Raw genomic sequence first — 109,004 nt, forward strand, 5'->3', positions numbered from 1 at the left:
GAGTTCTTTTAAAAGGAAAAAATACCCTTTTTACTTGATTACCTGGATGGCAACGTATGTGTTTTCTCAAGGGGTTCCATTCACCTAACTTTTGTGGTCCTCTGATATGATCATTTATTCAGCTACAAGGTGTCTAGATTAGGAAGTGTTGCTTGTTTATGTACCTGAAGAAGGTCATGTATATAAATATATCAACAGTAAGTGGGACAGTGTGTGAGACAGCAAGAAGTCTTATCATTATTTTTCTATGGCTGCTCCAATAAACAAACGTATCCATTCTGTTCAAATTGGCCTCCAGTTTATCTTCGTTTTTTACTTATATAGTTTTTTTTCTTTTATTGAAATCTGAGACCTAGGTTAGATTAACCAACTTTTCTGCACTGAATTAAGAACTGTCTTAGAGTATGGAGTAATATCTGAGATACGGTGGATTTTGTGTCATTAAAAAAATCTTTACTTAAATAATATTATCTTATCTCACTGTTAATGTTTAGTTCTCATGTGCTTGCACCTGCTGAGCCTTTAAAAAAAAATGAGCAAGACTAACATTTGGAAGAGGCAAGTATCAGATACTATCACTGGCTGTACTCCTGCTCTCTGTCTCTTCTCGTCTGCAGCTTAATGCTCATTGGCCCGTAACAGGCTTCTGATGGCAGGCCATGAACATGATGAGATCACTTATTGGTATCACTGCTCTCATCATCTGTTTAACCTCACAGAAGAATACAAGACTTGAGGGATGTGTAAAAAGCCGATGAAGTCTCAATATTCACTGACATGACATTTTCAATATCTGGGATTTATTAACTGGGTCTGGGGCCTATGTGCTGTCAGAGAGCTCAGGTTAACCTCATTTAACCTGCAGTCTCTCATAATTCAGACCTCAACGAGCACATGCACACATACAAACGCAAACATGTAGACACACACACACTGTTCTGTTCTCATTTCTCTCAATCATCACTCAAATATCTAAGAACATATTTACCATGAAGTAAACTAGCAAGGCTAAAGAAGATCAGATTGGCTTACACCAAGACTAATAAAACTGGATACATTTATAATGTTTTTTCTTTCACTGGAGGCATTGGAAAAACAACTCCTATTCTTAAGAAAAAATGTCAAATCTTTTAAATCAAATGTTTTTTTATTAGAGTGAATAACACCTTTATGAGGGCGGCATCTGCTGAATACAGACAAACAGATGGCTTCGGCGACATCGGTGCATGTTTTATTAATAAATCTGACTGCCCAGTTACAGCATTAGAAGAAAAATGGCTGCATAATGCATAGCCCTGCTCGCCTCCGGAACATGATGTCTGAGATGCATTCCTGATCGATTCAGACAGCCTCTGAACTGGAAAAGGATTATCATGAACAAATGGCATCCTGGAAAACACAGATGAAAGAAACCAATTTGTTTAAAAAAAAATGATGCCTTTAAATCCTCTTTGTAAGTTTTTGAAATGAAAAAAAAAGTTTTTTTACTGCAGTTCTTTTTAGCTTAAAAAGAAGTGCAGATGTAAATTCCTTAACTCCTGCTTGCGTAAGTAGTGTGTGATTTGAATATAATGACACACCCAAACATAGCAGGTGTCCAACTAACCAAAGGGTCCAAATCTTAGCATCTATATTTGTCTGTCAGGAAATGAATTGCACGCACACACAAAAAAACCCTTTACCATAACACTGTCCTATAAAAAGAAAATCCAAACTTAGGCTGCCAACTTTGAGGACTTGTATCTACTCACTCAGTATTAGTGCTACTCCCTGTTAATCTTTCATGCTGACAACATTTTTTCTGAGTTGCTCAATACCTCATAACACATGACGTCAGCTCAGAAAAAGAAAAAAAAAAATCAGAACCAGAACAAGAACACATCTCTGTCAGAACTGGACCAATCCCATTTCGTTACACAACAGTCTGGACAACCATGATTGATTACTCATGTCATCTTTGGGAATGAGCGTGAAATTGACAGAGACCTACTTTTCTCCAAATGGGGTATAAAACACCCAGGCTATCTGAAATCTTTTATTGTCACAATGAACACAGAAAGCTTTTCTTTTTTTCCCCCCTTTCTCTCACCAGCTAAATACTGCTTTCATGGATGCTGTTCTTGTGCCAAGTTTTTCCCTCAGCTTTCAAGTCTGTACAACACTTGTAAACTGTATGACAGCAGGGCGCTTATCATTATGCAATTATGGCACTTATGCTGTTCAGCACATGCATGAGTTGCTCTGTTGTTGTTGTTTTTTTATTTTATTTTTACCACCGGTTAAGTTACATATTAAGCTAAGTGTGCTGTATTAATGTAATCTCTTGATTCAGGAGATACTCGGGTCATTTACTTGTTATCAGCAGGAACAGTGGTCTGCTTCTGTATTAAATATTTTAATAACCAAACGTTCACTGGTTTTACTGTTGGAATGTTTATCTTTGCATGTAGTCTACATTAATACTGAATGTAAGCCTGAATAGCAGCAGTTATGCATCTGTCTGGTTGCCGCAGTGCTATAAATAGTCCCTTGCTGCCCCTGTAGGAGAGGCTGAAGTGTGGTAGGCCAGCAGGTCAAGCAGCCACATACGGGGGCTCTCATATGTCTTGTAACAGTTGTGTTATTTCTGCATTCGGGCCCCTGGCAGCAGCAGCAGCATCTCAGATAAGTGTATGCGTGTGTGTGTGTGTGTGTGTGTGTGTGTGATTTAATAAGTGTGAAGACAGCTGAGCCAGAGCCAAGCCCGACATCTAAGATCCGCAAGCCAAAAGTCCTTTAAGTCAGTCAACATGCCACTAAGTCAGTCAGTCAAGTAGAATCATCCTTGACTGTCTAATAGCTCAAATTCAGTCATCCAGCTCAACCCCACCTTAAAAACCAAACAAAAAAAAAACCACGCCCATTATGTCTGTGTGTGTTTGCAGGCGGCCTGAGTGAGGATCCCTCCCATTTGTGAACCGGTGGGAGTGTGACATCACCCCCCCCCCCCACCCCCTCTCCTCTTTCTCCTATCCCTCCCTCCCCATTTCAATGTGTCTGACCAATCAGCGCCTAGGAAGATCCAGTCACGTGAGAATCCCCTAGTCTTGGTTACCATGACAACGAGCACTGGTCCAGGCAGCATCTTGCTGTGGTGAGAAGAGGGGGGAAGAAGGAGGGAGGAGAGACAGAAAGAGAAAGGGGAAAAAGGAGGGAGGAAAACAGAGAGAGAACAAACCCAGCCAGAGGAACACCTCTTCCCTCAGTGCAGTAAGTATTTAACCTTTATTATCCCCTTTCATCAGCTTTGTTATGGGTGAATGAATGAAGGCTGCACACAGCCTATTGTCATCTGTATTTGATTATGTGATATGGCAGATGCCTTTGAAGATTTCAGGGATGACATCATGTGCATTTCCTTTGTTATGTTGGGAATGTGTGCAGCCAGCCTCAGCTCAGGTAGACGATCCTTTGTGAGCATGCTTCAGTCAGCTCCCTCTGCTCCTCATTGAATGGCTAATGACAAACCTCAGTGGTGAACAGAGGCATGGTGGGAGCCAAGGTGCTCAGTGCGATTAGGAATGGTTTCATAATGTGGCAAAATGGAACGCTATCAGCAAGCCTGTCTGCTCCTGACTCCTAATCTACTATCAGTCTCTTTTTTCTTCAGTTCTACTCCTCTCCTCCAAATCTGTCTCGCCTTTTCTCTCTCCCATTTTCACACAACCGGACTCGGTTGACATCCTGCATCCCCCTGTGGTTTGTTTAATTAGCAAATCTGTGCAAACCAACTAGGGCAGCTTGTTCTGATTGGAGTCCTTGTATGTGGAATGTCCTTGTGGTGGTGGAAACAGTAAGCTTTCCTTCATGTCAAGTCTTCTCACAGTCAAATTGTTGCTGTTTTAAATTAGGATGGGTTTGAACCTCATATAGTATTCTGCCACCATGAGATCTGAGAGATGTGGTGTAACGTTAATGTTTTCAGTTTTATAATAAAGGGCTGCATTTTTATTATGCACATAATCTTAATTGCAGAAATGTTTTATTTTGCTGGTCAACTCAGTGACTAACTTTATTGTTAAGTTCTTGTTTGATTCAGAAGAAGTTATAGAGCTATTATGTACTTACAGAGGCATGCAACTATATAGACCCCAAGTTGAATGTGTTTCACTGTCATAAAAGAAAGCATTACGTTATACTTATAATGAGCATTTAATAGAGGAAGTTGTTTTTGAGGTGCACTAATGATTATTTCATTTTCAAAGACAGACATAACCAGTACTCATTTAAGGCAAAAAAATACTTCACAGCTGAACAGATGCGTGACCTAATAACCTTGTTTTTGACTTCGTATTATGCCTTATTCTAAACATGCTATTCTTTTTTTTTATATAAAGGTAAAACAGCTGTTTTCACTGCAGACTTATTACATCACTTGTCTGTTGAATGAATAAACAAATACACAGCGATAGTACTGATCCTTCCACGTGGCTGTATTCAAGTTGAAGTTTACACAGTATCTTTGCAAAGGATTACAAGTGCCTTGTGTCTCTGGGTGTTCTCAGAAACCAGCCACACAGGTCTATCTGTCCAGTGACAGGAAGGGGTCCGCCTCACTGGATGCTTGAGAAGGAGATTTTGTAATGTGCACAGAGCTGATAGTGGCAGAGGGATCCCTCCTCCCAGCACAAACTCGCAAAAGAGCTCAGCATTGCATTATACTAAAATTATAGATAAAAGCCTAATTCTGAGCAAAGTGGATGAACGTTATCTCAAATAATCACATTTTGAGATTGAACTGTTCTTGCTGGCCTTCTTTGGCAATGGCGCATCTGAAGCAGCAGTGACTTGGTTAGTTCAATGGGCCTGCATGTCATTGACCTTTCCATTGAAGCAGCCAGCACACTAAGGATAATCATTACAGCTTTAATAGGTTCTTTTGATTTGCAGCCTGGAATGCTGGTCGTCAATGTATACAATATGTTTTTGTAGTGTGAGTTGAGGTCTTGGATTGTGATGGGATTAAAACAGAACCAGCAGTGTATCAGTGATGCATATTTCTGTCCGTGGGCAGCAGCCAAAGACTCACTATACTGTTTTCCATGCAATGTCTTGCCATTTGAAAACGATTGTTTGAAACTTATAATTTTCCCAAGTTGTAATCTTACGTGGTTTTCCACTAAGGCAAACTTCAGCCCCTCTCAAACCACTGCACAATCCGTGTCTATGGCTTTGTTAGAAAACAAACAAAAGGGCTCTGGAATTCAGTGGGAACTATATTTTTCACGATTCCATACAGGAAAAAGACATTTCCAGAAGTTTATTGAGACTGAGGAAGTACAACTATTACTTTATGTCATGCAACCAATTAAAAGAATTATCCCCTCCTTTCAATGCTCCACGTATTTCTACTACAAAAACTTCTGGGTGTCACAAATACTGTGTTCACTGAAATACTCTGATAACACAATTAAACTAATCATCATCTCTGTAGATTAAGGAGCTCACAGTCTATTCAGCCCTTGTCAGTTTTGTGTCTTTTACTGTATTAACAGATTACAATCAATGATAATACACTAGAGGAACAAACTGTGGTTAAACTACTGTCTGTGCATCTTTTACTGTATATAATTTTGGTTTGTATAATGTATAGCTCTGGTGTGTGAAATGACTAAATTGATAACAACCAGGCTCTGCTTTATGGCTATCAGGTATCGATGAACAGCCCTCTGAAAGTCTCATGTCAAGTTGAGTCAGTATTTACTTAAGGTGCCATAACCAAACAGATGGTATGTCAGAGCACTTTATTTTGATATAGATTTCAATAAAAAAATCTCTGCAATCTTGCTATCATATAAAAACCCGCCCCGCTCTCCCACTTGTATAAAGTGATAATGTTTCTGACACCATGTGAAGGGAGCAGCACTACTGCGTCACGTTGTACAGACCAATCGGATTAAAGTGAGTTAAAACACGTAGATTCACTCCAAAGAGTAGCGGGGGATTTTTCACTTTATACCGTCAAATAATTACAGGTGAATGCCAACATGACAACATTCTCGACATCAAAATCTGCTGTATAATTGTGTAAGCGTAAATAAAGGTGGAATTAATGAGCATTCAACGTTTCGTTAACGTGTTATTATTTATAGCGTTAAGCTCTCCCCCTCCTTGTCGCTGTAGTGGTTTCGACCGATCCCTCTCTGTCAGTTTCAAGTTGCGCCTTCTCCTCCGCTGTGTGGCTGGCTGCCCTGGCCTTAAACAAGCACTAGTCACTAAAAAATAGAGGTGAGAGGATTGTGGATTGTACGTGGAAATCTGGATCTACAAACGGAAATGGATTAATTCCCGCTATCTAAAAGTGGATTATAAACACACAGCATTCAAAGGTAAGATGAGATACTGCACCGGATCGCTTACAAAACACGGTGCAATTTTTGAACGTGTCCCCTCTCTCCGCAGACTGCACCTCTGCACGTTTGGGAATGTTAACAGAGCCAACCGACGATTGAACGATGCAAGGTCCTGCAGTAAATAACTCAGATTTATCTGCATATAACATGCGCATTGCTGTAGTGCTGCATCAGTGCTCGTCTGCCAACAACCGTGTTTGATGCAGTTTAGCTCTCAGCCGGTTGCTGGTCGGATGGGACAGGGGTCTACAGCCTGTGGAATGTGGTGTATGGTGGCATTTGTTCACTCCAGATCACCAACAGTCAAATATCCCAATTTAGGACGAAATTCGGTTGGCTTATTTCCTGAAATGTGCCATGGATAAATAGCCGAATTGGCGCCATTGAACTGCCAAATGAGGATTTGCCTTCTTCACGTTGCTTGACATGAGTTTTCCCAACTTGCTTTGACAGCATGCTTTTGTAATAATACAATTACAACTGAACTGGAAAAAAGACTAATTACAGTAGAGGATACCTGTTGTTATGTAGGTGTATTTCACCCATCTTGTACATATTTGCTGCTTCATAATACATAAGAATAAGGAGCCAGTGTTTGGAGCCAGTGAAGTGCATACTATTTGTATCTGCTCTGCAAATTCTAGAGGCATTGTAACACATTAAAGACAAAACAGTGTGACCTTGACAGTCTTTTCCCTTCACTGTATTCATTAAGAAGGAAAACCTGGATTAGTTACTCATTTAGCAGCTTGTTTTCATAATATCATCTAAAACTGATTTATGTATGTGTAGAAGACAAGCAGGAAGATGTTGTTACATGAAGAATTTGAGGTCTGAATTGTTGTTGGTCCTCTGTTTGTTCACATTAGAGGACACCTGAGGTCTTTTGTGTTTTAGAAGACTCCTCTTGGCTCGCACTGATGAATACTTTCATTTAAATGGGTCTGTTTTTAGTCTTGTTGACTGAGAGCAAAGTGACCTAAGCGATAATAACAATACCATATTACTCCAGTTGACCCAGATTGGGCCATACATCAACACAAGGAAAAGAGTCAGCCTGCCCTGTGGCTAAATGGAGCGGTAAGATCCTGACCTGACGAGCATTTTCTCTGGACAAAGACTCTTACTCTGTCTCAGTTGAGTGACGGAACATTTGTTCTATTGATCCGTGATATTGACCTTTTGTTTCTTCTTGTATTTCATCCAACTCTTTTTCGGGCTGTTGTAGCTTCAGTGCTAGACTTTGGACGTCCTTTGGAGGTCACACAGGGTGGTGTACTGTTGTGCAGGCAGACGTTAATTGGGATGTACTGCCTCTCAGTGTTATCATAACTTACTGCTTCCCTCTCAAGAGATCAGGATGTGAGGCAGAGAAGGAGGAGGATGTTTGCCTGGTGTCTGACTCAGCATAAGAACCAGAGTTTTCTGCAGTCTGGCTTTCTGGAGAGAAACTGGATCAAGGCATCTGTCCGTATAAGGGTTGTTAATTTGGTTGAATGTATTGTTCAGTCCTATGATTTGTAGTTTGGGGAACTGATTGCATCGTATCCAATAGGCATAAAATTGTTTTAAACAGTTTCCTCCTCCATCTGTCCTATCATAACATGGCGCTCACTATCTTTCAATTTGAAATAATTGCAACATAGTATGAAACTGTATTTTGGGGTGTCTAACCCCAGATAACCCTTTTTTTCTAGGTGTGCGCAAACCTCTACATGTACAAAAACTGCTCTTTTTCCACATTACTTAATTTTTCTTCTAGTCCAATACACCTCTGTATTATATCAAGCCATTACATCCAGTGTCAAGTGAAGAAAAGTCATGTTACAGACGCAAGACGGCATCAAAAACTGTAATCTTCTCTTAACATATTCACCTCATGCTTCATCCTGCAGCTGCTTAAACTGTACAGCATAAAAAAAATGACAGATTTGGTGTTGGAGAACATTTTGTCAATACAGTAATGTCATCTTCTGCGTGCATTGTGTACAGAGGGGAAACTGTAGAGGAAAAAAGGTGAGTCTGAGTCACTTGACCTCTCAGTGGCTGTCTCTCAGAGGGAGAGAGTGAGTTCCTGTCTAGTTCTGACCCCCCACAGCTGTGCAAAGTGCAGTGGATTTGGAAACAGTGCTTAGATGAAAAGGACAGAGGGAAGGAAGTCCTCTGAAGGCTGCTCCTGCTGTGTCATGAGCAACTGGATGGATCCCAACTGTCAGGATTTTTTTGCCCAGAAGTCCGTTGGTCTGATTGACTCATCACAAGCTCCCGTTTATGTCGTATAAACTTCAGCACCCACGTGAGAGCCGACTAGTCTGCAGTGCGCCCTTAAAAGGATAGATGCCTGTAACCAGATGCTAATGGCATGCAGTGAAGTGTTTGAAGGTTGTGTTCTACAGGAGGTACCTATTGTAAGGAAATCTTTTATTTTGAAGGAAAATTACTGTGTTACCCTTTTTAACTGTGTCCTGGATGAGGTCATGATGATTAGAGTATTCCTGAGTATTGAGTCAGATAAACATTGTAAAAGCAAACAGCCTGATAAAAACCATTGAGATATCATTAGGTTATTATGTCTTTCGAGAAGAACTAAAAGACTTTTGAGAATAAAATGTCCAAAAAAAGCTCTAAAATATAAACTCAGGCTTCTGTCAAACTATAATTCTCACCCTGTTTCTTAAGATTTTGATGAAATATATCTCTCGCAGTTCTCCTACCAATAAACCAGTAAAGTATTAAACTTGTAAACATGGTATTATGCAGGTCAGATTTGGAGAACCATAGTTAGTTGATGATGTGTGTTTGATTTACAAGTTTGGCCCAGCTCCATTTGCTTTGGTGATTTCTTAAAGCTCTGGATTAAAGACTTACATCTCAGCAGTTTCTCCTACCTAGCAGGTCAGAAGTAGGTCAGTATGACGAATGCATTCCTGAGGTCGGGCCAATGTGACCGTTTACATTTTGCTGTCTGCTGACCCTTGAACACTGTTTAGCAGAGCTACACGAGCTTGCTTGTGTGAGCATATGTGTGTGTATGAATGGTGTTGTTTATCTCAGGCTAAGTAAGTAGGATTGAAAACACACGTGTACAAAGCACTCATAAAAAAAAGATTGGTTTCAAGGTAAGCAGTATCAAACTGTTTTTATTGTGTGGTTGTAAAGTAGTGTTGAGTGGTGAGTGATGAATTGTATATAATACGTGATACCTCTCACGTATCAAGTTATTCCCATGGTCATGCTAAATGGAATTTTGCATTCATGTGCTAGGACTTTTCCTCTCCTCAGTCTCGTTATTAGTAAACTGACAAAGTTAGCAAACTTAGCAAGTAGCCGAGCATAGTGGAGCATTTAGCAGCTAAAAGAGTCAGATATTTTTGTTGTTAGAGGTTGGTGGAGACCAACACAATGTAAAAAGTAGTGTCAATATTGCATTTAGATTCAATAAATGGATAGAAATACAACTCTTCATGAATGCAAATGGTGTTTTGTGTCTGCTAGATGTGTAAGTAGGCAGTTCTTTGCTAGCACATTAGCCTGAACTATCTCTGCTAATGAATATAGCGTGTAGTTAATTTTACGCTACACTGTAAATTAGATAACTGTGCTGTTGTGTACATTTTTCATTCATTCAGATTTACCTGAAAGTCTCTTAAGGTTTTCTTGTTTAAGTTCTATGCTAACAAACTGGCTAGTGGCTACAAGTGAAAGTGTAGTTGTAGCACTACAGAACTGTATAACTTGGAAAAGTCATATATGGAACATTTACCTGTATTTTATATGAAAACCTATTCACTTTAGCAGCATTTATAGATTTAGATTAAAACAGATTTCCTTTGTATGTCTTTTCTTATGTACTTGCAACCCTAACCCTAACCCACAAACAGTGTAGAACAATACATAAATAGTAATTCCAGAATAAATGGTTACATTAGGAATAGAAACAGGAAACATAGGAGGCGGGAAGGGGGTGTGTGACATGGGACTGTGGTTTCTGGCTGGATTCGAACAGGGGATATTGTTGTTACATGGGTGTTTTAACCACCAGGTTACCAAGACGTCCCACATTTTTGCTCTTTAGCAAAAAAAACCCAGTGTTTTCTCAGGTCCTTACTCTGACCATTACCACACCAAATGTTGCTCTATCCAACCATCTTTTCATCAACTCATGTACTTCACATGATTTAAGCACTGCTGACATGTGTTTTCATCACCATACATAAACTTAACACCTGTAACATCTAAATCATTACATCTAACCATTCACCTTTGCAGAAGGGGCCCCCACTGACAAAGACCTTTGTAAATCAAATCTAACCTTTGGTCATGTGACTTTTATCATATTAGTCTCATGCTTAGTGGTTGAAGTTGCCTTCATGTTTTCTTTCTAGTCTGAATTCATCCCTGCCTGTTGTAGTGTGAACTCTGCAAACTCTGTAGACTGGGATCTACTGTACATGATTTGTAAACCATGTCTCTTTACTTTTTAAGAGATGAGAGAGCAATAGCACCCTGGGGTGTTACTGAGTAGGAGGCTGGTGTAGCCTGATAGGTTTGGGCCATACGGCACACAGTCAGGTTTTATTCTGACACAGCTTTATATACTAGAACATATATTTACCTTTTTCTTGTTTCTAACAGCTTGTCTTCTGTAGGTATCAGGCTTCAGGAAGCGTCTAACAGCTGCTGAGCCTATAGTTGTTAACCTTTTTCCCAAGTCGGGCCCTTTCACTCCGAGAAACCACTCATCCCTCCAAGGACCACATCATATTTCACATTCACTCTCTGGTTGTGTGTGGGGGAGCCCTGGAGCCTTGTTACCTGCTCATCTGGACAAGAAACAGATTCTTCTCTGACAGGTCTGATGGAGAAACAAGCCTAATCTTTTTTCCAAGATTTTTATCAGTGGTTATTAAGGCATTTTTTTTAACTGATCGGTTTTGGCTATATTGAATCTAAGCCTGATTCTTCATTTTACATCAGCTGTCACACAGGTGTTGTAGTGTACTCTGGTATACCTGCGGCTGAAATGTCTGCAGTCCGGAAATATCACAAATTGGAAAACAAAAGCAGTCCATCCACTTTTAATGTCTGCAATGTAAGCATTTTGCAAGGTGGTAGCAACAGAGCTGTATTCAGTACTGCCAATTTGATACAGCACCTAAAAAATGAATGCTCAAACAGAATACAGTGAGTTCACTCAGATGACTCAGACAAAGACTGTACTGAAGCAATCAAACGATACTTGTAAAAGGAGAGACATTTTTTCGACATGAGTCCAAAGTATTATAGAATAGTTGATAGAATTCATTGCTTTGAATGATCAGCCCATCTCTGTGGTAGAGATACAGGTTTTCACCATCTTCTGGAGCTCTTGGAGGCACAGTAAGCCATATCCAAACTTCCACCTTGGATACAGGCACTTTTTATCTTAAGGCATTACACAGCTATTCAGTTGTCATTTATGTACATTGGATTTATTTTAATTAGTTTGCATCGTGCAGCTGTGTTATCCAGGACAATACAAGTATCAGGTAGGGATTCGGTATCAGCAGATCTTAAATGACTCAGATGGGGATCAGGGCAAAAAAACCCCTGATCAGGACATCCTTAGTATAAACTGACACAGGCACTTGAATCTCCTTGTTTTTCTTCCATTAGCGTGCAGTCAGAGAGTTGTCTAGGAGTAACCAGCAGTGGGCCACAGCTACCCTTCTGCGCCTTCTTTTTGACTGTGAAGGTCATATTTCCTTAACAGCAGGCAGAAACACTCTTATCTCAGTCTTAGTAATAAAACATGAAACTGATGGACTAATGATGGACTGGACTAATGGACTAGATTGTAGGACTAATGAGTTTGTCTCAATTCAAACTGGAAAGAAAGCCAGCGAGTAAACAATGTAAAATTAAGCATTACCTTATGAATAATAATGGCTTATCTTTTAAGTGCACAGCATTTCCCACAGTCATTTATTGGGTTTAGATTTGTGACCTGTCACAGTGGAATTGATGGTGTCTGCTTTCATGGTGTATCTACACTCCCCTACTTCCCATTTAATCCATCCCCTCCTCTCTTATTTTTATTTATTGAAACATGACTTATTGCCAAGTACTTAAAATTCTTGTCCTTGTGTTTAAATGTAATCAGAGCTACACCTGCCAAACCCTCAATTCCACCGCCGCCTGCATCTTGTAATGTGTGACAGGGATTAAAGTGCTATCGGCGTGTCTCATGGCTCTGTGTGGGTGTTCGGTTACCTTTCGTACTGGATCAGCCTGCTGCTCTGTATGGTTCAAACAGGAAGGCCGTCCTTCCTCTGGTCTTGGGTGCGCTAAACTATTTAGTGGAACTGGCATGAAGGAGATGAAATGATTGAAGAGTGTGAGGCTGGGAAGAAAGCCTCTCACGCATACTCTCACACTTCTGTCTTTTTGATGTGCATATGTGTGCAATCAAAACCCTTATTTGACCATTTCAAATATTTCACATTGTGGCATTTTTACAGGTTTTCTTGTTTGGTTGGACTTGTAAATAGGGGGAAGTAACATTTTTGGACTCTTCTCAAGTTACCACAGCTGAAAATACAAAGACTGTGCACACTGTGTACACTATGACTGTATTCACTTTGTAGAGTGAGTATACAGCAGCAGTGCAACAATTTAAACGGGAGACTTCGTTATCGCCTGAGTGAAAGCCAACACTGAATAATGAGTTTTAGGTGTATGCACTCACTGACTAAACTTCATACTAAGGAGTGTTGGTCTTTGCCCTGCTGATATTTGTATACCTGCTTTCCACAGTTCTCAGCTTACAGTCATCTCATTCAGTATCCTGGTTGATCCAGGTTACTATAGCTCGCTGATGCAGGCCGTCACATGCCAGATTTTGAGGATGTTCGAGCCCAAGAGAAAGGTCAAAACGTCTGCAGGTCGAGATCGAAACGTCCGCCAGTCAGGGAGGGCTCATTCTGTCGATTCCCTCATCTTACAATCCCCACACAACCCGTCACTTGTTTACCATCTGAGTTGTTCGCAGACGCGCCCACGCACGGAGATTAGAGAAAGCAAGTGTGGATGTGACAGGATTATGGCTTATGCTGGTTGTAGCTCACTGTCAAATGTCCCGTAAAGGCTTTGCGGCACAGCAGATTGGTTCTTCGGTCCTTGTCGGATGATGCTGATCATGAAATTATTTCAAATTCTTCACTTAAAATTGAGATAATTGGTGCCAGGCACTGGTGGTTGGCAAATGTGGAAGGAATAAATCTCAAAATGCGATGGTCCAGGTTCCCATGGTAAACCATTCCTTGTGTTCCATTGTTGTTTTTCCTCAGATTTTTGTCCTTTTCTGCACTAAAATATTGAAAACAGACAGATATCTGGGAGCTGTCAGTCAACTCTGGCAAGGAATGACAAAATGTCAGTAATGTCAGTGTGAATTGATTTCTCACGTCTCTCTTAGAGTATTGTCAGCCTGCCGTTACATTCGGCACTCGTCCACACAGCCTGGAGTTCTTTCTGTTTGACCAGACTCTTCCAAGATTAAACATTAGCTTTGTAATTAATATGGGAAAGAGAGGAGTGCTGGGACAGTGAGCAGAGTTGGACTGTAGTTTCCCATGGCCCGTCTGAGTAAGAAGCTTACCACGTGTGAGCCTTTGTGAGTTAAAATGTGTAAGCCCTCGAAGGTTAGTTTTTATGTCTTGGCCCTGGTGTTTATATTCCTGTCCATCATCCTTCATGTTTAAGACAGAAAGACAAAAGAATGAAAAAATAAATCCATTAAGATTGACATGAGACCTGATTCCTGTCCATGTTTAGATAATTTATAACTTCATTTTCCAGTTAGCCTCTCTACAGTTTATATAATAAATCAGTTAAGGTACAGTAGACATCTATACAGTCACTCTGAAGCACCGTCTTTGTTTCTTTCCCTCTGGCTTTCTCCTTCTCTCCTGCATGCCTCCATTCCTCAACGGTCATGACCAAGCATCGGAGACTAGCCTGTATTGACTGTGTTTGCCTGCCAGCCTCAGATTACACTTCCTAGTTTACTGGGAAGGATAGATCTGAGTGTATGAGTAACCAGATACACGCCACCCTCTCACTGCACACTGTGAACCATGCAAATTAACAATGCCGATAACCAAATATTGAAAACCATGAAGATTTTTATAGCTGCTCTCTGCAGGGCTCTTGCATGTTTCCTCTGCACTGCTTGTGTTTGGGTCTCTGTGTTTATGGTTGCATAGCTGTGGTACCTGCACTGCTTTTGTTATGAATGGCATGAAGGTGGTAGAAGAGGCATTCAAGTTGGGATTTGAGAGGTTTCCGAAATCAAATAGCTGTGGCAAGTGCTGGCATGCAGCCATAATTGAGCATGTTTGACATCCATAAGCAAGCAGTCTGGGGCACTGGCACAGACTCATCAGTAACTGTCAATATGAATTTCAGAAGAAAGACCTTTTGTTGTCAGTAAATATTCCCCTGAGTCCCCTCGGAGAGACATTTAAAGTAATTGTGTTCATTTGCTGTGCTATTTGCACTTTTGCAGCAGTCCATTTGAAAACCTCTGTCATGGTTGGAATGAGTCTAATACAGGCCAGTATATTCAGAGATGTAATGAGGCTCAGGTTCAGATTAGCTCACTCTCTTTTTGAACAGAATTGAAGGTTTCCTTGGCAGCACAGCTGAGCAGACCTTGGACCAATATTAATCAAATCACTCAGAGCAATGTTTTCTCATCTACAAATACAATCCTTTCAGAAAACATCATATGAATCTAGGTTTGTGCTCTGTGCAGTGTCCACCGGTGTGAGGATGCGTGCACAAAAATGACATCATCGAGTGGGTTGGTGTGGTGCTTGGTTGTGCACGTCTGAATTTTTGTAACCAGGTCTATCTGATTGTGACACAGTAGTTATTGCAACAGTAATTATTACACTGCAATGTACACTGTAATCACAATACACAAATTCAATGTTTGTTGGTATGTCGGTGTTTACTACTGTTGCCAGGCAGCCTAATTTCCTTTCCTTCCACTCTCTCTATCGTACTTCATTTAGTCTTTTTTACCTATTGTTAGATAAGCTGCTGATACGCTGAACAAATTAAAGTCTTGTTGGTTGTCCCGGTCATTTCGGAGAATGCTGCAAACGCACAACGCATTGAGCAAAAATGCGTCTGTGCACGCTCGTAGTTCGTGCACCATCTGCAGAGGCCAACGCCATGATGTCTCACCACACACAATATAAACACACTATAAAGAAAGCTTCAAAAGGTCAAGTGGTGCTGGTCGTGGCTTATTAGCTGTTCTATTTCAGTATGTCTCTAGGAGAGCGACAAGAACTCCCAAAAAACTGCATCCACTTATTCTGTAGGCTACTGCACAATAAAGGAAATATTATCATACACATATCATGCTAGTATCAATTTATGCTAGTATTATCATACTATCATAAATTCACACATTTTCACACATCCTATCTTGTAAAGATGGAAAATATTTAGATACTTCCAACATGTTTAAAGTCATAAAGATGATTTAGTATCATTTACTGGTAGCATATTGTGGTCTGACAGGGAGGAGGGGAAAAAAATGAGAACTGTTCTGAATCCCAGGACACCACAGAAGTGATGAATTTGACAGAGTACATGATGTATTTCCAGTGTGCTGGCTGAGTATTAATACGTCGGCCTGTTTGGAGTTTTCTGTGCGAGGCCAAACATGAAATTTATATGCTTATCGGCTCAGAAGCTGATCTGTCGCTGGAGTTGTTGGAAGTATCTAACAGTTATGAGGAGCTAAAATGAAGTGCTCAGCTGCACATCCCAGCCTGACTGTCAGAAACAGGAGTGATTCAAAAGCCAGATGGTTTGGAGTCGGCCGCTGCCAGAGGCAAGACGAGTTTCAGTCAACAAATGTTTGTGTGCTCAGTGAGCTCCGAGGCTTTTGTCAGCTGATGTGAATGGACACTTTTTTTTTTTTTCTCTCTTTCCACTGTCAGAAAAAAACAGTAAATATGAATATATCTATGAATAGCTTAGTGGTTTGCATAGACTCATAATGAAGAACTGGACACAAACAAGAGATGAAAGAGAGAACTGCAGCTATTCTAATCCACTGTGTTGACTTCAGCTTCATGTATGTTATCATCCTGTTGATATGCAGTGATAATGTTAAGACTGACAAGCCATTCATTCAGTCTTTTCAGGTAATTATATTGCTGCTGGCTTTTTCATGTGCTTACAAAGACAAACACACTTGCTACACTGGTGTTAATAGACTTTATTCTTCATAAGACCTCTCATGGTTCATTATACTACTGCTGTAAGGCCATAAGTAGTCGTATGGATGGAATTTGGTACAGGTATAGGTACAGTTTGCAGGCAGACACAGTAATGATGAGCATCCCCAACAAAGCTTTTGAAACATGAATCAAAGAAAACACTTGAAGAAATTGTAGTGTGATGCCCTTTTTTTTAAGTAGGTGGGAACACAGCCCAGTTTTATGAATGGATCTTGGTAGCACCTTCATTGTTATGCACCGCTGTGCACAGGGCACGCACGCACCCTCAAAAGCCTTTTTGAAAAGGAAATTCTAGTTTGAAGCATCACAGTGCGACTACCAAATCAATGAGGGACTGTTTGATTGACTGTGGATGTTATATGAAAATAAGGTTACACACTCATACTCGTAATATTTGAATAATATTTGAATGACACCTCTGTAGCAGCTGCTCTGTAACCTTGTTTCTGATCTCCCTGTGAAGGGTGGGGGAAGTGGGTGGAGGTAAAGAGAGAGGGTGGATGATTAAAGCTTCCTTATGATGTCAGTCATGTATTAAATTTGCACTACAGTGGCTGTCGTGAGCTGCAGTAATGTTTTGAAGTGCTGAAAACAGATATTTGTCCTTTGACGCTCTAACCAGATGATACTACACCACTTCATAGAAAGAAAGCAAGTATTTCCCCAAATGGCACATTCCTATATAATAATAATTAGCCTGGCATTCTTCTGTGTTTATATTTAAACAGTGACGGTTGTGATTTTCTCATAATTGCTAGCCTTACAATTATGTGCATGACTAACAAATAAGTAAGAAAGACGAGTTTGCTTCTGTACTCGAGCTGTCAGTATGATCTAGTTACAGCTTGCAGACAGACCGTGAATAGACCACACCTGCTGCTGCATTGCTCTGTAATTAGCATTACTGTCAAACTGTATTGTAGCCATCTCCAGTGACTATCATAATGAGTACAAGTGGGATGTTAAGGTGATCATTAACCGTCAAGAACAAAGACAAAAAAAATGGCAGTCTCCTTTTTAATGCACAATATGTAATTTTCTGCCACTAGGCGTCTCTCAATTAAAACAATAATAAAAGATGGAGTTTGATGATGGTGTGAAGTACGGTGGGATCATGTGAGTTGTCTTCATTGTTAAGCAGCCACACCACTGCCATACAGAGGGTGGTCTGCAGTCAGCTTCTCATCGTTCAGGTGGTTTTTTACCAGGAGCTGAAATATCCACAGAGGTGTCTTACTATCCGTAGAAGTCTTTTACTATCTGCAGAGGTCTCCTTACTCTCCAAAAAAAGGGAGCAAGTGATTTAATACCAGTGTTAGAAATCAGTGCTGCTCCAACGTTGTTCAGCAGACAGAGGACGTCCAGAGAGGGGATGCGAGCCAAGCTGCAGCTAACATTTGCTCAGCTTGTTTCTCTAAACCTAACCCTAACTTAAAGGGAAACTTCAGGATTTTTTTTTTTTTTTACTGTGGCTCTATTTTCCCATCTTTTTGTGCCCAACTGATTAACAGGGACAACTTTTAGAATTGGTCCAGTATGGAATGAGAGCGCTACAGCTGGCAACCAAATGCCAAATATTCCCTCTAAGATTCAGATGTCCAGTGACTAAACTCATTCATCATGTTAAAAATGACAAAGATCTAAAAAAAAAAAAAGTGTCTTAAACTGGATAAAAAAAAATCTCTTTGACCACTTTTAGCAAACAGCTACAATGGAGATGTAATGCCGTTGACAACCAAATGAAATGGACTGATACCTTGATTATGGATTTTGAAACTTGAGTAATGCAAGTATGTAACTCCACTAGTAAATTGGGTGTGGTGTGCTACTAGTTCGATGGACTAAATGTTCTGCTTGTACATCCAATATTGTTGAGATGTTATTCAGCGCTCAGGGAGAGGGAGAACATTGCATCCTGGCCTCTCTCCTCCTCTCTGCCAAGTCTACTGATGGATGAGAGGAGGAGAGAGGTCAGGATATTAATTTCATCTCTAGTGTGCCCTCTGAGTATCTGTCATCCCAAAGCTGGAGGCAGACAAAGGACAAAATTCTATTTAAGGCTACACACACACACACAGACACACACACACACACACACACACACACACACACACACACACACACACACACACACACGTACAGGCAAGCTTACAGTCAGCCCTGTCATCACAGTTATTCTGTCTGCTGTTTGAGCTCACAATGCCAAACTCCTCTGATTCTCTTGTGTGGTCTCTCTCTATTTTTGAATATATTAATGTCAATAAACCTGTCCATTGTTTTCTCATTTCATTAATTTATCATTTGGTCTATTAAGTGTTCAAAAATGATGAAACATTTGATCACTCTTTCCCAAATGTCCTCAAAAGTCGTCTTTTGGCCCGAACAACAGTCCATAACCAAGAGATAGTTAGTTTACAAAATGTTATCGAAAACTAAACTACAAAGAAAATATTCACATTTTAGAAGCTTGAATTAGAAAATTTGAATATTTTTCTCAAAAAATGACTCAAAACAATTCTATTATTCAAAGAGGTGCTGATTAATTTTTTGATAGTCATCAATTAAGTCTAATCATCACATCTGTGCTCGCTTGCTTTTCTGATTTTTGTATGATGTTTTTTCTGTAGGCTTTGGCTTTGAAAAAACAAAATAAACAAGCTGCCACTAGTTTTGATATTTATATGAAAGCTTTGAATCAAATTTTCTGCACAGTGTGTTTATGTATTACTACCAGTAGTGACATAGTAATGCTTACCAATGTGTAGCCTAGTGGCCTAATCTCTGGTTCTATTTTTAGATTAGATGATGATGTAATACAGTCAGTAAAAAGCAAAGTGTGTGTGTGTGTGTGTGTGTGTGTGTGTGTGTGTGTGTGTGTGTGTGTGTGTGTGTGTGTGTGTGTGTGTGTGTGTGTGTGTGTGTGTGTGTGTGTGTGTGTGTGTGTGTGTGTGTGTGTGTGTGTGTAAAGGCTTATATGTAATTTGTTTGTAATGGCCCTTCAGATGCAATGTGATTTGAGTTGTGCTTGCTTATGGGTTCAGCAACATGTGACTAGGTGTTCATGTTGTTCATGGAAGTTGTGGAGGATGGAGCAAATATTAATTAATATGAACTTTTCTTCCATATTGCCTTGGATGCCTGGCTGCATGCATTGTTGTATTTCTGTTGGTCATGTGGGTTTTTGTCACTGCACGCAACTCCTAAAGTTCAACGTAGCCATTGGAAATAATGGGTTTTAGAGCACAGTAGTACTGCTGTTGTGTTGTGTTGTGTTGTGTTGTGTTGTGTTGTGTCTGAGAGGGCCATAATTGGTGTGTGAAATGCTGCAGCTCATCCAGATGTCAGGATATTTTAGGAGTCTGCTAAAGTAAAGTGAGTTGTTTCTTTGGTTGGAATTTTAGTATTGTATTTTGGTCAAAATATTCAAGTCAAGCCTCCTTTTGTTTATATTATTAATGTATGCTTTATTGTGATGTCTTATGACCTCCTTGTGATAATCTGTCCTCTATGTATAACTGTACTCTACCAAATAGAAACACATGGTGTAACCTCTCCCGTTGAGTGGGCATATGGGTCTCCGCTGGAGGCTACTATTATTCAAATTATAGACCATGTTTGCTGTTATTATTAGACTTAGCAACTCACAAAATCACATGCCTAAAAAGACAGACAGAAGAATATGGATCTAGCTAAGCATTTCCAAAACTCCAATTGAGTTGGCCTCCAAACGCTTTGCTACATTTTTAAATGCCCTAATCAGGATCAGCTCATTTAGCTGCAAATCTGTTTGCAAATGTTTCCAGACTGCAGGGGCAGGGAACATAAAAGCCTGTTTGCCAAGTGCAGTGCTTACCTTAGGGATAGACAGTAAGAGGCTGTCATTTGAGTGCACAGAGTCAGTACTAGTTTTGGGTGTGATATACTCACAAAGGTAAGAGAGGAGCAGACCGAGGATGGATTTCTAAATAAATATGTACCAGTGAGTGACTCTTTGCAAAGCCAGTGATGGCCACTGAACTCTGGCATGTAGGGTGCAATGATGAGTGAGAGCTTTGCAGTCTGTGACAAACCTCAGAGCACTGTGGTGCACAGTAGCCTATGTAAGCATTGGTCAGAGGCGAGCATGTACAACAGATCACCATAGTGGAGCAAGAGAAGGAACATCAACCAGTTTTTCCTGGCAGCATGGGACAAGCAGGATTTGCTTCTAAAATAAAAACCTAGCTTGAGCTTCCGTTTCTTTACTAAGTTTTCAATTACCCCTTTTCCACCGAGCTGGAGCTGGAGCTGGTTCGGAGCCAGAGCCTGACTAAGCACCGGTTCTTTGCTTTTCCACCACCAAAGCTCCAGACCCGAGCCTCAGAACGGGAGCCAGAGCAAGCACCAACTCTTTGCTGGTCTAAAGCAAGAACCAATCACGTCAGCGGGCTGGGGGCGGGCCTAACGTGTATTAGCCGGCTAGCGGGGTTAGCGTTTATTAGCCGGCTAGCGGGGCTAACGTTTATTAGCAGACATGGGGGGTTAACATTCAGTAGCTGACTAGCGTGGCTAACTCATTTACAGAGGGTTAAAGATTTGTTGATTTAAAAGTACTATTTTTATCATTTTTTGCCAGAGCTGTCTTCTTCTTCTTCCTCTTCTTCTTCTTTTTAGTTTCCAGCAGGCTAGATGCCTTGCACCATATTGCTGCCTCTCACTGGTGAATCATGGAAGTGCTTCAAAGGCGCACGCTGGCTATGTTATACAGTGACGTAATCGCGTGGCACCTTGCCGGTGGAACAAGGTTCATAAGAGGTGCTTAGATTAGCACCAACTGAGCACTGGCTCTAGCACTTGCTCCGAACCAGCACTGGCTCCAGCTCGGTGGAAAAGGGGTAACAGTGAAGTTAGAAGCTAAATGAAAAAGTTAAACATCAATTAAAATACCTGGATACTTGTACAGTCTATGGTTAATTGTGATAATGCTGGTGCTAATTTTCGCTAAACAGGCTTAAAACCATTTAAACAAAATGTACTTACCAGAAAACCTGAGCATCCCACTCTTTAGATAGGGTCTTTTAGTTCAACCAAATGCTGAACAAGACTTTTTTAGACAACCAAACTGTTACAATTAACTTTGATCAACTGCAACTGAAAACACTGAAATAGTGACGCCTATAGCCCATAAATCTGGGGTCATGTTACTTGATCACTGTTGTGTGGTAGAGACTTGTCAATCACAACATGAAGCATACCCTTCTTTACAGGAACATCCCACATAACAGAAAATATTTGTGTCCCTGCTGTGAATGGGGAAAGTTGCTTCACAAGAGACTAAAGTTGGTACTTGAAAAGAATATTTGTTTTCACAGTAAAGAAAATGATTATCCCTCTGAGACCAGATTTCAGAGGCAAAAAAATGTGTGTGTTCTTTTAAAGTATGGTCTCCGATGACCTGCTTTTTTCTCTGCCTCATAAAACAGTCTCAATGCTGATGAATTGTGATCTCTTTGCCTGTCTTGTGTTGTTAAGTTGAAATGGGGTCAAAGAGCAGAGTGTGAGAATTCAGGGCAGAATTGATGGGTGTGTTTTTGTTTTAAGGTGCTCCTGTCTGCCTTCAGGGCTCCTCTGTGGGGACATTTCTGGTGCAGGCTCCGCTGTCAGGGCAGGAAATGCTACCAAAATAAAACAAAATGGACAAGATGATATCTCCACTATCTGCTGTCATAGGAAATACAATGTGATTTTGTCAATGAAATATAATTATACGTGAGTATCCTATGAATTCTTTAAATATAGTGATATAACTAGGTTCAACATTAATGTTTTTTAACTTATCTGGTCAGGGAGGTGTTTCAGAAAAGTAGTTTGTTAGTGGTCATCAAATAAAAGCAAAGACTAAAGTTGATTATCATGTTTAATCTGTATTCAAGTAAATGATATAGAACAAGGAAACAGAGTGTTATAGAAGCAAAGCAACAAACATTCTTGAATATCTAAAACAGGGGCGTCAAACATGCGGCCCGCGGGCCAGAACCGGCCCGTCGAGGAGTCCAATCTGGCCTGCTTTGCTTCCTGTCGTCTCTTCCTCCCTTCCTTCCTTCCATCTTTCCTTTCTTTCTGTTTTTCTTTCCTCCCTTTCTTCTCTTCCTTCCATCTTTCCTTCCTTCCTTCCTTCCTCCCTTTCTTCCTTCCATCTTTCCTCCCTTTCTTCCTTCCATCTTTCCTTCCTTCCTTCCATCTTTCCTCCCTTTCTTCCTTCCATCTTTCCTTCCTTCCTTCCATCTTTCCTTTCTTTCTGTTTTTCTTTCCTGTCTTCCTTCCTTTCTCCTTCCATCTTTCCTTCCTTTCTTCCTTCCGTCTTACCTTTCTTTCTGTTTGTCTTTCCTGTCTTCTCTTCCTTCCTTCCTTCCTTCTTTCATTCTTTCTTTCTTTCTTTCTTTCCTGTCTTCTCTTCTCTTCGTTCCTTCCTTCCATCTGTCTTTCCTTCCTTTCTTCCTTTCTTCCTTCCATCTGGCTTTCCTTCCTTTCTTCCTTCCATCTTTCCTTCCTTCCTTCCTTCTCTCCTTCCTTTCCTTTCCTTTATTTTAAGGATCCGGCCCACATGAGATCAAATTGGGCTGTATGTGGCCCTTGAATGAAGATGAGTTTGACACCCCTGATCTAAAATGATACGACCTTGCCCCTACATTTCAATATTTTACACTACATTTTTTTCAAATAATGGAATAGACTCCGTAATCTGATGGCATATACATTTTTAGATTGATTTTATCCACTACAAACTTCCTGATTTTGCTTATTAATATTTCTTGTTCTCGAGAGTATTTATGGGAGTGAAAATGACACACTCCATTGATTCCTTTGTTTGATAGTGCTCACATAATCCTCAGGGATGTTTGTTTCACACAACATATTACTAGCTGACTCAATTCTTGATTGGCCAACAGCGCATGCCAATTTCCTCTGATGCGAGCACAGGAATGCTGCTATGCTATGTGGAAGAGAACGAGAACATTATTTATCATACAATGATCTTTTATTACTTTTTTAGTTCATTTATTTGTTTTAAAGTTAGCAGATTTAATAGCTCAGTGTGGCATTTTATTTGTCCTGGGCAATCAGACTGGTTAAGCCTTAATGTTGAACCATGTATATCTGTCAATATACCATGTAAAGAGATTGACTGCCAATATGACAATACATATTGATTCAGTAATTATGGGCTGTCAACATAGACCAAGTATTTAAATATTGAATTTATTCTGCTAACTTCCAGCACAGAGTGATTAACTCAATGTATGTCAATATAGCAATATTTATAGATGAATAAGAAAATGTAGCCTACAGCTCAGTGATTCAACAAACACTACTTATTGGTTCAGCTCTCACAGACACAGACACAAAAAAATGTCATTATAGTTTTCACCTTGACTCTCAGTCTGGATAGTTGTTATGGACTCATGCAGCGTGGATTAGATACCACGCGCCAAGAAAACGACTACTGAGGATGTGTGGCTTACAATAATTTTTGTTTGGAAAATAACCTTGAAATTCTCCTTTATCTCCTTTGGTTCGCAGCGTGCTATCACACGCCTCCAGCACTTGCCAGACACTGAAGAAAATGCAAGCTTGACTGCATATCAATGCGCTTGGCTCTGCAATCAGCTGTAGCATCTCATGTTGTTGAGATAGGCAGGTACATGCCTCACATGCCTGACTGGTGTTTGAGTGACAGCTGTGACTCATTTGGTATATACAATCAGTATTATTAATCGGCAAGTTAAGAACCATCGAGTGAGTCATTTGTAATTAAATTTTAGCTGATTCATGTTGACTCCCAATCCATCAGAGCATCTCTAATTTGGTTTGCTTGATCAATATTTACATCACTATCTGTTCTCTACTGTCATACAGAGGAAGAAAAAAAGAGTTTCACTGTAATTTGCATTAAGTAGGAGGTCTGTCACACATAATTGATCAAGCCAGACCTCAACTGCTGCAGGTGTAGACGGCCTTTTACTATTAAAGGTTGTTTTTAAGGTGATAGACAAGCCATGCACTTCCACTGACAGGCTGTGCTGTAAGTTTCAGTGGGATGAAGGAAATGATTTAGCCAGTTAAATGGCTGTGTTGGATGAGGTCCTTTCAGTGTGTGCTGCTGGCGCTGAATCTTCAGTCCTGACCCTGACTGACTGAGGCCGAGCCAAACCCAGACCCCGCTGCTTTCACTGCGGTGAGGAGTTGGCAGGGTCTGAAAAGGAAGCCTGCTGACCTCTGTACCTGCCTCCTTTTCATCGTGTGTTTGCCTGTGGGACCAGGACTACATTAGTTTCCATGAACTAGCTCAACATCCTGGACAGAGAAAGGCTGATGGTGGAAATATTGCTCAGGAGTTTAGGAAATGTCATGAGTCATGTCTAGGGTTGCAAAGTGGTGGAAAATGTCCTATACATTTCCGGTAAATTTCCAGAAACTTTCCATGGGAAGTTATGTATGTATGTATATTTTGGAAAATATTCAAAGTTGGAAACTTTTCATGGGAATTTATGGGAATTAACGGGTATTAACTGGAAATTTGGGGTAATTTATACAAACTGTATCAACTATATACAAACACATAAACATTAACCCTTTATTGGGCAAATAATTATATTTGGTAACTTCTGTAAATATCCCAAAATATCCTTCCTTCCTTCCTTCCTTCCTTTCCTTCCTTCTTCTCTGCCTTCTTTCTTCCCTTCCTATTTTCCTTTCTCCCTCCCTCGTTCCTTATTTCCTCCGTCCTTCCTTCCTTTCCTTCCTTCCATCTGTCCTTCCTCCCTCCCTCCTTCTCTCCTCCCTTCCTTCTTTCCTTCCTCCGTCCTTCCTTCCTTCCTTCCTTTCGTCTGTCCTTCCTCCCTCCCTCCTCCCTTCCTTCTTTCCTTCCTCCATCCCCCTTTCTTCTTCCTTCCCTTCCTTTCTCCCTCCTTCTCTCTTTCTTTCCTCCCCCCTACCTTCCTTCCTTCCTTCCTTCCTTCCTTCCTTCCTTCCTTCCTCCCTCCCTTACTTCCTCCCTTCCTTTCAATGAGTGTCCTATAAAGGGTTAATATAAACATTTTGTTTTGTCATAACATACAACTTACTGTGTAGAACATTAATCAATTAATCAATTCTTTCATTGAGCAACAAAAACATCAATGTTGAGTAAATGAACATATTCCCTATGACCCCACCCCCCCCAAAAAAACAAGACTATGCTACATGATGTTTTTTTTCTAACTACATTGCATGCATAACATTCAATTTTGTAAATTTCCAGCTTATTCCTATTAATTCCCAGCATGTTGCAACCCTAGTCATGTCATCACCTGTTTGATGTCTCTGTCTTTAGAGCAAAGGATTATACACCAAACACAAACGCTTAATCTCTTTTTTTATTGATGTGCCATACACCGATCAGTTGCATGATGATGTTCTGTCGACTCAGCTGTTCCTCATCACAACTATTAGAGTTGTTGTTTATAACAACTGTTATGAATAACAGCTGACACCATCTCACTTACAAACATAATCTTGATGTTTTGTATTTTTTCCTAACTGATGTTGACGCTCGGAGTAATCTTTCTACATGTTGCATGACAGTCGGTTGCGTAGGGAAAACCTCAGTAAAATTATCCTATTTGCTGAACAATTGCTAACCTCTAACAAGAAAGGCCAGTTTCTGCTTTGTTGCCCCGGAGAGCTAATGCAAACCAGAGCCACTGTTTCACGAAATACTTCTCAGTCTTAGGCTTGATCATACATCGCTACGCTACTTCTTGCTGTCCTTGAACATAGCTGCACTGATGTTGAGAAAAGCTGACTTTGTGAATGCCGTTCACGCTGCTAAATACCAGTTGGAATTAGTCAAGTTGTGCCAGAGAACACGTATGATCTCGTCCCCCTGCGGCTGAGAAAAGGCGAACATGAAAAGCTGCACTGCTGCAAGTCATAGCAGGTGAAACAACAGCAAATGTCAAGTCTCTCTCATTATTTACACAGGAAGAAGAGCTAAAACTGTTGATATATGGCTTCTGTGGAGACTAATTTTCTTGAATGACTGTTTGTTTCATCGTGTTTTTAGGATGAACTGGCTATTTCCTGTGTCTGGGGCACAAAAAGTCTGCCTGGAGTGATCCGGTGCCACACAGACTTGTCTACACACTTGTACCCTGTGCGTTTCCTGTGTGTGGCTTTGTGTGGGTTCAGTGCCTTTCCTGTGTCCGGCAGTCCCATTCCTAGACAGATAAGAGGTGGTTTGAGGACATTGCTCTGAGAAATGCAGTAAAATGATCTGGAATGACCTGACCTTTATCCTTAATCACTGCATTAGTTGCTTGCCTGACCAGCTGTCAGCGTTCATTTCATAAAGGAGGTGCCAAAAGAAGCGACTTGTGCAGGCGATCTCAACTCGGTTCTTTGCATATGTCAAGGAGATCTCGTTTCAGTTCTTGTTTATGTTGGATTAGACAGTGTTGATATCATTTGTGGATTCAAGAGCTGTAATCTTTTAAACTTGCTTTTCTGCTCAATTGCAACATGTGATTGTGTTTTATTCAGTGCTAAACTTTGTAGCAGAAGGTTAAAGTGTCTTCTCTCTCTCTCTCTCTCTCTCTCTCTCTCTCTCTCTCTCTCTCTCTCTCTCTCTTGACAGAATGAGGATGCCAGAGACAGGAAGTTAGAACCCTCCACCAGAGAGAGTGTGTTCCAGGGCTGGAGCTGGACCCAGAGACCCCTGTCTGGGGGGGGGTAAAGGGCTCTCACAGTCCTGTGTGAGTCTGGACAATGGGGGATGGAGGTGCTGGTGCAACCGGGGGAGATAGGGTGAACCGGTCCCATGTCCTATTTGACAGCTTCGTCCAGGCGTCAACGTGCAAGGGCACGCTCAAGGCCTTCCAGGAGCTGTGTGACTACCTGGAAGTCAAGCCCACCGAGTGCAGGGTCTTCTATCACAAGCTCAAGTCCAAACTCAACTACTGGAAGGCCAAGGCACTCTGGGCCAAGTTAGACAAGAGGGCAGGCCATAAGGAGTACAAGAAGGGCCGTGCCTGCACCAACTCAAAGGTAAGCCTGCACCTTTAGAAACTGTATGATTCAGGTAAAGCTACATGAGATGACTTTGTTTGATGGCGGCTTCAGTTCAGTGAGTGCTTACTGACTAACTAAAATCTGAACATCAGTATTGAGGACTCATGTGATGTTTGTGTTTATCAGCCAAAGCAGTGTGTGATTGCTTTAAATGAAAGGACAACCAGGAACACTCATGGGTTGTAGTGTCTATAGCTGACAGAAAAATTTTGACAAAGATATTTTGACTGATAGAGGTGCATACATAAGTTAGAGGCAAAACTAATTGAAAAGAATCTAATGAGTTCTACAAAACTTATTGAGTCTTAGTTAATACCAAATTAATGATGAGTTGTCCTGCTTTAAACAAAGTCCTTTAAAAAAAAAAAAAAATCAATTCTATTCTAGAGGAATTAGTGGTGTCTTATATGAAAGGATACCACTGGAACATTCATTTCTGAGGAGAAAGTTCACTTAATTCAGTCTTGAAAATTTAAATTGTCCCCTTTGATTTGCAGCTATTGCCTTTTTGTAAGTTTTTGTCTATATATGTGTATCTTATTATTTGTCTGCATTTAAAGTGGCTATAATTGTTATTTTTATAACAGAAATGTGTCAGATGACAGTGTGTAAAGTCAAGAGTGTTGGTTACTCTGCAACTCTTTTCGGGTATACAGAGTTTCATAGTGAATTTAAGCTCATTGTTTAGCAGTCTGGCTGCAACTTTACCACTTTGGTTCACTCTCATTGTTCTCATAGTGTTGTTTTCAGGGGTTGCAGGCATCTGTTTTGAGGGAAAAAAGCTCTAAAAACCCACTGTGCATTACCTGCTCAGCACCAAAATAGCAAACAGACACAGTTAGCAACTAGCTCTTGAACAGAGTGGAGCATTTAGCAGCTAATGAGCCAGATATCTCCCTCAGGAGATGATATAGACCCAAAATAGAGCAAAGTTGATTACAAATATGACTCTAAATCAAGAAGTTTGCCACATCAACTTAAAAAGGTGATGGTATTATAGCCTTGAATTCACAGCTTTCTTTCCGCAGCTTGCAAGTATCCAGAAAATCAAGTTAATGCAGCTTGAAGTTTATCCTGACCCTCCGTATGTATGGTTGACATTGTTCTTACAGCTGAATGTGCATCTCTATGTCTCCAGTGTCTGATCATCGGTGCAGGACCATGCGGCTTACGTACAGCCATCGAGCTTGCTTTCCTGGGAGCCAAAGTGGTATTGTTAGAGAAGAGAGATGCCTTCTCTAGGAACAATGTACTTCACCTCTGGCCCTTCACCATCCAGGACCTCAGGGGCCTCGGGGCCAAGAAGTTCTATGGAAAGTTCTGCGCTGGTGCTATCGATCATATCAGTAAGTGGACATGACAAATTTACATTACTACAATATGTGACTTCTTTGCCTGTAAAATGAGATTTGCTCTTTTGTATTTCTTATATTATTTAACTTTCTGTCTTTTGTTTTGTAGGTATTCGTCAACTTCAGCTAATGCTGCTCAAAGTTGCCCTCCTCCTGGGCATTGAAATCCACGTCAACGTAGAGTTTAAAGGTCTTATCGAACCTCCCGAAGATCAAGAAACTGAAAGTAAGTGTGTCCAGACAAGCCCAAGAAAAATGAATGGAAAGTGAACATGTGTTTAGTCACAGATGTATCTGTCAAACACTATGAGCCTGACTCGGTTGCTGCATTTCTGTCTGATTACACATTCTCTGTTTTCTTAGGGATAGGCTGGAGGGCTGAGATCCACCCTAAGACACACCCTGTCAGCGAGTTGGAGTTTGATGTCATCGTTGGCGCTGATGGAAGGAGAAATACGCTACCAGGCAAGTGTGTGTGTGTGTGTGTGTGTGTGTGTGTGTGTGTGTGTGTGTATACAAACTGGGAGAAATGCATTAGTAATGCAGTTTTTCCCTTGACTGAGCAGGGGATGCACAAACACCACTTTTTGTTTGTTTTTTCACATGGTCTTGGAGGCCTGACGGTATTATGATGATGATCTCACTTGTGTACAGCTGTGGTCGGGGTGCCTGACATCACTCCGTTCCTCGTGAATGAATGAGCATTTGTGCACATGTGTGTGTATGTGTGTGTATGTGTGTGTGTGGGTGTGTTTGTTTGTGTCCGGCTGCTCCGTTCTAAGAGTATTTCTAAGGGCTCTCCCACCAGAGCAGAATAGAAATAGTTGAATTGGCCGTCTGTTTCCTCTATGTGAGTGTTGGGGCCTCACTCATGGCCAAACTGGCAAAGGGAAACCCTGTGGAGTACCATGGCCCCTGTCTGTACCACTGACTGCTGCAGTAATGAAGGGAAGCAGCAGGCTCCTCGTGGGATAACCATATATTCACACAGCTTGAAAAACTGAATAAAATGTTTATGTTTTCATGATACAGAACATGTGGTTGCATTTATCATGACATATGCATTCATGTATTTGGAGTGTTTCACATTTCTAAAAACAAACATGAGTTGGCACATGAAACCTTTTGTTTTATGACTTGAAGGATTTCTCTCCGTTTCGGGAATGTTTTGAATTTATGGTGTGAGGGTTCACAAACAGAGCACCCTAATTCCCGACCTTGAGCTCACATGTCGTCTCTCCCTCCTTGTCCTCTTTAGGGTTTCGACGTAAGGAGTTCCGGGGCAAGCTCGCTATCGCCATCACGGCTAACTTCATCAACAGGAACACAACGGCGGAGGCGAAGGTGGAGGAGATCAGCGGGGTAGCTTTCATCTTTAACCAGAAATTCTTTCAGGATCTCAGAGAAGCAACAGGTGTGTCACATCGCTTTAGGGGTGTTCTTTTTCTGGAGGCGACTGTTTAATACACCTTAGGGTACAGCATCAAACACCACAAAAAAGTATTAAAATATTTTTGGAAGGTCTCCAGTTGCTTTCCTTTTGATCTCCGTTATGAATTTTTCAGCTCATCCAATTAAAATGCTTAACATTAGGTCTGATGCCAAACCCGCCACAGTTTATTGCTGACACGACAATGTCCCTAAGAGCTTTGGTTATGTGCTCTGAGTCGTGTAATTGCCGGTCTTGTCCTCTAATGACAACATGACAGTCAGCAATGGCAATAAGGAAAAGCATTGTGTTTTGGTATGTAACAATAAGTCTTTTTCTATTGGTCTTCCTAGGTATTGACCTGGAAAACATCGTCTACTACAAGGATGACACGCACTACTTTGTGATGACTGCCAAAAAACAGAGCCTGCTGGAAAAAGGAGTCATTCTGCATGTGAGTAACCAAAGCTTACATCTCAGTGTGATGTGTGTGTGTGTGTGTGTGTGTGTGTTTTGAGAGACAATCGTTGATTCTCATTCAGTCTCACTGTAGCAGACATAAAGACTATGTGCACTGCACGCACAGACATCACAAGTCTTCCCGTCTCTCATTTTGTTGTCTCGCTGTTTCATTCTTTCAGTCTTTTATTCCTCTCTTTGTTTTTGCCCAGTATCGGCCTAATGGTCTAACCAAGCCAACAGTGTTCAGGAGCAAACTGCCAAGTCAAGCACACTTACTGAGTGTTCGTGTCCTCACTATACTCAGTAGCTTCCTCTCCCTGGCCACTTTCCACAGGAAAGCGGAAAGACCTTTTTATGTCTGTCTTCATGTGCCAACATTATTAAAGGTGTGATATAGTTGTGTAAGGGTTTAATGGTGGTAAACTGCTTTAAACAATGTCTTAAATGAACATTTAGTCACAATAATCTCTCTTCTTGGGACAATTTCAGCTATCAGAACTGCGCACAAATTGTTCTACACGGTGTTGTGAATGTCAACTATGCATGTGTTTGCAAGTAGGTGTGTTTCCAAGCTGATGGTATTAGTGAGTGTTTGTTATACACTGGCCTGAAGCCTGAGGAGATTTGGAGTCATTAGGCACACATTAATGAAAAGGCACAATTTACTCAATCGGTATGACTTCTGGAAGTTCCCTTTAAATTCAAAGACCTAGAAAGATCCTTTTATAGCAATCTAAATGACTCAGCCCTGCTGCTTGGAAAAGGGATAGAGGAAGGGTGGAAGAGTTGGCAGGAGGGCGACGAGTCTGCACAGTTCAAGGCAAATCAGAAAACAACCCACATTCATATCTTCCGCTACCGTGCCCTGCCCTTCCCCTCACCCTCCACCAGCCTGGCATTTGACAACCAGGGGAGCTCGAAGATGGAAGAATGTGCCTCTCACCGCCCTCTATGAAAACACGTCACTTTGAAAGCATACAGTGTGATTTGATGCTACATGTCGGAGAGACTTGTGAACAGAGCGGTTCATTCCACTGCACAAGTACATGGGCCTCTCTGTAGCACGGTGTAGTATTGAAGTGGTGGTCAACTTCAAGCTCAGTACTTCACAGGTTGGTTTTAACAATGATTGACAATGTTATTACATATTATATACATCCAAATGTGATGTATCGCTCTGTCACAAGAAATCTCTCACTCTGCCTTTTTAAATAGGATGTATTTGTGACCAAATTTGAACTATTATTCTATGATTTGTGGCTAAAAAGTAAGATTTAAGTATTAGGGATGGGCAATTATGGCAAAAAATAAAAGATTATCTCCACACTTATCTCCACCCTCCATATTCTGTGATATTTTTGCACATGAGTATCTTTAGGAAGTGAAAATAATGATGTTTTAAGGTATGACGCTGTGGTTAATGTATAGTTTAGGCACAAAACCCACTTGATTAGAACTATGTAAAGGTCATGGTTTGGGTTAAAATGATCACTGGAGACAAGTTTTAAATTCCTTAAAGATATGCAACCTTTATTGTCATGGCAACAGTGAACACCACGATTAATTGACATGAGCAATGAGTCGATTAGAGTTTCTAAATGTCGGTTTACTTGCCCAGCCCTATTAAGTATAATTTTCTAGACTTTTTCCTTTTATCTGCCACATGCAGCTGCGCAACAGCACACCAGTTATTTTAACTTATGCCCTAAGCAAAACTCAGATCGGCTGTGTTAGAGCTGTAGGTAACCATAGCAATGATATTTCCGCTTGATGCTGTGATACAAGATAACAGTACTCACTGAGAATAAAAAAATGATTATTGTGCTTTGAATACAGATGACTTTATTTTCCTTTGAGGCATAATGAGACACTGTAGAAATGACTGACTTTGCATGTGTCTCGCTGATTATATTCATATGTCAGAACATTTAATCATGTATTATTCATGTGTCATCAATCATGTATTATTCCTTACATATGTACATCCACCACATCTGTGATGGCACATCTCTTTATCTTTAATAACTCTTGCATTAATATGGATTAGTTAAGTTTGAAGGCTGTTTTTCAATCTATCACTGTTCTGTCACTTCTGATCTCATCTCTCTGATCTCTCCTGTAGGACTACGCCGACACTGAGCTGCTGTTGTCAAGGGCTAATGTGGACCAGGTGGCCCTGTTGTCTTACGCCCGTGAGGCTGCTGATTTCTCCACCAACCACCAGCTGCCCTCACTGGACTTTGCCATCAACCACTACGGCCAGCCTGATGTAGCCATGTTCGACTTCACCTGCATGTACGCCTCAGAGAACGCCGCCATGGTGCGCCAGCGCAATGGCCACAACCTGCTGGTGGCGCTGGTAGGAGACAGCCTGTTGGAGGTGAGATCACACCAGAGACTATGTTTTACTATTTTATTAAGCTCAAATTCTGGGTTGTTCATGTTTGATATCCTCGGCTCTTCTGTGGCCATATTTGGTTGTTGAATGTAGTGTTGACTTTTGTCTCCAGCCCTTCTGGCCCATGGGCACCGGCATCGCTCGTGGTTTCTTGGCAGCCATGGACTCCGGCTGGATGGTGAAGAGCTGGGCTCAGGGAAAAACCCCTCTTGAGGTGCTGGCTGAGAGGTGAGGGTGTGGAAACACTGATGCATACACATAAATTCACTTTACCTTGCTCTTGTTCTCATATTCAAACACTCATGTGCACACAGCCACACACACATATTCTCTCTTTCAAACACACCTTTTATCTCTAAGTGCTTTACTAGGAATAGTGCCTGTATGTGATTTCAAACATCAGTCCCACCTCTGCTAGTACTAATGGGATAAGAGGCTCTTAAAGAAGTGAATGGAATGTGACTCATGTGAACTCCAGTAACATGTTAATATGGTTTCTTCATCTATTGCTATTATATTTTTCTCTAACTAATCAGAGGTCTCTTTCTATGTGTTATGTTATGAAACTTTTTTTCCTCCTTACTTAGGGAGAGCATATATCGTCTACTGCCCCAGACCACACCGGAAAATGTCAGTAAGAACTTCAGTCACTACAGTGTGGATCCCACCACACGTTACCCCAACATTAGCCTTAACTTCCTCAAACCCAGCCAGGTGAGTGTGAGAGACAACAAATCACTATAACCCTCTTTTTTTCTCTCTCTCTGTTTTTCATTGTAGAGAATTATGAAGTTCAAAGGCAAGCATAACTACTCAATCCAATTAAAATGGGGATCTATTTCTATAAGAACTCACAATTTTGAAGTAATTTGACACCAGTGTTATTCGTGTAATACACTACATTTTTTAAATATATAGTAATAATATGGATGTTGCAGGTACGGCACCTCATTGACACAGGGGAGTCGAGAGAAATGCGCATTGAAATCGAGAATGTGATCAACTCATCAACACCCAAGTTGGCCAGGAATGGTTTGTATCTCCAATGTGTTTGATATGCTTTGAGGAAAAAGGACTCTTTAACTGTTTTAGTAATGCAAAAAGACATTCCTTAATGTAGTGATGATCAGTGTAGGATGTTGCTGCAGTCACTGTTGCTGAAATAATAATAATGAACTATTTTCACTCTAGACAATTGCCTGCTTGACAAGCAATTGCGAGGTAACACAAAGTCCAAATGCATGGTGTTGCTTTTCAGGGATCCTTAATTGTTTTAACAGTTTGGTGGTTACCTGCTTTGTACTCATAAATGGATGATAATGGAATGACGGAGGTGTTTAGATGGACTGATTGCAGCCCATGAAGTTTATTTTGCCTGGACTAACTCGTTCATTGATACTCTCATTAGAGCCCCCTGGTTACAGTATATTCAACATAAAAACGTCACTTATAGCTGTTTTTAAAGGTGTCGTGTGAATTCTGCATCCTTTCCTAACTTCTCATTTGCATCCCTTTTCTTCTTTTACATCAATAAAATCTTTACATTTCATGGTTCATAATACCTCATTGGCTGGTTGAAACTGGTACTAACATGGATGATGAGGCCATGGATGACAAAACTTTATGGCTCTATGCTCAGCCTTGCCTGAACAAGGCAATTAGATAGCAGCAAGAGATATGTAGTGCTGCCCAGAAACCGTTTATATTTCTTTCCATGTTTAATCCAGATTCTCTCCAATCTGCCGCTTTAATATCAAACCTTTCGTTTTCTCTTTCTGCCACGCCAGAATCCATAGCTCGATCCAGTAAGCTGCTCAGCTGGTGTCAGAGACAAACGGAGGGATACAGGAACGTTAACGTAAGAGACCTCACCATGTCTTGGAAGAGCGGACTGGCCCTGTGCGCCCTCATTCACCGATACAGACCGGATCTCATGTGAGTAACTGAAAGGAACACATGCAGAGCAAACATAAGGAGCTGATTAGTACAGATGGTAAATTAGTTTTCCAATGTGCGGAAATTCTGCCAAGCCTGTCTCACTGTGTGAGATTGAAGTGAAAGGGTTAAAATGGCTGCGGTGCCAGGAATGACTGGCCCGCTGTGTTTATGTGAGTTTGTTCACTGCAAATGATGTTTATTGTCCGGTTGGGACCTTGGTTTTGGGTTCTAGATCATTGTAAATTAGGTGACAGTAACTCGCCATAATGGCCTCTCTGGTCTCTTAAAGGAAGCTTTCCTCATATCCCCTCTCCTCCCACACACACACACACACACACACACACACACATGCAAGCTCTCCTCTTACACTCACACACATTATAAACAACACAGTCTCCATCCACATTGTCTAATGTAGTTTGTTGCTCTCTTGAGGCAACATGGCGATTAACATTATAAGCTATTAGCGTCTATGTTCTGCCTGACCTTTACCAAGTCATGCTGCAGTTGTGCTTCGCTGCCTTTGATAGGCTAAATGATGGGAAGAGGGGGAGGGAGAGTCAAGAGTGGGAGATACCTTGGGAAAACTGTGTTCACGTGTACACATGTATAAGACGAATGGTGAAAGAGGTTTGGATGGATGGTCCACTCTGTGCCTGATGTGATGTTCCAGCCTAATGCTTTTAAATGGGCTGTTGAGTTGTATTGATGAGCCAAGTTAATGGTGTTTTCAGCTTACAGCGTAATGGCATTTACAGCAATGCTTTCAATAGCATGTCAAGTAAGCTGCCGTGTTCATGGTATTACAGGCTCAGTGCTGGTTCCATTATAGTAGTTTTGAATAGTAGTGGTTGGAAAATATAGATTTGTTCCCTCTCTAATTTACTTAAATTTAGCTGATTCATCAAAAAAAAAAAAAAAAAAAATTACGGATGTTTAGTACTTTCTGCATTGATTTGAATATTTGAGAAATCCATTAACGTCTCTGAGAGCTATTTCCTGCATCTCATTCCTCAAGATTATAAATGATGATAATAGGACTGTGCTAAAGGTATTTAAACAATGTCCTTAAGGAAACCTTAGTGTTCACAAACTAAAAATAGAATTTATTTCACAATATTTATACACAGTAAATCTGACATTCCAGATAAAATATCACTTCTCAATCATTGTGTGCTAAAATGCAAAAAGTATGTATTTTACTTCTTTCTTGGTTTCACTATATAAGGTAATACAAATGTCCAATATTAGGGTCAGATATTAGGCTCAGATTCAATTTTTTAACTGTTAAAACCATAGAATCAAAAATCTGAAGTGGCTGTGTATCTGCATGTGCGCATTTTTGTGTGTCACATGAGGTTTTCTTATTAGCTCTTTTTCTGCACATCTCTCTTTTCTGCCTTTGACATTTGATTCATTGCTCCTAGACTTAACTTCTCTCATTGTAACTTAATTTTTGTCTCCTTTTTTCTCCTCTTCCTTCCTTTTTCCTGCCCTCAGCGACTTTGACTCACTGGATGAGCGAGACCAAGAGAAGAACAACCAGTTGGGTTTTGACGTGGCGGAGAGGGAATTTGGCATCTCGCCCTGCATGACTGGCAAGGAGATGTCCTCTGTGGTGGAGCCAGACAAACTTTCTATGGTCATGTACCTCAGCCAGTTCTATGAGATGTTTAAGGACACAGTGCCACCTGGAGGTGAGACATAACCCATAGTCCTGAAAGGATTTAAATTGCTTTACCATTCTGATACACTCTTATTTTTTTCTTTTTGTGGACTTCTTTTCAGATAACCACAATTTAAGTCCTGAGGAGAAGGCAGCACTGATATCCAGCACCAAATCTCCCATCTCCTTCCTCAGCAAGCTTGGTCAGAGCATAGCAATCTCAAGGAAACGTAACCCCAAGGTCAGGTCCTCACTGAAACATCAAATACAGCACTTCACTATTCCACTGTTGCAGTGGGAGTGACAATAACTCATGACATTTCATCAGCAGGACAAAAAAGAGAAGGACGTGGATGGTTTGGGGAAGAGAAGGAAAACCAGCCAGTCTGAAGATGTGAGTAGTTCTGACAGCAAAGCGTCTCAGATGGTGAGCTCGTGGTACTTGTTTGAGCGGCGTACCCATGCAGAACGGACTAATTAATCCCACTAGATCAACTGTAACTGGCAGACTTTTTATTCAGTTTTTTCTACTATTCCCACAGGAGGAAGTGTCCAAGATGGGTCGTGACGACAGGCCGTCCGTCCAACCTGTCTTGTTGGAGAGGAAGATGGATTGCGCCGCCGTGGGGAACAACAACAAAGTCAAGGTCATGGCCACCCAGCTGCTTGCCAAATTTGAGGAGAACGCCCCAGCGCAACACACAGGACTGAAAAGACAGGTATGGAGGAATTTGCAATTTTGCACACTTCAAAGCTACAGGGAAGAGGTGTTGAACCTCGTAGGAGTTCAGACTGTTTTTGCGCTCTTGTTTTGGTTGTTACAATGAATAGTTTGATGAACATGTAGATTTCAATGCTGTGTGGTATGGCCTCTAGTCTCATGATGGATGAGCTGTAGGCCACTGTATTAATGAGCCGCGGTCCACAATGCTAATATTGGTCAGGCTGGGTATTGTTCCTGGTTCATGTAGGCGACCTCACAGTGCTGACTGGGCTCAGAGGGGCTCGGGTGAATCGGTTTGCAGAGCTTTGGTTTGCTAGCCACTGAGCAGTGGGAGGGAGGAGTGGGCTACAAGAACACTAGACGGTATTGTTGATGGAGAGAAAGACAAACCTCAACTGTTGCTGTTTCAGATTACGTCTTGTTACTGTGTGTCTCCGAGTAGCTGTTTCTAATGTGATCTTTCACTCTCTGAAAGCTTCTGTTGGGGTATTGCTTAGGCCATCAAATCTAGGCCTGTGTTCATGTATTTATTTATGTATTCAAGCGTATCAGAATAATCAGGAATGTGACTCAAAACATACCTCCGAGTGGGACCGAGCTGACTTTTAGAGGGACTTCTCCCTAGGAGAGCCTGCAACTTTACTGTTTTACACTCAGAGGTGCAAAATAGAAACTATGATGACATGTTGGAGTTTTCTGACATTTGCAGTTTGAAAAATTAAATAGTTGTCCAATTCAGAATTCTTAAAATCTCACCACCTCTGTATGTGTTATGTATTAATGCATAATGAATAATTATATGTAACATACGATTAATATGCACTTTTTACATTTTTAAACTTTAAGGAAACAGTAGCAAAAAAACAAAACAAATGTGAACATTACAGTAATTTACATTATTTTGCAGTGCCACATACTGCACACACGTCATCAAATATACCTGCTACTATTTGAAATAACTTAAAGATTCAAAAGCTCTTATATTAGCTTGAACCTGTTGTACTTAAGATGAGTTATCCTTCACCAAGTGACATCCAGCCAGGGAGATTATTCTCATGGAGGGTTTCATCCAAGTTGGATTTATGACTGCTAAAATTGTTGGACAAAATCATCACTGTTTCACAACAGCATTTTCCCTGTAGCAAAGAAAACTGTAGATTTGTGAGGACACAGGCTTCTGCAGGGAAAGCATGTGTTGTACTCGGTGCAGCACGAGGTCAGTCTCATAAAAGTCATCAAGTGTTCCCAAAGCATTTCTACTTCAATAGATTTTGTTAAAATGGATGAAACACTGTGTTGGTTTAGTAGTTGCAGCTGAATAGTGAGTAAGGAGAATGTTTTGTGGATTTATAAAAGATCAATAAAGGCTACAGTACTACAGCACGGCCCATTAGATATGACAGTTGTTTATTGAGATAACCTACATTTTGTGATGCTCATGTTTATACACTGACATAATGTTCTTCCAGGCTTGGGTAAAGATACATCATGCACACAAACTGTGTTTTCTTCTGTTTCCCTTTGTAACTGAAGTCCATTCTGTATGACATATACTCTGGAGTATTTTTCAAAGTGAATGCTCTGCATGATCTTATGACTCTTTGTCATCTCCTCATTAGTCTTTGACACATATTTTCCAGCCACTGTGACTCCATCCAACCATGATTCACTTCCTTTTCTCTGTTTCTCTCTCTGTCTCTCTCCTGGTCTCCACCTCCCATCATGGACTATTTCATGATGCCTTGCATGGTTTATTCGATCTATTTACCGGCCACACTCGCTGTCCGCTCATCTTTATCTGACCGCAAAGGGGGAATCTCTGCCCAATCTGGACCGCCTTTTGCCCCCTTCCCCGCCCATAACCCCTGTGAATGAGCCAGTGTTCCTGGCTCCTGTCCCAGCATGGAGAAAGGTAAAGAGTTGACATGCCCCGCCCTTTTAGAGACTAACCACTAGACTGAGCATCTAACCATACGTCCCTGTGGTGTGTCATAGTGGGGAAAACTGCTCTGTGTTGACCTAATACTTGTCTGTGCCACCTTCTCTGTTTAAGATCTTGGAGGAATTAACTTAATAGCTCAGTTTTATTAACCATCCAATCACCCGTGTGAGTGTTTTAACGTCTCAGTAAGATAGCAACGGGTCTTTGTGTCTGTGTGTGTGTAAATGTTTGGTTGTGTGTGAGAGTGCGAGAGAGAGACTTGAGAGTGCAGCACCATCATGGTCTCTCCCCCTTGCTTCTCCTGTCCTGGTTCAGAGACGCACACAGCAGCAGGAGCAGCTGAGCATTCGCTACAAAGAAAAGCTCAAGTGTCAGACGCTGCCCAGCAGGGGGGAGCAGGTACGGTTAGCTACGCTAGCCTGGTAGTCCTCCACTCCTTCAACCCTATCACATCCCACGAAGTCCAGATTCATCCCATATGATTCATACAGATGTAAATGGTTTGGCGCTTTAATCCAGAAGAGGGGGGGAGTAGGGGGAAGGTAGCCTCGCCAAGCCAGTGAACAGCTCATGAGCTCATTTTAAGATGCTTGAAAACATCCACAGAGAGCCGATTAAGCCCCACGCAGATGAATCAGCATTATATGGAAAGTGTTTAGATGATTTAATGGCTCTAAAAACCTAGTCAACAGCTGTTTCAGTAAGATGAGACATGATTCTGCAACTGCATGGCCTACAGTATTTCTTGCCTCAGCTGTATGGAGAAATTGATTTTGTTGGCGTCTTGAGGATGAAGTTTTGCAATTGTTTCCAAACCTCCACAGAGAAATGGTAAAAAAAAAAAATCTTCCCAAACTGGTCAAACCTGCTTAAAAATAACATAACACAAAATACGACTTGGACAAGCAACTACTCATTTCTGCAAGACGTGTTTTTCCATGTCGAAATTTGGTTGGGCAAACAAGCTTTGTTTTAGGTATGGGTCATTGTTTTCAGGACAAACAATACAATTTGAAACCAGTTAAGGGGATTGAATTCCCTAACATAACATACAAGGATTTAAAACAGTATAGGAAGAAACAGGAAAAAAGAATGAAAGATATTCCTCTATCCTGACTACCTTTCCCCTCTCTATTGAATTTTTTTATTACTTTTCTACAACTTAAGACCTTCCCTGATATTCCTCTGTAAACCACCAACTTAAGATCCACTGCTACTGTACAGTCATTCCTCCAGCCTCTGTAGAAGACCACCTATAGTCAGCTGGCCCGCTCCCATGTGAATAACCGACTCAGCACAGTTAACTGCCAGCAACAGTTTTCTGCCGCTGATGCGTAGAATTTTTTTGTTGGTCTTGTGACTAGATTAAGCATTCACATCAGATATTGATTTAAAGCCTCACGCTATTAAAAAGGATTTCATTAATCGCAATTCTGAAGTGTCACTCTAAGTCTAGCTGCTGTGTAAATTAGCTGAAACTCAATTGTAAAGACTAGAAATAATCTTGATAATCCAAAGCACTTCTCTACACAAAGTGTCAAGTGTCAGTGTCTTCATCCTTTGTTTGGTTATGATATTCTTGTCCAATTTTTTTTCCTCTATAGTATTCTATAATAAGTTTCTGCACATTCAGCTTTAAACTTCACGCCAAAGGTTAATTATAGCATCAGTAAATTACTTCCCCTTTTGGAAATGTATCACCACAGACACTGGACTGTATTACAGTATGAAGCGGTTTTATTTGTCCACGTGCACTTTGTGGGTGGTCTGTTTTTTCTGGGAGCATGTATGTGAGTGTGCACCAGTGTGTCAGGCATTGCTAATGGTGCTTAAAGTGTAAGTGAACCTAACTGACGTGCAAAGGGGCACCACACTAATCCTATTAATCAACTCTGTTATTACATTTGTGTAGTGTATACACACACTTACAGTCATTTGAAGGCACCACATGTCAGTCTGCCACTATGAATGACAATCAGTCATATTTACAGTCATATTTACGCTCAGCAGTAGCTCATCATTTTCTTCATCATTCTTCATCAACTTCTGCTGAATCTGCTGTTCCTGTCCCTCATCTCTCAAGGCCAGAAGTGGCGCAGACCAACTGTCCAGCTCAGGTTCTCGGAGCTGCCCAAAGAAAACCATTCTGCTTCCTTCCTCCTCCTCCACTTCCTCGCTCTGTCTTCACTCAGAGGTGACACATTCCGCTGTATCCGTCTGTTTGTTTCTGTCTATCTCTGCCGCAAACCCATCTAGCGTCCCATAACACCCACTCCCGTTTTTCTTCTTTGTAACCACTCTTCCTAATTATGTCTACTGTACCTCAGATTTGACCCCTACAATGTGCATAGTAAATAAAAACAAAATGCTACAATTCCCCAAGTGAACTCCCTATAAAGGTTACAGTCTTGTTTACTTCCCTGTGAGTGGGTAGTGTGTGTCATTTTGTCAGAGTAGCTGCTTGTTTTCATGCTGAAGTGTGTGTTGTTGGGATGTTGGCAGCTTGTAAATAAATGCACTCAGGGGAATTTGGGTAGTCCTTATTGTCAGGCACTGCCTGCGATTCTGCATAACAAGCTGTGCTCCGACACTACAGTCAACAACTCCTTTTGTAAGAACCTTTTTTCTGCTTGATGGAAACCAAAGTGATAATGCAGTATGTGTGTCTGCTCATCTCTGCCTTCAAGCATTTGGGTAACAGTCCGGAGGAAGAGGAGCTTCAATGCTATGAGACGCCTCTGAAATATGGGGTAGAGTAAAATGAGTGATTGCATGGATTTGACACTGCACTCTCTGTTTGTGGGTTTTTTATGAGATAATGGTTGGAATATACAGACTTCTGTTTTAAACAAACAGCCAAACCAGGCTATTCTTTATATAAAAAACATGGTGTTGTTAGCAGCCCTCTAGCTACACCCAAACCATCATCATAGTCTTTCTTGGCAGGAGTGGAAGCCGCTGCACCTGATAGACCCAGGACCCATTCATATACCTGGTATACAGGAGAGGGCTGAACGCCTGATCTCTAGGTTTAAAGGCAGACCTGACAAGCCACCAAAGGTGAACACTATGCATGGATATATATGGGTATATTTCTTAGTCTACATGGGAATAATATGCTATTGGTATATGCGTGCGCCTTCTCTAAAGTCTAATTACCTCTTTCAACCATCCCTCTTTTCTTCCTGGAGCCTAAGAAAAAGCCGTCCCGTTTCTTTTTAGAGCAGTGGCACTTGTCCGGAGGTCTGGCTGAGAGTCGAGGCTCACCACTTTCCTCTCCTGACTCTTGCAGAAAGGTTAGGTTTTTGGTGCTGTGTTCTGAGAATCTAACACATGATGATAATAATAATAATAATAATAATAATAATAATGATGATAATGAGGTATAACCTCTTATGAACATTTTGAGTATAAAGCCTTACTTGTACTGTAGGCCCAGTTTTAACTTCTCAAGTGTAGCCTGTTTGTCTAATGCCAGCACATTGCTGTCATAGTTAACTCACCCAGTCTTACATTACTGCATAAATCAAAGGCTGTCAGCTGGAACTATAAAAAACAATGGTTGACAGACCATATATGGCCTTTTCTACAATGACAAGGTTTTTGGAAAGGAGATCAGTTTTTTGGAAACCACTAAAAAGGCAGAGCATTAACTACATGTTCAACTTCGCACTTGAGATTGAATCATTATTTCTCTGCAGGATCAAGTAAGGCCCCTGCATTCAGATGACCCAGTGCCCTTATATGTACTTAGTATTCAGGAAAGGGCTGAGCAACTTGCCTCCCAATTTGAGGGCAGGCCAGCTGGACCACAGGTGAAATTTCACTATTCAAACGGATAATGATTTAAACATGTCAATAAAAAATAATGTTTCCCAGTTGGTCAACTTTACCTTTTTAGGGTCAGACACCAAAAGTTAGTCAGTATATGCTAGTAACTGCAGCATGTAAATACAAACTCAAAGCCACTGTAAAACTAAATGGTTAATAATGAAAAAAAAGTTTCTCTGTTTATATCATCAGTGGATGACATCAGTGGGTAACATCAGTAGCTAACCTTGGCTACAGAACAGATGAAAACTTGTCTCCAGTGATCATTTGAACCCAAACCATGATCTTTACATAGTTCTAATCAAGTAAACTAGACATTAACCACAGCGTCACACCTTAAAACATCAGTATTTTCACTCCCTACAAACAAAAGGAACTGAAAATACATAATTGTTCTTCAAGGGTGGAGATAATCGTTCATTAATCGTAATTGAGGTTAAAAGTTCAATTAATTGTGATTTAGATTTTTGCCATAATCACCCATCCCTAATATAAACTGTTTAAACCTGTAGAGTTAATCATATTTTCATCTGTAAACTGTATGAAAGTATACTTCATGATTAAAGAACCCCAAAACAAAATAAAACCATGCTAATTGGGTAGCATTGTATGCTAGTACAGGCTAGAGGTGTTAGACATGACATGAACGGAAAACGCATCATTCCTTTGAATTTAAATCAGTTTCAATTGACTTTATTTGGGATTTGCACAGGAACAGAGTATAAACACATTAGAATAGGAGAGATAGGAATATTATTAAAGAGAAACAAAAGAGAAGAATGTGGAAGTCACACATTGAAATTGAAATAGCAATGATAGTAGCCTACTATTACTTAACAAAAGTATGCTAGCATAACAACACCTGACTTTCTGAAGAACACATGAAAGAAGAACACGGTCCCTCCACACAATGTTTGACATTATAATTTTATTTTTAAAAAGGGTGTAAAAGATGACAGATCAATGTTCATATTAGGCTCTTCAGTTGTTAATATTACAATATTAATACTTTTGCAACTTTTAATTTACTTTTTAATGTAACTCTTCTGTACTTGTAACTACTCTCCTGTCTTCCTACTTTTCGTGGAGCCTAAGAAAAAACCCTCACGTTTCTTTATGGAACAATGGCACCAGGCCCGAGCCCAGTGTCCCCCTGATTCTCCCACTTCCTCCTCTGACACCATGAGACAGGTAGTCATTTCACACCTGGAAGGCATGGAGTGTGGTGACGCTAACACACTACACCTGGACTTAGTCTTTTTAAGAAGCGATGCATCGTCTCACTTAGTTGTAGATGTCACTTAACACAACTTAAGATGACCTGAGACTTACTCTCAATGCTGTTTGTTGTGAAATTTGAAGAAAATCATTTAACCCCTCACTTGTTAACTATGGTTGTTCTGATTAATATGTAGGTGAATTATCAGTTCTGTAACTGCCTGATTTCTATCTGAAAAGATATCAAAATGCTTGAACTCAATTATGAATCCAACAGTTATTTTGCCAATGGAGTCCCTACTGGTTGTTGTGGCCTCAATAGAAGCTTGGCAGCAAAAAAATCCAATCTAGTGGGAATCTCATGTTGACAAGCACAGTTGCAACTGTGGCGGAGTAACAGCTTTGCAATGGTTGGCATGACTTGTACTACATGTGATGCCAGTTCTTCCTCTATAGAAAGTTTAAATAAAGCTTTTTGGAAGGTTCAATAGATTCAAAGAAGTGTTTTTCAAGCATTTAGTTTTGTTCATATTTATTGTTTGATTAGTTGGAGCAATGGTGCAGGGTCATCGTGAGGCCCTCTGAGTATGCATGTCAATGAAAAATATGAATGAATGCATGACTGCTTTTACAGGAGTGTGTAAGCATGTGTACTACTCTTCATGAACAGTATTATATAACAGGAACACATGTCCACTAAGCAGCTGTAGTCTTTGAAATATTAGTGTTGTTGGTATATCTTTATTGTCTTAAACCCAATAAAGCTGTTTGTTGGCAGGTAAATGAATACCAGAACTGAAAGAATGATTTGTTTGACTGAAGGCTGAAGTGATTGTTTTGTCTTAATGTGTTTGGATTGTAGTTAGGTGGATCTGCCAGCACATCGAAACACTAGATGAGCAAGCATGAAAACATCACTCTATCATGTGTACTCCGTCAGACTCTATTATTTGTGAATACCCTCTATGTTTAAGCACTTGCTGCTATACTGAGTGACCTTCCCTTCTCTCTCCTTCCTATCTCTCTATCCTTTCTGTTTCCCATATTTCCTTCTCATGCATTATTTTCTAACCGTGCTCCACCTGTCTTTTTTTCCCTCCCTTTAATGCTGTTGATAGCGCTATGTAAGGATGTACACAGGGGGAGTTAGCTCATTGGCTGAGCAGATAGCCACTCAGCTTCAATCTCAGGAAGAGCCCAAGCCTCTGCCTGATAAGAAGGATTTGGTAAGCACGCTGTCCCCACCTTGAGGAGTAGATGTCATGTGACTGCTGCACAGATCAGAACCTCAGAGTGTTGTTTGCTGTCACTAGTTAACCTTGATCCATCTCCCCAGTAGCTGTACAATGTGTGTTCAACAAGTAACTGCAGTGTTGGCTGCTGTTGTGTTTGTATATAGTAATAAGTGATGAGTTTTTATTGCATTTCCCTGTTAGTTAAAACCTTTAACTCACTATGTTGTGGTATTATTATTATTAGGTTATAAATCAGCTCAATACCCAGCATACATCCACTTGGCTTGGTGTGTGAGAGTGAAGTTTGATGCCCACTACATTTTTTTGTATTAAACCTCTCCTCCTCATCTCCACTCCTCTTCTTAAACACTGATTCCATTATGTTTCTTTCCACAGGGTTCTCTCCGAAAAGAGTTCCCCGTCAACATTGGGGGCAGCGACGTTTGCTTTTTCTGTCGAAAGCGAGTGTACGTCATGGAGAGGCTGAGCGCAGAGGGGAAGTTCTTTCATCGCAGCTGCTTCAAGTGTGACTACTGCGGCACCACACTCCGTCTGTCCTCCTATGCCTTCGATGTGGAGGACGGTGAGACTAACATTCAGACTACATTCTTTATCATTAGCTGCAGCCAAAGGGAATTAAACGTATCTTTGGCTTCATGATCACAGCACTATAAAGGGAGAACATTAAAAAGAGTATATGCTTTGACTTGGACTAAACAGTTTTAATCAAGTGCCCCTACTCATTTCTTGGATTTGATAATGCAAACATTGGCGCCCTCCAGTGGTAGTATCAAAAAAGAAACTGGCAGACCATTTGCACCACAACCTCCCATTCCTTCCAATGGATTTAAGCCACGAATGATCTGAAAGCAATATATAAACTACACCAAATGTCATCAAGCTTTTCTAATTTTTGTACAAACAATACCTTCATACAGTCATAATAATTCTGAAGCTGCTTATAACCACATGTAATTTGATGATGATGTGATGTGACATTACATTACAGTGACCCCTGATTGGAGTGAAGTCTCATGATTCATATTTTTCCTCTCTGGGAGGTGTCTATTATTCTCAAGGACAGGCAGCAGATTGTTCATTCAAACACAGTAACAGTTTCTTGGAATTCGCCGTGGGACTAAAACCCACTGAGCGTCTGAACTGAGTATTTTCTCAGTCTGAATGACAAACACACAGTCTCCATCTGCACAACAGATAAGGCCTATGGACTCTGTGAGGTGAAATATACAGAAAATGCTCTGTATACACAGTACCAGTCAAATGTTTGGATACATGTTCTCATTCAACTGAATGAAAAGGTGTGTCCTAACTTTTACTGTATATATTCAATTTTGCATTTATGATGTTTTCTCATTTACTCTGCAGGGAAATTTTACTGCAAGCCGCACTACTGTTACCGTCTGTCTGGATATGCTCAGAGAAAGAGGCCTGCTCCCTCCCCTGCTCCAATCACAGCTAAGGTACTTGTTTTTATTGACTACATCCTGGTGGAAATCATGACCAGCTGGTAAATAATGAAGGAAGTAATTGTTTGGTTTATATTTTAAAAACTGTGCTTAGTTATGGGCATCAGGGCCAACATGTGGGAAGCAGTGTACTTTATTAAAGGGGAAACATTTTTTACTTCAGTCTTCTTCTGTTGTGTTCTGACATTTTGTACTTGCATTAAAACCACTTGTGTCTCCCAACACTTTGCTATAGTTGACATCAGTTGTCTCTTGCAGGAGAACCAAGCGCCCCAAAGTCCTGTGGTGACCGTGGATGCCCCCGGGAGGGCGATGGCAGCGGCAGCCCCCTCGGCCGAACACCAGCCTTCAGGTACCCCACTTTCCTCTCTTGCTGTGGCGGTTGCTCCCTGCCGTCTGGCCATGGGCGTAGGAGTCTCGATGCGTATCCTCCGCCGCACGTTCTCCTGGACCTGCCACCAGGTGGCACACAACCCCCTAGACTCTCCCTTCCTGTGTACCTACTGCATCTACCTCTTCTGCTGTTTCACCATCAATGTCCTGCTCAACCTCCTCTAGCATGACTCTCTTGTCCCCTCTTCTTTTTTCCCCACCTTACTTCCTTTCTTTTACTCTTTGCCGACTAATGTCAGTGGGATTGTATAGATTTAGCTCTCGCATTCTCCTCTGATTGTATTGACTCACTGAGCCTGCGGAGTGTTCATATACATCTTCTTTGTCTCAGTGACTTTTTTCTTCAAGATGCAGCATTCTTTCTGTTACTGTTAGCAGCCGTTTTATGACTTGTGATTGGCCGAGGCGGTGAAACAGCACTCTGGCAGAGTCATATTAGAAATGAATGGTGCATCTTGAATTTATTTACTTTTCTTGGCTTGGAAATTAAACTTAGTTTGGCAAAGTTCCTTCTGGTTAGTTCTCCAGACAGCAATATTAACCATTTCTATGACTCTTTTGCACAGCTTCCTATTCTGATTATATTGTTAGACGTGGCAGCTTTCTTAATTCAAAATATCCGTTAAAAATTGACATATAGCTTCAAATGCATGTATCTTAAGTACATTATTTACCTTCACATGATTTTTGCCTATCTGTGTTTTAATGAAGAGCCAAGCTGACTTAATTTGTGATTGTAACCTCTAGTGGCCTGTGACTGCTCTCTTTTAGCTCTACCTCCTCTCCTGTGTGATGTGTTTCTTTTAGAGCCTGCTTTGTGATGTGTTTCTCTCTCTCCCTCTGTAAGCTGTTTTGCACCTACAGTATCCCTTTTTACTGAAACTCACCATACTGTGATGAAAGTGCCTGTACCAATGTTTTTGTGAGCTTTACCTTTCCCCCCTCCTATCAGAGCAGCTTAAAACTGAGAGCTCTACTAGTGCTTGAATTAGTGCCTGTGATTGGTTTTCCTGTGATTTTCTCCCCCCCCCCCTCCACACTTCTCTGTCCAACCTTCTTGGCTGTCCTCCTGCATCCCTCAACCTCTCACCCCAGTCAGACTGCTGTTAAGACCCACTTGTGTTTGCTCAATATACTGTATGCATCTTTGCAGCGTTATTTGCATTGAATAAGACTAGAAAGAGGTGAACAGAATAGATAGAGAGAAAAGCAAATATGGCCATTTAAGTATATAAAGTGTAGGCCTGCTGCCTTTTGTGGCAAGTATAGTATTATAACTTGATAGTAGTTAATTACAAATAAACTAGTAATACTAAATATATCTAACATGAGTTCTGTGATGAGCTTTGATAATTCCTAAGCGGTAACTGTAAAGGTGTAAGGAAAAATGACATCATATTTTTCTTAATTCAGCATTCAAAATTACTTCCAGCTGATGTATTCAAGTATTTTAAGTAATTTGTGAGAAGTCCAGTTTAGTAATTACTCCGTGCTGTTTATTCATTATGGTTTATGATTAATGACATGGTAAATGATAAGTATCAATATAGTGCTTTCTGTAGTAATAACAGTAGAAGTCGTTTAATTTCAGGGCTCGCTCGGGAAATATGAACCATAAAATTGACAAGGACTGGGTCGTTTTCTTCACAGTTATCTTGGTTTTTCAGGCATGTTGCTTTATTAAAGAGAGAGGAGGGAAAAGTTGCAGCTGTTCAACCACAGACCACATTCCTCATCTACTAAAAAAAAATAACACAAGTATCAAATATCACACATTCACGGTCACACATTTCTCTTTTTTAAGTGGGATTTACACAGGGGGTCATTGGTCATTTGGGGGGAGGGCATTTTATTTCTGCTTAAGTGAGTGGAGAGATGACAGATGTAGTATAATGAGTAATGTACTATTTTGATCCATTCCACTCACCTTCCCCAAACTCTTTGAATTATAATTTTGAGGAGAAAAAAAAAAGTTTTAAGATTTGCTTCTCAGGATGGGAAAAAGGCAAGGCACCAACCTCGTACCTATAACTGTAGAATAATAAAACTGTTTTAGAGTGTTAAACTTATTTGTGTTTGTTGATACTATCTGCTGTAGGAATATAATCTAATGCAATAAATTCAGTTATAGAGCTTAAATCGGTGTGTTCTTGTCAGTTTGTCCTTAAAATATAAGTTTGTTTTGGTATAGTGGGATTAAAATGGAAATAATAATATAATTGTGCAAAAATGTGTGTGGAAATACTCTAGTTAGCTACTGTTGGATGTGTGATGGATTTGATGCAATCAGACTGATATGCTGACACACAGACATTGGCAGAATTCCTTTGTGTCCATAATCATATTTTTGGCACACAGTAGATGTGTTATAGTGCAGTTTATTCACACATAGGCAAATATAGTTGGAAGTCTAATTATGCCTACGCCCTCAGTCAGCCCTGCATAGGTTTTATGTTCTTTTTTGCTTCTCTCCCCTCTTCTGTGAATTGATCTGATTCTCACTTATGTTTTCTGTGCTCTCTTCCCTCCAACTTCGGTGCCCTGCTTTCTTACCTCCATCCCCGGTCTGGTGTCATCATTTCGCCCCGGGGTCTCTACCTTGCGCTCCACCGTCAACCACAGCACCGGAGGTCAACGGGCTGCAGGAGCCGAGCCTAGCTAAACGGCTACGGGGAACTCCTGAGCGCATCGAGCTGGAGAACTACCGCCTGTCGCTGCAGAGGGAGGAAGAGCTGGAGGAGGTGCCGGAGGAGACGCTGGCAGAACACAACCTCAGCAGTGTGCTGGACAAGGCCACAGAAGCTGACCTGGGCTCTAGGTAGGAGCAGAAAAACAGGAAACACTGTTTTGTTAATGTCTTAACCATGGTGAATTTAAGTATTTCTTTTTTTTTTTTTCTTAAAGTATATTTTTTCGGGCCTTTTTGCCTTTAATGTACAGGACAGTATAGATAGACAGGAAACAGGAGGCAGAGAGAGGGGGAATGACATGTAGGATAAGACCGCTCGGCTCGGGCTTCGAACCGGGGTCACCTGCAACGAGGACTATAGCCTCAACACATGGGGCGGGTGCTCTACCCGGTGAGCTAAGCTCAACCCCGAATTTAAGTATTTCTAATTTGCTGAAACCATGATGTGAATTATTGGAATTGATGGAATTGATCAGTTTAGGGCTGTTGTTTTAATTTAATGAGATATTTTAGTTTTTTCTTCTTTTGTTTCTTTCATTCATTTAATTTTTGACACTTAACATACTAAATGTTTAATTGATAAGCTAAACCATCACTCAAAATAAATGACAAATGAATTGATAATTAGAACAAACATTAGTTGTGTCCCAGTGTACGTTGTGTTGATTCCTCAACACTGGAGGTCAGAAAAGCTTGCAGGAGATTGTCGATGTAGATATTACAAATTTGTTCAGTCCCTTCAGAAAATGTAGGGAAAGGAAGTTAGAGTCACTTGACCGAATTTCCCTCCTTTTTTTCCCAACAGTAGCTCAGAGTCAGACATGGAGGAGGAGGATGAGCAGGAGGATCAGGAGGAGGTGGAGGCGGAGGCGGAGGCGGAGGTGGAGGTGGAGCAGCAACCTCTCAGCCCCTCAGACCTGGGCGGTGTTCCCTGGAAGGAGGCGGTAGAACTCCACGCCAAACTGAGGGGCGACGACGCAGCCAGCAGAGACGGGGAAGCAGATGAGGAGGACGAAGAGGAGGAGGAGGAAGACGGGGATGAGGATGAGGATGATGAGGAGTCAAGCGATGGTAAATTTTGTTTTTCCATCACAGAGTGGCTCATGTGAAAACCAGGTGTAGTTAGTTTCCTGTTGTGTATGTTTTTTGTATGTTTACAACCTGTCCGATACAATTCAGAACTCCACCTACTTTTTATCCAATTCTGTTATACGTGTGGTGTCGATGTCTCAAACATTGTTGTCCTCATCCTTTGCTTCTTCCCTCCTTGTCCACTTCCTCCTCTTCATTTCTTCCTCCCCGTGTCAACTGTGTCTGTGTGGGTGCGTGTATGTGTGTATCTGTATGTGTATGTATATATTTCTTTGGTTGGGCCTCTGTCTCCCCCTGCTGGCAGAGGGGGATTACTGCCCCTGGGACAGGGAGCTCCAGTCAGGCCTTTGGCTGGAGAAGTACCTAACAGATGAAGAGGATGTTGGTACATTTAAAGGTAGCAGCAAAACTGCCTGTGGATGTGTTTGAGCGTGATATATAATCCTTGCTGGTTTGGGTTTCTTCTTCTTTTCAAGGATTTCTCCGATAAGTGTGGCTTTCTATTTTTGATGTCTTTGTTTTTTGGTTTGTTGGTTGCAGTTTTGTGTTCATACTGGTTCCTTTTTAAGAGATATGAGTCCCATTTTTAATCTGCTGTTTAACCCATCTGTTTTCGTGTATGGCTTTGAAATACTAATCTGATAAATGCCAGAGATTTTTTGCCCCCCCCCCCTCCCCTAGGTGTTGCAGTTACAGTATGGTTTGGTATTGAACGACATTTTCTGGATAATATAATTTTTTTTAACTTTATATCTTTGAAGCTCACTTTTTTTGTTTTGACTTTTTTTGCAGTCTAGTGCATGCAGCCTCCCTCTACTCCTCTCTGATGAAATTTCATTGCTGCTATATTCTAACTGTCTCTCTGCCCTCTCTCTTTCATTCGTTGTCCCATCTTTTCCCTTCTCTCTTCTTCCTCTTGTGTGTTTCTCTACCTTCCCTGCACAACTGTCCTACTTTCTCTTTATCTGTCTCTCCTCTCATGGTTTACACAACTTCATCACACCTCATTAAAAAAAAAACCAAACAAACAAAAAACCACAACGCTGCATCATGCGCTGACAACCTCATTTAGCCAGGAACCTACAGATTCAGCAAGTCCTGCAGCCTGTGGATCCCCAGGCCATTCCAGGGTTGGTGAGAACACACCTGGACTCTGAGACAGACAAGGATGGTCAGCCAGCCTCAGCCTCCCAACCCTCCCACCCCTCTGAGTTCACGCAGCCCTCCTCCACAGGTAACCTACCGCGAGGAGCTGAACTGTGGGAAGGCTTCGTTGGGCTATAGGCCGTCACAGTGTTAAGGATGAGAGCGTGTCATTGCACCAGTGTGGCTGCTGCTGTTCTGTTTGTATGTCTGTGTCTGGGACAGGAGGAGCCACCTCCCCCAACTAACCCACCTGTTGTGTTGTTAATCATCTCTGATTTTGTACATGTTGTCACATTGCTTTTTTTTTTTTTTTTTTTCTTGGAATGTCTAATTTTTGTATTCAATCTTTTAATTTGTCGTTTACAGTCGCTGTCGATCCTGTGGGGTGAACATAAAACGTTCTTCAACCACATCCCAGTGCATCATATAACCCCTCCCTTGTCAATTTCTTTTTGATTTTTGTCCTGCTTTGTTCTTTTGTGTTCTGCTATGTTCTTTTTCATGTGTCTAATTACTTTGCTGTTATTTCCCCTGCCATCTATCCCTCCTTGGTCTGTATCTTCTGGTTTGAATGTAGCCCCCGCCCACACATCCGCCCGACACGAGGCAGTGCGAGTCTGGTTGGAGTCAATGTCTGGAGGTAGCACAGACTTAAAAGGGATCTCACGACATCCCGCCTTAGATTCATATTCTATCTATCTGCCGGCTGACCTTTTTTTCTTGGAGCATGCACAAACACATGCAAAGACCAGTAAACTCACAAGCATGCGCGCTGTAAGGCTGTCGCTCTCGAGAGTTCTGCTCTCTTGGGTTCAGACCAACACCTGTGTTTCACCTTTCACAACCAAACCTCTCATCCCACCCTTTCAACTTCCAAACAATGTATTTGCTCTTTACTTTGCTTGGTATATTGTCCTGTAATGCAACATATTCCAGAGACAGATAAGCCATCAGTGCTTGAAAACACTCATCATCACTGTGTTTCTTGCCCTGATGGGTAACATGTGAAGTATTGCACTTGAAAGCTGCTATTACTGTTGTTATATTTTCGGGCTAACCCTTTTACTGCCTCTTGTACTTGCACAAAGTTCAGAGAATGATGCTGATGATGTACTTGATCAACTGTTTAAAAGCGTGAATGAATCAAATGAGAGTTCAACACATACATTTGAGTTAATGGGCAGCACTTGCGTTCTGGGTTAAAAGCTTAGTATGGTCTCCTTGTGCTCCGACCCACTAGAAGTGGATATTTGTTACATGTCTGTGCACCCACCTGAACAACTGCATATTAAGTGCATTTAGCAGAAATGATTGTAATGGTTACTGTTAGGCTGCTCAAATGCATGTATTAACTGTGTGGGTTATTTCCCTGTGTCAGTTTTTTTTTTTTTTTAGGAAAAATAGTTTCAACCAGGAAATTTTGTTTACACAAGGATTGGTTCTGCTTTTGCTTGATAATCCTAAAATGGATAGCTGCATGTACCTGTCAACTAATGCTACTCTGTACCCATCCTTTGTTCATATTTATTAACAGAACTATTGCATATTATTGCATTTGTATGCAAAACTTATGGTTTCCTTGCCAAGAAAGAAAAACAAACTTTCCTTAAAGCTGTCCTCACAAGAGAAAAGGATTTTGGTTTTGAATCCTTTTCATCCTTTTTCAACTTTAAATTTCTTTCTTTAACAGCGCTCCACTCTTCTAAATTGGTCTTGATAGTTTTTTTTTTCATTAAGCAATCTTTGAACTCTGGTGCTGTTTTTGAAAATCATGCTAGCAGCTAGAATTTGTGAGAACATTTCAGTTCAGGTTAGGTTGTTAGGAAGATGGGAAAAAAACATTTTTTTTTTAAACAGAAGACAAAATGTGATGGCCAGTTGGATAATTTCTTGCCATTATTTTGTCAAACCAGAGCCCTGTGAGGATGACGACCTGGAAGAAGAAGCAGACAGTCCGGATATGGAGCCTTGTACAGAGGTGGATCAGGGTAGGCAGTCAAAATAATACAGATGATAATAAAACCATCAATTCAGAATAACACATTTTCTGATTACAGAGCTGTTCTCCATTACAATAAAAACATAAACATAATTCAAGTTGTAATGTAACGTGCAGTATTTTATAATGTTATGTTTAACTTCCAGATGACATCCCCTCAGATGCAGAAGCTGAGGCTCGTTTGCACCAATTAGAACCCGCTGAGGCTCTTCCTGAAGAAGACAAAAAATCAGAAAGTCTGGGAATGGCTTCAAGTATTGGTACATATCAATCATTACTTCAAACTGATCCCTGAGATTTATTTATTACATGAATAAAAAGAGGAGCGTTTTTTTTGTTTGTTCATTCAGAACCATCAAGCTTCAGCCCGACACAGAAAGAAGAGGATGTTGTTCTTTCTCCACTCAAACTATCACCACAGCCTGAAACACAGGTGAGATAACGTCATGGTTATCAAGTTGACATATGCTGTGTTCATTTTTACTAAACCTTGATTTTCTGCCCCTCGCCCCCACCCAGGTATCTCCATCTCCTCCCTCCCAGGTGAAGTCTCCTAGCACTCGGTTTTTCCCAGATCCTTTCCTTCCTGAGGCAACAACGCCTGAGAAGACAACTCTATCTCCAGTCACCAAGAGCCCACCGTGTCTTTCACCTGCTCCTGGCCACAGTCCTTCTCCAGTCTCCTCTCCCACTCTTGCTGCCGAACCTGCCTCATCTCCCCCCAGGTCACCCGTCAAATCACCCGTCATCTCTCCAGTCAAGACAGCCATCGAGTCACCCGTCAGATCCCCTGTCCAATCACCGATTGGTTCACCTATCCGCTCCCAGCCCACCCCCCTACCAGAGACTTGCACACCTAAATCTCCGGTCTACCCTCACCGCTCAATTTGCCCTCTCACTGGCAATCCCCTCTCCCCGATCTGTACCCAGCCTTTAACCTGCCACGAACCCTCATCACCCCTCAGCTCTGATTCTCCCGTCAGAACTCAGCCTGTTCCCGCAGTCACTTCAACACCTATGGCCAAAACAGACAAGGCCACACCTGATTCCTCAAGGTCTGACAGCTCGTCAACAGAGGAAACTCCATCTAAAAAGACGGATATCATTGAGGAATTTTGGTTAAAGAGCGCTGAGATCAGAAAGAGCCTCGGTCTGACTCCTCTGGACCGCAGCAGTAAAATCTTAGAGAAAAGTATTGATAAGGCTCCAACACAGGAACCCACCCCTGCCAAGACACAGCCTCCAAATGTGTCTGAGGAACAGAAGCCTGCCGTCACTGGTCGCGCTGTCATACGCAGACTCAACATCACTCTTGAGGGTCAAGTCATTACTCCTATTGCTCCTCTAGAGCCTAAGAGTAATGGCTCTGAAAGGAGGGAAATCAGCAGCAGCTCTGGTTTGGGGTTAAACGGAAGCATGGCCACAAGCCAAACAGCAAACAGTGACAGCTATAGCACATCTGACTCCACCATGCTCACCCCACCCTCCAGTCCACCGCCGCCTGTGCCTGCTAATCAGTCTCCTGCTATACTCAGGCAGCAGAGACACCAGGTGTCCTGGAGCAATGGAACAGAAAAACCTCCATGCGAGCGTGCCAAAGAGCCAGCAAAAACTAAGACTCCTGTTCCCACGCCAAGGACGCAGCTGAGCCCGGTGTCTGTGCCCAAGCCTGCACCCAGGAAAGTCTCGTCACCACAAGCAGATATAGAAACAACTCCTCCGGTGGTTGTCATGAGGGAGAAGAAGAAGGAGCCGCGGCCGGAGAACGCAAGGAAGTCGTTCGTGGAGACGGTGGAGGAGATTCCGTTTGCTGATGACGTGGAGGAGACGTACGATGAGCGGACACCAGAAACGAGCATGAACAAGTTCTACACTCCACCCACCAGCAAGCCCAGCAGGGAGAGACCTCCCATGCACCTGGCCTTAGCAATGGAGAACGGTAAACCCAATATTCCTGTCAACTCAGCCTCTAAGTCCCAGAGGGAGACTCAGTTCTCTCAAGAGGCCAAAGAGATTGCTGAGGAGAGAATCAGGGCCAGAGAAAAGTCTGTCAAAAGCCAGGCTCTGAAAGATGCCATGGCCAAGCAGCTAAATAAAATGAAAGAATCTGACGTAGATAAGGGTGCCTCACCTAAAGTGGCCTGGAGTGTAACCCCAGATATTACTGGAAAAACGAAAAAGTCAGTCGGATCTCCAAAGACATCAGCTGTGAAAGCTCTGGAGTCAAAGAAGGCAGAGATCCTACCCGAGCGTTTCTTCAGCAGCAACAAGAGTCTGGACAGCTCTGTGGCGTCGTCTGACGGCTCCTCCTCGAGCAAGAGCAAGAAACGAAGTTCCCTCTTCTCGCCTCGCAAAAATAAGAAAGAGAAAAAAGCCAAGAACGACAGCAGCAGGCTCTCCGGCACAGATGAGACACCGCCTAAACACAAGTCACTGTGGAAGGCCGTCTTCTCAGGGTATAAGAAGGACAAAAAGAAAAAGCAGGATGAAAAATCATGTCCAAGCACGCCGTCCTCCAGTTCCACCACTCAGGACTCTGGGAAGAAGAGAACATCGCCTCTTGGAAAGTCATCAGGTGATTTGAAATGTGTTTTCAAAGGTGGTGTTTATGCTTCACTTTCTGTGAAACTAATCATTTGACTTATTCGATGTTACAGACTTGAAGTCGCGTAGAAACCTGAGCTTTTCAGAGGATTCAGACCTGTCATGTGACGACATTCTGGAGAGATCGTCCCAGAAGTCGAAGGCAGATGTGAGTAACGACAGACACAAGTAGAGATATCACTTTTTTTTTGGACAAAAGGTATTTAACTGAACACACTGACGGGAGAGTTGTGTCTGAGTCATCCACTTAGATAATGATTTGATTCGACACCTTTTGAAACTCTTGAAGGTCCTGAATAAGTATTTAACCTAGGCATATAATAAATAACAGTAAATTGCTCTTCAAAATTGATTATCGTCTACATTTTTATCAAAATCAGGCATTTCTAGAGCAGCCCTCATGCTTTTCCACCGTGAAAACTGGAAACGAGCATCAAAGATAGTCAAGTGGGTGGCATTGGAAAGGTTCATGATGCTGTCTTAATGAAGCGGAACATAATGAGTTATCTGTTGTACAGCATACTTAAATTCTCCTAATGCCCAAGTAAGTACCATACGCCTATTTAGAGCATTCCAGACAGTGAATTTAGTTGATGTGTCATTATCACATCCACTGCATCCATTTGTGTTTCTGCTTTGTCTATAAAACACTTTGAAATCATTTCTTCCACTCCCAGACACATACGGACATCTTTGACCTAGTATCAGGCATGCAGAAGGAGGCAATAAAGGAGGAGAAACTGGAAAAGCAGAGAAGGAGGGAGTTAAAGGAAAGAAAGAGGGTGAAAGAGAGACATAAAGAAAGAGAACGGGAGAAAGAGGTTGATCGAGAGAAGGAGAAAGGCAATAAGGAGGTATTTTGTAGCGAGGGGTTAGATCATTTTGAATTTCAAATAAACATCATTTTGTGATAAGTGAAGATCATTTGAATGCAATTTGTCCAGATTAACAGTAATAACCATAAATAAAATAAGTTTACACAGCTTGCTTCTGGCTTTTTTAGGCTGATGCAACCAAATCATGCTAAAAACACATTTTTCAATATCCTCAGCACCACAATATGACATGTTAGATGCACATCATAATGATATCTGTTTGTAGAATTGCAAAATCTTTGAATTTGCACACGCACACAAGATTAAATATGCTAGTGCCATAAATCGTATTAGGGCTCTGCAGATATTCAGCACATAAAGCCCACATTTCTATAATATGAGTTCTTTTATTTGAATCCATTTGCATTCATTATGTTCATGGCTGAAATTCAAAATGATTGTCTCCACTGCTGCTCATTCTGTGTATGTGTGTGTGTGTGTGTTTCTGTAGGTTTAGATAGATACAGTTGAGTTCAGAGCCAGAGGCATGCATTCATTAACCATTGTAAACACATTTTAAAAACTCTGACATGCTCCCATTTTGTTTCTCTTTTTACAAAGATGTACACGAGGAAGAAGTTGACACTCTTCTTATTTTTCATGAATATTGATCTGACTGAATTCTGACTTTGACATAAATATCTTAAGGGTGTACCCAGCTTCAGTCAGGGGAGGTTAACACTGTGTCATGCCTATCAGGCCGTATGCAATTCAACATGAGTACACAGGAGTGTGGACTAGTCCCCAGTGAGCGTTGTGGTGTTGATAGTTGTCCAGACCTGTGAGTGTATGACATATCATCATACTGTAGGCATTAGTCTGTAGAACTTACCCCTTTTGTAATAAGAAAAGCCTCTAAAATCCTTGCTCTTAAAATCTGTTATTTTATAAAGTGATTTTGAATTGTTTTGTTTGACTAATCATTTCTGATTATTAATATAAATGTATAAAAATGTCACTGCACCCTGTCATATTTTTGTGTTGGTGTGGGATATTAACATTGCCTGTTTTTGATTGTACCATTATTATTTCTCTTTTTTAGTTTTTTATTATTTTGATTAATTTAACATAATCATTAACCCATTTAATCATATCATCTGTATCATGTTTGTTCCTCCTTTTTTTTGTTTGTTTTTTGTTTTGTCTTCCCCAAGTCTGTTTATGTCCCTCACGCACTGGCGTTCAAGAGATCGTACGCCACAAAGGTAGTATTACATACATTCCCATTGATAACCCACCCATCAATCCCCCCCCTCACCCTCACTCCTCGCCCCCCCCTTTCCTTAAGCGCATGTGCCAGTTTACTGTTGTAACACCCTCTCTACTGTATGCGTCTGGCCTCAAGCTAACCGTCCTCTCTGGATGCATGCGACATTTGGCCCCCGCGGCAGCCGCTCACTCGCTCACTGCTGGACAGCCACTCTGTATAAAAAAAAAAAAAAAAAAGACTTTTCAGCAGCACTCACCTTTCTGGTCACAATGACACCTCTGCATCTCTCGATATCAAGGGCTTGTTCCTCTCTGACTGGTATAATATTGACCTGCCTTTCTGTCACTGCGGCAAAGCGTTTTTTTTTTTTTACTCCAATCTGGCTGCTGGAGAAACTTTCCTTCAGCGCTGTTCTCTCTTCCTCCTTATTTACGCCAGCTTTATGTGTCCTCGCAAGTCAGCTGTTGTGGGGGGGAAACATCCCTGCTTTTTCTTATAATATATTGCCTATTATTATAAAGGATTTCATGATGCATACAATAATGCAATAGGGATTATAGCCGTGAAAGCTGCATTGAAGCGGATGTATGTGTCAGACTGTATATTAAGATGATTTATATTAAAGGCGCTTTTTGTGAGATTTGAAGGCCCAGAAACGTCTGTAGATACGTGCAGAAGATTTAAATCATATTCCAACATAAGTTACATACCGTTAGTCCATGTTGTCCTTCACCTTGTAGATCTACACAGTTTCCCAGTCCTTTCCTTGTAGGCTTTTTTCCAGAAGGGCCAGAGCCCCATGGAGCCAAGTGCGCATATCAGGAGCTTGTGGATGCAAATCCCCTGACACATGTTTTATGTTGTTCTACTAGAAAACCTACACAGAGGAAGAGCTGAATGCCAAGCTGACACGAAGAGTCCAGAAAGCTGCACGACGACAAGCTAAGCAGGAGGAACTCAAGAGGCTACACAGAGCACAGGTACATGACCAACAGCAACTGTTCTTTATTGACCAGAAAAAAAGGGACCAGACCAGCCAGCTTCCTGAGGAGGTCATTGATGAGCTATAGATGAGTCTTTTTTTCCTTATCATAGTTTGTAATATTTTTATCTAATCTAGCACTTTTTTTGAACTTAACATATCCTCTCCGTCATGTGACTCAACCTTCCTGGAGTGAAGCCAGCTTCAGCCTTTGGACAGGAAGTGCTCTGTGATAGATGTTGCAACTCCTCTACAGTCAGGCTCTCAGTCCACTGACTCAGCACTAAGAAATAGCTAAAGGCTCTTCTCCTGGAGCTGGTATTCGCTGGCCTGAGTTCTGCTTCCTTGTTGCAGAGGCTAAACAGAGCTTCTTATTTAACTGTATTTGCTGCACAGCGCTGATTAAAGTCGAGCACTAACCGAGCGAGTTAGAAAGGTTTGCTCAAATTATTCATATTTCATTCTAGCCTCTTACACCAGTTTATCCACATTTAACCAATTATACTCAAGCAAATAACACAGTAATATGTGAAATAAATGGCCTTTCTATTTTTCACCAAAGGGGTCCTTGTGAGCTTTTTTTTTGCAGTCTGTTATTTAAAGACCCAAGGCAAAACCCATTCCAACAGATCTGTACTGGTTTCACTAGTGTTTCATAAAATGTTATCCATCTTCAATTATTGTACCCTTGATATTCCTGGAAGACAATAAGTGCTAGTAGCCGCAATGCTCACAGACACTGCAGTAATCTATCATTTTAATGACTTTGAATCATTTATAAAAAGCCACTGATTCTTTTTAAAATGCATTTGCTACTTTGCTACATTTTTAAGAATCTTAAATAGGTGTTTTAAGATTAATAATGCATCTCACACAACATTAGGAGTTTAAAAGAGGATACATGTATCAATTGTGCTTCACAGAGCTCTTAACAAGAGATACTCAGTGACAGGTCCTGCTGCTCCAGTGAGTTTTACAGATGTTAAAGGATGTGTTCACAATTTTTCAAGTCGGTCTGAAAACAATAGACAGGCGGTCAAATGAACACTGAAACATGCTTTTCTCGTCGTAATCATTCCTTCTGTTCATAATGTAAGTGAAGGGGGTCAAAATCCACAGTCCTCCTTTTGTGCTAAATTTGTATTTAAAGTGTATCTGAAGCTAATATGAACCGTCAACTGTCCAAATTAGTCAAATCAAGTAGATATCTTTCAATGTTAATATCTTCTTACTGCCAAAGTCCCTGTTTTTGTTACTTTACTTCCACCGCAGCTCAACAGGGAAACACTGTCCGAGGATTCCCAGAGAGGGAATCTGATGCTAAATGTCCATCAGAACAGGCCAACGTGCCCGGAGACATCAATACAGTTCCATTTAGCAGTATTCCCTATGTGTCCCTAGACATTATTTAAGTGTAAACTGTTGCATTGACGGAGGGTTGGCACTAACCTCTGCAGTTGTCTCCCTCACAACGTTTTGGGACAAGTCAGTTGTAATTAGCAGTAGATTTTATTGTTCTGTGGCCACCTGAGGTAATTTGACTTGTTTATAATGTAATTGTGAGTGTGTGCACATCTGTTTTAATAATGTGACTTTAACCTCGCTTGTCCCTCCAGATCATCCAGAGACAGCTGGAGCAGGTGGAGGAGAAGCAGAGGCAGCTTGAAGAGAGGGGTGTAGCTGTGGAGAAAGCCTTAAGAGGGGAAGCAGGTAAAAAAAAAAAAACCCGTCAGTCATCGGCTCATGTGTTGTTTTTTATTCATTTATAGATGTTACCGCAGAGTAGACACAGCACCCACACTCAGCCGACTGAAGGGTGTAATAAGTTTCATAACACTTGTAACTCTTATTTATTATTAACATTTAAAAGTGATTTACAGCACGTATGAAAATGACATCTTGTTTTTGTGTCTGCTGCTCACCAACGCCTGCCTCGTGAGAACATGTTTTATGTGATATAGGCGTTCATCCTTTTCTAGAGCTCCGAAGGGAATAATAACGACATCGATGATTAGCGTGATGTAACACAGAACTGCATTGTCTCAAAAAAAAAAAAAAAAAAAGGTGTCCCTGCACATTTCGATTGTGTTGAAATGATGGGCTGCGTTGGCCGTTTATCTGACGGCACTGCGGCATATTTCAACACATAGATTTGTGTTTTTGGAATGACATTTTTTGTTTCTGAAAAGTAATAAACCCAAATTATTCTTGACAAGGGACTATCACAGACAATATAGCTCCGAGATGAAGAATACATGAGTTGTTAGCGAGAGGCGCAGTTCATTATTTGGTACAGTTTTATGAGCGTGTGAAGCATGAACAGTGCTCCTTAGCAATAATATCATTTATGTGATGAGGGTTTTGTTTGAGTGTATGACTCAGCTCTTTGTATTCTATCCAAATTGATTTGATGGCAAACAAAAAACCTAGTAATATGAAAATGCATGCACATATAGATGAGCCATCAAGTCATTTCTTTCAATTTGGCTATCAGCTGTTTCTCCAGTCCTATGTTTGAGTATGTTTTAACTTTCTTTACCACTCTACTCTCTTAAAGGATTGTATAAAGGTACTTATACATTACCCAAACAGCACAAAAGAAGATCAGGTATTAGATTTACTGTAGTTTCCTTTTTATTATTAATGACATGTGACACTGTTATGTAGGCTCCATCTGTGGTGACACACTGCAACAGTTCTCCATCTCTGAACATGTTGGTCTTTGTTCGTTCATAACATGTCCGCCGTCTTCAGTCCGAGCTGCATGCCATCAGGAGAATGTGTGTCCCGACATAGATTTGTTTGTGCTCATTCTGGATGTCTTTATTTTTGTCTCCTTCACCGCCTCTCAATGAGGAGAGTTTCTGTACTCTGATCACGTTACATTTTATGAAGTCAATATAAGAAATCTAATTTAAATTGGTTATACGCCCCCCCCCCCTCCCCTTTTATTAAAATATATTCTGCAAATATTTCTTGTGGCTGATTGCCTTGATTTGTTGAGATCTTATCTGTTAAGACATCTTATCTTTGTTACTGTGGTGTTGGAAATGAGTAACAGCAATCCAGAGTTGTTTCTGACTTCATCTGTTCCACTCAAAGATCTCATTAACACTCAGCTGTGCTGTTAGTTGGAAACAATTAAGCATTAAACCATTACGTTATTGCAACAGAACATTGGCACATAAGGGCTGCATAGTAAATAACTGGAGAAAATTGAGCTTTTTCCCCCTTCCCCTAAATACAATCAATCAAATTTGATCAGTTTCAACACACAGCACAAGCACTACAACACAGTCAAAGCTTTGTGTGATATTAAGCAGACTGAACCAGTTAACAGCAATACAGCAAATCTATGTAGCGGTCTCTTATTATTTTGAGAAATGCCATATGGCCATGCACAAGCTGAACATGTCTGCATTGTGCATTGTGGTGAGTACTGACGGACTCTCTTTCTTTTGAGTGTCGCTGCAGTGTGTATGTGTGTATCCGTACGTTTGCAAGAACATGCATGACTTGTTGGAGAATTGTGTGTGTGTGTGTGTGTGTGTGTGTGTGTGTGTTTGTTTGTGTGCCCAGTTTGGGGCTGTGTGAAATAACTCCTATCTCTAATATATCCCTGTCATTGTAGACTATTGGGGAGATTCTAATTACAGTGAAATCCTGGACTTGCATCTGGGCGGTATGTATTTCAAATCTGTCGCTTTAAACTAACCTAATGGCTAACCAAATCTGTCCCCCCCCCCCTTTTTTTTTTTACTACTTGAGCTTTGTACCCCTCCTATAAACCTTGATTGGCTGGCTGGCTGATTGGCTGGCTGGCTGGCTGGCTGGCTGGCTTTTAGCCTGCAATACTTTCTGCTCCCTCCCTCCACCTCCCCCTTCCCCTGAACCCTCCACCCTCTCAAGGTTTTTAGTTCAGACACTCTTTTACATCAAACGGAGATCAGATACTTGGCCTCATGCTGTCCTCTTAAGATCGTCTTTGATCTCGGTAAACTTATGAATGATGAATCAATGAATTAATGAGTAACTTTTATTTGTCACTTCTCTGCACTCAGAGTGGATGCAAACTGCTTCAGAGATACAAAGTGCAACATATTGCAATGAGAGAAATCCAAACTGCAGTATACATTATTGCAATGAGAGAAATCTTAACTGCAGTATACATTATTGCAATGAGAGAAATCCAAACTGCAGTATACATTATTGCATTGAAATAAACATTAACCACGTGAGGACTGAAAGTAGCGACACCATGAGATAATGAAATGAATGAATAATAATGCACTGATATTGTTGACAATTTCATATTACATACAGGATGTACTAATTAAAGATTCCTTCCTGTTGGCAATCTGTTCAACCACATTCATTAATACATGAAATTCAACAAAAGTGCAAAATGTTGGCTGACATAAATATAACATAAGATGGATTTGAGATTTAAAGGCTATGTTCTTTATTTTTCTTATTGTCAACAATTTCCATGAAAAGATCAAAATCAACAATAAAATGATCCTACTACCCGTATTTAAAGTCAGATATAGCATATTGTTATCTGTGATCTTTATTGTTTCCCAAAAAAAAATGATTAAAAACACATCAATGAGTCTCTTTCTTAAGTCAATACTTCACACTGTAGTGCACCAACTGTGTATTATTCCACAGCTGAATATAGTCCCCATTAAAAAATACTATTTACTCTTGTTTGAGTAACAGTTGAAAAAAACAACAGTGCTCAGCTGTTTTGGGAAATGATAGCCCCCTTTAAAAAAAAAAAATGAAACTATGTATTTGTGACCTGTTTTTTAAAAATGTGAATATTCAGTAGGAGTCATTTAGCTTGAGGCTGAGAGCTACAGTGAGAGAAAGGAAGCATGAGTCTTAAGAGATGAGACGAACACATTGTTAGCTTGGGTCTTTTCATGGGATTTGTCTGCAAGAAACATGGAATACTGCCACCTTGCAAATTTTACAGCTGTCCTATAATGTTGTTAATGATATTGTGATCACAGCTAAACATAAGATTAAATGTGCGCTGACATGTTTTTACTTTGTTTCATCTCTCTAAGTGAATTTGCACAGTAAAGCTAAAACATGTTCATATTGTAATTTGTTGATTTTGTTGCACCAAAAATATCACAGATGAAGAAAAATCACATTAGCATACAAAAGAGGCACATGTTGAAATATGCAAATACTTACAAACACAGACACCCCCTCCCCCCCCCCCACATACATACCCTGTGAAAGTATTGTATAAGCTGCTCTGGACTGACTCATACTAAACTGCAGGCCTTGCTCTTAGCTTCCCCCTCACAGCTGTGTGCTGCTGTAATTCTGCCCTGTAGTCCCAGCAATGCCCCCTTCCCCCTCTGACTTTCTCATACCTGCTCAGTTGCGTAACTCCCCGACCCCGAGTGTGTAAAGTGTGCTACTAGGCAATTATTGCAACCCTTGACCCTTTAGCTGTATTGTAACCTAACTGTTATCGGTCAAAACGTAACTGTGTCCACTGTGTCCACCGTGTCTGGGTGGGACGTCTCGTGGTATCTGTTGTTGCTGCCGTCTTGTTTGAATATGAGTGAAATGCATCTTGTCCTCCTCATGTCTGTTGTCAAGTCAGGAGATTTTCATTAGAAGTATGTGTGTGTGCATTTCTACATATTTAAGCAGGGTCTGTGCTTTTCTGTGGTTTTTTTGTGCTGTTGGTTATTGTCACTAATCAGACAGGAGATCGCGTGGAGTTTTGACTTAACAATGAATTTAAGTGCCCAAAAGGACTTTTTTTCCAGCCTTATTTTGCAAGCATTATATGTCATTAACTCAAATCCAATTTTTTTAAACCTGATTTTTTTTAGTTGATAGATCTCATTTCATTCCATGTATTCCATGTATGAATACCCTAATTAGTTTATCAGTGTTGCAGCTGGGTGCGGTGTGTCTGCAGTGGTCTGGATGTGTCATGGAGGAGATACTTGCAGATACATTTTTATTAGTCTTCTTTGTCTTATCTTCGGAGTTTGGTCTAATGAAGAGGAATTCAAGCATCTTCAGAATATATGGTCACATGATTGCTGTATTAGTATGGGTTGGGCACCAAATATTAAAGGCAAGATGAATATGTCTGTAGACTGCTAGTTCTTCTTCTTATTTACATCTTTTTATTAAGCTTTAAGTGCTAATGATGAATTTCATAACCATATTTGCAGGAACATATTTGGTGGAGCCATGCAATTTTATTAGAACTGGGATGTCAACCAGGTTTGTTCCAAAACAGATATTCTAAATTGCAGTTTTCCCAACTGAATCTAACTTTTTTCTCTGTGATAGTCCCTTGTAGTGATTTATCTGGCATTTCACTCTCCCAGCTCTTTCACCTTCTGGCTTTAAAACTTCTGTTTCTGTCATACTTTTAGTCCTCTATTCAAATATCTTATTTTTCCCAGTTATCTCCATATTCTCTCTGAAGCTTCCTCAACCGTTTTAAGACACTTCAAACATGTTTTAAGACATGTTAAAAACAGTTGCCTCGTCAAATTGTTCAAACACCTAGTTAGAAATTATTAAAATGACATCTAAACTTTCTTCCTTATTGAACATGCAAATTTACATATAAAATATAAAATTCCATTCTCAGTATATGTACACTGTAGACCTTCAAGTTTCCACGTCGCACTTCATTTAAGTTTGATATTCAACCACAATTAGCTTTGAAACCAGTTGTGATGTCACAAATCATGCTTATAGGTAGACATCTTAAACTCACATTTAAGGAGAGCATAGAGAAACTTTCCCCCTTCAGCAGATGAATGCAAAAACAGCCTTCTGGTGTCAAACTCTGCACATACATCATTCTGCACAATGAATCTCAAACATCCAAGTGGAGGAGCAATAAGCAATAAAAACAAAACAAAAAAAAAAAAAAAACAGTCTTTTTTTTATGGCTTCTTTAATTAGTATCTATCTATGATTTTACTTTTGTGAGAATTTCTGTTTAGAGGGTGCATATTAGAAAAAGTCCTAATTTGCACTTCAAAAGTAGATACACTTCAGAAGTCACCACACTGGCAACGAATTAAGCCGACTGTTCGAAACATGTTCAAGTGATGCTTACAAGGAGAGGCTGAAATATCTTTCAAGCAGAGGCAATTATAATATGAGATGGATCTCCCGGTGATCAGTAATGGTTTTTAATAATGAGATTAAACAACTTTGTGGACCATACTAAACACTGGGCATATGAATGTAAACCATTGTATTCCCACATCATACATAATTGACAGAGGGTGTCGTTGCGTAACTGAAGCGTATCCGAAGAACTACAGATGCAAGATCAAACAGTACAATTGTTTTCCCTTTTCTGTGCTCTAGGTTTTCTGTCTTCTGTTATTTCTGTTCCTTATTTTTATTCCTTTTTTCATCCCTCGCACCACACAGCTGATCTCTCCCACCTCCTCTCCCTAGGTGATTTGTCTTCTCCCTATCACAATGCTGCTACCCTCTTTTGATTTTCTCCTCAATGTTCTTTCTCCCTCATCACGACCCTCTTTCACCGCCTTGTCCTCCTCCTTCCCCATCCTCACACACCATGTGTACCCTCTACTCTTTTTTTTTCTCTCTGTTTAACGCCTCTACTCTCCCTCCCTCCATTACTTCCACCGTTCTTTCTCTCTTTTCCCAACAATGCACCCATCTGCGTCACACCCCCCCCCACACCCCCTCACGCTCTTTCCTTCTGTCTTGTGGAAGTTGAGCCCTTTGTGGGGATGCCACGCCGAAGACCTCTCTCCCTGTGTCCCTGCTGTTCCCCTGAAGGTAACGTAACCTCGCCGCCTCCGCTGACGGTTGTGGCGGGTTACCATGGCAACCGTACGGATCTCCAGAACCGGGCTTCCCTCCCCTCGCGCCCCCTTCCCATCTACCTCCCACTCTATCCTTCCTTCTTTATCTGACCTCACTGTTTTTGTGTAATCAGGCTCAGTAGATTTCCCCAGAAACATTAATATTGAGGCAGGAAAAAAAAAAAAAGCCTTCCCTTTCTCAGGAAGATTCTTTGCCATACTCCAAATATAAGTACATTTTGGCACAATATTATTATTGTTCAGTGGTCTTCTTGTTAATGACAATTCACAGTTATTATAACCTTTATCTTGCCTGTGTTGCTTGAGTCTCCAGCTTTGCCTCACTCCCTTGAGTTTGTTTTTAAAAGCATACTGCACATTGAAGCTAGTAACTTGTAGTGGTATTACACTGCACTGTCTCAAGAAATGGAGATGGAGATAAGATTTATTTGTTTTCCATCAGTAGCTGCAGTCACTTAAAGGGGAAACTACTCTGCTGTAGTGTGTCTTAATCCAGTGGCATGTGTTCTGTCTTCTGTTTGAGCTCAAATAAAACGTAAAGCTGCAAAGTTCACTGCAGTATCCCATTTTTCCAGTCGTTTCTAAGAATTCTGCCCCTTACACTTTGGATGAATGTTAACGCGTGTCATGTAATCATAAAATCCTCATAAAACCGAGTGCTGAACACCTGAGACGTGGCTAGGTCACGGGCAAGTTTGGAGTTCAAGGAGTGAACATTTTGCATGGTGTGACGATTTGTTCTAAATATTCAAGTCCTACACAAATCAAGACTTAAAAATGAATGGATCTGGTTTGTTCCTGAATCTAACACTTGTCAGTGGATTGTGTAATTTTGCCTGAGCATCTAATTTGCGTGAAGAAACATGCTTTTGTTTTTGTGTGTGATCCGGTTTTTGTTACTTTTTTATTGCTGTTTTTTTTTTTTTTTTTTTGCCTTGTACTGGTTGATTGTCTTTCCTTTTTGTTTTTGGAGCCTTGAGCTGAGGGTTGGTGGTGGTTGAAAGGTTGAAACAGTTAAAGAGAAAAAGAAAAACATCCACTGCAGGATAGGTTTGGAAACTTGCCTTGTTTTAAAATTCCTCCTTTTGTCTCCACATGCTGTATTCTTCCTTTTAGTCTGAGCAACTCTTTCTCCAGCTTTGCCTCTCTCTCTGTCCCTTGTCTGTTAATTAGCGAACGCCAACCCCCAAGACCACAACCATGCGATTTATGTGTGTACAATGTTTTTCCTTTTCATTTTTCAAGTGCCTCCTCTTCCCCAGCTAAGTATGTCACGCTGCATCGAAGGTTTGCCTTCCGGGGTTTCATTGAAACGGCTTGGCTCCACCTGCTGTAGTCAGATAATGAAAAGGATGCATCGCCCTGGCAGCAGACCTTTCTAAGCATGCCACATAGACTGGTCTCTGCATCCAGAGGGGACTGTAGGAAAAGTTCTGCAGCTGTTCTGTGCTCTGACTGATTGTGCTGGTTTACGAACGCTGCACAAGCTGCACATGTGCACGTCTGCAATGCATGACGCCGAGAGCACAGAACATCCTTTTCCCTGAGGCAGACCTTAATAGAGGAGTGTGAACTTCGCTATTGGTCTAAATGATAAGCCATTCCATGAACATTAGACCTTGTAATTCAATATGTAAAGGCAGCAGAATAATTCATTTTCTTCTACTCTCTAACCGCTCAGCATAAATGGGATCTAAAGGGATTTTATTTCTGCTGGTAGGTCAATATGTGGGCAGGGGAGGATGGAGAATTTCCAAAGGTTCTTGGGTTTACTCTGAGTTATGTTTTAGCTACTGATTTGTGTGGTAGTTAGTTTTTTTTTTAATACCCTCCAACTCAAAAGTAATAGGAGAGAGTAGTTGCTCTAAAAAAGCAGCTACAGTTAACACAAAGTCCAAACTGGGTAACACAAACTTTCAACTTTGCAACAACAGGTATTGTGTGTGTGTCTGTGTGTGTGTGAGTGTGTGCGCGTGTTTGTCTGTGTGTTGCGCGCACTTGCTAAAGTTGAAACCTGTAGCTCCACGCCATCTTCTGTGCGCCATAGTAAGTATGGCCCAACTGACAACGTTGGTGTCGATTCCATCCTTCCACCTCACCATCCCTCAGCAAGGACATCCTGGCTTGGCTGTCATTGCATTTGCCCGTGTCGGTCCTTGTATGTGTGACATCAGTGTCAGCCCCCAGCCATCTGGCCTCTCATCACACTCTGTGCTTCCTATCCTTTCCTCCAGGCATGGGCAAGAAGGACGATCCTAAACTAATGCAAGAGTGGTTCAAGCTGGTGCAGGAGAAGAACGCCCTGGTCCGGTATGAGTCAGAACTGATGATATTGTAAGTACTCTACAAATGTATTAGTCAAAGATGTCAAAGACTCTCCTGTTTTATTTTGTATTGTTATGTAGTGTATCTACACCTGTATCAAATTATGTTGTCTTAAATTCTGGGTTATATAATCACTTCTCAATATGTAGAAAATGGATATATATGGTCAGGCAAGACCAAAAGTCTATAGTTATACACGTCTCTTTAATGAGCCTAAACTTCAGCTGCACTGTGTCGTGGTCAGTTGGTTTTCATAAAGGTAGTATGTTAAAGCTAATTAAATAAATGGCTCATTTTTGAGCTGCAAAAATAGTTTTTGGCCACTTTGAGTCAACAGAAAAGTATCAGCTTGGCTCGATGCCCCCTGTTTGACACTAAACACTAAGAAATCGAAGTCTATCTGTTTTTCCATTAAAAATTGACCTATAACAGAATCCTTGAATGCCTTTCTGCACATACATCAACAGACTACAGAGCTGCAGCAGATCCACCAGAGTTACAGCAACAAACCTGTACTCACCTGTAAAATTAGGAAGGACAAGTTGGCATCCACTATGAACACTACAATAATTACATTCGATAGCTGTTTTCAGGTTGTCTGTGGACACTGTATCCATATCAAATAAACCATGAATAGTTAAATAAATTGTCTGTATCATAGGGTTAGGGTTAGGGTTGAGGTTAAGGTTGATAGTGGAGATATTTGATTCTGACCAAAGCTTTGGACCAGGAGACCAGCCAACAAAGCTGTAATCTCTGGGGCCCCCAGTGCTAGCCTCACTAAGACTTTAATGAATCCTGTTAATGTGATCAAGTACCTGATGATGTAATAATGTCATATTAATGTCATAAAATACAATTTTATTATAAAAGCACAAGGTAATTATAACATAATGTAGTCTACTCATGATGTAATATGATTATGATTATTTATATTTATGAGTATTACTACTATCCCATCAATATTTGTTAAAATTATTGCTAACCCTTAAGAAGTTATAACCATTGTGTTGTCTTACTTTCAGTTACTTAGATTATTTATTTATCTTTTTGAGGGAAATTAATATACTGTACATAAATGTTGAAACTTAGGCTACATATCACCAGTGAAACTTGGCTGATCCATCTTCTTTCTTTCTGTCCCCAAGTGCCAGAGAGCTGGAGCTGGAGGACCGGCAGAGCCGACTGCAGCAGGAACTCAGGGAGCGAATGGCTGTTGAAGGTGAATGCAGGAATGATAATCAGCTGACAGTCCAGTCACCGTAGCTCTAAATGTACTTCCCTCGTTAGTATATCTATATGATCTGTTCTCCTTCCTTAATGTTTTGTTTTATTTGCCCCTTTTAGACCATCTGAAGAACGAAAAGGAGCTTGCTCAAGAGAAACAGATCCTGAATGAGATGTTGGAGGTGGTGGAGCAGCGTGATGCCCTGGTGGCCCTCCTGGAGGAGCAGAGGCTTCGGGAGAAGGAAGAAGACAAGGACCTGGAATCTGTCATGCTCTCCAAAGGCTTCAACCTCAACTGGGCTTAAAAGGAGTGAAGCTCATTTCATCTTGGGAAAATTCAAATTATGATAGGCGCTCTCTACCTTGCACAGTCATTTATTATCAGAATAGTCTGCTGAACACCGACGCAGGCAGTTGGTCTAAAACTGTCACACCTGCAGCAGTGAATGTGTAAAGATTCCCCCGACACACACACCATGGCTGCCCCCGACATCTCAGTTGAAGCAGCCTGTAACGTTTACATATCCTCTGCCCTGAGGCAGTCTTAGTTAATCACTTTGTCTCTCTCTCTCTCTCTGCGTTTGGACAGCCGCATACATTCACAACTTTATCATCACAGACTTGAAATAGAACCTCTCGAACAGGGAGGGGGACACTTTGGGAGAATGTTTAAAGACTTGTTTCATTATCTAAAGGGAAGAATGCAGTTTGGTCCTGCTGATGTAAAGGAATTGTAAAGAATTGTGTTTTTTGTGTATAGTTGTGTAGAACAAGTCACATTTACAGCTGATGAGGGTTCTCTTTTTCCAAAAAGGACAGTTACAGAGTTAATGTCCTAGAGTGGCATGTCCAGTTTCAGTCTCAGATCCTCCTCTTCAGTCGGACTGTAGGACGGACATCCTCTGCTGAAGCTGCCTTTCTATCCAGTGACAAACTGACCTCCTCATCCTAATGAATCACAAAGATACAATGGAAGGCTCTTTTTTTTTCTCCCCTTGCAGTGTTTTGTGAGTCAACACTAAGAATCCATTAAATATGACCATGTGTTTTTTTTTCTTTTTAAATGTATTTATTATCTTTGTTTGCTTTTAACAGATAAACATTTTTATTTTTGCATTCACAGGAGAGTGCCCAGAATCTCATTATCTCATACTTGTGCATAATCCACATGCACCCAGAAGCCATTGCATGTCAGGGCTGAAGGCTGCAGGCACATAGAGAAACATAGTGTTACATTGTCCTTGACAGCCAGGACATAGAGTACAGACTTAGACTGTAAATGAATACTTCAGCATTTCACATGACTTGATAATGGCGGGCCTCTCCATGAGATGCTATTCACTGTATATCACACTGATGGCTAATGTTTACAAATATTGTCCATATTCAATATTGGATTTTTATGTTTCCTACAAACAGTAGCAAGGTAAACCAACAGTTGAAGTCATCTTGGTAGGAACAGTCTTTTTCGAGTTCAAGGTTCTAACCATACGTTTGTTACCATAGTGATGTTATCTTTAATGAAGTTGATTTCGCTGTTGAGAGATCAGTGTAGCTCGCTTCACTCTTTTTGTGCCACAGGACTGTCTCTGTTTGTGGATACTGCTGCAGTATGGAAGGAGTACGCCACAAGAACTTACATACTTACATCAGTATATAGCAGTGTTAATATTTTACCTTTTAAACAAGATGCCTTTTCATTTTCAATCTCTATACTATATTTTTCTTAGTTAACTTGCTTTTTGGCATAGTCACATCTGTGTGTCTCACTGGAACTCAAGACTTTTTATTGTTTTTTTTTGTTTTCTTCAGATTCTTTTATACAGCAGGTCCCCAAACAAACCAATTTTAAATGGGGAGTGGGAGAAATGCAAAGTGCTTTGTGAGCAGCTTGCATCAGACAAGAACATTAGTTTCTCTGACGGGCAGTCAAATCAAATAGCCTTTTTCGACAACTGTAATACTCCAGGTGGTCACTGTTTGACAGCACAGAAACATTAGAGGCTATATTTATGATTTGGTATGAGCTGTGAATATAAAAAAGTTACATAATTTTAAGGGTTGTTGTTTTAGATGGTGTGTGATAAGTTTGACATGATTGTATTGATATTTATTAACATGTGTGCAAACTGTATTATATGTAAAGAAAATGAATCCTAATTTTTAAACTGTTCTGTTGACACATGACTTGTAATGTAAATGCTTCATGTAGCTAAAATGCATAGGGGTGTTGGATGTATGCTGAAAATGGCAATAAAACAATGCAGTTGTTCTTTTAAATGTCTGTCTACCAAAATCTGTAATGGGCTATTTAACTAATGATCATACACTATATTTGTTATTCATTTTCCCCTTCGGTGGCTGGAGTTCTTTGCTTTCTCACTTATGGACCTGCCACCTCCGCCAGCATTACAGCTTTGTCTTAAGGTAATTATCTTATGTCGGCAAAGAGCACAAGACAGCAATGAGATTAGATACAAATATAATACTTGGGTATATAAACTGAGTAGTAGCTACTGTAGGTATTATAATTACAAATACTTGATAAACCTGTAGTACATATGCAGTAATGTATAGATTATGTGGTAGAGGCAAGGCAAATTAAAGGTATAGTCCAGTGATGTAGTGTATTTTCAAGTTGGGGGACTCATTAATAGGCAGATGAAAGAAAGAATGGTCAAACTTTCAAGGTTATATTTTTGTGAATAAACACCCAAAACACTCAATCCTACATTTCCCATAATGCAACTGAATGCAAATTTCTTTGCAAATTGGCTGGGCCAGTGGGACTAACTCTTGGAAGTGTGGTTAGGGTTTCCCTATCTCTAGACAGCAAACTTGTCAGACATGTTTTTCATGTGTACATCATACACGACAGATACACTTTCAGTCTAATCTACACAGGTGCCTGCAGCTCCGTGCACACTCATGTCTCACAGGTGTACAATGACCTGAAGGGTTAATTTATGTTTCATCTACTTTCTTCAATTTTACATGTGTCACTGCAGTCATGTGCATTGGGGCTCTGAGCACTTCCAATGTGCAGGTGACCTATGCTTAACACTGAACCTGAATGCCTCCAGTGTAGAAACACAGATCACTCACTGCTGCTGCTGCTGCTGCTCATGCTACACTTGTTGTCTAGACAGCTTGTTAGGTTTAAGGTTAGGGTTAGGTTAAGGTAAGCGTATCTAAATGAGAGTTTCACAAATCATCCCTCCAGCCCATCCTATCTGGCACAAACCCCCTATACTGCACTTCAGAGTGACCTCACTCTATTGACATCATGGGAAGGGGGTGGTGGGGGTGGTATTTGCTAATACCCCTTGATTTCACCACAGGACATAATCTTAGACTTGACAAAGCTCTTCAACAGTTTGCAGTGAATGAGTGACCCTTTAACCTGGTTTCAACGTCAGAGAAAACATTGTGGAGTTAACAAAATAAAATCCAGACATAAAACCCATAGTTAATAGCGCAGTTTGTTGCTAGTTCTCCTCACACAGACATGCACACAACACCCCCAAGAAATAAATGCTGTCAAGGCAAAGTCTGATACAGACACTATGCATTACTTGTCCGCACAAACATTTATTCATGCACTTAGTTTGAAGGCAAACTAACAAAGCGTGACTTCCGGTGCTCCTCTATTATGTTTATTATCTGACCTCAGTGTCTGGAAGTTGGGAAGTTGTGAGAGTTGAGCTGCAGCTGTTTCCTCAACAATGATTGCTTCAAGTTACAGGGACTGTCAGGTTAGTGACGTGACTTCAGAAAGAATGACATTTTAAAAAGATACGTTTAAGCACGAGTAAGGAGACGATATGCGCCGTTTATTCGTAATTTAACTAGCAGTCAGGATAAACGGTGTTGTGAGTATTTATTGGATATACAGGAAAACGGAAATATCGCGATGTTGATTGGATAGGATTTAGCGCGTGGACATATGAAAGATGTTTTGTTTGTTTAAAAGCAGATTTTAGCCGTTACTGTGATAACTCGTGACTAAAACATGACATGAAATTGCCTTTAACGGGTTTATGGTTTTATGGTTTTATGGTAGTGAATTACATCTGCACAGTGAAAGTTAGTAGTGCACATTATCTGCCTGCACCTTTTTCATGGCGTTTAAACTTGAGTATTTGTGAAGCCATGGATGTTTATTGTAGTAAAAAGGGCAAAGGGGCGGATTTAGGAGTTGGCAGGATCTGGGGCTAAACCCAGAGCACCCACAGCCAGGGACATTTTTTTTTATGCAGAATTGCGTGCAGAATTGAATTTTACTGCATTGTATGACAACTGCAAAATCAATAGCCTACTAGTAGTCTGTCCCTATCCAAAAATAAACTATTACTACTGTGATTTATTTTGGTCCTTGTCAACAATTTTCCAAAAACAATGCACATAGAAATAAATAAATAATTATCAATAAGGAATTAGATCAAAAGGAAAACAAAAAAGATGTCATTTCACTCTGTAACACTGCCTCAGCTGAAATGTCTTCAGAGGCTTCACTCTTAATCATAAGTGTTATAAACTCGCTCAGATCTAGTCAGCGATTGTTTTGTCACTGTTCAGAAAAAATTACTTTAATTTTTTTTTTTTAATAGATTCAGGGCTTTTGAGGAAACTTTGGGGGCTGCAGCCCCAAAAGCCACCCCTATAGCTCTGCCCCTGTGTTAGAGGGCACCTTACATGGGTCATCACGTGCTTCTCTCATTCTGTGCAGGGACAAAAATGTGTATTTGTTCTGTGCTTCCTTGTTTTGTGATAGTTTGTTTATTGAGTTTTGTCTAGTTTTAAATCTGTGTCTTTATGTTGACAACTAAGACTGATTGTGTATATGTGGTGATGACGGGTTTGGGCTGGAGGGTTTGTATGTATATTTTGTGATTCATATTATTTTATTTATAAGAAAAATGAACTTTTAATCAGGAATATTGCTGAAGCCAGAATCTACATGTCCACACTGCTTTACAGTCTTTCTATCTACAAAATAATACTTGTGTCCCTTACAGGCATGGAGGGCAGAGGGTCTTCACATGTCCACCAGCAGTAATGAGGCTTGCAAACTATACGACGCCATACTTAATCAGGTAGCTAACACCCAACACCCAGACACGTGCTTCCTCCCTTCATGCATGCTTCATGTGACATGTGCATGTCAGTGAAAATACAAATATCAGTTAAACATCTCATTGTTGTTTGCCTCCTAGTATGTGAGATGGCGAAGCGATGAAACAGTGGGAGGATTTGAAGGATGCATTTCTGCTATCAAGGCAGCAGACCCTAACTTTGGTAAGGCCACCAAATAACTTCATTTAAAGGAGCATTGTGTGGGATTTAGTGCTATCTAGTGGTGAGGTTGGGGATTGGAACCAATGGTATAACCCTCCCATCGACTTCAAAGCATGTAGAAACACCTATATTCTTTGGCTGCAAACCTCATGGAAAACTCAAAAGGACCGCTCTAGAGCCAGTGTTTGGTTTATCTGTTCTTGGCTACTGTAGAAACATGGCAGTGCAACTTCAAGGCCTCCATGGAAGAAGATCAACTCCCTATGTAGATATAAAGGGCTCATTCTAGGGCAACACAATCACAAATCACTCAATTCTACACACTGCATCTTTAAAAAAAAAAAAAAAAATGAAGGTAGATGTGACAACGCTTTCAGAGAAGGTCTGACCAATAAGCCACATCAAGGAGTGGAAAAAAAGTATAAAAGGAGACATGAATGAATAAAGGTTAAAGGTTAAGGATGACAGCGGCAGGGATGACGATAACAGTGCTAAATTTATATGCTACCAAAATAACCTAATTAAAATTGACTATAGCCCTCTATATTTTGAAATAAACAACAAAGAGGTCAATTCCTTCAAGTTCCCTTTCATAAGGAAGGTAGAGGAACGACTCCATAAAAGCCTTTCTTGTCATCTCTCTTGTATTGGCTTCATTAAACTATGCAATAAGTGTCACACAGTCTGAGTAATCTAAGCACATAAATAGGAGGAGGGGTAACTTAAAAGTCAGCAGTTCTCAGCTAAACAACTTCAGACATACTCTAAACAGACCATCTTAACTGTAGGTTTTATTATTTAAAAAGCACAGGTGTAAATAACAACATTGTTAATGACAGCTGGTTACTCAGTCCTGTAATTTAGCATGCTGCCTAGCTGCAACGGCTCACTGGTGCAGTTAATCGGATGTAGCTGTCGTTAATGTTGTAATTGACACCTGTGCTTTTCTTGCTACCAGTCAAACTTTCTGCCAGGATTTTGTAGCTATTTTTACTTCATAATAATGTCTTGTATTGTTTGTAAGTTTAATAACCCCGTACTCTCATTACTGCTCCCACATTTGATGAACTCATGGATAATGAGCAATGACTTCCTGTGCATTCCTTGTTTTACTAAAAGCAGTGAGCCATACATTAATGTCATCACATTGATTAAATGAGTACTTGAGTAAACGCTGAATTATCATGGAGATTAACTTTCTTCAGAACGGATGGTGGTTACTTTAATGATATCTTTATTTGTCAATCAATGTTAATCTATTGTGACTCAGATTAAGGGAGTGCTATGGCTTTTAACAGCATCAGTGCTCGGTAACCACAAATTGTTTAAAGTGTAATTAATGATTAGGATAATTATACAGCTTGAAGTCAATACATAGAGTTAACAGTCACCAGGGCACACAGTGGGGATGATTTGCTTGAGAGATGAAAATAAGTTGAGAGGCCTGTCTGTAGTCGTAAAGGCAGTTACTTAAAAGCTCCCCTCAAAGGGAGAACTTTTACAAGTACATGTGATTTGATACTTTTAACTGTTACTGCAGTGAGAAAGTCCTAAAAGAAAAGACCAGTGTTATCTTTTTTCCCCCTGTAGTTATGGGCCATGTGATCAGCACAGGGCTGGAGCTGGTGGGAACAGGGAGCTCCACCCGTCTGAATGAGCGTCTGGCCAGTGATGTGAGGAGAACAGTGGAGTTGGCTAACAGCCAGGACATCACCCCAAGAGAGAAGCTTCATGTTAAAGCTATGGAGTTCTTCTCACATGGGTAAGATCCAGAGCCAGGTTGGAAAGGGACGGGAAATGCAGATGAAACAGATGGATGAATAAGAATTTGGATATAAGAGGCCAGTGGCTGCCAAAAAGAGGCCCTTAGACCACAAGTGTTCTTTGAAGATGTAACAGGGGAACCATAGCAACATTAGAGACATTTTTTAAGTATGCATCACTGTCCATTTGCAAGGGGTTCTAGAAATGTATATATTTCTCCTCTATGTAATCATACTGCATGAAACAATTGGCAAAAGAATAGCATTTCATTTCAAGATAAAGTATCACTGCATAGAAATTAAATACAGATTTAAACTTTAAACATTACGGTTGAAATGTTTGTGATAATACTTGAGTATAAAATTTATAGCTCAAGTGATACCTAATTCTTGAGGCCAATATTGATATTTAAGAGTTTTAAAAATCTGATAACAGTGTTTCAGCCCTTATGCATGTTTTTGAACATAATACAGAATATACATTGCTGACGGATCCCTTCAATTAGTTTTTCAATGAATTGTGAGGAAGAATGCACTGAGGGTTAGGGTTACGTACTGGACAGTATATGCTAATTTGAATACATCTTCAATAAGTTGACATCAGCTTATATATTTAAGCCAGTTCGCCTGCTGGCCTCCTCTGTGGGGACGCTGCAGGCCCTGCTCTCAGGGCAGCTCCTCTGTCAGGACAGGAAAATAACTGCTGCTCAGTCTGTTTCACCAAACAAGTCACAGTCACATCGTCTGTACCTGATCTGAGTCAAACTTAGTGTGTCACACATGCGCTATGATAGGTTTCATGTGACTAAGCAGATGCTGGAAATTTTGTTAAACTTTACTGTACTGGATTATATAAAAGCATCGACCACCTTGTCACAGACTGGGGATGTATGCTGCGAGCAGTGGAGTTCATCTTTTTAAATTGCTATGCTATGTTTTTTTGTCTCAGTATAGGTTTGCAATAGATAGATAGATAGATAGATGCTACTTGACTCAGATTGGGCTGCCCTGATATTGGTGACTGATACAGGAACTGCCTTACAGAGGAGGCCTTATTTCATGATTTCAAATAAAATGTACTCTATTTATCATCAAAATATAAGAACAAAAAGAACCCAAATAGCTTTATATGAAATTACTGTTTATTTTAACAGTATGTGCAGAATTGGAAAATTTGAGTTTCTTTCACGCTCTAGCAGTAACTAAATATAGTTTCAGACTTTTATAAATGGTGTGTGTTATTTAATTCCACAGCAAATTGTGGAACAGTGCAGAAGAGAGAGATTTGTATTGATTTAATATTGTACGTTTTGAAGTGCAGACTACAGTGCAGCTAACATTTGGTCCTCCATAGAGAAAAGATGAGCTTTGTTTGTCATCATGCCAGGAGGACTAGATTGCCTATGAAAGGATGTTGTCTTCTCAGGCAGAAACCTGCAAGAATGTGTTTTATCCATCAGGTGATATTCATTCATCCTTAAGTTCCTATGTAGTGCAGTCACACTCCTCACACCTACACCATTTGTCTGTCATACTGCAGTGTTACCCCAAGGTCTACTGCTGCCTAGCGTGAGATAGGGGCTGGGGGATTTGTGGAAACAGACAGTCTTGAGAAGATGCAGCATTTCAACCTCACTCTATTTCTAGACACTGCCTAATTCCTTAAAGGAGCTATGCTACTCTTGTAACAGCACCTTTCACATAGATGTCCTTTGAATAATAAGGAGAGGGAGGATTTAGGGATATGATGCATTAACCGATGTCTAAAAACAATGGTATTATGTATTTTGATATGATTATGTGAAACTTTGCTGTCATAAATGAATACAGGGGAAAAACTGTAGTGTGTGCCATAGACTGTTTTGTGAATTTCAGCTGCAGTCTAGCGTTTGTATTTAATCTTCAGTGTTTCTTTATGGTATTGTGTAATATACTGGAGTGTTTATCTTTCAACATTGTCTTAATACTTTGTTTTTCAAGGGTCTCTAATTACCTCCATTCAGTATGAAGCGTATCGTTGTCTGTGTGATTCTCTTTGTACACTAACTCTGCTGTCCTTCATACAAGTTTGTCTGTGTTCAACAATGACTCGTGTTTCTCATAGAAATTTTCCTAAGGCCTGTGATGTATGGGAGGACATTCTGGTAGATCATCCAACTGATATCTTGGCCCTCAAGTTTGCCCATGATGGCTACTTCTACATGGGAGCCCAAACCCCAATGAGGGACTCTGTGGCCAGGGTGCTGCCCTACTGGAAACCACATACACCTTTGTCCAGGTACGGAAGGATAGTGAAAGTCACTCAATGACATACAAAGACAGATCTTGTAGATAATAATAGACCTGTTCAGTGTCAGAGTCAGTGAGTGAATACGTGTGGGTAGTTGTAACAAAGGTTGCTCTCTCTGAGATGGTACAAAGTGTGTCAGGAGGAGTGTCAAGGTGCAGACGGTGATTGAAGCATACAGTCCTGCCGAGGGTAATTTCTCACACAGAGGGGACAAGCTAGGAGTATGCAAACACATCCAAACCAAAGAGGCCAGGTGCTGGGCTGAAAATGAACCATTGTTGAAATAAATGAACAGCTAGCATGCTGCAGGGCTCTATTGTCTACCTATACCTTAAATATATGCATCACACAAGGCACATGGTACAGTCATGTGACCTTTCATTGTGACATTGTAATAGCAAGGCAAATATTTAAATTCACATCCAGAAATACATACACACATTAACAAAACACCACTTTCCAGTTCAAATGAATGGACTCAATCTTTTGTAGCATATATTGTGTGCATGTACATACAGCGGGTAAAATAAGTATTGAACACGTCACCATTTTTCTCAGTAAATATATTTCTAAAGGTGCTATTGACATGAAATTTAATTTTCACCAGACATAGATAACAACCCATGCAATCCACACATGCACAGAAATCAAACCATAGGTGTCCATAAATAAAGTTATGTGTAATAATGTGAAATGGCACAGGGAAAAAGTATTGAACACATGAAGAAAGGGAGGTGCAAAAAGGCATAGAATGCCAAAACATCAGCTAAAATCTATCAGTAATAGAACAGAAAAGACAGCAATCCTGCCACTTGCAAATCAATATCAACTGGTTCATTCCCAACTGATGGCCATTAAAAAGGTGTCTCATTACCAAGGTGTCACACAAGAAACATCTCATGATGGGTAAAAGCAAAAAGCTCTCTCAAGACCTTCGCAACCTTATTGTTGCAAAACATACTGATGGCATTAATTACAGAAAGATTTCTAAGCTTCTGAATGTTCCAGTGAGCACTGTTGGGGCCATAATCTGGAAGTGGAAAGAACATCATTTCACCTTAAACCAGCCACGACCAGGTGCTCCTCGCAAGATTTCTGACAGGAGTGAAAATAATTATCAGAATAGTTGTCCAAGAGCCAAGGACTATTTGTGGAGAGCTTCTGAAAGACCTGGAATTAGCAGGTACAATTGTTTCAAAGAAAACAGTAAGTAATGCACTCAACCACCATGGCCTGTATGTACACTGTATGTACACCACTCCATTGCTGAAGAAAAATAATTTTGAAGCGCGTTTTAAGTTTGTTGCACAACATTTAGACAAGCCTGTGAAATACTGGGAGAATATAGCCTGGTCAGATGAAACCGAAATTGAACTCATTGGATGCCATAATACACATCTTGTTTGGAGGTCAAATGGCACTGCACATCACCCCAAAAACACCATACCAACAGAAGTTTGGAGGTGGGAACATCATGGTGTGGGGCTGTTTTTCAGCACACTACACTGGCAAACTTCATATAATTGAAGGAAGGATGAATGGAACAATGTACAGAGACATTCTTGATAAAAATCTGCCACCATCTACCGGGATGATGAAGATGAAACGAGGGTGGACATTTCAGCAAGACAAGGACGCCAAACACACAGCCGAGGAAACTCTCAATTGGTTTCAGAGAAAGAAAATGAAGCTGCTAGACTGGCCCAGGCAATCACTTGACAATAGAAAATCTATGGAATGAACTAAAGATCAGAGTTTATAGAAGAGACCCACGGAACCTTCCAGATTTGGAGACTGTTTGTGTGGAACAATGGGCCAAAATCATACCTGAGCAATGCATGAGACTAGTTTCTCCACACAGAAGGCATCTTGAAGCTGTCATTACCAACAAAGACTTTTGTACGAAGTATTAAATAAATTTCACTAAGCGCGTTCAATATTTTTTCCCTGTGTCATTCCATTTTATTACACATAACTTAATTTCTGAACTTATTTATTTTGGTTTCTTTGCATGTGTGGATTACTTGGGTTGTTACTGACATCTGGTGAAAATTACATGTCAATAGCACCTTTGGAAAGAGAAAAATGGTGTGTGATGTGTTCAATACTTATTTTACCTGCTGTATATTCATATACGCAGTAGTGTGCATAGCTCCACATACGTAAAGATGATGTGAGAACACTTGATAAGTGTCTCTAGAAAAAAACAGCCATGTAATGTTATTTGTACAGAAATGTATTGTTCTGAGTTAATGAAGTTCAGAATTCACTGGTGTAAGGTAACCCTCAATAAATCATTCCCGAAAAAAACTATGTACAAAATATACAATGATATAAATGATCATACTAAAGTGTATTTATCCTATAACAGGTGCAATATTACATTAAGACCATAAAAGAACACAAAGTGGGTAGCCTCGGTCTTTACCCTGAAATCATGCAGGCCCTTTTATGGGTGATAACTTGCAGAGCATTAGTTATTATTTTCCTCTGCATTCTTACTTCCAGCATACATAAGTAAAGTAAACAGATGAATCAGACCTAGCAGAACAATCAGGCCTTACAACAATATATTCAGGCTATATCTGTATTACAGAGACTTTACTAAGAGTTTACGAGGTCACTTTAAATCATTATCAGTTAGTCACTTTCAGCTGTTATTGTCATTGCTGGAGGCATGTTTTTTCTTCTTCAAAAAAACTAAAAAAACAAATTGATGTGAATTTTATAATATAACTCCATCGTAAAGGTTTTTTGTGTGTATGTGTTTTCAGCTATCTGAAAGGAATGTATTCCTTTGGTCTCCTGGAGACTCGATTTTACGACCAGGCTGAGAAAGTGGCCATGGAGGTGAGATTTTCTTCTCCATTATAGTCTGTTGTACACTGTTTCACCCTATTATTGTGGTTGGGTGGTCCAGGCTGTCTTTGCCTGCCTTGATTGTGTCAGTCCAATTCGGCAAGTAATTTGCTGTCAAACACCTATAATAAGCAGTTCATTCAGACATCACCAGCCTCACTCTTCTCTGCTGAATGCGTAATGCATACAAAGTAGTTGTAGGGGTCACTTGAAAAAAGATGAAATCAGAGATAGTGACAGAGATTTAAGCCTGCCATTATTTTTGAATTGTCATCTTATTCTGCATTACTGCTCCTTTTGTTCCACTGTACAAACTCATCGTCTTGTGCAGGGTCTTGCTCTGACTCCAGATGATGCTTGGGCTGTTCACGCTGTAGCCCATATTTATGAGATGAAAGCAGAGGTGGACAAAGGCTTGAAGTTCATGGAGGGCAGAGAGAAAGATTGGCAGGTACAGCCATTGGCACAGTAATTTTTCCAATCAATCATATCTGAGTAACCTTGTACAGTTCTCTGATAGTTGCCCGAGTCCTCAGATTTGAATTATAAGTTGAAATATCCTCAAGAAAAATATATCAAAAATCTCTTGTTTAATTCCAGGTATGTGACGTGTTGGCCAGTCATAACTACTGGCATTGGGCGCTATACTTCATCGAGAAGGTAAAGGTTATAATGAGTTTTCTCAGTCAAGCGTATAGTTGGCAGTAGGATTGTTTGTGGAACTTGTATTTATGATATCATTTCCCATGGGTAATTTGCAGCCTAGAGTTGATTATATTGCAAGATTAATTTGTGTTTGCATCTGTGCAACACAATCTATCAACCGAGCTTGTCTCTCAAGCCTGAAGTTATTCAAATTTTGACTGTCTGACCTCTTCCTCCTCCACAGGGGCAGTATGAAGCCGCTCTTCAAGTGTATGATTCTCAGGTTGGTTTGTGTCGAAAGTTCATATCCAAACTTTGCTGGTATAGTTGTATGAATACATGAGGCCTTCAACAGTCATGCATTTACCAATACACAGAGGGATACAGACTACAGCAAATGTGTTTCGCTTGTTGTGAGTCAACAGGGCAAGTGTGAGCAGATGGAAGTGAAATCCATGTGAAGATGCGAGAGCCAAGCAACCCCCCCCCCCTCCTCTCCCCGCCTCTCCCCTCCACCCCACACCCTCCCTCCCTCCCTCCTTTTTATGTGTCGACTGCCAAAGCTGATTACATTTTTATTCAGACACTCTAAAGTTAAACTCTTTGGTGTCATGTACCTTACAAGAACATTTCATAATGTTACTTACCACTGCCATACATTTGAACACAACAGAAATTCTTACATCAAGTTAGCTGAAAGTCATGAATGTTTTACTGCTGGGGAATCCCACCAGGCAAAAAATGTGTATTTTTGTTCTTCTTTGCCGTCTTTTGCCTATGTGGTCCTGTGGGGAGGTAGTTGCATGTTACATTCTTCAGTGTTCAGGGTGAATGACTAAAGTACACCCTGTTTCCCTAAGGTTTTCAGACGTTGTAAAGCCACAGGATCCATGTTGGACACTGTAGATGCCTGTTCAATGCTTTACCGACTGGAAATGGAGGGTAAGATACAAAGTTTATATAGGAATTCACAGGGCAGCTCAGCACTGGAACCACTGACTGCTTCAATGACACTAGGAAGAGAGTTCTGATCTGTACCATCTATCACACACACTGTCCTGGATGCCGCTGATCTGAGTTAAATTCAAATTCAGGAAATTATGCATATCATGACACAGTTAGATAATAATGTAAACACACATTTTTGCAGTGATCCCTTAGATGTGGTTACCAAACACTAGTGACTAGGTAATATATGTCATGGATGTGATTATACTAATTGTAAACACACAGAACATAAAAACATGTACACATAAGCTTGATTTAAGAAAAATGACCAAATATAACTTGGAAAAAAACCCCCAGCACATATTAGACAACATATACTCCAATACCACTATTTCTGTGGTAGACCAATATCAGCCAATAATGGTTGCTGACTGATATATCAGTCGAGCTTTAATTTTAAGATTCTAAGTGAAGCTACTAATGAGGTGAGACAATCTGTGATTGTACCTCATTAATCTGAAACCCAAGGTGCTGTTTTGGAAAATGATCTAATTAGCACACCTCAGATCAAAGTTAGACAGAAATGGCTGGTGACATGTCAAAAATATACCTTTCTCAACTAACAATATGTATTGTGTGGGTGCACATCAGGTGTGTGTGTGAAGAACAGGTGGAGGGAGCTGCTCCAGGTAACTCTGCCTCACACTGATGATCATGTGACCTTATTTAATGACCTCCACTTCCTCATGGTGGCGCTGGGAGCTAAAGAGACCGGGACTTCTCAGCGTCTGCTGGAGGGCCTCCAGGAATTGGCTAAGTGAGTTCCCACACCATTTCTTTTCTTCAGTGAACACCTCAACACTGTCAGCCTTACATAAGAGCCATCCAGGCCTTATTTAAAACAGACAGAAACAAGGCTGAGCGTAGGATGGTAGGATGCAGTCAGAGAATTCAGAGCTGCAGTTCATCTCGGAGACCAGGGTCTTCGCTCTGTAGCAGATGTTGTACCAGCAGCTGCTGCCTCTGGAGTTTTGTGGTTATAATGTGTTCTGGCATTCTGACCATGGACAGCCTGTGCTCTCCATTTTGTCATACACAATATCCACAGAAACGCTGCCATTTTAAACCAGTTCTTTAAATTGTCATGTTTTGCCCTGTTATGCAATAACACAAGTCACAAGAGTTAGGGGATGATGCACCTTCAGGGGAGAAGCAGCTCTCGAAAGAGTAAAAGAGATTCCTAAGTAAGAAATGGAAAGTTTCTCCTCAGCTCTACTTCCAGACTTCACGAAAGCTGCAAGAAAATGTTTAAGCTTTGCATTTATTTAGTTGCTTCACTTAACACAGCATGTGACTTGAGTTACCTTGGTTTGGTTGGATTGCATGGTTTTACATAATCCATACTTTTCCATAATGTAATTTAACAGTCAGAGACAGTCAGTCTAAGCATTAGCTAATCCAAGAAAGCTTTCCAGCGGTATTGAATCTCTGGTCTTACTGTGAAGTGAATCTTGTTCAGATGTTTGTCTTCCACACTTCAATAGAGAAATATTTCAACACCCTTGTCAGTGTGTATTGTGATGCCCCTCCCACTGTCTAGAGGGTTGCCTTTGCCAAGCTCAGCAGGTTATTGGCTGCTCATCTAATTTACCTGGTTCTTCCAGGCTATAAAAGCCAGTCCATGTTCCCATTCTTTCTCTCTCTTTCTACAGCTGATATCCACACTGCATCATTTTCTGTGGCTTTTGTGCTATCAACACCTCCACACTAGATATGCCATACATCCATAAACTGCTTCCACTCCCTATAGTTCAATTGTGTTGTGAGTTTTAGCAAATCATGTTTTAAGCATGTACCTCTTGACAGCCAGTTTGACGGTATAAATAAAGAAACAAGAGCTTTTTCTGTAGATTTTCATAATTTTACATTATAGATTTTATTATTATATAGATTATTATTATGGAATATTTTTTAAATGAGAAATCTACATTACTATAGTATAGTATATTCTGTAAAAATGAGTCCTTTATTTCTTCTCAAAAACTAAACAGACTTTTTATAATATAATAAACTACGTGTTTTTAAGAAAAAAAAACTACTCTCAAAATTGGTTTAATTATGGTAAAATGTTTTATATACATTTAATGAACATGTAGCGTTCTTGTTTGTCTTGTTTCCTTCTTGATGAAACAGTTTGGTAAGGGTTACACAGATATCTATAGATAATAGATAATATAATATACTCTTTTGCAATCCAACATGTATTCCTCAACAAACAAACAAACACTCTTCAAAACAGGCATACTTACACACTACTTTCTACAACTTCTAGTTGTACCAAGAAATGTTATTTCTTAGCCTAACAATTACTTTTCTTGACAGGGAGCCAGCAGACAATCAGCAACATCAGCTGGCTGGGGCTCTAGGCGTGCCGATGTGTCAGGCCATGATGGAATACAACCAGGGCAACTACAGTCGCAGTGTGGAACTACTGTACCCTTTACGCTATCGCATGGTAGGCGTAGGGGGCAGTGATGCACAGGTAAAGCACACAGAATTGGGCAGCTGTGGTAAATTCAAAACAAAAAGAAAAGTCAAATAAAATCAAACACAGATCCGACTGCAGTTTTCTTATGTAGTTGAAAAATGTTGAGCCTTGCAGCTCTCTTTCTTGGGATACGATTGATATTATATTATGTCTTCTTGAGTAAAACAAAACTCCCTGCTGTGAAAATAGGCCAGAAGTGAAGAATGCTCCACACAAGAGCTACAGCTTTTAACTCCATGAACATACTAGATAGTGTGGAGCACAGTGTACTGTACCAACATATGAATTATGAATCTCATTGATGGATGCTGATGGACTTCATGCGTGTTATGTTGTTTGTGTTCAGGGAACCGTTCCCTGAGGTGCAACAGTGTACATACAATATAACACAAAAGGATTGACTATACATATGGTGTTGAACTGATCTTTGTTCACTAATGGGTTTGTTCACTGTTGTTTGCAGAGGGATATCTTCAGTCAACTGCTTATTCATGCAGCCATGAAATCAGAGAATAAGCACCACCAGAAACTGGGAAGGTAATGCACAACAGGGATTTTAGGCCAAACATAGGAACATTTCAATCTTTTACAATTTTAGTGCTGTGTCTTTTCATGTGAACCTGCTGAGAGAATAGAGAAGAAAAAAGAAAGCTCTTGTGCTATTTGAAGCATTGGATTTCATCATGATGCTCTATAGTTGCTGTTGGAGCTGCCGTCCACTCAAGTTTAGCTGCTTGACTTTCTATGTGCACACAGAACACAAGCTGCATGTTCCCGTTATGTAACCGGCATCCCCTGTCTGTACACCATGTTACACTTTCATTATTGATCAGGTTAGCCTCTCTGCTTGTAGTCTCTCTGAATTTGTGTTCATCTCTTTGTACTGTGTTGTGTTGTGCTGAATTTCTCCAGATGTCTCCTGGTAGAGCGTGAAGCCGTGAGGCCAAACTCCCCTCTGACTGATCGTCTGATGCAGCAAACCCTGGCTCTTCACGACTAGACTGTTTGCAAGGTGCACTGAGCAATTTCCATGCACAAAAACATCAAAGCTTCACCACAACTTCATGTGCTGCTTTTTGGCTTCGGGATATCCCTTTACCAACCAAACTGGTATAGGAGCTTGGCAGCATTGTCAAGACATTTGAAACCATCTTCATGCTCTGTTTTGAATATAGCAGAAGGCCTTTTAAATAACAGATGATCTGTTTTTAAGTGAAAAAATGTGCACATTTTCTCAAAATCATGAGCTAATATTAACCACAGGTTGCCATTTTGTATGTTAAATAACCTACAACTATGATACCTAAACACCTGCTTTATGTGATTTCATTATTTTAGTTAACCGATCTGACAACTCGAATCAGATTTGTCAGTACATCTTTCTTCTCATGATGACAGAACTTCATCAAATGAATTTTATTAGCAAACATATCACATTTAAATATAAATACTTTTCAGAGATAAAATATTCATGTCAATATCAATACAAAAATCATGTTCAAAACCAATAAATATACATTTTGCATGTGATCACTGTTTGAGCAGCACAATAAAGTGTAGCACACTTTGTAGGCAACACCACGTTAAGAATAAGAAATGTCGCAGTGATACAGTAGCAGTAAAAAAAAGATGTCCTTGCTCATGCCAGAGGAGTTGAGCAGAGTACTGTAAGTTCTTTTCTTCCCTCCTCTTCCCTTGTGTCGGCCCACGCTCACAACACGGAGGTAATCTCATCTTGGATCTGAGAGATCAGGATCTGGGACAGCACAATGCCTGCAATCTAGAGGACAGCAGCAGCCACTTAAGATGACAGAATAGACTCTCTGCAAATGTACAGTCTTTGCCAAGCATCTCAAGGTCCCTTGGAAAGAGTGCCGTAATGCTCATTTGGCTCTGGGAGGAAATGCTCCCAAACGAGATAACACCGCTTGGATAGTGTCACTTGTAATAATTTTAGACTCATATTTACAGGATTATAACACTACATACATATCACTTCCCATAGAGCTGATCACCATGCAACAGAACACCCACATTCAGTGGCAAACACAGCTTTTAACAGAGCTTTTCAATAATTAGCAGTTTGATTTTAATGTGGCTTGTTAAGCAGACAAATCCACTAACAGTGTTCAGTCAGGATGTGCAAGACAAAAAAAAAAAAAAAAGTGGGTAAGTTCATCATCAGATCTACTGCACATCAAAGCAGCTCGAAAACTAATGCAATTGTTTTGACGGGACTCATGGGTAATTCACATGCTTCCCTCTCAGTAGAATCATCAGGGACCCAATCAGGCAGATATGAGAGCGAGCGAGATCAGGCTAAAGATCCCATGGTAAAGCTGCATACTGCGAGAGAGACGGAATGCAATGTGACAGCACCAGAATCATTTTGATAAATAAGCGGACTAATTATTTAGAGGCAGCTCTTGATAAGTGCTAATTTGATTTCATGGCCAATCTAACATATTGACTTATGTTATTAACAGTACTTAATGCTTTGGGATTTGCTGTGTCTTTGTGCAGCAGAGCTCACACAGTAGGAGAGAATAGTCAGTATCCTTTACTTAAACACAAAGTTTAATGCATCTTACACCTGTAGACTTTTACCTCCTGCTCGCTAACCTGCACTTTCGATCTAGTCTCATAAATTAATGATATACTATAAAATTTTCATGGTGCCTTTGTGTCTAGTTATTGCTGTCTAGGTATGATACTCCATTTTAAATGAACTCCATCATGATCACCTGACATGAACCCTGCACCTCTGTTTGTATTTGGATTGGGATATTCTATATGAGACAAACCTAGGTTTTGTCAGGAAGTTGTTGAAAACTCTCCAATTGATGTTTTATTTGCACATTAGGAAAGGTGCAGGCCCCTGATTGATGAAGTGTTGCTTGGACTATTTCACTGCCCTGTTCAATGCAGCACGCGAGTCTGTCTTTAAGGGAGCAGCAGAGCGCCGTCAATATCTCGACTGCTGCACGCTCAATCTGGTGAGCTTTCACTTGATGCCTGTATTGACCCGTGTGTTTGGGTGTGTGTGCATGCGTGTGTGTGTGTGCGTGTGCGTGCGCTTCTTCAAGACAAGACTAAAGTCATCTTGGCCCAGAGTTGTGGGTGCTTACTGACAGCGCAGGACTGTGCAAGGTTGCCAATTAGTGCACAACCTGCATGAACTGAGTGCGTGAGTGGGGTTACCTGAGGCAAAGCCAGACCCAGAGCGAGAGCCCCCACCAATAGCAGATGAGACTCGATCCACATCACCGCTTTGTCTGCACAGCCTACCGGGTAGATTGACTTGGTTGCCTCCAGGAAGTTCTGGGTTTGAACCCCAAAACCGCACATGGTGTTGATTACTGTCTGTATGCCGGATGGACAAAAGCAAAAACAGAGAGTCAGAGAATGTAAGCTTTAAAAAAAATGATCTTGTTGAGCAGCTGTCTTTTTCTTTGGATCGCATTAATCTGAAACACTAGCAACAGTATTCAGAGGATGCTTTCACAGGCTGTTTTTTCACACCTCGTGTGTTATTTTGCAGTGACAAGGATATTAACTATTGTGACAGCTGAGGGAGAGTTTTTCAGAAGCCCGCTGACTATAGAGATTTGCAATAGAAAAGAGGAGAGGAAACAACAAGAGAGGAATACTTAGATCCAGCACAGCCACGTCCATTTGATGTGACAAGGAATACTATTAAGTCCCTAAGGTAGCCATGCAGTTGCGGGCTATGAACAGCAGGTTGCAGCACTGCATTCATTCTTACAGTGTTTAATTAATTGATTTTTCACCCATGTGGAAAAAGGTTGCTGTGATCTGTTGTCCGTGAAGCATGATGTATAATCAATATTAGTGTGATGGATCTACATGCACTCTTTAGTTTTTAGTATCACATAGACAAGAAGGAACTGTCAGTGGTGGCCCACATGCAGGAAGCTATTTTGCATGTGTGTTTGTGTGACTGCAAATATGTGTATTCATGCATGCATCAGTACACTATATACTGTTTGTGTGCCTGCATGCGTCCTAATCTGCACACATCATTTTTTATGCATGTGTGTGCCTATTCTGAGAAGACAAAATATCATAAAACCTTCATGAGAAGAACTGGGATTTTGTAGGAAAATCACTACGGCTAACACTGCTAAAGTTGATGATGTTACCGTGCTAGATATGTTCATCACACGGCAGTTGGTTAGTTTCAACCACTGTAACTCTTTGTTGGTGCAGTGGTACATACATCATCTTTATTTTAGAGACTTTTTCTTCATTCCATCATTATAGTTTTATTTTTTATTTTTTGCAAAGCACTTCATGGAACTAGCTTGCAACTCGCTCTGACAATCAAACATACAAACCAGTCATTCATGAAAACTGCAGATATTTCACAAGGGGAAGCTGGCTAGTCATTTTCAGACCAAGTGTACGCATGACAAGCTCCAATATACCAAGGAAAAGAAAGTAATAACAGCAGTAATTTATACCTGCAGCTGTTGACATGTCAGTGTTGCCTCAAAGTAAAAAATAAAATGTGTCTGCAGTTGTAACACACTTCCAATGCTTTTAAGACATTGGTTTCATTGGATGTCTTCCAATTAATAGCTGTCAGATTGTGCTGGGTGGGGTGTTGCACCACGTGAAAAAAGCAACATCAGTACAAAAAACAAACTGCAGTTGTAAGACTCGCAAGGCCTGAAGTTATGTTTGTATTAGCCAAGATATAGTGTTATTTCAGCATTTAGCCTAGCCCACAAAAATGTAACTGAAAAACATTTTGACATGATAGCTGCAGTGCTGGTTACAATAAGGGTTAGGGACTCGCTGTTTCCTTGCTGATTGATACACGTACAAGTTTTTCACGGAGCCCCATTAACTCCATAAGTTGCCTCAAATTACTCTTTTTGTTTTTTTTGCTTTTGCTCTAATAGCTTTTTATATTGAACAAATTGGTTTTGGTTTAAGTTTATGTAAAGTTAGTACTTTTCCATGAACTGCAAAAACGATTACAAACAAACAAACAAACAAACAAAAAGAAAGGAAAACAGGACGGACCTCCCCGGGAACAGGAGTGCAGCAGGAATAAGGTACAGCACATCGTTCAGTGCTGGGGTTCTCATGTGTACAGTTAAAGTACAGGTTCCATGACCAGTCCGTGTAATTGTTCCACCCACAACACTTGAACTGAGTGAAGGGGAGAGAAAGAGAGAGAGCACAGCTTAGGCATATATTTAGAAACATGATTTTACACTGTACATCCTGCCAGTCTGGGCATCTCCCATGGGAAAGCCCATGCTCACAAGTGTGCCAGTGGGTGCAGATGGAGGAGGACTATCACACGAGGAGACCCACAGAGTACAGGAACTGTATGTTACACATAGCCTCTCATGTGGAAAACCCTCACACAGGCCAAAATAGAAAACATAAGACATAGAGTTCTGTGGTCTCTGGCTGTGGTTTCTTGGTTTAGTGCTCAGACGTATTCAATAAACCACTAGCTGTGATCAATTTAAAGATTTCTGTGATGTGGATAGCTACAGACACAAGCACAGCCACTCTAGCTAAGTAGAATTGGCCAGAGCACCTCTTTTTGGATGTAATCCATCAGGTTCTGCAGATCCAGGTCATCCCTGTAGTGAACAATGGCTTTCTTCACAAACTTTCCCAAAGCATCACGAGTCTAAGAATGGAGACACACGGGAGTTTATACACAGAATAATAGCTTTAATACAAACATTGCCATGTTCTAAAGAAATGAAATCCGTTAAGTTTTAATAACTTCATTAAATGGTAAACAAGCGTCTGTAACCAAGCGCCGAAGGTGCTCGGTGACATGGTGAAACCTCTCTTGGCTGGCTCAGTTAATTACTCAGGGTGCATCTGTGGAGAATTGCAAAAAGCCTCTTTGTGAAACCTCATTTGGATACTAATTTATTATAATTAGCATTTTTTATTTGTTATTGTGACTATTTTTGTGTATATTATATTGTTGCATTACACATACACACACATAGACATATATTTATATATATTTATGAAAGGCCAACTTGGGACATATGTTAACCATGTTTTATGCTCTATTGTAAATTTTATGATATGCAGCATTAGTCTCTCCATTGAATATTCTGCACTCAGGTATCCGTAAATTTAAAACTACACATGAATAATAACGTCCTCTTGTTTGTATTGTATGAGCATCCTGTGTGTTGTATCTCAACAAGATGGCAGAGAAACAGAAACACTGCTGCCACATGAAGGCTGGAAGAACGCAGCATAGCAATGATAATAAAACAAATCAAGCCTTTGGGATCAATACACATGATACATACAACACATAGAGCGCAAATGCAAGTTTTATACTATCTTAGTATTGGCAGATAATTGCCTTAACTTATCCATTTGTTATTGTAATGTGGTAATTTTCAGCAGCTCCGCTGGAGCTGAACAAACATAATGAAATATAAGTGAAAAACAGTGATTTGATTGAATAATGTGTAATAAGGATTTCAAACTAAATGAGGCGGATTCAGACATTCATATTGTGTGCGATTATATTTGTTGGCTTTCATTGTCCATTAAATTATATTCTTTTCCAAGTTATTAATGAGGCCTTGCATTGTTAATATTTAGTTTTTCTATTCTCACATATAAATAGAGTGCTGAAAAGGTATTTAATGCAAATTTCCATCCTTTTAAATTCTGAGAACAGGCAATCCATGGTTGTACAGCTGGAGTTCAGATGTAATGTATGCTAATATGGAGCACTGTATGCTAATAAATCGCTGAACTTTAAAATTTCATTAAGCTTGAAATGAATTTCTGTGAGCGGTTTGCTGAAGGCTCTCGGAATTGTTCGTATTACATCCCGCGTTGGAGGTTATGTTGATAAATGCTGTGAGCTGTATCAAAATAGCCCAAATTTTTATCCTGGAGTAGTTTAACTAAATTGCGTTAGGATTTTTTACAACAATCCTCCTCCCCATCATCACCTCATTCCTCCCTCTGTTTCTTTCTTTCCACGTGGTACAGTATGCTCGTGGGCCTCAGAGCCCACCGTCACACCTCCCCATGTCATTAGCGGCAAAGTCTCCTTCAAGGGATCTGTTGAAATGGAACATTTGGTTCCACTTTGAAGTGCCGAAGCATTTGAATCATTTAGCGAGGAAGGATGCTGGGAGGGTTGTTAAACTGCTCTGTTTAGCAGCAGGCAGTCCGAGCGCTGACAGAGAACACAAGGGAGAGGAGAGGTATCATCAGACACCAGGCTCCTCGCCACAAGACACTGATGTCAGGGAATGTTGCCACGGCTGGCTGTTGTGTTTTTTATTCTCAGTGGAACGCTAATGGGATGTTACTGTAAGAGATAAGTGGATGCTAGACGGGGTATGCTTTCTTTCCCTGTAGCCTCCAAATCAATCACCAAGGTCATAAATGGGACTCAGACAGATACATAGGGACATAAGTACATATAGTATAGCCTCCAGTCACTCAGTGGGTTACCTGCAGTCATTCAGATACAGACACGTTTAATCAGTGATATCATAACCTGGGGATCAGGACCTCCACAAGGGGTTACAAAATGAAAATGATAAGAAAAAAAGAAATTGTCATGCTTTCTTCTCTTCTAAATGTTTGGCTAACCTAGCTGTTTGTTTAACACCCTGTCACTGATTATTTCCAGATCTTAGCAATTAACTGGGTGTCTACACTGTTATTATTGCAGAAAAGAATGATGGCTAGAATTATGAAAATGAGGCTCAAGTTGCAATAAACCGTGATTCTCCTTTTTAAGTTATTTTAGTTCAAGTAAGTTCAACTCAAGAGTGTACTTAAAGAGAAATTAGGGCCAGTTTCCTTAATTTTCTTACAGCCTTCAAAACAAACCTGATACACATATTTGCCAGGCTTGTAAACACTAAACTTGTGAACATGGTTATGTGTGTGTTTATTTTTCTGGGTTTGCTGTGTGGCTCAGGCATTGACATTCCTCTGTCAGCTCAGCAGACCCATCAGTGGGTTCAAATGCTGAGCCTTAGTAAGTTGTATACACTGGAGTAAACAGCATGCAAAATCAGTGGAGCTCAGGGGCATTCCCAGTCGTTGCTGTCAGTCACTGTAGAGCACAACTGAATACCGAATGTGACCTCATTGTGATTTGCTGCATTGCTTTTATATCATAAATAATATTATATTTAACTACGCTTGTGCACATGACTGTAAGTAAAGAGGCAGATACCTGATCAGAGTAGAAGAAGCCCAGGATTGCTATGGCCAGCTGGGTGAGGAAGACCAGTGTCAGGCTGAAGGAGAACTAAAGAAAGGAGAAAAAAAAGACACAATATGAAAACTAAAGTCTGACTAAGACAGAATCATAACTGACAGATTTGCCGTTACACATGAGATTTAAGGCTTGGCTTTGGATGAAATGTAATTTGAGCTACCATATCGGAAGCACACACCAGTGCCAGTATTAGTAATGTGTCTGTTATGGCTATTACTGTTTTGAGGAGGCGAATGTTCTCTCTCAGGGCTCCGATGCAACCGCAGAAAGTGATGAAGAACATGACCACCCCCACCACAATTAGGATGACAGCCGGGTCGATCAGGAACGTGTCTCGCACTGTGTCTGGCAGAAAGACAGAGAGAACCCCTTCTTTATTTTATAGACTTAGTTTTTTTTTCTTCTTTTTCTTCTTCTTACAGCAAACAAACAACATTTATCTAAACCTGTTTCCTCCCGCACACCACTTTTTTTTGTTTTAGAATCATCTCTTCCTACACTGTCCGCCTTCATTCTCTTAAATCATCAATAATCTGTAGAGGATTATACAGGACACAGAAGCGTAATCAGCGGGATGAGTCCAGGTTAATCCTTTTTGTTGCTCTACTGTATATTACAAATGATAATGACAGCAGGTAAGCCAAGGATAAAGCTAAAACTCACTGATCCACTAAACGTGATGTGATGTCAACAGGTGTGCTGCCAGAAAGAAGCCACCAGCACACACTCCAGCGCAGCTAGATACTGCAGTGTATGCACTAACAGTTCATCACAGTTTTTTTACTCACTGTGAGCATAAAACTGGACATGAGAGGGCATGCATGATAAAAAAAAGTCACTTTCCATACATAACACAAGATTATGGACCAATTTCGAGAGTTTGAGAAGTGTCAAAAAGTGTGTAATGGTATGTACCTGTAGCTTTCTGGACTTTAGCATACACCCCCATTGCAACAATCAACAAGGAGAACACCTGAGAAAAAGAAAAAAGAGTTTTTTTAAATAAGTTTTTGCCACAAGACATGAATCAGGTGGCAAACACTGAGAAGATTACTTCCCTGATTGATCTGATTGTCCTTCACATTCCGCTTGGAAAATTCAACATCTGCTATTTCCAAATTGGCTGCCAAACTGTGTTGCATTCACTTGTTATGATGTTGGCAAACCAAACACTGGCATAGAAAAGGGTTTTGGGGTTGTTAAGGAAACAGATAACTGACACTTTGGGAAATCCGTGTATTCACTTTCTTGCCAAGAGTTAGATGAGATGTTTATACCTCTCTCATGTCTATCTACTGAATGTGAATCTAGAGCCAGGAGACGATTAGCACAAAGGACAAAAAAAAAAGTCTGTCTGTCTAAAGCTTACATGATCATATAAATTAAAACATCCCATCTTTAAAATCTGTTAAAATAAACAGTGCAAAAACAACTTGTTTTTCCAGGGTAGCTATTTCCCCTTGTCTTCAGTGTTTTTTGGTGACAAACGCTATCTGTTTCCTGGCTGTAACTTCACATTTAAAGGACACAAATGAGAGAGGTATCAGTCTTCTCAACTAACTTTCAGCAAGAAGGCTAAGCTAATTTCCCAAAATGACAAACTATTCCTTTAAAGTTCAGGGACGACTCTCTGGGATCCATTTGAGCAGCTCTGCTGCCTATTAAAGTGAGTTGCTTTCAGTGTGCTGGCTCTGTTATGAGCAGACTTTTATTTACTTGATGAACCAGGACAGGAGGGATTGGATTAGAGATGATGAGCCTTTCCTCAGGTGCTGAGTATGCAGAGCACCTGCTGCCATGGTAACCCTGCCGGTGTATGTGTTTATAATGAACGGACAGATGGATGTCAGTGGGAAAAAGGAAAAAACAAACAAAACATACGGATCTTGGCTTCAACAGTTTAAATTTGGAGGATGTTAATATGGAACATGGACACAGAAGCAAATTCAGTTTATGCTTTTAAAGCAAAATCAACAGAATTCAGAGCTTCTGCCTTCATATTTCCACATGAGAGGAGCGTCTGTGTAAATCTCCCTGCCAAGTGGAACTTGACCTTGGATAGAGCACCATGGTTGTTATTCACCCAGACTTTACTGAGCGATGTATTGTTTTTATGACTATAGTAGGTGGGCTGTACATAATTATTTTTATTCTTCTCTTCATTGTAAAGAACTGCAGCAGCAGTGGTAGAGAGGACAAATCAGAGAGGAGGTGAAAGAGGGAGAGATAGCATTAGGTGGTTTTTGTGAGGACCTCAGGGTGCTGTTGATCTGTCTGAGACCTGTTCTATGATTAAAACAAAACACACACATACACAAGAAAACATTACAGTAGCATAAAAAACCTCCCACTGTGTAAAATATTAAACACAAAAGAGGCGTCGACAGCCCACACTGTGCATGCAGTGGATAAAGGGAAGAATACTTCCTTTTAATGAGGTCTGAAAATAGTGACAACATTCAGGCACAGACGGCCGTGTGCAGTAAGTAATAGTGTTGCTTGAGGATGCTGCCATGAAATAAAATAGCAGAGAGAGGAGAAAATAGGTGAAATTAAAGCTTCCTGTTGATTGCGTTGTCAACACTAATTTCCCTGCTGCCCTTGATTGTTTTTCTCACCTTGAATAACAATCTGCATGGCTTGGCTTTCATTTCCAGTCCCCAAATCCAGTTCCAAATTCTCTTGATTACTAATCGTGAGCATGTCTATATACAAATTCTCAGTTGTGTCTATGTGTCAATGTGTACAAAATGCCTTTTTTTTGTTCAGGGTGTATAAACATGGATTTGTTTTGTTTCTGTCTGAAAAGCCTATATTGGATCTCTGAGGGTCACGAGGAGCCGCACTCGATGGCGTAATTTGCTCTGAAAAAAAAAAAAAGGTGTAATTTCTATTTGGCAGACTTTATGTCCAACACAATATTTGTTATGTGCTTTAGTGAATTGTTGCTTTGAAAGTGGCGTTTCATCTCCCCCACATTTTTCAATCAATAATCTGTCTCAACAGGACAGTAGCTGGAAAAAAAACCTGTCAGTGATGCACATTTTCTTTGTCACTGTTGTGTTTTCAAGATTTTTGATGCCCAGGGTATTTTTTTAAGGTTATCGTGTGTAGGAGCGTGTGCACCTGCAGCTCTATTTGTCACTTTGCCAGTGTGTGTGTGCTTATGTTTACGGGTGGCAGCGTGTATTTTCCACAGAAGACACACACACACACATACACAGTGAATATATTCCAGTTCTTTTTTCAGGTTTTTTTCAAAAGGATGAATCAGGCTTCTCCCAGTGAATTGTGCACGGAGGTGAAAGCCAGCTGAACTGAGCTGTGGGGACACGAGGACAAAGGCCTTACGGATTAGGGCTGCAGTGTTCACTTCTGAGCCCCCGCGTCTGATAAACAAAGTCAACGCAGGCCAGGCTGTGTGGTTGCTAGAGCTGCTTTTTTTTGCTGATTGGCTCTAAATGGAATTAGAGTGCATTACACAGTTTGCCCCCTCGCTGTGCATGTATAGGACTATATGGACAGGGATATGATGGAGGTACAGATGTGATCTACTGTATGTGCTCAGAGTGGTAATGTGTGGGAGTCAAAGAGCATCTTAACTGTGTGTGTGTTTGTGTGAGAAAGCAACTGAGCTCAGATGATGAGGGACAAAGGCCTGATGGATGGTGTAATGACTGCATCAAAGTGTTCCTGTACTTTTACATCTTTCTATCACAATCCCGGTTGTCTCCCGAGCCTCCCACTCACACTAATTACCAGCAGTGGAGCTGGTAATTTGGGACTTTTTTTTGTGCTGTAATGTTGGGAAGTGATGCAACATATAGTATAGTAGCTTGGAGGCTTTTAAGCAACAGTATTTGACAGTAAATACATAGAAACATTTAGTTAAAGACTACCAGCAGGTGTTTTGCAGTTCTTTATGAGATGGTGCTCAGCTGATATGATATAAGAATGCAACACTCCAAAATTGCTACAGTGATGTATGAGCAATCTGAATGTCTATATACATTTAAAATAGGTAGCAGTGGGGAGGCTGGGTGCTCCTGCTGTTTGTAGCCACTTACAATCAGAATTATGTTCCTTCATTTATTATGTATACTTTTTTTCTTTTTTAGTTTAGTTATTTTTTTTCTTCTTCTAATCACTTGAGAGCAGATCTGACTTTGTTTCTCGCCCTGAGAGCTGGCAATTTGTATGCTTAGAAATATCAACAAAATGTGGTGACGCAGGACACCATGACAGCTGTGCTTTGTTTTTTTTTTTTGGTCTGCACTGGTCTGTGTTAGTAGAAGAAAAAAACAATCACCAACTCAACTCTACTCACCCAAAATAAGAAGCTGAAGAAGAAGAGAAAATATCTGATCCAGGGGTTGACGAAGGAGAACGTCTCCGCTCGATTCAGATTAAGTTTCCTATCCATTGTTTCTCGCTGTTTTTACAGTCCAACACGTAAACCACTGTCAGTTTTGCTCCAAGATCCAGCCCCAAGATCCAGCCCCACCCCGCGGATACTCAGCCGCCATGTGAATCTGTGAGGAGGGGGTCGTTCGCAGGCCGGGTGTCAGGCTGGCTAAAAAAGGGGGCATGAGGCAGTGACGCTACCCTGCTATGCTGGTGGGGCCCAGAAGTATCTATGTAGGCCGGTGGGTCAGATTACACAAAAAATATCTCTGGCTGACTGCAGCTGAATGGCCTACGAGTTTAGGAGTATTGTGAACCTGCCCCGCTCTGTATGGCTGCCTTTTTCTCTATTACATCAAAGTTACTGCATTCTTCTTCATTGTACCTTTACTTTTTATATTACTGTTTATCAGTTGCAGCTGGTAACTCAAAAAATGAGGGGAGGGGGGTTAAACCAACCCAAGGTGTCAAGTTATGTTTAGTTGTCTACTTATATTCAAGTTATGTGGTTCATAATGTGTCATTTTATCATTTTTTACCAACAAAATCAGACAGCATATCACATGGTTTACACGTTTCCATGGCATTTTCTTAGTATACAGAGCTATATGAAGTAACATATAGTTGATAATCTGATGCAGGTACAGATTGGTGCTGAATACTAAAAAGACTGAACACTAAGAACATTCACAGATCTAAAAGTGTGACTTAAACACTGTTATCTATATGCATGATACAGCCTACAGCTTAATAGTGTTCACATATTCTAGTTACTTTTAGTATTTAAAGTCTTAATTCTAGTTACTTTTACAGCTCAGTTTAAAAACCAACAAGAACAATGAAGTCTCACAAGCAAGCAGCCACACTTCCTGTCCAGACAACTACCAGTCAGATATCGTTAACAACAATGACAAACAAGCTAAATCTCCTAGTTGTTTCATTATGATGCTGCTCATTTTCTATTAGTGATGAGAGGAGTTCCCATCAAGGCCACCATCCCATCCTGTTTGTCCAGCCTGGACAGCTGAAATCCATTCTCGCCGTTAGGTCACCAGTCCATCCGCTACAACAAATTAAGTGTTGCATTAATTTAAAAATGGGAAGAGGTAAATCTGAAAATTTGGACTCTCTTGAAAAGAAATAACATGAAATTATTTAGTGATGTGTTATAAGTAGTTCCTAGCCTGTAGTATGTAAAATTAATTTAAGAAATACCACCTTAAGGAGGACAGCAGGAGCCCATCCTTCTTTGCTCTCCTCTCACCACTTCACACAGACAGCACGTTCCCCTCTTACCTGCCCTGCAGGTGTTGTGGTTGAAACATTTTAATCAAAATTTCAATTATGAGTTCTTTTTTTTTTCAAAGAAGAGGGAAAACATTTTTTAAATGATACTGGGTAATGTTTTTTTTTCAACCACTTACTCTTTTTATATATTTTGGTCTCTTGCCTCTCAAAAATACAGGAGGAGTAACCTCCTCTGTCTCTATGGATGAGCCTCGGTTGGTGTTTTTTGCTTCTTTGAAATGTTTTAGTCTACAAATTAAGGATTCAAAGGCTCTGCTCTGCAAAGAATAAAGCAGAATGACAGTTGACAAAGGCTGGACAATGACATCTTTGAGAGGAAAGAACATCTAATGTAGTTACATGACATCAGACAGTTTGCTCTGATGTTCCCATCTGTGCTCAAGAGTGAATATGCTGAATTTCAGCTAAGTAACCTTCACATGTATTACGATGCAAACACATTTGAGGTCACCTATGAAATAAGATTCAGATGTAAAACTCAGAGCGTCCGTCAAAAGCGAGCAGAGGGATTATCTGAGGAGTACTGAAAAAAACAAAACACTACTATAAAGTCAATGTAAATGTATGAAGCATTCACTGATGGATCTCTCATTTCAAATTCTTGCTCATGATTCAGAAATGCAGTCTGAACTGTCCTTGGCAGTATCCATACTTAATGTGAATACTAAATCACAGAGCTGTTTTTTTATTTCTTTTTTTTATCATTACATCAGGTGTCTCCTGTGGAGTGACAGAAGGACACGAGGTCCCTCAGGCACCTCTGTGCCTTGCCAGAGGTACATGTAGACTTAATGAGATTGATCTCTCCTTTGTTAAAATGAGATACAACACTGTCTTTAGTCCCACAGAGACCTCATTTGGGAGAGTTCCCAAATAACGCAACATTTTGCTTTACCTTTTATATTTTTGAAAGGAATATTAATAATTTGGCATTTTGGAAAATAAGAAAACTTTGCTTGATTACTGAGACTTGTATGAGAATATTAATAGCACTCCTGTGTATATGTAGTAAATATAAGGCTACTGCTTAGCTTAGCATAAAGACTTGAAATAGGTAAACTAAAGTGTAAGAATGGTTTTATTTTTTATTGGGGGGTGTAACTACTAGGAAATAGTCTGGCACATGAACACCCATAAAACCACAACTTGTCTTTTCTAGACTTCCCTTTTTATACAAATCAACTTAATTTATGCGTCAGGCTTCATATTTACCACACAGATATAAGAGTAGTATGAATCTTCTATCTTGGCAGGAAAGCGAATAAGTGCCTGTCTTAAAATGTCCTTTAAAAACCCACAGCCTTTTCCCTGAAATCTGATAAGTATGAGTAGATTGTCTACTTAATATATAGGCATGACATTGCAATAGATTTAAAATCGAGCTGAAATTTTAAAAGAGCAAATCGTATGGATGTGCAGTACGCCTGCAGCGGTATTAGTCATGCTGTTTTTGCATGTGAAGTCATGTCAAAACAGCACGACAAAGACCAAAAAGCTGCCGCTCTGCAGTTAAAAAGAGAGTTTATTCGGGGAAACACGACAGATTGAGAACAGATATCAGCTGAAACAACCTACACATCAACAGCACTGCAGGTTAACAAGCAGAATACTGCTGTGTGGGGACAAACTGAACAGTCTCATCAAAATGAAAGTCTTCCCAATTCAGGCTAATGAAATAACCTCTGCTGAGGGTGAAGAGTAAGAAAAAAAAGTGAAATGCTGTAATAACAACCAGGGGAAAAAGAAGTATCCACGGTTGATTCTGTTCACTTTATTTCAGTACATGTTACTCATACAAAATAATCTGTACAAAGGCTAAAATAGGTCATATTTTTGCATAGAAGGAACAGTGATGTAAAACAAAAAGTCAGGATGGAATGGCACAATAAACTCCACTCACTGTCACACATGGGCCTGATAACAATTAGGTTAAAAAAGGGATAAAGGGATCCATACAAAAATACTCTGCTGCTCACTCCATGCTGTAGAAACATGAGACAAATTGGCGATGGTTCCCACTTTCATCATATCCCTTTTGTTCTTTAAAAAAAAAAAAGAAAAAAAAAATTCTCTGCACAACTGGCTGACTACCATTAGCTCATCTCAGCGTCTTTAGACAACAGTCCCTTAGGTTTTGTTATTTTTTTTTTTTAAAAAGAGGCCATTTTAAAAGGCGGTAATGCCACTCTCTTTGACCGAGTATACCATGGGATCTATTGTGACACCGTTCACTTTGCTCTTCATGCCAAGTCCTGTCTTTAAACCCCTTCCCAAAATAAAATCACCATCAAAACACTGTTTAAATGCTGCCTATGTAACTGACAGTGACATGTAAAGGGAATACATCCGAAGCATTGAGTCATTAAACATGAAAGGCAATGAGCGTACGGTATCGTGGGATTTTGTGACACTCTTTCCTTTATTTAAAAAATAGTTGATTTAGAGAATAAAGAGAAGGTAGTGCACCACCTAGTATAGATATTCAGAGTGCTTTCACATGTAGCAGAAAAAACTCCACAGGACAAGGCTGGCAGGTATCAGATAGTGCCACCCAGCAGAACACAACATCAAACACACCATTTCGAGAGCATACATTTCCATTGCTCAGATATTCAGCTTTAGCACGGGTGGGGTGGGGGGGAGGATTAGGAGGAGATTACAGAAATAATATGTCAAAGGTGGCAAAAAAAAATAAATACAAATTTTGAAAATACAAAACAAAACCAAAAAAAAACAGTTTCTATGTCTCAAAATTCTTCACCGCAGACAAAACCCAATTTCTGCATGTGTATTATTACTATACCATCTCTGAGGCTTACTGCTGCTTCTATAGATAAGAGAGAAGACTTTTTACTCCTGTTCCAAAAAAAGAAAGGAAAAAAAATAAAACATACAGAGAAATGTGTCTTTACTACAAGATGCAAATGCTTTCAAATAAAATATGAAAACCATACTAACAAAAAACACAAATTTACATCAAATTTACACTGCTCCTGTACTTTAAAAGAAAAAAAAAGTAAAACACAGGCAGAAAAACTACCAAATATAAGCAGATGGATACATACAGTATGTGGGTGGAACATAAGTCAGTAAATGAGAAAATGACTTCCGCCTAAAGAGCACGGGTCGTTAGGCATTTTAAAAAATTAGAAAATGTCGCTGTAAATGTGATTACAAGTGGCAGAGGTAAAGTAGAATAGTAAGTCGTTGTAAAATGAGCATATTTACATCCGGGGCTAAACGTACACGGCTGATATAGTGACTGGAGCGCTGTGTGTGAAGTGTCTTCTAATAGATCATGCTCTAGAAATACAGAATCGGCCTTACACTGGCAGTTTTAAAAAGACATATTGCAGATTATACCAGCACATCCTAATTGAATTCAACTAGATCTTAATACAGAGAAGCACGACGACAAGTGTGCAGTATGTCTTTTGTGGGCTTCACCCGATGCTACTGTAAATGCCAAATTTCCCCTTATATCAATTCTGACTTAATTGCTTTTAATTTGCCTGTAGCAATGTTAAGACAGAAAGGCATTTTTTAAAACTTTTTTTTTTTTTTTTTTGCATTATGTAGAGGAACATCGCATAGGCAGGTCTTTTAAGAAATGCTTAATGATGTCGTGTTCTCACAATGAGCCTCTGTCATGAATGGGGGGAAGAAAAAAAAAGGAAAAGACAGTAGAAACAGCCTGCGACAACAGAAACAACAATATATTGTATAAAAACAAACATTAGAACAGTGACAACCAATGTACAAAAAAATTACATCGTTGAACAGCTTTTGTTAAAATGGCGTTCATCCCTGCCTTGTTAAACATGAAGGGACGTTTTTTTTTTTTTCCTTTGACGTAGCCGTGAAAAGTAGGTGACAGAAGCAGAGCCGAGAGGAAGTTCACGCAGACGGGAAAAATGTCAGCACAGTCAGATCAGTCGGGGGGCAAAGAGTTTGCAGGCTGCGTCTCTGGAGTGTGACGTCAGGTTTGGAAAAACAGACACACACACACACACACACACACACACACACATAAACTGGATTTGTTTTATATCCGGCGCTCTCACATTTTCTGCAACATCTGCGCTTAAACACTTTACTGCGCCCGACAGCACAACAAAAATATTTATCTGGAGCTCCTTCTCAACTTCTTCTTCGCCTGCAGTAAAGGTTACAACTCAACCCGATTTACAAGATCTGTTGCAGTTATTTCTCCCAACCTTCCATCCAGTGCAAAATATCCCTAACACCTGCTTCCAGGCGTTCCAAAAAGAGCACAGCTGTATTTCTACAGTGTCTACGCTGCCAGCTACTGTATTCGGTGCCAGGTGTCTGCAGAGCGAGGCCGTAAATAAGGGATGTGTAGAGAGTTTGTGGAGGCAGCCAAGCAAAGGAGATGTGACCATTCGTGCCTACGCTGTACATCAGCAGCTGTCATGTTCCCCCCGTGGACACAACAAGAAGAGTCGGAGCATATGGGGGCAGGCAGTGAATCACAGCCAGTAGGGTCGCTGCACATCACTGCCCAAATCTGTTGCTTCCTGATGCACAAACGCCACCCCCCCCCCCCGTCTCTCTTCCTGAAACTCTGTCGGTCATATTAAGTCATTATAAAAAAAAATAATAAAGACTGAATAAAAGCATTGCTCCAGTTTATATGCTGAGGCAATACTGGCTGCCTCACTGAATGAATGTCTATCTCAGGATTTTTGTTAAACAAGCGGTGTCATTTGTCAGCCCTCATAGCAGCAGCGAACAGTGTCTGAGTTCCAAAGTTCCACCCAAAGCGACAAACTCTCCCGCCTTATCGTTCACCTTCGATAAAATTTAGAACGCAGCCACTTCTGGTCCCAGTGATTCCTCTTCTCCCGTTTCTCAACAGCAGCAAACAAATGATCACCTGTCCTCTCCTGTTCATGAGTGATTCCAGTTCCAGATCGAGATACAACTTGGATCACATATTGTCATAGGTCTCATCTCTATCGGCAATACATACATGATGTCATACTGAATACCATTAGATTTACAAAGCCCTGTGCCACAAGGTTCTGTTTGAGAAATCAGTCATTGTGGAAGTGAATGCACACACACGTTAACCTCATTTCCACTCCCACAACTAGCCATAAATTGATGAAGACACTCCCTTAACCAGCTGTTTCCATATCAACATGCTGCCTGCTCTGCCAGTCTGTACACTGGTCAGTGAAACGAATGGGGAAAGAAGCAGTGTTGCAGTGCCAGAACAGCTGTGGGACCATTAAGCACAGCTACGCCCCAGGGTGGCCAGACTTACTTGGAGGAGAAAGCTAACATAGACATTAACATTTTGACCCAACATTTGTCACAGCTTTGACCTTTGACCACACAGTTTTCCTACATAATTAAGAGTATTACACTAACATTTTAGACCTCTTACTTTCTGTTTTACCTTAACATTAAGTATTTTAGATAATCTGGTGGAACTGCTGGCTTGTTTAAAACCTGTCTGCTTGTTTCTTGCCCCATTGGAATTGATTTAACTGATATAATTAGCCATGATCTCACATCTCAGCATTTACTTTAGTGAGCACTATATTATCATAAACCCATCACAACCAAATGATGTCCAAAGCTAAAATGATCCTGTAAGAGGGAGCTAGACATTTTGAAGCTTAGAACTGTAATGCTGCTTAGTAAGTGGCGCACACTGGAGAGCATTTTGCCACACTGGGCGAAGAGTATATTAACTCCTAAGGAGGCAGGCTGATGTTCAAGCCTCCTGTGGCAAATCAGCGGTAAACAGACATAAACAGATGTGTCATACAGGGCATGTTGCCATACCTACCTGTTTCTGCTTTGAGCTGCCTACACTACCCCTTCTCTGCAGCTGAAAGAAAGAGAAGGCATACGAAAATAGGCAAAGTCACAAAGACAGAGGTGTAACTGCCTGATGAGCGGGAATGTAAGCAGAGATATTGTGTGTACGTGTATGTGGGAGCGTTAAAGCTCATTGGTTTCTGACATGTGGGAAGAAAATTGGGGTGAAAAAAATGAGAAAAGAAGTAGGCAGGGAGAGTTGACAGCCAGACAGAGAAAGAATAAGGATTGCAGAACAAATGGATGAGAGCTCAAGAATATAGAGGGGAGAGGCTCTATCCGCCTCCACTAACACAATTGATGGCAGCAGCGAGACAACATGTCTGCTCTGTTTTTGCCCCCTTGTGCCCTTGCTTCTCCGTGTTTCTATGTGCTGGTTTTTTTCCCTTTGTAGCATGGACAATGTGATAAAACACACACACACACACACACAAAATTCAGTCTGTATTCTCAAAGGGCTGACTTCATCACGCAGATCTCTTCACTTGACAGTCCTTGTGGAGGCCTAATAAACAGCCATTTTACACCATTTGTATTGTCTCAGAGGGAATAGAATACTGCTGGAGTGTGGCAATACAAAGAGTGTGCGTGTGTGTGCGTGTGTGTTCACAGGCTGATATGTGCCTTACAATTTATTATTCAGAGGATAATGCAAAATTTGGTTTGTACTGTAACACGTCCACTGATGATTCCTCACAGTTACGTGACGCTGTTCCATCACGCTCACTTTACCCAAATCTTTATCGCCAGATGAAATAAAAAACATGACTCATGAATTACATTTAAACACTGTCGCAACATATCTGTGTCCCTCTGAAGCAATGTCACGTCAAATCCATTCCCACACACACTGCATGTCTGAGAGCTCATTGCACTGATCGTTCAACTTACATTCCACAGGAGCATTGCTGACATACTGTACTTACAAAAAAAA

General features: G+C 40.5%; 3 protein-coding genes across 3 annotated transcripts; 2 read left to right on the forward strand and 1 right to left on the reverse strand.

The window, feature by feature from the left end:
- The first annotated feature begins 6,256 nt into the window (after window positions 1-6,256).
- mical3a (microtubule associated monooxygenase, calponin and LIM domain containing 3a) lies at window positions 6,257-72,929 on the forward strand. The gene is made up of 46 exons (XM_053318699.1): window positions 6,257-6,368; window positions 27,351-27,760; window positions 28,923-29,130; window positions 29,246-29,362; window positions 29,500-29,601; window positions 30,395-30,550; window positions 30,919-31,019; window positions 33,150-33,407; window positions 33,538-33,653; window positions 34,013-34,139; window positions 34,364-34,457; window positions 35,213-35,360; window positions 36,864-37,060; window positions 37,152-37,270; window positions 37,361-37,423; window positions 37,572-37,748; window positions 39,564-39,665; window positions 41,779-41,889; window positions 42,383-42,445; window positions 42,642-42,755; window positions 42,887-42,991; window positions 43,397-43,510; window positions 44,616-44,717; window positions 45,863-45,970; window positions 46,376-46,562; window positions 47,366-47,460; window positions 47,725-47,818; window positions 50,482-50,677; window positions 51,354-51,619; window positions 51,945-52,037; window positions 52,713-52,874; window positions 53,364-53,426; window positions 54,700-54,774; window positions 54,932-55,045; window positions 55,136-55,218; window positions 55,305-57,360; window positions 57,443-57,537; window positions 58,067-58,243; window positions 59,419-59,469; window positions 60,347-60,454; window positions 62,073-62,166; window positions 63,014-63,064; window positions 64,088-64,138; window positions 70,559-70,658; window positions 71,798-71,871; window positions 71,997-72,929. Exons 2-46 carry the CDS (start codon window positions 27,482-27,484, stop codon window positions 72,179-72,181), a joined length of 7,551 nt encoding a protein of 2,516 aa, XP_053174674.1. The 5' UTR covers window positions 6,257-6,368; window positions 27,351-27,481; the 3' UTR covers window positions 72,182-72,929.
- Window positions 72,930-75,551: 2,622 nt separating this feature from the next.
- On the forward strand, window positions 75,552-89,493 carry ttc38 (tetratricopeptide repeat domain 38). The gene is made up of 14 exons (XM_053318879.1): window positions 75,552-75,631; window positions 76,895-76,972; window positions 77,093-77,174; window positions 78,765-78,936; window positions 81,042-81,215; window positions 84,002-84,077; window positions 84,418-84,537; window positions 84,687-84,746; window positions 84,976-85,014; window positions 85,592-85,673; window positions 86,331-86,496; window positions 88,062-88,221; window positions 88,691-88,764; window positions 89,140-89,493. Exons 1-14 carry the CDS (start codon window positions 75,602-75,604, stop codon window positions 89,225-89,227), a joined length of 1,401 nt encoding a protein of 466 aa, XP_053174854.1. The 5' UTR covers window positions 75,552-75,601; the 3' UTR covers window positions 89,228-89,493.
- A 401-nt stretch (window positions 89,494-89,894) lies between these two features.
- tspan33b (tetraspanin 33b) lies at window positions 89,895-101,047 on the reverse strand. Its single transcript, XM_053319260.1, has 8 exons — window positions 100,833-101,047; window positions 97,421-97,478; window positions 96,723-96,850; window positions 96,461-96,535; window positions 93,809-93,904; window positions 93,280-93,408; window positions 91,429-91,590; window positions 89,895-90,007 (listed from the first exon to the last, which is right to left on the reverse strand). Exons 1-8 carry the CDS (start codon window positions 100,926-100,928, stop codon window positions 89,939-89,941), a joined length of 813 nt encoding a protein of 270 aa, XP_053175235.1. The 5' UTR covers window positions 100,929-101,047; the 3' UTR covers window positions 89,895-89,938.
- Window positions 101,048-109,004: the final 7,957 nt, after the last annotated feature.

This window comes from Scomber japonicus, chromosome 5, assembly GCF_027409825.1.
Source record: "Scomber japonicus isolate fScoJap1 chromosome 5, fScoJap1.pri, whole genome shotgun sequence".
NCBI classification, from domain to species: Eukaryota; Metazoa; Chordata; class Actinopteri; order Scombriformes; family Scombridae; genus Scomber; species Scomber japonicus.

What these genes read in the sequence shown, in the direction of transcription:
- tspan33b (XM_053319260.1), bottom strand. Translation starts at nt 100,928, where the DNA reads ATGGATAGGAAACTTAATCTGAATCGAGCGGAGACGTTCTCCTTCGTC. An exon ending in TAAAGTCCAGAAAGCTACAG is followed by an intron (nt 96,851 to 97,420) that starts GTACATACCATT and finishes TCTTTCTGCCAG; the next exon opens with ACACAGTGCGAGACACGTTC. An exon ending in GCTTCTTCTACTCTGATCAG is followed by an intron (nt 93,905 to 96,460) that starts GTATCTGCCTCT and finishes CTCCATTCTTAG; the next exon opens with ACTCGTGATGCTTTGGGAAA.
- mical3a (XM_053318699.1), top strand. Translation starts at nt 27,482, where the DNA reads ATGGGGGATGGAGGTGCTGGTGCAACCGGGGGAGATAGGGTGAACCGG. An exon ending in GCAGGCCAGCTGGACCACAG is followed by an intron (nt 43,511 to 44,615) that starts GTGAAATTTCAC and finishes CTTTTCGTGGAG; the next exon opens with CCTAAGAAAAAACCCTCACG. An exon ending in GGATGTTGGTACATTTAAAG is followed by an intron (nt 52,038 to 52,712) that starts GTAGCAGCAAAA and finishes AACCTCATTTAG; the next exon opens with CCAGGAACCTACAGATTCAG.
- ttc38 (XM_053318879.1), top strand. Translation starts at nt 75,602, where the DNA reads ATGATTGCTTCAAGTTACAGGGACTGTCAG. An exon ending in CCACATACACCTTTGTCCAG is followed by an intron (nt 81,216 to 84,001) that starts GTACGGAAGGAT and finishes ATGTGTTTTCAG; the next exon opens with CTATCTGAAAGGAATGTATT. An exon ending in CGCTATACTTCATCGAGAAG is followed by an intron (nt 84,747 to 84,975) that starts GTAAAGGTTATA and finishes CCTCCTCCACAG; the next exon opens with GGGCAGTATGAAGCCGCTCT.